This window comes from Papio anubis, chromosome 12, assembly GCF_008728515.1.
Source record: "Papio anubis isolate 15944 chromosome 12, Panubis1.0, whole genome shotgun sequence".
Taxonomy (NCBI): Eukaryota; Metazoa; Chordata; class Mammalia; order Primates; family Cercopithecidae; genus Papio; species Papio anubis.
In genome coordinates, this window is record NC_044987.1 from 51,030,087 (window position 1) to 51,151,982 (window position 121,896).

Below are 121,896 nucleotides of genomic sequence, written 5' to 3' on the forward strand. Positions count from 1 at the left end.
CACTCATAAGTGAATACAGGCCAACCATTGCTAAAAATGGCATTGTTTATTTCCACTTTATGGCCACAAGTCTTGTTGCTGAGACTATTGATCTCCAAAGTGCAATATGCTCACTCTAGAGGTATACAAGACAATTCACTGAAGTGTGATAAGAATTTTCATAGCTTTTACTTATGTTTATCATGAGAAAATTAAGCCCTATTAATCCATATGGATTGAGGTTGGCATCCCCACACTGTCTCTATATTTGATGCTTATGTCAGATGAGGTACAAATGGAGTTTCTTTCTTTGAGCATTAGTGACATATTGTGGTTCAAAAGGGAATTTATGGATTTTTAAAATCTAACAAAATGAAATCTTACGAAGTGAATAATTGGTTTAAAAAATTGCTGGAAAAAAGAAAACCCTGTGAATTGAAGATAATACATAGGATCCCCCACTCTCAAATGGCAGAACTGACACTTTTACTTAGTATGATCCCTTCATCAGTCACATTATGAAGTTAAATACAATGATTATCTAACAAAATCTGACCAGCTGACCCAAAACATCCAAAACTATTAAAAAGTCTATTTGAAATATAGTATTAATTTGTATCCACTTAATAACAAGATACAGAAACCTAAGTATATATTTTCCCTGAGATAAAATAGTTTATTCATTTTCATTTTATTCCTTCAAAATTTTTGTCTACATTTCATAATGTATATTTTATTATTTATTTATTTACTTACTTATTTATTTTTTGAGATGGAGTCTCACTTTGTCACCCAGGCTGGAGTGCAGTGGCACGATTAAGGCTCACTGCAACTTCTGTCTCCCTGGGTTCAGCGATTCTCCTGCCTCAGCCTTCCAAGTGGCTGGGATTACAGGCACATGTCACCATGCCCGGCTAATTTTTGTATTTTTAGTAGAAACGGGGTTTCACCATATTGGCCAGGCTGGTCTCGAACTCCTGACCTTGTGGTCCACCCGCTTCGGCCTCCCAAAGTGCTGGGATTACAAGCGTGAGCCACTGCGCCCGGCCTAATGTATATTTTATATTAGCCCAGTAGTGGATGTGTATAACTTATAAAGTAATATACATATATTGGGGGTATATACTCAAATCTGATATTTGAGATTACTGATTTAGACAAATCATTTCCACCTTTCTCCAGTTAAGAGTTCTAGCCTGTGAACACAACAGTGATTAGTACCTAATGATCATGCAGTTAAGAATTGGTTGCTACTATTACTATTAGGTTTGGTTCTAAAGCCCAAGAAGGCACAGATGATGTGGATGCAGACATATCATTTATATAGAACCCCCAGCATTTTGCCTGAAGTAAACAACATAATCTCTCTCTCTGGAGACAGTTTGTCTGCAGCTATAAAATGTGCTGCAATTGTAATGCTGGATCTAAAAGGCTGTCATATTGACTTGAGGAATTCCAGAAAGGCCTCCCTGTAACCCTTTTCTTCTAGTATGACTTAGGGAAACCCAGAAAGAACTCCCTTAACTCCTCCACCAGCAAAGGCTTCCTTCCTCATTCCCACCTGAAGCCGCATTATTATTTATTCCTGTGAATGGGACTACCTTCGCTTCACCCCAGAGTTCACCTATTCTGTTCCATTCTCCCAAGCACCTAGTGTAAACCTCAACAACAGCACTTTGAACGTAGGTACAGTCCTTCCTCCATAACTGCAGGGAACTGGTTCCAGCACTTCACTCCCCTACTTTTAGGTACCAAAATCTGCAGTTAATCAAGTCCTATATATAAAATGGCATAACAGCCTGGGCACCATAGTGAGACCCCAGCTCTGCAAAAAAATTAAAAATAAAAAATCAGCTGGATGTGATGGCACATGCCTGTAGTCTCAGCTACTTGGGAGGCTGAAGCAGGAGGATCATTCAAGTTTAGGAAAGAGTTTGAGGTTACAATCAGCTATGATAGCACCACTGTACTCCAGCCTGGGCAACAGAGCAAGAGACTGCCTCAAAAAAAAAAAAAAAAAACAAAACAAAACAAAAAAAACAGTATAATATTTGCATATAACATATGAACATCCTCTTGTATACTTTATTATTATTTTTGAGACGGGGTCTTACTCTGTCACCCAGGCTGGAGTGCAGTGATGTGATTACAGCTCACTGCAGCCTCAATCTCTGAGGCTCAAGTGATTCTCCCACCTCACTCTCCTGAGTAGCTGGGACCACAGGCACGCACCAACACATCTGGCTAATTTTTGTATTTTTTGTGGAGACAGGGTTTCGCCTTGTTGCTCAGGCTGGTCTCAAACTCCTGGGCTCAAGGGATCCACCCACCTCGGCCTCCCAAAAAGCTGGGATTACAGGCATAAGCCACTGTGTCCAGACTCTCTTGTATACTTTAAATCATCTCTACATTACTTATAATACCTAACACAATGTAAAAGCTATGTAAGTAGTTGTTATGCTATATTTTAAAATTTGTATTTTTTAATCGTTTTGTTTTTTCCCAAATATTTTTAATCCATTTTTGGTTGAATCCATGGATGCAGAACCTGAGGCTAGAGGGGCCAGCTGTACTTGTTTATGTGTCTGCCTGCCTGCTGTATACCATGCTTCTCTGGGGATAAATGCTACCTTATTCATAGGCTTCAGAATTAGACAGTGCTGACTATATGATCTTAGGCATGTTGCTAATCTTCTCTTGGCCCATGATCTCATCTATAACATAGGAAAATACTTCATAGAGCTGTTGTGAACATAAAATGAGACAATGTTTTTTAAAGAGTTTGGCTCATTTTAGGTGTTCAACAAAAATTATTGCTATTTTCTCCATCTGTCTACACAATAATAAATGCCTTTTGAATGTCTGTTAAAACATGATGAATCAATTTATTTTGTTTAAGTGCTGAGATCCTCTTAGAAAATAGAAGTTTTCAATTAATAGTGACTATTGGATAGGAAAGTATTTGAAGGAAAAATTTAAAAAATGAGTAATGACTAATGTTTCAAGAGTGTTTACCACATCTCAGGTACTGTGGTATACATTTTTGTTTAATCCTCATGACAACCATATGAAGTAGGTACTCTACAACTAAAATCCCCATTTATGAACAAGAAAACTGAGGTCTAGTAATTTATCTACAGCTGAGCAGTGAAGTCAAGATTAGATTCCAGTTCTATCTGACTCTAGGACCCATATACTTAACTTTTGTTGTACTGCAGAATACTCGAGGTTTAAATACTCAATTTTCAGCCCTGCTTAGGGCTGGCTCTGTGTTTTATTGCCAAACTTAAAACAAGCTGTATATATTTGGATTAGAGCAAACATTGCCTAGGGCTTTCACAAACACCTCATGAAGACCATCCTGTTCCTTCCCCCATAAGACTGTGCCTTCCAATGTGCTTAGTAGCACCAGGAATCAGATCCTTTGAAGTATACAGCCCATGAAATCAACCTGCCTGGACTTTGGCCCATCTGCCAGCTCTGACTGAGTCAGTTGGCAGGAAAAAGGGCCAGAGGCTCAGATGTAATCAATTCCTAAACAGGCCCAACCACACCACCTCCACCTTCTTCAACTTCTCTTATCCTTCCAACCTTTCACCACAAGAAACCTGTTTGTGAGGGACGGCACCACATCTCTCAGAAGTGGCCCAGTGATTCCCCATTAATGCCTCCCTCACTGACTCCCTGCCAGGGACAGCCATACTGAGATCATAAACAACAGAAAAGATTAATGCTCATTAATTCCGGAGGCACTGGCAGTCTACTGGAATAGAGTGCAGACTTTGGAGTCAAATCAATTAGGGTTCAAAGTCCCAGCTTTCCAATATTGATGGGCAAATTCTATAATCTCTAAATTTCAGTTTTCTTATTGACAAATTAGGGAACAAGAATATTAACAGTATTTTAAGGAGTTGTTATAAAGATTAAACGAGAAATATGAATGATGTGCATGTAATGCCCTTGGAACAGTGCCTTTGCTTATAGTAGCATTCAAATGTTAGCTACAAATGGTATGGCTTGCGGCAAGTGAACAATGGAGATTCTATCACCCTCCATCCAGAAAGTTTATGTAAAAATTTAAGAGCCCCTGGTGTATAGTAAGTACTCAAAACATCAATCCATTTGATCAATGAACTCCCTGTTTCCCACTTTAATAATAATAGTAAACAACTGGAGTTTCTAACATCACAAACCTAGGTGAGTCAGTTTTGCAGTCATGTATAAAAGGGAAAACAAACAGCTGTTCTGGCTAGACTATATTAGGCCCTAAGGATTCTATAGCAAGGTAGGTCGGGTGCAGGGGCTCACGCCTGTAATCCCAGCACTTTGGGAGGCAGAGGCAAGCGGATCACAAGGTCAGAAGATCAAGGCCATCCTGGCTAACACGGTGAAACCCCATCTCTATTAAAAATACAAAAAAAAAAAAAAAAAAATTAGAGTGGTGGCAGGCGCCTGTACTCCCAGATACTCGGGAGGCTGAGGCAGGAGAATGGTGTGAACCCGGGAGGCAGAACTTGCAGTGAGCAGAGATTGTGCCACTGTACTCCAGCCTGGGCGACAGAGTGAGACTTTGTCTCATAAAAAAAAAAAAAGATTCTATAGCAAGGTAAGGACCAGGTGGGTACTTAGAAAACTTTAGTTTACACAGCACTTAGTTTTCCTTTCACCAATTTGACCTTCACAACTTTATGGGGTAGTTCTCACACCATATTTGGAATTCTTTTAGAATACTTGTTTTACATGTCATTTTCCTCCACTAAAAGGCAAGACAATTTTTTTCCTCATCTTTTTCTATCTAGATAAAATTTCACATACAAGGACAATGGCCTAGCAGAGTTCAAAGTGAGGTTTTTTTCCTTCTTCTTGAGACGGAGACTCACTCTATTGCCCAGGCTGGAGTGCAGTGGCGTGATCTCGACTCAGTGCAACCGCGGCTCACTGCAACCTCTGTCTCCCAGGTTCAAGTGATTCTTGTGCTTCAGCCTCCCGAGCAGCTAGAATTACAGGTGTGCCACCAAGCCAGGCTAATTTTTGTATTTTTAGTAGAGACAGGGTTTCGTCGTGTTGGCCAGGCTGGTCTCCAACTCCTGACCTCAGGTGATCCACTTGCCTCAGCCTCCCAAAGTGCTGGGATTACAGGTCTGATCAACCATGCTTGGCCTCAAAATGAGTTTCTGAATGGGGAGAAGTACAAAAAGAAATAGGAATCATTCTGCCTAGAAAGCCAGACATATGCTACCCATGAGATAATTTCTTTATCTGTAAAACTGCATAATTTGTACTTCAAAAAACTAAAAAAGATAAAGTATATAATGCTGATCTTTTGGTTGTAGTACATATTAATGAACCTGAAAGCAAATTGGATGCAATTTCCACTCATAAAAAGGAAGACGGAACATGACCATTTGTTAATGGTCAGGAGGCATGGTGTGATTTTCTCAAGTCTATAAAGGACCAATAAAGCATGGCAGAACCATATAGCACTATAAATTAATGGAACTATGCTTTTAGTTTACCTGGATACCCAGAGATGTTTCCAGGTCTGAGTTCCTGGGTCATGTGAATGGATTACAGAGGGGCTGCAAATAGTTTAAAACCATGGGTTTACACAAATATAGATGTGGGAATGGTTAGAGTGAGGGGAGGGACTTGGCTGTTTCCTTTTGTGTGTGGCAGGGCGGGGAGGTAACATTCTGGATGTAGTCATAGCTTTTATAAAATTTTTATAGGTCCATGGATCCAAAACATTAAGAAACACTACTATACGCATGAGAAAAATCCCTATTCAATAAACATTCACCAAACACTACATAGAGAAATTATGTTGTCTTTGTCCTCATAATGGAGGATAACATGCAAAACAAATATTCTGAATAATTCCAGTGATTTATGGCATGAAGTCATTTTTTTCTTCTTGTTATCAGTACAAGTGGACTCCCTATGTGATGTCTTTCTACCTGCTTATCTCAATGATCTAAAGAAGATCCATGTTATAAAGTGTCTAACATGTAGTAGATCCTCAAATGTTAGTTCCTTGCCTTTCACTTATCAATTTAAAGCCACATTTATCTTCTCCCCTTCTTCCTCTCTCTAGTGTTTCTTTTAATTTTTATTGAAATGAGATCTTGCTGGAGGAATATGTTATCCAGAGTCAGAGCAGGAGGCATGGTGTGATTTTACCATATCTATGCACCTATAAAGTACAGCAGCAGTACAAAAGCCCTTAAATAATGTAGGTTAAATATCAAACGTTTTGGCATATAGAAGGTACTGAATGAATAGTGGCTAATAAAAATAAACAACAAAAAAATCAAATCAGAAGAACAGCAGCTGCAGACTCAAAGGAAGTGTGAATAGAAAAAACACTGATAAGTTTTCATAGGTTTCATACTCATAAAATATGAAAACTACAAGGAAGTTTAGAGTACATAAGTCATTCTATACATGAGAAGACTGAGGGTCACACAGCTCTATCCACTTGAAGCCAATTTAGATCAGCCTTAACTTTGCTATGCAACTTCTGACATCAAACTACATGAAATCTGAAGAGATCATAATGCTTGCTAGAATTCGGTTACTGATACCCCAAATGTGTCTCTCTAGTTAAAACTAGAGGACAAAACCTTAAGGGAAAAAAACTAACACATACACACAAGGGTTTTGCTTCTAGCTGGAGAACTCTGAAGTGGACCTTGGCATATACTCAGTCCAATCTTACTATTTTACAGATTATGAAACTGAGGCCCAGAAAGGGGGGACTTTTTTTTTTTTTTTTTTCAGATGGAGTTTTTGCACTTGTCACCCAGGCTGGAGTGCAATGGCGCCATCTCTGTTCACTCTGCCTCCTGTTTCAAGTGATTCTTCTGCCTCAGCCTCCTGAGTAGCTGGGATTACAGGCACCCATCACCATGCCTGGCTAATTTTTTGTATTTTTAGTAGAGACAGGGTTTCACCATGTTGGTCAGGCTGCTTTTGAACTCCTGACCTCAGGTGATCCGCCCGCCTCAGCCTCCCAAAGTGCTGGGAGTACAGCCATGAGCCACTGCACCCGACTGGGGAAGTGACTTTTTAAGTTACTTATTCTCTGTAAGTTCCGTACAGAATCCCAGGTCTGCAGCTCCCAATTAAGATAGATGATTTTTTACATGAAGATCACCACTCTACAGGACTCATCTCTTTGGTGCCTCCTATCTTTGAGAATCCAGGTCTCTTATATTACTCAAAACACACTACTCATATCTATCCTTCCATGCACATTGTTCCATCTCAGGCCCTAATCTCTTCCTTAAACCTTCAATCCCATCCCCTACCTAACCAAACACACACACCCTTTACCTTTTCTGAGTCCTAATTCTTTTTCTTTCATTTTTTGAGACAAGATCTTGCTATGTGCTCAGCCTGGTCTTGAACTCCTGAGCTCAGGCCTCAGCCTCCTGAGTAGGTGGGACTACTGGCTTATGCCACAATGCCAGATGGAGTCCTAATTCTCTTCAACAGTTTAAACTACAAGCTAAGGTACTAATGATCAATAATGATATAATTTAGCATTTCCTTGCTGATATTTCTACAAGGCTATTTGAAATGGCACTGTCTTAACCCAAAAAGGCATACTTTTTGAATAAGGAGTAACTATATGAAACATTTAAAGTTTTTTTTTTTTTTTTTTTTTTTAAGACGGAGTCTCACTCTCTAGCCCACTGACAGGGTGGAATGCAGTTGTGTGATCTCGGCTGATCGCAACCTCCACCTCCCGGGTTCAAACGATTCTCCTGGCTCAGTCTTCCTAGTAGCTGGGACTACTGGTGCACTCCAGGTGCACGGGCCCAAACGTTACTTTTTGAAAAATAACAATTTTTAACCACAAAAATTATATATGAAACAGCTCAAGAGGATTTTTTTTTGAGGTGAATTATTTTGTATCTCAATTATGGTGGTGGTTATATGATTCTATGCATTTGTCAAAACTCATAGAATTGTATACCAAAATATGTAAACTTAAAAATTAACAAGACTTTTAAGAGGAAAAAAGTAATTGCATAGTCTACTGATGCCCCTTAGTTTTCCTGCCCAGGGGCAATCACAATGCAATACTGGTCTTCTAAAGAATCGGCCAGGCGTGGTGGCTCACACCTGTAATCCCAGCACTTTGGGAAGCCAAGGCACGAAGACTGCTGGAGCTCAGGAGTTTGAGACCAGCCCGGGCAACATGGCAAAACCCTGTCTCTACAAAAAATTAGCAAGGTATGGTTGCACGCATCTGTAGTATCAGCTACTCGGGAGGCTGAGGTGGGAGGATCACTTCAGCCTGGGAGGCGGGGGCTGCAGTGAGCCAAGATTGCACCATCGCACTCCAGCCTGGGTGACAGAGCCAGACCCTGTCTCAAAAAGAAAAGAATTCTTTAACAGGAGAAAAAGCATACAGTATTATTTTTTTATTGACACATACATATTAGATGCATATAATTTGGGGTTCATGTGATAATTTTATACATTTATGTAATTTGTAAAGATCAAATCAGTGTACTAAGAATGACATTCTAATGCTAGAAATTTAGTCACTGAGGCAGACTTTTTGGACAGATGTTTTTGGAAATGACTTTTTAGTCACTGTAAGCTGGGAAATCCACTATTCTACTCAAGGTAAGGTTGGCACTTATTGAGACTAATGGAAATGAGAAAATTAGGGAATAAGGTCTGGGGAAGGTAAGTGAGAATTAAGACTGATACTAAAATTTTAACATACAGGGACTGGAGCCAAAACAATAAATGATTTTTTAAAAAAGATTGCATAAGAACAAAAATGTGATTGTTTTAGAAGGTTACAGATTTTACTCCAGGGCTGTGCTGAAAAAGCATCCTGATTGATAGCCTACCTAGAATCAAATATTCTCTTCCCTTCCTACTAATATTACTGATATGTCTAATTCAATTTCTATACAGTTCTTAGTGTTTTTCTCAGTGATATGTCATTCATGCCAACATATCCATTTTACCCATTTAATTGATACTGATTACTAAATGTAAAATTAATAGTTCTGTATTGTATTGCCATTACAATATTTGTATTATTCTACTGCAGCTTTTTTGGCTTGCAGATCTATTTTCCATCTCTCCCCGCCAAAACTGTCATAGACTCATATTGGCAAGTCTGTGTTTATTTATCTTGGTATCCCTAGAACCTACCTTGTATATTATCTGACACCTAGTGGATACCGAATGAATATATACTGAAGAAACAAAAGCCCTGTTTTAAGCAGAAGGAAATGTGAACACAAATATGGTTGAGCTCCTGCTTTTAAAAGAACTTATGGGCTGGGCGCGCGGTGGCTCACGCCTGTAATCCCAGCACTTTGGGAGGCCGAGGCTGGATCACCTGAGGTCAGGAGTTCGAGACCAACCTGACCAAAATGGAGACACCCTGTCTCTACTAAATATACAAAATTAGCCACCATTGTGGCACATGCCTGTAATCCCAGCTACTCTACTCAGGAGGCTGAGGCAGGAGAATTGCTTGAACCCGGGAGGCGGAGGTTGCGGTGACCCGAGATCGCGCCACTGCACTCCACCCTGGGAAACAAGAGCAAAACTGTGTCTCAAAAAAAAAAAAAAAAAAAGTACTTTACTTAGTGGTCATGTACTGTCAATATAATTAGTAGGACACACACAACACGCATAGGTGGGTAAATAGAGGACAGAGAGTAGAGAAAGACTGAATGTAGTTCAATTACATGGCAACAACTTATCTCAACATTCTATTAGAAACATTAGTGCTGGGGTATGTAACAGGAGACCCTTTACTGTCCTTTCATAGGCCTGTGCTGATGACAGAAAACCTTACTGGGTGACAGGAAAATAGACTGGATGTGGCCTATCTAAAAATGTTCTAATTGTATTTTATTTTTAAATAAACTGAGGATGAAACAGCTGTTGACAAGACTGCATATTCTTGGAATCTGTTATCATAAAGAAGAAGGTCCTAAAGGAAAACTATTTCACTAAAAAACAAGTCTGACCGGGCGTGGTGGCCAGCACTTTGGGCCGAGGTGGGCGGATCACTTGAGGCTGGTTCAAGACCGGCCTGGCCAACATGGGGAAACCCTCTGTATCAAAAATACAAAAATTAGCTGGGTGCGGTGGCACAGTGCATAGTCCTGGCTACTCCGAAGGCTGAGGCAGGAGAATCACTTGAACCTGGGAGGCAGAGGTTACAGTGAGCTGAGACAGCACCACTGTACTCCAGCCTGAGCAACAGAGCAAATTCCATCTCAAAGAAACAAACAAACAGGAAAAAAAATCCCCTAGTCTTTCTGGAGATATTTCACAGGCTTCCTTCAGAAGATAAGTGTTAACAGTAATGGCCTTGTGGTCATAGCGTTAACTACAGGATGACATAAAGCTCAACCATCAATACATAATGTTTTATTCTCCAATACTATGGTCCTCTCCTGATCCTTTCACAGACTAGTTCTGATATACTGAGAATCAAGGACTCCAATTCAGTCTCCTGTTGAGGCGAGGTAGGATTTCATCAAGAAATGTTATATTTTCTTGATTGTCTGAAACAGTGCAGTTTGCTAGTGCAAAATCTGTCACAAAAGAAATGGATGAGTGGGAGGGGGGATGTAAATTAATTGTTAAAGGACTAAGCAATCCATCAGTTTTAGAATTTACAACTTATTTATCCAGTAAGCAATTACTTCATGCCTACTGCGTATGTGCCAAGCAGAAGAAATAGCATATTACCTACTGGTAACAATAACATGTGGCTGCCAAGGTAGCTTAGTGGTTTATCAGCCAGCAGCATTGTGCTAAAAGGGAAGGAGAGTTGGAAGGTAAAATTATTTCTTAGATGTTACAATAAGCATCGTGAATTTTTTTGTTTATTTTATTTTATTTGAGAGACAAGGTCTTGCTCTGTAGCCCAAGCTGGAGTGCAGTGGCATGATCATGGCTCACTGCAGCCTCAACCTCTCGGGCTCAAGTGATCTTCACGTTAGGCAGATCACAAGGTCAAGAGTTCGAGACCAGCCTGGCCAACAGAGTGAAACCCCAGCTCTACTAAAAATACAAAAATTAGCCAAGTGTGGTGGCACATGTCTACAGTCCCAGCTACTTGGGAGGGTGGGGTGGGAGAACTGCTTGAACCCGGGAGGCAAAGGTTGCAGTGAGCTGAGACCACGCCATTGCACTCCAGCCTGGGTGACAGAGACTCTCTAAATAAATAAATAAATGTAGAAAATGGTTATATTACTCAGATAATACTTACCTTATCTCAATTTTTAAACTGTCAATGACAGAAGTACAGTTGAAGTTTATATACACACATGCAGTATTTGGTATATATAGTATCATTTACTAAGATAGGTATTTTGGTAAAGTTAAAACTGAGAGGACATTGCTTTGTAACACCTAAGGTACACAAAATCATACTTCTCATGATAAAGAATGTTTTTAATAGATTATTTTCAGTTAATCCTAGTTAAAAAAAGTTTTTTGGCCTCAAATAAAGTGATCTCACATGTGATATATCCATTTAATTCTTACAGCAACCTAGTGAGGAAGATTTTATCCCTACTTCACAGACAAAATGGAGGCAGAGTTAAATAACTTGCTTATAGTCAACAGTGATTGGCAGAAGTGTCATTTCAATCCTAGCTGACTGGCTCTGAAGTCTACATTCTAAGTTGCTACACCATACTACCTTCTGAGTACTTATTAAGCATTTTTCATATATTTCCTTCTTTTTTATTTAATCTCAGAATGATGAACATGCCTAAAATCATGTAATGTGTTTAGATTCAAATGCAAGATTTTTGTTGCTAAACCCAAACTCTTAATGACGAAACCAACTTCCCATGATCATGGAGTAACGACCTTAGGTGGCTTTATTTTTTTATTTTTATTTTTTTTTGAGACGGAGTCTGGCTCTGTCGCCCGGGCTGGAGTGCAGTGGCCGGATCTCAGCTCACTGCAAGCTCCGCCCCCCGAGTTTACGCCATTCTCCCGCCTCAGCCTCCCGAGTAGCTGGGACTACAGGCGCCCGCCGCCTCGCCCGGCTAGTTTTTTGTATTTTTTAGTAGAGACGGGGTTTCACCGTGTTCGCCAGGATGGTCTCGATCTCCTGACCTCGTGATCCGCCCGTCTCGGCCTCCCAAAGTGCTGGGATTACAGGCTTGAGCCACCGCGCCCGGCCAGGTGGCTTTATTAATCATAATGTATAGTAGTATAAATACCATGTGATAGGCTGTAGTTCTATTTTGACTTCAACTAGTACACAAATATTTTAATAGCATGTCCCTACCAGGGTTCTAAGATGAATTACTTTCCAGTTATCTGTAAATTGTTAAATGCATTTTAAGTGAAATCTATCTACCACAGCACCAAGCTATTCTTTAAAAATTTAGTGTTATCTCAAGCAACAAGGGACTATACATAGCTTTTGTGTTTCTACTTAGGTTTAGGCACGTTAAATGGACCTGTATGAAGTTTCATGTCTTACCTGACTGAGCAGATATTAAGTTAAAATTAACATTAGGTTACACGTGTGTCAAATAGCTCTCTAAATCTGGGTATAATATGGGCCGATAACAATAAACAATTACCATTAAACATTATTTTCATATCTCTCCCTCCCTCCAGTGGTAAGAAGATTGCTGGACCAAAGTTTTACATTCAGCAGGAACACGCAGGCACTGGCTTGGACACAAAATTAGGTTTTAGCCTAAATTTTTGAGATTTGGGGAGTCACACTGGATGTTTGAGATTCTGCACTTAACTGAAGTTCAAAATGTGTTAACTTGTGGCAGAATAACAGAACTAGCAGGTCACATTTTGTTTTTTCTTTGAAATGCCTCAGGTTATTCCTTCTGGTGCACATCTCATGAGAGCAAATTAAATCACATTTGGACATACCGGGTTACAGGGCTACGCTCTAGTAATAAACTTCTTTTGACTTTTATTTTACTGAATCCTTACCTGTCTTGGTTACTCCCTTTTTACTAAAACAAGGCCTTACTCTTACCCAGGCTGGAGCACAATGGCACCATAATAGCTCACTGCAGCCTACGACTCCTGGGCTCAAGTGATCCTCCTGCCTCAGCCTCCTGAGTAGCTAAGACTACAGGAACATGCCACCATGCTCAGCCTTTTTTTTTTCTGAGATGGAGCCTCGTCCTGTTGCCCAGGATGGGGTGTAGTCGCGCGATCCCAACTCACTGCTTCTGCCTCCTGGGTTTTTTTTGAGATGGAGCCTCACTCTGTCACCCAGGCTGGAGTGCAGTGGTGCGATCTCGGCTCACTACAAGCTCCACCTCCCAGGTTCATGCCATTCTCCTGCCTTAGCCTCTGGAGTAGCAGGGACTACAGGTGCCCACCACCAAGCCCAGCTAATTTTGTTTTTGTATTTTTAGTAGAGATGGGGTTTCACCATGGTAGCCAGGATGATCTCAATCTTCTGACCTCGTGATCCGCCTGCCTCGGCCTCCCAAAGTGCTGGGATTACAGGCGTGAGCCACTATGCCCGGCCCCTCCTGGGTTTTAAGTGATTTTCCTGCCTCAGCCTCCTGAGTAGCTGGGGTTACAAGCACCTGCCACTGAGCCTGGCTAATTTTTGCATTTTTAGTAGAGACGGGTTTTCACCATGTTGGCCAGGTTGGTCTTGAACTTCTGACCTCAAGTGATTTGCCTGCCTCGGCTTCCCAAAGTGCCGGGGTTATTGGTGTGAGACACCGTGCTTGGTCAACTGCTCCCTTTTTACTGACTTCTTTCCATTTATTCTGCCAGTTAAATCTCTCAAGACATAAAGCAGCTTATTTACTGAATTCATATTATTTATGTTATTGGGTAATGGAATGAGAAGGACTTCAGGTAATGGACGTTAGTTCACAACTGTCAGAATTGGGTTACTTTTTATGGAGGGCTTTGTTGCCTTAAGGTGTCAGTTTCTTTCCTTGTGCATTTTTCTGTATTTATACAATTAAACCTTCTTCATGTAAGTAATCTAATGAATTCAATTATCTCAGATTTCTCTTCCTCCAGGTAATGTGTATTGATAAACATATTTGGGCAACAACACAGACAAATCCTGTTCACATTTAACACCCTGGTTCAACCGAGCATCAGTGTTCTCTAATAGTGGTGGGGAGGATCCTAGTTAGGTTTGGCAAGGAAGTATTAATGATACAGGTGTGAAAAGTAAACGCCATCTTTCAGAACCAAGTTAATTTCTCAAAAGAAGCAGAGACATTATCATCGCCATGTGTTTTTGGAATCAAGAATCATAAATATGCACTATTCTTGCAAGTACAAGTTTGGTTAAATAGGCAGCCATGAAAAACCTGGCAAATAGGAGCTATGGGAAAGAAAAATAATCAAATAAAATCAATTATTATATAGAAGAAAATTACAAAAGTACTTCAGAGCTCCTCTCCCTTCCTCCTGGCTAGATTTCAGGGCAGGGCAGAATTTTGTGTCCTTGAATTCTTTTACAAAGTTATCAGACTGAGGTACAGTATGATTTTTGGCCCCTAAGTAGGGAAATTTAAATATGCTTATGCCTCTTCTCCCATCTTAAATCCTTACAATCCTGCCCTCTCTAACCCATTACCTTTTTCAGAGCCAAACTTCTTAAAAGTTTACTTTAAGTACCTACTTCTTTTCTCATTCCCATTCATTCACTTCTCAAACCTCTGAAATCTGGTTTCTCCTCACTACTACATTAATTCAGTTTATCTGAAAAATGAGGCAATCCAGCAACTCTTCACAGGGAAATACACTGCCAGTTGAAAAGTAACAAAATTTGCCCATAAATTGTCTCAAGAGCAGTAAGAAACAGAAGCAAAACAATTTTAGAAAGACACATAAACATGAATACTGAAAATGGAACAGTCATAGGACTGAAACTCAAGAAAGAGGCATAATGCCCAACATTAAAGATATACAGAGTAAACAGCTGAAATGGAGACTCTTGCATTTAGACTGCCAAATGTAAAAACAAATAAATGTAAACAGTTTATCATCAAAATAACACTTTAAACTGTTAAGACTCCTTAAATGTACCAAACTACTGTTAGTATTCCATAAAAATGGCAGATGACCAGTATAAGTCATTTATATACACATATGGAACATACTAGTCAGCTGCAGTATTTTAATTGCGATGAAAACACTCTGTAAGTATATCTGCAATAGTATACTTTTATACATTACCACTTAAAGGCAAAAACAAAATTCTTCAGTTGCTTTATTTCAGCATATTAAAACACTTAAGTTTTCCTGGTTTTCTTATAGAAAATACAAAACATTCACAAGGAAATGGCTCTACATATGCTAATAGTTGAGCCAAGAGAATACACACTGTGCAGTTTTACAAGTACTAAGAAACTATAGAAGCTGCCACTTAATACTACATAAATGGCTAGAAGCCCCAGTATACACCTGTAGTCCTAGTTACTTGAGTGGCTAAGGCAGGATCGCTTGAACCCAGGAGTCTGAGGCTGTCATTTGCTATGATCATGCTTGTGAATAGCCACTGTACTCCACATGGCTAGACCCCATCTCAAATAAATAAATAAATAAATAAATAAAATGGCTAAAAGTTTGGTTGGAGAGGGTAGGGAAGGAGGAAAGCTGTTATATTTTGGCTTAGTCTTAAAAAAAAAAAGTATCACTTAGGTACTTCAAGGATTACAGTTACTGAATTTTATCTTCTGGTGCTGAAGCAGCTCAAGTCCCCAAGGTATTCAGTCTGATAAGCACCTATGCGCCACATTCATGAAATAAGCAGTTAGGTGTAAGAGGGTGACTTTGATGAGCATTCCTTAAAAGTTTTAACCTTTAAGCAAGTTTATGTATAGGCAGCACCCTCAGATTCTACATCAAATTAGGCTTCATGAATATGTACCTACTTACATAATTGCATACAGCTGAACATCTCTGCATGTTTGAATTTCCTTAAGTGGCTATATTCATGAACATATTTACGCTTAGTAAGTTCATCTTCATATATTTATCCTTGCAAAGAAATGTTTTCGGCTGGGCGCGGTGGCTCACACCCGAAATCCCAGCACTTTGGGAGGCCGAGGCAGGCGGATCACGAGGTCAGGAGTTTTGAGACCAGCCTGACCAACATGATGAAACCCGTCTCTAATAAAAATACAAAAATTAGCTGGGTATGGTGGCGCACGCCTGTTAATCCCAGCTACTCAGGAGGCTGAGGCAGGGAGAATTGCTTGAACCCAGGAGGCGGAGGTTGCAGTGAGTTGAGATTGTACCACTATACTCCAGCCTGGGCAACAGAGACTCTACCTAAAAAAAAAAAAAAGTTTTCTAGTGCTCCCTTAATTATCCAAACCTGTTAAAAATTGAGAACTAAAATAATAAAGAGGACCCTCTTTTCCTGTTAATCATTACTATAGACATTTGGATTTCAAATCTTGACCTTGGGATATTTACTGCATTTATCTTCAGCAGCATATTAAGCAGCTAAAATTATGTAAATTTGTTTCAAACTCAAGCTGGGTCACTAAGACTAAAAAGCACACTTTTTATTTTCCTGAGTATTGTTAACTAAAAGTAAAAATGTTAAAAGTTTTCTCATTGTCCAGAATGAACTAAAGATTTTCCCTAGAGGACAGGCATGGTGGCTCACTCCTGTTAATTTCAGCACTTTGGGAGTCAGAGGCAGGCAGATCACTTGAGGTCAAGAGTTCGAGACCAGCCCGGCCAACATGGTGAAACCCCGTCTCTACTAAAAACACAAAAATTAGCTGGGCATGGTAGTGCCTGCCTGTAGTCCCAGGTACTCGGGAGGCTGAGGCAGAAGAATCGCTTGAACCTGGGAGGCAGAGGTTGAAGTGAGTCAAGATCGCGCCACTGCACTCCAACCTGGGCGACGGAGCAAGGCTCTATCTCCAAGAAAAAAAAAAAAGGTAATCTGTTAGATGTGTTAGCAAGATTATATAATGGTACACTTGATGGGAATTAGGAACATACCGATATATTCCTGTATGAACTCAAGTCACTTAACCAGTCCACTTCCTAAGCTGTAAAGAGGAAGCTTTGAATATTAAATGCTTATCTGAAACTATTTGGAAAAGCAAAGTTTATTAATACCACCCTAAAGTATCTGAAGCTCACACTCAATTATTTACATTAGGAACTTAAGCTCCTCTATTAAAAGTAAAATGTGTTTTTGGTTGAAACATAAAATATAAACAAGTATGGAACTGCATTATACAAGAAATCAAATTCTGAGAGTATCATGACAAAAAAAATCCACTGTTTAAAGAGTAAAGAGAAACAGTGGTGAGCTTGCTGTAGCATTAAAGATACTGAACAGGTAAGATAATTGGATTCTAATTCTGCCCTGCCTTTTGCCATCAATGTACAGTGTGACCAATGGCAAGTTTTAATTTCACTTTGCGCATGCCCATTTCCTTATCTGTAAAACATGGGCTAAAGAATTTGTAAGATTTCTCAGCTCTAAAAAGGGGTCACTATGACCTAAAAGATACTCTATTATAATATCACTTGTTCAAATATCATAAACATTAAGATAACATCAATAACTTAAAAATTCAAGACTTAGGGCAGGAAAATTTTTATTTTCAGAAAATTCTAAAAAACATATTGTCTCAACTTTTAAGTTTCTCCATAACTATCATAATTTTACCACAGCATTGAGCTCTTACTAGGTGTCTCTTAACATTAGACTTCCTTAATATTAGGCCAAACCCTAATTCTAAGAAATATACAGGTTAGTCAGGATATCATGGTTGGTCCTTCTTTTTTTTTTTAGACGGAGTTTTGCTCTTATTGCCCAGACTAGAGTGCAGCAGTGCAATCTTGGATCACTGCAACCTCTGCCTTTCAGTTTCAAGCGATTCTTCTGCCTCAGCCTCCCAAGTCACTGGGATTACAGGTGCCCGCCACCACGCCCAGCTAATTTTTTTGTGTTTTTAGTAGAGACAGGGTTTCACTATGTTGGTCAGGCTGGTCTCGAACTGCTGACCTCATGATCCACCTGACTTGGCCCCAAATTGCTGGGATTACAGGCTCACATGAGCCACCGTGCCAGGCCCGGTTGGTTCTCTTAAGGCTAAAACTGATCTCACCTCATCTCTCACTCCCCTCTCCCTCCCACAACTGCCATGTGTAAACAGTTCACCAGGTAAATTCCTTATCTACACATTTTCAGAATTGATTCATGGGTATAATTAGCAATAAACCTAAAATCTTTCTCAAAGCTTTTGTTATTGTGTAACATACTACAAAAATACAAATACAGGACGTAGAGGACTACTCCATCCAACTCTTGTAGACTCACCTATAGTTTTAAAAACACAATACTTGGATCTAACCCTGGAGATTTCAACAGGGATGGGTAGGTAATAGCCATATACTTTTAGAGCTCTCTAGGTTATCCTGACACCTCTATTGAAAAAAACCCTTGCTCTAACAGCAATTGACTTCATACTCTTAAATGAGCTACCTATAATTTTAATACAAATCAATGTCCTAATTCTCTTTATTATTTTTTTGAGATAGGGTCTTGCTCTGTTGCCCAGGCTGGAGTACAGTGGCTCAATCTCTGCTCACTGCCCCTTCCACCTCCCCAGTTCAAGCGATTCTCCTGCCTCAGCCACCCTAGCAGCTGGTATTACAGGCGTAAACCACCACACCTGGCTAACTTTTCTGTTTCTTGAAGAGATGGGGTTTCCCCATGTTGGCCAGGCTGGTCTTGAACTCCTGGCCCCAAGTGATGTGCCATCTCAGCCTCCCAAAGCACTAGGATTACAGGTGTCAGCCACTGCACCTGGCCCTAATTCTTTTTTGAGAGATGAAAAGCTTTACCTCCTCTAGACATTCCTAATTCTACTTTAACAATGTTTTCCTAACCTGCAGTGTTTCTCCAGGACACTGCAGTTTCAGAAGCTGGCCTCCCCAACTCCTCAAATATTAATTTTATAAATAAAATCTCTAAAGACTGCAGGATTTCTTCTATCTTTATGGTCAGATGTCTATTAGATATAAAGATAGAAAAACTTCAAACTACTCAAACACATGACAAATTATAGAAATCACTGTATTCTACACCTATCACTTTTCAAACACAGGATTTCTTTCTTTTTTAAAAACAGACATAGTCTCACTGTTGCCCAGATTGGAGTGCAGTGACACAATCATAGCTCACTGCAGCCTGAAACTAATGGATCAAGTGATCCTCCTGCCTCAGCCTCCCAAGTAGTTAAGCCTACATGCCTGCACTACCATGCCCAGCTCAGACAGAAGGTTTCTGAGTAGTTTGTAGCTCTTTTTCCCTACAATTTATCTTCCATATAACTCAAACTGACAAGGCTATGGCTTACATAAAGAAATATATTATAAAATGAACAAACTCAAGATAAATTTACATAAGACATGAGAATACACCTGAATCACCAACCACGAAAAATAATTGAAGAGCTTGAAATTAAGCCTAAGTGTAAATCTCTATTAAGCTTACAACATTACAATAGTTAAATTGAAGGTTAGAAACAAAATGGTAGACATTGTTCCTTTTCCTGTACTTACCACCATTACTTAGAGAAGTTTCTAAGTAACAAAAACTTTGAGCCTTTTTCATTGTGGTATTCACGGATGACACCAACACATACTACTTCTGCTTAAAAATCAAACTCATTCATCTTGACTTGTTCCCAGAAACATGACACATACAATCATTTTTTGAAAAAGTGTTTTTGTAATTACCATCTGCATACATCTGAAAGACTGTTTCTAACATGTTTTGGTCATTTTTAATCATTCTGTCTAGCCTTTTTTGATATGAGGATCTATTTTTTATTCACTCCTAACATAGAGGTGAAGTGCATACCTTCAATGACGCGAAGTAACTAGTTAATTTTGTTTCAGAATAACGTGCAAAAGAAAGGGAGGAAACAGCCCTAAGTATATCAGTATTTTTACACATCAGACACCTTCAGGAAGAAAACACATTTCTCATCTTAGTGTGATAGACTCTGAAAAAGAACACACAGCATTGTTTCAGTGGCACAAGAAAAAAAGTACAGTTCATTTTGAGATACCGTGCGAAATCACTCAAAAGACAAGCAACTTTGGTTTCAGTCACTTAGTTAAAAAAAAAATTTATCCATGACCGATGTTACTCTGGAACCTACTGCCAGACGTCAGAAGGCCTATCATTAATAATATCCTACCCCTCCCCACTTTTCTGAGACACGCGCTCGCTCTGTCGCCCAGGTTGGAGCACAGTGGTACGATATTGGCTCACTGTAGCCTCAACCTCCTGGGCTCAAGCAATTCTCCCACCTCAGCCTCTAGTGTAGCTGGAACTACAGGGGTACGCCACCATGCCCAGATAATTTTTTTATTTAATGTTTTTGCAGAGACGGTACGGGGTCTCCGTATATTGCCCAGGTTGGGCTTGAACTCCTAGAATCAAGCTATCCCCCTGCCTCTGCCCCCAAAGTGCTGGGATTAAAGGCATAAGAGACTGCACCCGGCCAATATCCCCTTTGAACATCTGCTTTCGCTGGTTGGTAAAAAAAAAAGTGTCATTTTAAATTTAGTGTTACTCCTTCAGGCTGCTCCGTCTCTTTTCTTACTTGCAGGGCCAAAGCAACGTCTCTTTCCAGCTTGGCCACCTTCCAACAACGATTTCTTCGGACGCCTTTGTTAATCATTCCTGTATGAAAAATCAGTGAATCTGAAACCTTGGGGAGCGGGAAGGGGGGTTGGAAAACAAACGGCAAAACAAAAAAGGATTTGGGAGGACTACCCCAACTCCGTGAGTGGAAATGGGCTTCTCCGAATAGAGGCGAGGGTCGCCGCCTGGGGTCCTCGCACCTCAACAAAAGACACCAACTCTCTCAACTGTATTGTTAACCGATCTAAATGATACTCCAAGCCCAAAAGTAAACCGACTCTCTCAATCTCTTAGCTAAAAAATGGAGAAGGAAGCGTAGGGCCCCATGCAACGCCTTCAGGAGCTGAGACCGAGGCTCACTGGGCCTCTTGATGCGGCTTCCAGTTGGTCCCGCCCTACATCAGTCCCCAGCACGGCCTCCACCTTCTGGTTCCCAGATTCGTGCCCGCGGCTATCCGACCAGGTCGTCCTCCACCTCACTGTCCCCACTGAACCACCACTTGACTCCAGCGTACCCCTAAAACCTCTGCCCGGCTCCGCGGAATCGTCCCAGTATTCCCAACATGGCGGCCGAGTCCCCTTTGCTCCTTCACTCTGGGCGCGTCCGACTTTGGAGCATTTTGGGCATTGTAGTTCCGGCGATTGCCTCGGTATCCCTCCAGGACGTAGGAAGACTACAGTTCCCAGAAAGCACCGCCCCTGAGCATGGCTATTGGGGACGTTTGGACAGAGGGATGATGTCATTGCAAAAGCCCCACTGCATTCATTGTGCTACGGTCTCTCCACCCCCTGCTGCTGCTGGGCTTGCGATTGCCGCTCGCTCCAGCTGAGCTAAGAGTAGCAGCAGCACCAGGGCAGGGACTGACTCCAGCCCTTGGACTCAGGACATCGCAGACCTTGCCTTGCGTGCGTGACTCATTCGCACATCATTTCTGTTTATGCCTGGGGTGGGGAGAAAAATCCCAAACCAGGTGAGTTGAAGTGATTTATTCAAATGCTTCTACCAAGTTATTCCTCCCGCTTAGTTCTCAAGGTTTTCTTTTGGGAAGCTGTGAGCGGTGGGGAGGTGGGGGGGATTGGGGAGAGGCTCACAGGCGCTGCTAAGGGGAAAAGCTCTGTGCAATTTGGGTCACTGCAAAGAACAACTCCAGCAACCTTCCCCCGCCAGAGGACGGGTGCCTGCCAATTCCCTAGTCGCAACTCCTCTCAACCTTTTGGAGACGGGGTGAGGGGGCTGGGCTAGGAAGGATGTTGGGAAGTGCTCTTGGAAAATCAGAGGAAGGCAGAGGTGGGGGACTGCAGTCCTGTCACACACGGCCCGAGAGCTGAGGTTTGAGTGGGAAGGGGTGATGCGTGGGGAGAAATGGAGACAGTGATTTAATGTGGTCGCACTACTTTAGAACATTTGTATGCCGCTTGGACGAGCACTAGTTGTTAATTTTTAAGATGAACGTGCTTAAGTTTTGTGGGGCTTTATTATATGTGTGTCTGTCTATGTCGTTTGTCTCGCCTTTTCTGCTGATTTGAGGTGACAGTGTCCTTTAATGGTGCACTCCGTGCCAGTCAGAAACATTTCACGTGTCTGACGAAGGTTCTTTGAGGCTGCTGGAAGCAGCGTTTTTGTTAAATGTTTTCCGTTCTCCGACTGCTGGATTCAAGATTGTTTGGAAGTGGAGCCGACAGATTTGTGCTTGTGTGTTTTAAATTACATTGCATAGGCTCTTTGCCACTGACAATGGTACCATAATGAGCTGCTGTTTCCTGAGGCATAGTCACTACTCACAAATAACGGTTTGAAGAGATCGATTAGGGAAGCCAGGTTCCTTTTAACACATTAGAGAAAGGGAAAGTTAGAAGCGCTGTTAACCTTCATTTGGCATTACTGAAAGGTGCCCATGGAAGAGTAATTTTGGTCAGGGGAACCAAGGAGCATAGTAGTTGTTTTGTTATTGTTGTTTTTTAAAACGAACTGACATTTAACAGGACAGAAAGCATTCTGACTTATATGATGCTCTTGTAAGAGTTATAGGGATGATTAAGGCAATAAATATGTTACTTTGAGATAAACAGCTGGCTGGCTCCCCAACAGATGGGGCCAGTCTTAGCTGAGAGATCTACAACCTTGGAAATGAATGGACCTGGGGTCAACCACACCCCCTCTTGGAATGTCAAAAGAAGGAGAAATGCCAGAGTATTTGCTTAACTCTAGAATGCTAAACCTTTTCATAGCTGAGTCAGACATAAGGGAAAGTCTTTACTGGTTGTCTTCTGCTGCTAAGCCAATTTTATTCATTTTAAATTCATACCCTTAGGTCTCCAAAGTTGTAGCTATGTGATATTTCGTTAAACGCTGCTTGATGCTGAATGCAAAGGACAGTCCATTGTATGGGCTTTGTAGTAGAGTGATTTATTGGGATGCCAATGAGCAGCTTTTGGATTTGGGAAAAGATCAACAGTCAGCCTTTGCCTCTATGTCTCTCTGTTGATAACTCTCTGCTCTTCTGGACACCCTACCCTTCTCTCCTGTACTTTCCTTTCTTCCCCCACCCCACCCCACCCCACCCACATCTCTTGAAATTCTGTTTATTTCCCTATCTCTCCATATTCAGTTTACAGTTTTCCTTTGTATTTCAAAATCCCTCCCTTATCACCAGCATATCACATCTCTTTCTCTCCATCTCTCTCCAATCTCAGAACACCCTCCCTGGTCCTCCTTCACTTCACCTGGGAACTCCTGGGTGGATGTAGACTATGTGAATATTTTTGCTGAATCCTCTTTGAGGAGAATTTCTTTGCCTTTTCTGTTTCTTGCAGTCTGTGCTTGGCAGGATGAGCAGCAATGAGCCTGACCCCTGGTCTGGTTTGTAGTTTCTGTGACAGACATAATTTAGCCCCAGCAGCGTGTGAACAATGAAATGCTGCAGTTGGGCTCATGCCACTTTTCCTTTCACTGGCACCTGTATTAGGAACTGCCTGTGGGTTAGCCAGGTTTTTAAATGCTCTACATGAAATGTTCTCATAATTCCCAAGGCATAAGTAGTCTTCAAATGGCTTGCCTTATATAATACATTTTTTTCCCCTCATCCTTGCTGCAGCTGGTGGTGGGAAGGCTGTTCTTTACCCCCTCTTCTTTCCTATTCCCTGTGCAATCCAGGTGGCCAAACTGCCCGTTTGGTTTTTTGAAGATACTTGGAGGACAACAGTTCCACTGCCCCCCACCCCCACCCGCCACCCGGTTGTTTCTTCTCCTTTGTGCAGGAAAGAAGTTTGTTATTTTATACTCTTCTCTTAAGGGGAAGAGTGTGATAGTGGCTATATTTGTTTATGTAACAGCAGTGCTCTTCTAGGTGTGGAAAGTCTAACTGCTATCCATCTGGAGGCAACTAGTGTGACAGGCAGATTCAGAAGCTGTCCTCTTAGACCTTTTATGCACCATCTTCTCATAACTTATTTTCTTCTTCTGAAATACTTCCTTACTCACCAAGGTTTCTTTTATTGTCCCAGGGAGGAGAAATGGGCTGAATGCAGCATTAGATTTGGCCTCATCACTGCTGTCTCTGTGACCTTAAATAACTATTCATTTCTTTCTGCTTCAGTTTACTTATTTGCAAAGGGATAATGATCCTTGCTCTTTGGTTTACTGATGTTATAGCCCTCTATAATATGGCCCCAACCTATAATTCTGACAATTTATATTGATTGAGCAGCTACCATGGGCTAAGCACTGTGGCTACATCAGTGAGAAGAAATGCTTCCCTTGACCTCATGGAGCTTATATTCGAATAGGGGATATACTTAATAAATAATTGCAAGTGTGATGAATGCCATTTCCAAAAGGGTTGAGTAGGAGTGCCTGACATGGTACTTTCCCCTTGTCTGGGGTTATCAGGAAAGATTTCCTATAGGAAGTGACACTTGAAGAGACTTGGAGGGTAAGTGGAAGCAGTAATTCAGGATGGCAGTGGGAGATGCTTATAGTGGGACAAAGGTCTCTGGCAGAGGGAACTTCATGTTCAAAGTTCAAAGGGAAGAGTGGTGAACCTGAGGATTTGAAAGGAAGTTAGAGCAAGAGGAGAAAGACTAGAATGAAGAATGAGGCTGGAGAGGTTGGCAGAGGCTAGAGAGTAGGCAGTTCTCTGAGCTACAGGTGAATTTTGGTCTTTATCCTAAGGGTAATGAGAACCTAGCCCGGCTTTAATAAACTAGATGAATGGCATATGTAGGATGATATTAAAGTATTATCCTGGCTGTTAAGTAGAGGAGATTGAAGGGAAGACTTGGTCAGAGTCAATGTGTAGAGACCAAGTAGCAAATAATTTTTGTTGTCTGTATGAGGGATAATGGTGCTTAGATCTAGAGTGGTGACAGAGGGTTTAGAGAGACACTAGTTTGTTGTTCTTGTTGTTGTTGTTGTTGTTGTTGTTGTTTTGAGACGGAGTTTTGCTCTTGTTGCCCAGGCTGGAGTGCAATGGTACGATCTCGGCTCATTGCAACCTCCACCTCCCAGGTTCAAGTGATTCTCCTGCCTCAGCCTCCCTAGTGGCTGGGATTACAGGTGCCCGCCACCATGCTCAGCTAACTTTTGTATTTATTTATTTATTTTTGAGACAGAGTCTCACTCTGTCGCTCAGGCTGAAGTGCAATGGTGCAGTCACAGCAGCTCACTGCAGCCTCCATCTCTGGGTTCAAGTGATTCTCCTGCCTCAGCCTCCCAAGTAGTTGAGATTACAGGCACCCACCACACCTGGCTAATTTTTGTATAGTAGAAATGGGGTCTCACCATGTTGGCCAAGCTGGTCTCTCAAACTCCTGACCTCAAATGATCCACCCACCTCAGCCTCTCAAAGTGCTGGGATTACAGTCGTGAGCCACCGTGCCTGGCAACTTTTGTATTTTTAGTAGAGACGGGGTTTCACCATGTTGGCCAGGCTGGTCTCGAACTCTTGACCTCAGGTGATCCACCTGCTTCGGCCTCCCAAAGTGCTGGGATTACAAGTATGAGCCACCATGCCTGGCCGACACTAAGTTTGAAAATTGTAATTCATAAGATTTGTTGATTGATTGGATGGGGGAATAGGAAGAAAAGGGAGTCATGAAATGACTTGAGTTTTTTCTTGAGCAACTGGGGATGACGTTTTCAGGGAAAGAGAACACTGAATGGGAACCAGATCTTTTTGTTTTCCAGAAGGGAGGACCCTTGGACATGCTGAGTTTGAGGTTCCTGGAAGACATCTAAGATCTTTCACTCTTCCTGTCCATGTGTGGGATGTGGCATGATGGAGTAGAAGAGAGCTCTGGATGAGGCTTTCTCACACTGGGCACTACTTATTTATTAGCTGTATGATGTTGGACATATTACATTTTTTTCCTGAGCTTTAGTTTCCTCGTCTGTACAATTTATTCCACTAATTTATACTTATCCCCAGCATGGAAAACAACAGTATACTCAATTTACTTATTTATTATAACAGTTTTCCATGCACTATGCTAGGAAAACAACATTGAATAAGATACTGTTTACTTTGGAGGAATTCACTCAGTTGAGGGAGACAAACATAAATAATCATGTACAAGGAGGTACTTTGGCAATACTAGGCTGGGAGGTGGGGGTGAGGGGTGCGGGAGGCATCCACACCTTTGACCCTAGTCATGAAGGCAAGCAAAAGCTCTCCAGACTGTGTTTCCAGGCACCTAACAGAATGCCTCACACAAATTAGGGACTCTAAATGTTTGTAGAGTGAGTGAATTAACCTAAGTCACTAAGGGCCTATTTAGAAGCAGGAAATACCAACACATTGGAAAAGGACTATTAGTAATAATACAGATGCCAAATGTAAAATACTTTTAAGAGACCCATTAAAATGTATTCTAGGCTGTGCACAGTGACTCACACCTGTAATCCAAGCACTTTGAGTGGCTGAGGTGGATAGATCACCTGAGGTCAGGAGTTTGAGGCCAGCCTGGCCAACGTGGTGAAACCCCATCTCTACTAAAAATACAAAATTAACTGGGTGTGGTGGTGCACGCCTGTAGTCCCAGCTACTCAGGAGGCTGAGTCAGGAGAATCACTTCAACCCGGAGGTGGAAGCTGCTGTGAGCCGAGATGGTGCCATTGCACTCCAGCCTGGGCAACAGAATGAGACTTTGTCTCAAAACAAAAAGTATTCTTGACACTTTCAGCTTTTGAAATATTTTGTGATCACTTTTAGGGAAATTCAGAAATATTTCAGATTTGGTTTCTTTTTGGGCTGAACTTCCTTTATTCAAGTTAGTGTCTCAAAAAAAATCATTCTAATTGCATAGAGTTCCCTAAATCAATGGGTCTCAGACTTTTGAATTATATAGAAAAGTAAAATTACAAAAAATAAAATTGAATGTACTGTGAACAATAGTTATTTTTCTATAGTAAATTGAAAATGCCTCCTCACTTTTATCTCATAGAAAATATATTTAGCTTTATGAAAAATTCTCTGCATTTTTTTTTCTCATTTTGTTGCAGAAATGAAACATCAGAATAATGTAATAATTTAGGGAACCATTGCCCTATTTTCTTGGCTGTGGTGGAAATGTGATCCATCTCCAAATAAGAGCATTTCCAAGTATGGAGGAATTTAATATGGACCACAGTTAATTTATTTTTAGTTTTTTCCCTATAGGAAGCCAACTTTTGAGAACTAGGTAGGCCTCCTCAAGATTAACCTAATATAGCAGTTCTTAATTCATCCCTGAAAGGTCCTCAGGAAGACCAGGAACCTTTGAGATCATGTTGAATTGTATACGTGTGCATGTTTATGTGCTGGAGTTCATATGTACATGCACATATTTTTCTATCAGTATGTGTGTGTCCTTGAGCAAATTACTTAATCTCTTTGAGCCCCTGTTTCTTTGTAAGACTCTTGTGAGGTTCACATGATGAGATCATGTGTTTTAAATGTCTGACACTATGCTTGGTATAACTGGTGCTCATGGTAGCTGTTTTTAACATTATTTATCCTTTTAAACATTTTATTTATTGGATGATGCTTGTTTAGTATCCACAGTGACAAAATGAGGAAAAAGATAATTTAGTGTAAGTACACAACCTGATTCAATGGGAAGTACACATCACTGGGGTAGAAGTTTTGCCAGAAATGCCTAACTTAAATCTAACCATGGGGCTGGACATAGTAGCTCACATGTGGAATCTTAGCACTTTGGGAGGCCACGGCAGGAAGATTACTTGAGCCCAGGAGTTCAAGACCACCCTGGGCAACACAGCGAGACTGTCTCTCTCTCCTTCCTTCTTTCCTCCTTTCCTCCTTTCCTCCTTTCCTCCCTTCCTCCCTTCCTCCCTTCCTCCCTTCCTCCCTTCCTCCCTTCCTTCTCTTCCTTCTCTTCCTGTCTTCTTGTCTCTCCTTTCTCTCTTTCTTTCCAGAGTCTCACTCTGTTGCCCAGGCTAGAATGCAGTGGCATGATCACAGCTCACTGCATCCTCTACCTCCTGGGCTCAAGGGATCCTCCCATCTCAGCCTCCTGAGTAGCAGGGACCACAGGTGTGCACCACCATGACTGACTAATTTAAAATTTTTTTGGATACAGACAAACTGTCACTATGTTGTCCAGGCTAGTCTTGAATTCCTGGGCTCAAGTGGTCCTCCCATTTTAGCTTCCCAAAGTGTGAGCCACTCTACCCAGTTCTTGTCTCTATTAAAAGAAAAAAAATCTAACCATAAATAAATAATCAGATAAATCCAGATTGTGGGACATACTGCAAAATAGCTGGCTTGTGATCTTCAAAAATGTCATGCATGAAAGACAACAAAATGAAAGGTATGAGTGACAGATCTATATTAATGGAGACTAAAGAGATATGATAACCAGATGGAACATGTAATCCTAGATTGGATCCTGGACTTAAAAAAAAAAGCTACAAAAGACACTTTCAGGATAATTGGGGAAATTTGAATGGGAGCTACATAGTAGATAATCAGTAACAATGTTAGTTTTCTTGGATGTGATAATGATTCCATTTGTTTAACCTGACATGTTGTAGATATTGGTATTTGATCAGCTGGTGTTCCTGAATGTTGTCTTCAGGAATGTAATAGCAAAGCTAGAATACAGCCGGGCGCGGTGGCTCACGCCTGTAATCCCAGCACTTTGGGAGGCCGAGGCAGGCGGATCACGAGGTCAGGAGATCGAGACCATCCTGGCTAACACAGTGAAACCCTGTCTCTACTAAAAATACAAAAAAAATTAGCTGGGTGCTGTGGCAGGCGCCTGTAGTCCCAGCTACTCGGGAGGCTGAGGCAGGAGAATGGCGTGAACCCGGGAGGCGGAGCTTGCAGTGAGCCGAGATCGCGCTACTGCACTCCAGCCTGGACGACAGAGCGAGACTCCGTCTCAAAAAAAAAAAAAAAAAAAAAAAAAGCTAGAATACATCAAGGGCTGCTTCAGGAGCCTATGAGCTGGGATACCACTTTTTGGGACATTGTAAGTGATGTTTTATATCCTTTCTAAATACAATCCTGTATTCTGTGACTGGAAACTTCTACAGCTGGCACTCTATGCTTGACATTACTAGAGGGAGTAATGCAAGTGGAACTTTAGCTGTTTCCAAATCGAAGGGAAAAGGTACATAAATATATATCTCACATTTGTTTTTTGATTCTAGAATTGACATAAGATTGGCTGGGTGCAGTGGCTTACGCTTGTAATCCCAACACTTTGGGAGGCTGAGGCAGGCAAATTGCTTGAGTCCAGGAGTTTGAGACCAGCCTAGGCAACATGGTGAAACTCTGTTTCTAAAAAAATACAAAGATATTTTTGTATTGTTTAGCTGGGTGTGGTGGCGCACACCTGTGTCCCAGCTGCGGGGTGGGGTGCAGCTGAGGCAGGAGGATCCCTTAAGCCCCAGAGGTCAAGACTGCCATGAGCCCTGATCATGAGACCTTGTCTTTAAAAAAGAAAAGAAAAGAAAGAAATAACATATGATTAGTTAAAATTCATTACAGAAAAATACATGGACTGTATAGGGAAAGTCCTCTTTAATTCTACCCACAAAGATAGTCAACTTTCAGATTTTGATGTGTATTCTTCTATCATTTTTCCTCATATGTGTACTAACCATATTATTGTAATACATGTAATTCTGCTTGTTCTCTTTTGCTTAATATATTTTGGGCATTTCCCCCATGTATTTGCATATTGCTCCAACTTAACTGTTTTAATGGTTGTTGGGAACTGTGCCACAGTGAGCCTTTGAGTACCTCATTTTGTTATGAATTTGTGGGAATATTTCTGTAAGATATCTTTCAGCGGGTAGAGATGCTGAGTCCAAGGACACTAGCATCGCCCCCTGATTTAAATTCTTGTCAGCAATGTTGAGAGGGCTAACTCTACATACCTTTGCCAAGTCCATTAGCTACTTGGGCTGACCTCTTTTACTAAGGGAAGCTAGTTGTGAAGGGTGAACAGAATGGGGGCAAAAATTGAATTACTGAGTTCCTGCTCGTTTTTGTGATGGCGGTAATAAAGGTTGATGTGTAAATAATGTAGAAATCCCTGGAAGAGAGAAATACGTTATCCCTGCCTGCAACACAGTACAGTGTTTAAAAAGTGAACTGAAACAATGAAGCAGTCAAGAGTTTTCCCCAGAGAATTCTGCAGAAAAATTTTATTTTCTAGTTATGGTTAGTTAACTTCACTAAAATGTGGACGTCATCAACCTTGAAATGAAAATAATATCTTCTGCTCACTTCCTCTACATCTCAGTCATGCAACCACATTGCAAAGGGAGAATTTAACCTCTACTTTTAAAATATCTGAAGCAGGTGGTTAAAAGGCACGAGTGTTCATTTTTCTGAATTTCAGTAGAAGCAATCAAAGGGCAGATTTTGGCATTTTTCTTTAGAGAAGCAGGTGTGAGCTTAGGAGTGGCCATCAGTGAGTCACTCTGCCCTAACAGGAACCCTGGGGAAGAGATTGTGAGGATCGCAGCGGTGAATTATTTTCACTCTTTAGCCATTGTGGTTGGGTGGAGCAAACAAAAAATTTGAGCTGTTTGCTACATGGACAACTTATCTTTTTTGTTTTTGAGACAGAGTCCCACTCTGTCACCCAGGCTGGAGTGCAGTGGCGCAATCTCAGCTCACTGCAACCTCCAACTCCTGGGTTTGAGTGATTATCTTGCCTCAGCCTCCCGAGCAGCTGGGATTACAGGTGCCCACCACCACACCTGGCTAATTTTTTGTATTTTTAGTAGAGACGGGGTTCCGCCATTTTGGCGGGTGGGCCTCAAACTCCTGACCTCAGACAATCCGCCCACCTCAGCCTCCCAAAGTGCTGGGATTATAGGCGTGAGCCACCATGCCCGGCCGACAACTTATCTTTTTAAGCCTCAGTTTCTTTATTATAAAATGGAGATTATTGTGGGGCTCAAAGGAGATGATGTATATAAAAGGGCTTTGGCAAATTTATGTGCACATAAATATATGCTGTTGTCAAAGGGCTCATGTCTCAAACTGAGCCAGTTCACACTAGTCTTTCCTTTAACTCCAATGGCCTGTGTAGGTTGAATGACTTTTAAAGGAATTCTGTCTCATGTTGTCTAATTGTTAGTTCTTCAACCAGTGTTTGTGTGCTAAATGCAAGGTCCTGTGCTGAGTATTCTTAGGAAAACAAAGGTGGCACCATCTGGGCGCTTTCGTTCTTCACCACTTTTATTGTAGGAAACTAGTATCTTTTAATGAGAGTCTTCAATAAAAGATGCACTACAAAGTTGCATTGTGGATGCTGTCTTATTCTCTCAATTCTAGGCAGTAGAATTTAGTTCAATTTTTTACATACAAATGAGGAAGCAAGTTTTAGTAAGGTTAAGTAAACTTGTTTTGTTTTTTGACATGGCCTAGCCGTTCCCTCTCACTCCGAAAAATGCAGATGTAGACCCTAGGTAGGCTTTCTGAAACCAAAACTATACTGTTTCTCTAGCTGCTTCCTGTTCTTGCCTTGCCTTCTAATTGAAAATATAAGCTTCATGAAGGCAGGACTGTCTGGTGGCATTTACTTTCAGATGATTCATGTTATTTTCAGGCACGGGGGAATAGTTTCCTGTAGACCTGTTGTTTACTGAAGCCATAATGTAAACTGTCATAACATCTACTGGGTGCCAGGTGGTTTATGTTTTATTTGATTCTTTTTCCAACTTAATTCGAAACCTCTCAAACCTTTAGAGCAATTGCAAAAATAGTACAGTGAAGCCAGGCACAGTGGTGCACACTGGTAGTCCCAGCTACTCAGAAACAGGAAGAATGCTTGAGCCCAGGAATTCAAGAGCAGCCTGGGCAACATTATAAGACCCCATCTTTTTTTAAAAAAAAAAAATCCCACCGAAAAAAACAAAAAACGAACAAAAAACATTCCAGGCACCTTTTATCTGGATTAATTTGCTTTTGTCTTTACACACACACACACACACACACACACGCACAGACACAGATGCTTTCTCTAAACCACTTGAAAGTAAATTGCAGATATCACCATACTTTGTCTCTAGGCACTTAAGCACATATCCCCTAAGAACAAGGACATTCTCTCATGTAATCACAATACCATTACTTGGAAACCGTAATATTTTTCTGATTTCCTCAGTCATTCCAATGTCCTTTATAACATAAAAAAATTTTTCTGATCCAGAATCTTATCAAGACTACTTACACAATACAGTTGTGTTCTTTAGTTTCCTTTAATATAGCATATTACCTGTATTAGTCAGGGTTCTCCAGAGACAGAACCAATAGGATGGATGGATGGATGGATGGATGGATGGATGGATGGATGGATAGACAGAGAGAGAGAGAGAGATGGGAAGAGATTTGTTAGGGCGATAGGCTCATGTGATTATGGAGATTGAGAAGTCCCATGACAGGCTGTCTGTGAGCTGGAGACCCTGAGATGCTGGTAGCTTAGTTCAGTCCAAGTTGAATGGCCTCGGAAACTAGGGAAGCTGACGGTGGAACGCTCAGTTTGAGGCTGAAGACCCAGAGACTGGGGGGCTGCTGGTGTTAAGTCCTGGAGTCCAAAGGCCAGGTATCCTGGAGTTGTTGTCCAAGGACAGGAGAGGAAGAGTGTAGTGTATTTCAGCTCCAGCAGACAGCTTGACATATTCACCTTTTCTCTGCTTTTGTTTTCTCCAGGCCCCCAGCAGATTGAATGGTGCACACCGACATTGGTGGTGGATCTTCCACACCTAGTCCACTGAGACATGCTAATCTCCTCTGGAAACATTCTTGCAGACACACCCCAAAATAATGCTTTATTAGGTTTCTAGGTATTTCTTAATCTAGTCAAGTTGACACCTAAAATTAACCACCACAATACCCTTGCCTTTTTTGCCTTTTACGATATTGAAATTTTTGAAGATTCCAAGTTTGTCGTCTTGTGAATTGGATTTGTCTGATTGTTTTCTCATTGTTAGATTGAAGTTAAACACTTGTGGTGAGAATTCTTCATAGGCGATGTTCTATCCCTCCCCATACATCATCGGTGACACCTAATATCAGTTTGTAACATCACTGGTGACATGAGGTTTGATCATTTGGTTGAGGTGGTATTGCCAGATCTCTCCATTGAAAGGGCTACCTTTTCCCTTTGTAATTAATAAAATTATCCGTGAGGTGATATCTTGAGATTGTTTGAGTATCCTGTTCCTCAATAACTTTAATTCAAAAGTTTTAACATCTATTGATAATCCTGGCCTAGGTCAATTGGTATTTATGAAGGGATGATTTTCTAATTCTCTCTTTCCTTCTATATTTATTATCTGATAGATTAGCTTTCAGCCCCCAACCCCCCAACCCCTCCCCTTTTTTTTTTTTTTTTTTTTTTAGACAGAGTTTTGCTTTTGTTGCCCAGGTTGGAAGGAGTGCAATGGCACGATCTCGGCTCACAGCAAGCTCCACCTCCCGGGTTCAAGCAATTCTCCTGCCTCAGCCTCCAGAGTAGCTGGGATGACAGGCACATGCCAACATGCCCGGCTTATTTTTGTATTTTTAGTAAAGATGGGGTTTCACCATGTTGATCAGGCTGGTCTCGAATTCCTGACCTCAAGTGATCTGCCCATCTCAGCCTCCCAAAGTGCCGGGATTACAGGCATGAGCCACCATGCCTGTCCCCACCCTCACCCCAACCCCCCTTTTTTAAAAAATATCACTTGGACTCATGGTTTCTTTTTCTCACAATGTATTATAATCTATTACTAATCTTCTTGCCTTTTTTCCCCCTCAACCTTATGCTTTCTGATATTCAAATTGTCCCAAATGTAGCTATTATGAGCCTGTCTTATCTATTTGGCCCCAAAAGCAATCTGATAAAGTAGGCGAGATTTTGCACTTACAAGTGATGAAATGAAGGCTCAGAAACTACAAGTAACTTTCCCAGGGTCATATACCTAGTTAGCAGAGGTGGCCAGATGAAAACCCAGTTCTGATTAATTCAAGCGGGTCCTGCTACTTGGTTCCTGCTACTCCACACTGCATCGTGATGGACCAGGAACAGAATGTCACTTGTTGAAACCAATGTAAAAAGAAAGCACAATCCTTGCATTGTTGTTGCTAATAGCAAATAATTGGAAACAACACTAAGTGTGTATCCGTAGAGAACTGGTTAAATAAATGGGTATGTATACACAAGGGAAAACTATGAAACTGCAAACAAGAATTAAGGTGTTCTCTAAGTACAGATATGGAAAAATCTCCAAGGATATATTAAAAGAAGGAAGAAAGGTGCAGAACACTATATATTTGTAAAATAAGTTGGGGATAAGAAAATATATTCGATTTTGCACACAGAAACCCTGGAAAGAGGCCAGGCACGGTGGTTCACACCTATAATCCCAGCACTTTGGGAGGTCAAGGCAGGCAGGTCACTTGAGCCCAGGAGTTTGAGACCAGTTTAGGCATCATGGCAAAATCCCAGATCTACAGGAATACAAAAATTAGCTGGGCATGGTGGCATGTGCCTGTAGTCCCAGCTACTTGGGAGGCTAAGGCAGGAGGATCACTTGAGCCTGGAAGGCAGAGGTTGCAGTGAGCCAAGATCGTGCCATTGCACTCCAACCTGGGCAACAGAGTGAAACTGTCTCAAAAAGACATTAGAGAAGGCTGCTTTAGCCATTGGTGGCTGGTCAGGAGACAGAGGGATGCTTTAAAAAGAGCCCAAGTGTGGGAGCCTACAAACTGGAGTTTAAATTTGTGTTATGGCATTTTCATGCTGCATGATCTTGGGCAAGTCATAACTACTCTGAGACTTAGGTTCTTCAACTATGATAGGGGATGTCTAGTCTCAAAATGTTTCTTCACAAGGTACTTATTACAAGGAAAATAGTTACAAGGAAATTACAAGTTACAAGGAAAATAGTAACTTCACAGTGGAGAAACATGGCAGACAGCACTTTAAGTGATCCAAGTTTACACCAGTGATGGGACAAATCAACATCTGAGAAGTTCACATTGTCACTTGTGTGGCATTCCTGCCAAAAATACAGAACCTGATCTAATCAGAAATAGCTAAGGAAATATCTGATAAACCCAAATTGAGAAACATTCTACATAATTTTTTTTTTTCTGTATTTTTCAAAAAGGTAAAGGTCATGAAAAACAAAGACTGAGGAATGGTTCTAGATTTAAAGTGACTAAAAACACATTAAAAACTAAATGCAACATATGATCCTGGATTGAATCTCAGAAAAATTTTATTTTTATTTGTTTGCCATAAAGGCTGTTATTTGGTCAATTGGTGAAGTTTGAATAAGGATTGAGATTAGATAATAGTATAGGATGAATTTTAATTTCCTGATTTTGATAATTATACCATGGAAACACAAGGACTGTCCTTGTTTTCTTGGAAATACTAAGTATTTCGGGGTAAAGAAATGTCCATACACGGAGGGAGAATGATAAAGATAATGTAATGATAAAGAATGATAAAGAAAATGTAAAGCATTAACATTTGAGTAATCTGGGTGAAGGGTAATTAGTAGTTTTCTTGAAGCTTTTTGTTAAGTCTGAAATTAATTAAAAATAAAGAGGTAAAGATGGTGAGAGGGGAGATGCCAATACTTAGAGCACAAGGTTTGCTGCAAGGGTAAAACAAGGCTCAGGTCTCAGCATGGTGCCTGTCACCTGGTGTGATTCCCAGTACAGGCTGGCATTGTGGGATGGGCAAAGCCAACATTAGCTCTTAGCCATCATGTGGGAGCCAAATTAAAATTGGCCTGTGGCATATGGTGACAGTATTGTTCTGAATCCACAATTGGAATTCGTGGTCTGACGAATACTTTTCTCTCTTATTCATAAATTCATTTAATTACAAAGTTTCTAAAAGTCCACACATCAAATCACATTTAGTTATCCACTTAACAAATCATCTCAGTGTAGTGTTAAATTTGTGTGAAGCTGTGATTGTCCTAGGAAAGCTAGAGGTAATGGTCACTTTCCATCTGGGCTATTTTGGGGCCAGTACTAGCATTTGGGCAACTATCTCTGACCTTTTCTTCCCTTTCCTCTCCCTCAACCCAACACCCAGTTTCTGATTTTGTTGCAGAGAGCTATTTTAGTTAGCCATGTTAAATGTTAATTGTTTTGGCAGACAAAAGAAACTTGAATAAGCTTTTCCTTCCAAAACTCAAGAACTTTGCTTTCTAAGAGCTAACATTGGAAAGAATGTTTCTGGCCTGGAAAATTTAGGTAGCAACCTGAAAAGGAATTCATGTCCTACAGGAATTGGAAGTGGCGTAGAGAGCTCAATTTCTTTTGAGAGAGATTAAAATATATACTTCTGTCTGAAATAGTAATAAATATCTATTTTTCATCTTTTTGCTAACGGCCTCAAAATTTGAATGATTAAATTCAAAATAGATTTAGCACTAAAAAAAAAACAAAAACCCTCAAGTGATCCGGATTTTAAAACATTTCTGAGATATCAGAAGGACTATTTTGCTGAGTAAGAAGATCCTTAGTGTAACATTTAAGCCTGTCCCTTCGAAGTCACAAAATGTCTACCTTCTGGAGGAGCTATGGCTGTATAACTCAAGATTCCAAATTCAGTGATACAAATCTGTACTTACTGTTACTGCTGTGGAACTGTCCTGTTTTGACTATTACCTGTCACAAATTGTTTGGTCTTAGAATTCTGCATGCTTTTTGCTTTTAAAATTATGGTCAGGAAGCAAAATGCAAGTATAGTAAGTTACTTTCATTCTGTAACTTTATAATAATAATATTGGCAAACTTTTTTTTAGTTTATGACCTGCCAAGCACTATGCTAACATGTTATATCATTTAATTTTGGCAAAAATCACATGAGAAAACTGAATCTCTGAAAACTGAAGTAGGAAGCCTAAGATCATATGACTAGCTAAGAGGCAGATCCAGGACCAGAAATCAAGACTGTCTTACTGAAGAGCCTGTGCTGTGTGATTTTTCTGCTGGACAATTTGCAATTTTATGTGGAAGATGATTCATTTTTTCACCTTATAATCTTTAAAACTGAGCCCTTTTTTACTTGATAAGTATTTATTGAGAGCCCATCACATGTCAGGCACCTTGAGAACTATAGAGATGGTTGAAACACATCTTTATGATTAAGGTGTTCACCTAGCAGCATTATTCACCATAGCCAAAAGATGGAAGCACCCCAAGTGCCCATTGAAGGATGAATGGATAAGCGAAGTGTGGTATTTACATACAGTGGAATATTCCTCAGCTTTAAAAAGGAAGGAAGTTGTGACACATGCTGCAACATGGATGACCTTGAAGATGTTATGCTAAGTGAAATAAAAGCCAGTCACAAAAAAAATACATTGTATGATTTCAATTATATGAGATATTTAGAGTAGTCAGACACAAAGGAACAGAAAGTAGAACGGTGGCTACCAGGGGCTGGGGGCAGGAAAGAAGTGGGAAGCTGTTTAGTGGGTGTAGAGTTTCAGTTTTACAAGATGAAAAAGTTCTATAGATTGGTTGCACATCAATGTGAATATACTTCACGCTATTGAACTGTATACTTAGAAATTGTTAAGATGGTAAATTTTATGTTATGTATATCTTACCCCAATTTAAAAAACCAAACAGATACACCTTATGTCTTAGTCCATTTGTGCTGCTATAACAAAATACGTGAAACTGAGTAATTTGTAAACAACAGAAATTTATTTCTCACAGTTCTGGAGGCTGGAAAGTCCAAGATCCAGGCACCAGCAGGCTTGGTGTCTGCTGAAGGCTACCCTCTGCTTTTCTACTCTTGTGCCCTTTGGATGATGCCTTGTTCCTGCACCCTCCAAAGGGCATGACTGCTGTGTGGTCACATACTGGAAGGGACAGAAGGACAACTCACCCTTTCAAGCCCTTTTTATAAGGTGCTAATCCCTTCATGAGGATGAAGCCCTCATGGCCTAATTACCTCCTAAAGTCCCCACCTCTAAATACAGATGCATTGGGGATTAAGTTTCAACATGAATTTTGAAAGGGACACAAACCATTCAAATCATAGCACTCCTTTACTACTTGGTAGAAAGTGATCAGTGAGACAGGAAGGACTGAGAAGTAGTAAGTGTTAGAAATGGCCTCCAAGACAGGGTAGATCTGGCTGTGCAACAGAAGATGGATAAAATTTGTGTGTCAATGAGGAAGGTGAGAAGGGCAACTCAGGGGAAGGGAACAGTGAGCGAAGTTATAGACATGCTTTAAAGTCTGGTCCTTGCAAGGAACAAATCTCCAAGTTCATGGTTCTATAATTGTGGGTGTCCTAGCCATCCTTGCTGTGGTCAGAGACCTAAAAGCAAAGTCTAAACCAGGTTCATGAAGTTGTGGTGTGCTGGACAGGTACTCATTCATGATTCATTCAGTAAACATTTACATAGTGCCAGGTACTATGCTAGGCACTTTATATATGTTGGCAGATTTAATAACCCTAACAACTCTGGAGCTATTAGCTCCATTTAACAGATGCAGATGCAGAAATTGTGACTCAGAGAGGGGAAGTAACCTGTCCAAAATCACATGACGGGTAGGTGGCAGGAGCAAGACTTTTCCTGTAGAGCCCATGCTCTGTCCACTAAGCCACGTGCTTCTCCTTGGGGGTGAGTGCCAAGTGATGTCTGCTTTTGAACTACAGTCAAAATGGCACCTGGCTGCTACTACTTGCCATCTTGTTGCTGCTTTTGAGGGTACCTTACATTTCTGAGGCTCAGCTTTCTTTTCTTTTTCTTTCTTTCTTTTTTATTTTTTGTTTTTGAGACAAGGTCTCATCCTGTTGCCCAGGCTGGAGTGCAGTGGCATGATCACGACTCACTGCAGCCTTAACCTCCCATGCTCAATCAATCTGCCCACCTCAGCCTTCTGAGTAGCTGGGACTACAGGTGCACACCACCACATCTGGCTGATTTTTGTATTTTTTTTTTTTTTTTTTTTGTAGACACAGGGTCTCATTCTATTGCCCAGGCTGGTCTCAAACTCTTGGGCTCAAGTGATGCTTCCTCCTTGGCCTCTCCAGTAACTAGGACTACAGATGTGTGCCACCGTGCGTGGCCTCAACTTTCTTTTTTGTTGTTGTCAATGTTGTTTTTCCTAGCCACCTAGATGACCAGGGACAGGCTCAGCTTTCTTGTCTGTGAAATGAAGGCTTGTATTAGACCAGGTTATTTCTAAAGTTTCTCCCAGATCTAAAAACCTAATTTGTTCATTCATCAAACATTAATTTTATATCTATTCTATACCAGGTACCGTGCTCATGGGTAGTAGCCATCAAGATTCGGCAGCACACTGTTTTTGACTATAAGGAGATTATAGGCTAATGAAAGAGATGTAAAAGAGATGATTATCATACAGTATGGTCATAATGCTGGCAGTGTACATACAGACAACTATTGGAGCATAGAGGAGGGGCACCTGACCCTGTCTAGGATGAGAGGATGTTAAGAAGAAATGACTCCAGGAAGATAATGAAGAAGACCACAAGAACCTCATCCTTCCTGTTGTCCATATGGTCATAAGCATGTTATTTATTTATTTATTTATTTATTTATTTATTTATTTACAGAGTCTCCCTCTGTCTGTCACCCAGGCTGGAGTGCAGTGGAATAGTCTCGGCTCACTGCAACCTCCGCCTCCCAGGTTCAAGCGTTTCTCCTGCCTCAACCTCCTGAGTAGCTGGGATTACAGGCATACGCCACCACTCCTGGCTAACTTTCATATTTTTAGTAGAGTTGGGGTTTCATCATGTTGGCCATGCTGATCTCAGACTCCTGACCTCAAGTGATCTGCTCACCTTGGCCTCCTAAAGTGCCGGGATTACAGGCATGAACCATAACACTTAGTCACGTATTTATTAAAGTCGTGAGAGCTTTGGCAAACTTTCTATTTTAAGTCTTGTGGAAAATTTAGTCACATATGACAGTTAAGTGCCCAGCAATATGCCAAATATCTGTAAGGTTTAGAATCTCTTCCAGATTAGAGAAAGATTATAAGGTTAAAAAGGGACCTGTGGGTTAGATTTTTTTTTTTTTTTTGAAGGAATTTGGGAAGCACAGAGCAGATTAGTAAGAGACTCAAGGGTCCAGAGTTATTGGAGATGCTCACAACTAAAGTCACAGATGGTTATGCTTCAAAAAAGCAAGTGAAATTGCCAAGACACTGGGTAATATATGTGATTTTCTCAAAATTACTAAGTACCGCTGAGTTACTAAGGATTAGAATTACTAAATATACAATTTCAATACTAAGAAATTGAAGTGGAGGTTGAGGGGCAAAAGTTAGGCACTAACCATTAATTGAGCAGCTGTGCTATACCCTTTGCATTTATAATTTTATTTGATCCTCCCCACAATCCTGTAATGCAGGTGTTCTTATCCTTGCTTTATAACTACAAAAGCTGAGGCTCAAAGAGGTTGTGACTTGCTTAAGGTCACAGCTGGGAGGAGACTAAGCAGTGGTTTAAGACTCCTTCCTCTGCTTCGTGCTCCTTCAAAACACTAGACTTTCTGTTTCTGGAAGAGCCACACCAGGGTACAGGGCATAGACGCCTCCCTTTCATCTGTGGAGCCTAGGGAATTCATGATAGTTAGGGGAGGCCAGCTCTTCAACTTTTCTGACACACTGAAGGACAGCTCCCATTCCCTGTGTCTTCCCTCTGAGGTGGTAGATCACCAGCTCCCAGGGATAAACGTTTTTTTACTAAAACATTAATATATTAATACTGCCTTGCACCCCACTTTCTCTTTTCCCAGGCAATGTGTGCGTGTTTGATCTTGGCAGTCTGTCTTTTAGAAGTGGCTCATAAAAATCATCTGAGAGAATGCTGACTGAGGTCAGCTAGGTTTGTAGTGGATCCCCTCTCCCTCCCCAACAAAGGAAAACTTCAGCTTATTTGCTCCAGATTCTATCTTTGCAGCTCTGAGAGACTTTGTCACCTGGTTCTTAGAGACCTTGAACTATAAGATTATGACAGGATCACATGGAAGGCTCAGCACTTCTAATCTTCTGCCTCAGACTCCTCCTTCTCTCAAGGTCCCCTGTGGGCACAGTGTCTTGTCAGGGAATGTTTTCCCAGCTGGCTTTGGAGGTAGGCCAGACATCTCTCTCAGGCCCTTTAGCCCTTGCTGTTAAGTTCCCACACATGGCTGCACGCAACATGGAAAACTAGCTTCCAACATGGGTTGATGAATTACGGCAGTGGGGAAAAGTCTCCTCTAGCCAGGCCATTTCTCTTCCCTGGTATTCCATAGTTTGGACTATAGTTAAATGGATAGAGGATCCGAGGTCAGAGCTCAAGTCTTGGCTGAAGTCACAAATCCTGGGGCTGTGAGCACTTGATCTGTTTGAGCCTGTTTTTATTGCTAAAAATGAAGAACTGATGACAATCCCAGCTTCATGCTGCTGTTCTGAGTCACATAACTCAATATATAGTATAAATGGGCTTTATAACAAGCCTGTAGCGTGTTTTACAGATGCCAGAGCTTGTTCTTAAAGACTAAATTTGGCTCAAAGAGAAATGTTTCTGGAAATTGAGCAGGAGGCCTGCTCTGTCATCACTGGTCTCCAGTTCCTGGCAAACCTGATTATTGCTCAAGGAGGCATTCGTGGCATCATTCTCCTGTTTATTTTTGTAATCTCATTTATGGTATTGTAAATGCTACCAGAAGCTTTGGTGATTGTTGAATATTTATCTTTGAAAACTCGAGCCAGGGTTGTACACTCATACCCAGAACTGTTTACCCCAGAGTAATTATTTGAGTTCTTAGAGCTATGTGTGATTCATTTTCCAATAAATTCTGGGACAGCAGAGCTGGCTATGTATGATAAATGAGGTATATCTCACTTGCTAGAATTCTGGATGGTTGAGAACTCCTGAAGGTATCTTAGTAGGTAAGCCCTACTTCAGGGCTATTACAACTTCCTACATGCTTCTGAGAATGAAGAGAGAGTGGGGAAGAGGGTATTTTTTATTTATTTATTTATTTTTACTGTAAGTGCTTTATGAGTTTAAAGCTAGAAGCCCTTGGAAAGTGAAAAGGGTCTTTGTGGACTGTCATCAGTTTGTTGGAATTATTACCCTGTTCTGACAAATTTTCTAGGTGTTCCCTAGACACTTAGGGATCATTGCTTACTTCCACCTTCTTGCCACTTCAAATGATAGCTCTTCCTTCTTCCTGGCTGTGTTAGAACTCTTTAAGTTATGGACGGAAGCAACCCAACTCTAACTGGGGTAAAGAGGGAATTTGTGGGAAGGATACTGACGTATTTTATGTAACCATGAAAAGAACAGGTACAGCCGGAACCAGGAGGTTTTAGAGCAGGTAACTTCCCTACCAGCCCCCAAATTTCAGTGGCTCAATACAAACGAAGTTTATTTCTTGTGTGTACAGCAGTTCAACATGGTTATTCCTGGCTAGGCTGCCTTTAATGTTTCAGGCACCCAGCCTCCTTCCATCTTGTGATTCCTCTGTTCTTAGAGCTTTCCTCCTTTTAACCTGCAGACAGAGAAGGAGATGGAAGAAGGATCTCACATGGAAGGATTCCATGGGCCAGGTCTGAAAGTGGCTTATGTCATTTCTGTCCTCAATGTATCGATTATAATTTAGTTTGTGATCCCATAATTTAGTTGTGACCCAATAACAGCTGAGAAAGGCCTGTTTGCCCAGGAAGAAAACAAAATGGGTTCGGTGAGCACCTAGCTAGTTTGAACCACACAGGGACTCAAAAGCTGTTAAGATTTCGTCCCTTGCCTTTGCTTCTCTCCTACATCGCAAGGAGCATGGCCATGGATTGTTCCAGAACACTAAATCTTACTGTGGTTACCACCAGAGAGGACTGACCCACACTCACACTGGCTTCCAGTAAAAAAAATCTCAATCAGTAATGATTGGACCAGTTTGGATCCTATGACCACCCCTAGATCAATCAGCAGTGGTCAGAAGAGCAGGGTGATTTTGTATAGCTGTGGCCACTGGGAGCCCCTCTTGGGCTGCTGCTAGTGAAGTGAAGGTGAATCACCGTGAGATAAAGAGTTGCCCCATTTGGCCAGGTGTGGTGGCTCACACCTGTAATCCCAGCACTTTAGGAGGCTGAGGTGGGAGGATGGCTTGAGCCTAGGAGTCTGAGAACAGCCTGGGCAACATAGTGAGACCCTGTCTCTACCAAAAATAAAAATTAGACAGCTGTGGTGATGTGCTTATAGTCCCAGCTATTCAGGAGGCTGAGGTGGGAGGATCCCTTGAGCCCAGGAGTTCAAGGCTGCGGTGAACCGTGTTCATGCTACTGCAGTCCTGCCTGGGTGACAGGGCGAAACCTTATCTTTTTTTTTTTCTTTTTTTTTTTTTGAGACAGAGTCTCGCTCTGTTGCCCAGGCTATTATAGTGGTGCGATCTCGGCTCACTGCAACCTCTGCCTCCCGGGTTCAAGCAATTCTCCTGCCTCAGCCTCCCAAGTAGCTGGGACTACAGGCGCATACCACTACGCCCAGCTAATTTTTTGTACTTTAATAGAGATAAGGTTTCACCGTGTTGCCCAGGCTGGTCTCGAACTCCTGAGCTCAGGCAATCCGCCTGCCTCGGCCTTCCAAAGTGCTGGGATTACAGGCGTAAGCCACCGCGCCTGGCCTATCTTTTTTTTTTTTTTTTTTAAAGTCACCCTATTTGCCATCCACTAAAAAGGCTCAACCTCTCCTTTAGTTTCTACTCTTGTGGAAAATTTAGCTCAATTTTATAGTCCTCTTTCCAACCCTTATTACCACAGCCACAACAAATGATTGCATTTCATGGAATCTATGTCACCATCATTTCTAACATGTACAACTATTTTATGTACCACTGAGAAAACGAAAATGAGGTTCCTAATAATATCACAAAATGCTAAGATGCCATTATAAAATGCATCCTAGTTTCCAGCCTGTCAGAAATGTAAGAAAAAGTATTTTTAGAATTGATGAAAGATCATATTTATCACTTTAAAACAAAGCTCTATAATTTCATGCCTTGGTACTACTGCTCATTTAGTTTTTTCAGTCCATTTAAACAATACTTGCAGGCCAGGTAACAATGAATAAAACAAATTCAGCTTCTGCCTTCTCAAACTCTTACTGCCTCTCCCCTCTCCTCCTTTTCCATCATCCTGTTGTTATGAAGTACTTGTGTGTCAGACAGTCTGTTAAACAAATACTAGGGCTCAAGAAGGAATTTGATGGTTCTTATAGAACCTCAAGGTTCTTATAGTGTGGGTAGTAAGGGCAGCGGGGTGTTAAGAGACAATCATGCAAATAAATAAGTAAATAAAGTGGTCCAGGTCCTGTTATTAAAGTCTTTTTTTTTTTTCTTTTTAAGACATGGTCTCACTCTGTTGCCCAGGTTGGAGTGCAGTGGCTCAATCATGGCTTAGGGCAGCCTCAAACTCCCAGGCTCAAGCAGTCCTCAGCCTCCCAAGTAACTGAGGCTACAGGCATGTACCACCATGCCCAGCTAATTTTAATTTTTTATTTTTGGTAGAGACGAAGTTTCTCTATGTTGCTCAGGCTGGTCTCAAACTCTTAGGCTCAAGTGATCCTCCCACCGTAGCCTCCCAAAGCATTAGGATTATAGGCATGAGCCACCATGCCTGGCCCCATTATTAAAATCTATATAGGGTACTGTGGGCCCCAAAAGGAAGGGGAATGGCCAATTCTACTTTGAGGAGTGAGAATAGTTGTACCATTCTTATTCTTACTGTTAAAATGATTGTACACTATTAAAAGAGTAATAGTCTCTTTGGATAATTAATGTGTAGTTATTTCCAAAGATGCCTGATAATAATCAATAAGTTGGCCAAGATGTTTTCCAAAGCCTATTTGAATCACCTCAAATTTTCTATTGAACTTTACCTTCAAAAAGTACATGTTCCAGCCTGGGCAACATAGTGAGACCCTGTCTCTACAAAGAATTAAAAAAAAAAAATTAACCAGGCATGGTAACATATACCTTGTAGTCCCAGCTACCTGGGAGGCTGAAATGAGAAGATTGCTTGAGCCCAGGAGGTTGAGGCTATAGTGAGCTGTGATCCACCACTGCTAACTAAGGCAACAAGTAGACCCCTATCTCAAAAACTCAGCTCAAACAAATAATAAAACTTTACCGCTCCCACCCTCAAAACCGGGCTGCATGTTGGTCTCTCGCGTCATCGATCTCAGCTGTGGGCCGGGCTGGAGTGCGATGGTGATCTTCGAGAAACCATATGGCCTCCGTACTCGGGTTCAAGCAATTCTCGCTCGCCGCGCCCGCTGACGCAACTAATTTCTGTATTTTTAATGCAGAGGCCAGGATTTCACCATGTTAGCCAGGATGATGCCAGTCTCTTTACCTCGTGATCCGCCTGCCTTGGCCTCCCAAAGTGGTGGGATTACAGGCATGAGCCACCACACCCGGCATCTTTTTGCAAACATTAATAAATAGTTTACAAGGACTTTTATAGAGACAAAACAAGGCGATATCAGATTTATCTTATTGTAGAGGCAGTCTGCCCTTCTTTACATTAATTATCTACCTACTTTAAAAAGATTCTTTTTAACCATGTGGTTCTTTTTCGAGCTTGAGTGGATGCTCCAGATCACATGCTCCAGCAGGGAGAAGGGCAGAGCATCTAAGAAGGGTGGAGTGCAGCCACTCAGGGACATGCTGGGGCACAGCAGCAGGACTTACAGCAATGGGATTTGGAGAGACGGTGGGTGAGGCTGTTTGGGCCTGGAATCAGCGAGCAGCTGTGACAGGACCTTTCCTTAGAGGTCGCAGAGCTCAGACAGCATGAACCTAGTGCAGGCTCGTTACCTCTCAAACAAGGATGCAGGCTAAAATTAAACTCATTTTGATTGGCTAGAAAACGTGCGAAGACAACCACAAGGTTGGGAAGTAAAGAGATTTTTTTTGAGGTTCATAGAAAGGGCAGCAGAGGGACCAATGTTTGTCTGTGTCCTCTGACTATTGGAAAAAGAAAAAGCTTACCTATTGAGTTAGGGAAAGAATTCAGATTTTAAGTGTTCGTCTCTCTTCTGGTTTATAAAGAGCTTGGAAATGAACATTATGATATTCAGGATTTTTTTTTTTTTTTTTTTTGAAACAGGGTGTCACTGTTGCCCAGGCTGAGTGCAGTGGTATTATCACGGCTCACTGCAGCCTTGACTTCCTGGGCTCAAGTGATTCTCCCACCTCAGCCTCCTGGGTAGCTGGGACTGCAGGCATGTGCCACCACATTTGGCTAATGTCTTACTTTTTAAGGATCTCACTATGTTGCCAGGCTGGTCTCGAACTCCTGGACTTAAGCAATCCTTCTGCCTCAGCCTCTAAGTGCTGGGATTAGAGGTGGGATTTTTTTTTTTAAACCTTCTAGGCCAGTATGTCTAGAGCAGGGTGCCTGGGGAGGGGGTGAGATTTGTGACTCCATGTCATTTTTGGGCATACGGGGCCTTGTGGAGAGAAGTGGGCATCATTTTATTTTTTGTAGAGACAGAGTCTTGCTATGTTGCTCAGGCCAATCTCAAACTCCTGGCCTCAAGCCATCCATCCTCTTATCACCCAAAGTGTTGGGATTACAGGTATGAGCCAGCATGCCCAGCCCCAAGTTGCTTCTTTAGAGGAAAGGAGAAAAGGCAGAATCTCTAGATCAACTTTGTGATTTATAAGTAACAGTATGACGACGAAGTGTGTGGTTGGAGTGTATTGTACTTGTGAATGGAGATGCTCTACTGAGGGATGGTGGAAAAGCACCCTCAGCCCTTTTTAGAACTCATTGTTAGCAATCAAAAAGAGGAAGACTGAAAGAAAAAAAAAAACATCCTTTGAAATCAGCAAGAGGTTTCTACATAGCAGTGATTTATGGGTGAATAGAGGAGGAACATTAAAAGAATAATTGCTGGCTGTTTATTTTGGGAAAGTATGTGTAGTCAAGAGTCGAGGCAGGGAGCTTTATTTTTTCTTTTACCTTGCTCTATCTTGCATTAGTGTTAATAGGATCATATATTCAAGACTTTCCTTGGCTTGTTGCCCTGACATAATTGTTTGAATTCCTTGTTTTGGTTCATGTATTTTTAACAACAATAGAGGGAAAAAGAAATAATGTTGTGAGCTAAATTATTCTATATGCCTTATTGTGGATGGAATTTATTCTCTTGGGTCCATGACTGTTAAGATTATCAGTTTAGATGATCTGTGTTTCTGATAGCTATTTCGACATAGCTTTATAATTTGCCCAAGGGGTTTATTCAGGGGATGGCTCCATGTATTTTTTATTTGGTGGAACAAGGTGAGTTTTAATCCTGGTTATCTGAGCTCCAGGCCCTTCCAGGTGCCACTGTCATCCAAAAGGCCAATAGAGTGGATTGTCCCTCTCACTGTGGCGTCCACTCTGGGGGCATTTATTAGGCAGTCACTTGATACACATTGACCCACTTGCCCCCTTGGTAGAGGAGTTAGTTCTTAGGGTTGCTGCTGCAGAATTCATTTATTCAGTTAGCAAATCACAGTTGAGTTCCTGTTGTGCCTTTGGTATTGTTTCAGACTTGGTACTGCTCTGCGTGAAGAGCCGGAATCAGACAATTCAAGGAAACCCAGCAGAATTAGAATGCTAAAATGTCAGGGTTTAAAGGGACTTTAGAGATAATCTAATCCAGAGGCAGCAAGCTTTTTCTATTAAAAGGGCCAGAAAGTAAATATATTAGGCTTTGGGGGCCACATATGGTCTCTGATGCATATTATTCTTTGTTTTTACAATCATTAAAAAATGTAAAAATGGTCTGGGTGCTGTGACTCACAGTTGTAAACCTAGCACTTTGGCAGGCCGAGTGGGGAGGATCACTTGAAGCCAGGAGTTTGAGACCAGCTTGGGCAACAAAGTGAGACCCCCATCTCTACAAAATACAAATAAATTAGCTGGATATGGTGGTATACACCTGTAGTTGTAGCTACTCGGGAGACTAAGGTGGGAGATGGCTTGAACCCAGGAGTTCAGGGGTGCAGTGAGCTATGATCACGCCACTGCACTGAAGCCTGGGCAATAGAGTGAGACCCTGTCTCTTAAAAAAAGTAGTAAAGATAATTCTAAGCTGGGGGTAGAGATATAGGCTGGATTTGGCCCATGAGCCATAGTTTGCTAACCCCTGATCTAATAGATTCCCCTCATTTTACCAGTGAGGAAACTGAAAGCCAAAATGTGAAATACCGCCCCCCTCCCAGCCCTTTTTCTAAGTGGTGACACTTAGAAAAGGGTCCCTAGAGGTCAGGCCCACACCTTAGAGTGTCCAGTCACCTTGCATATGTATAGCTTTGGTCCCGAGGAAAGTATGAATCGTAGTTAATTTTAAGACACTGGGTGCCTATCACTTTCCAGGACTGTGTTTGGGATTAAGGATGCACAATTTGATACGACAGAGTTTTAGTCTCAGTCAGCTTAGTCTGTGCAGGCAGATGAGATGGCCATGTGGAATGTGGCATACAGAGACAAGCAGTAGGTACTGTGGAAGCACAGCAAGGCACTTCTCCCGCAGTGAGATAGGATACTTCATTCATTCATTGCACACACCCCCGCCCCCTCACTGTTGTTTTGGAAGCATCTGCCCAATCTAAAGGAATGGGACAGATCGGGGTCTGGCTTCCCCCAGTTACTTGTTTCTTTCTTTGGGGACTGTTACTTATGCATATGCCATATATGCCTGAGTAAGTAATGAGGTTAAAGGAAGTAAAATGAAAGATTCAGACAACTACTGAAGAAAGGTGATTTACTTGGCAGTTGCTTTGTTTCATCAGTTTATCTGAGCAGTGTCATTGAGACACATATGAAACCGTATAAGATCAATCATAGATCCTTTTAATATTCCAGAGCTTGAAGGGATTTTAGGATCACTTAGCTATAACCTCTCATTTAACAGATGAAGAGTCTGAAGCCCAGAGATTTTAAATTACTTACTCTGGGTCACACAGCTAATTATTAGAATCTCAGGGTGGATTTTAGATACAAATAGATACCTAGTATAACCACTCAGATAATAATAAAGATTAATAATTCTAGCCAACATTTACCTAAAGTTACTATAATATGTATAGTCATATACATAATCTCAGGTCTGATAGTAACTCAATGTAACAGGTACCCATTTTATAGCTGAGGAAACAAAACTTGGAGAGGTTAAGTCAATTTTGTCCAAAGCCACCAAGCCAATTAAGTGGTAGAGTCAGGATCTAGGCTCAAGTGTTTAACCATGGCAAAGCTCTTTATTGCAGTTTGACTAAGTGCTTGGATTGTGCTTCTCCATTAGTTTGTGACTTCCTGGTGGACAGTGGGCATGCCCTTTTCGGCTGTGTTTTTCTACTCTGGGCTTGGCATATAAAACTTGTTCAATACATGTTTACAGAGCTGGGTGTGGTAGCTCATGCCTGTAATCCCAGCACTTTGGGAGGTCAAGGCAGGAGGGTCGTTTTAGCCCAGGAGTTCGAGACCAGCTTGGGCACAATGGCAAGATCCTATCTCTAGGGAAAAAATATATATATATGGGCACAGTGGTGGATGCCTGTAGTTTCAGTTGCTTGGGAGGCTGGGTGACAAAGCGAGACCTTGTCTCTATAAAAAAAAAAAAATGATTACAGAATAAATGAATAAATGAGTTAATGAATCCACCCTTCTTTAAACAGTTGACACTTCTGGTGATGAGTGAATGGGAATTCAGTGTCTGTATTAGACCATGTCTAGATCTGCTGATGGCTAGTCCTTTCATGAGGTAGGCTAATGTGCAGATTTGGGCTAGGAGAGCCTATTGCCCTGCTGCTGTTTTTACAGTGCCCCTGACCATTTTTGAGAATTAATGTGTACAGTAGAATTCTCTTTGAACATCAAAGATTCCTTGAAGACCTGATAGCCTGCTTGGTTTCTCTGAATCTGATAAAGTTTGTAGAGACAACTGGAAGATTCTCTCTGTATGTGGTACCTTCCTTTTGCACAGCCATTTTAATTTAAAGCTGTAGTTTCAAACTATATTCTGAAGCATCCTGGGGTTTGTGGGCTAGCGAATCAAGGAATTCTATAAGAAAAATGAGGCATGGATTTGGCTTTGAGCCAAATGATGCCTTTGCTGCATTAATTTTTCAGTTCTGATGAACAAGAACAACCAACTCATTAAATGTACAGTACCTGGCAGTATTTTCTTCCCTTTCTTATATAAGTTGAATGTTTTTCTCATCTGACAATGATAATACATGGGATAGCTCTACTGGACTTTTTTGAAGCCAAAGATCTTTGAACAGATTTGTAGAGATAGTTCTAAAAAACAAACAAACAAACAAACTTCCTACCTGGGTTACTGTTTTTTATAGAGAGAATGGGCTTTGTTTGCCATTCACTCTAAGAATTTTTCTATATGGCATAATAAAGCTGAAGTTCTTAGATTTTAGTTCAGAAAGCCATATCTTTTGAACCTAGGCCTCTGGGTTTGTTCACATAAGTCAATATACAGCATTAATAATTGCTGTATATGACTTGAGGGAAAAATCCAAATTAAATAAAGAAGGCTTTCATGAGGTTGTGAATAAACAGATTTAGGTTATAGTAGTAGGATTCTTTAGGGATTTTCAGGGGGTAGAGATGAATACAAGATACCCTTCTCATTTGCAGGCGTTTGAGAAATCTCTTAAAATAGAGAAACACAGGAATATTTGTTTTCCAGCACAAAATAATTCAAAGACCTGCCCATGTTCCTTGCCAAAGCTTTGTTCTTTTCAAGTCCCATCCAACCCTACACAAATTTTTTTTCTGATTATATCAGAAGAAAACCTCAGTGGCTGCTTGCTGTTAACACACCTCCCTTTAAACATTTCTTAGTTTCCTAATGAGTCTTTCATTTAACTATATCATAATATAACCCTGGTTTACTGCACTTTATACCTGCTCCCCTCCCCCTTCAGCAGCAGTAGTGCTGCCTCCAGTAAAAAGGGGCAGGGGGTGGAGGATGGAAATAATCTGTTCACTGCATGGTAGCTTGCTGTGTTACAGGGTAAATAGGGGTGTGTGTTTTTTTTCTATCTAATTTTTTATTTTGAAAAATCTAAAACAAACGTATTAGTACAAAGGACAACCAAAAAACCCTTTACTTAGGTTTACTAATTGCTAACATTTTGCCACATTTGATTTATCTTTCTTTAGAAATGTATATTTACACTAGGGAGTAGGGCAGATATCATGATCCTTTATCTCTAATATATATCAGTGTAAGGGGGATATTCTCCTAAGTGTAAGGGGGATATTCTTCTTCATAGCCATAATACCATTATCATGCCTTAGAAATTTAAGTGATTCCATAATGTCATCTAATATAGAGTCCATATTTACATTTTGCCTTTGATCAGCTAGCTGATAAACAAATCATGTCAAAACTTAGTGGCTTAACACAACCACAGTTTATTAGTGCTCATAATTCCATGGACCAGTTAGGTGGTTCTTCTAATGTGGGTTAGGCTCAGCTGATCATCTGGGCTCCTTTATACCTCTGGAGTCAGCTGCTGGCCTGACGAGGAGCTGGCTGGTCTAAGTCGGCCTCGGTTTGGATGGCTTTTCTTTGCTCCAGAGGGGTCTCTCATCCTCCAGCAATCTAGAACAGGCTTGTTTCCATGCTTATGGGCAGGCTCTAAGAGAGTGGAAGAGTGCAAAGCGTTTTTAGGCCTAGGCTTGGAATTGGCACAGCATCACTTCCACAATCTTTTGGTCAAAGCAAGTCACACGCTCCTCTTGATGGAAATAACTGCAAAGTCATATTGCTCAAGGGCGTGGATACAGGGGCATGAACAATCACAGCCATGTTTGCAATCTGTCATACCCCTGTTGTCCAAATACTGTTAATAATAATGTTAATGTTATAATGTTAATCATTATAACTGTCGGTTTGTTTTTAATCCAGGATCCAAACAAGGTTACACATTAAATTTAGTTGTTATGCCTCTTTTGTCTCTTTAAATCTATAGGAGTCTCCCCCCTTATTTGTGTTTTATGATATTTTTAAGATTCCAGGTCTGTTTTCTTAACAATATCTCATAATCTGAATTTGTATAATTATTTCTGCATGATTATATACAGGTTAAATATTTTGGGCAAGAATTCTAAAGCTGAGGTTGTATGTTTCCCATTTCATCACAAAAGGAGGCACATAATGTCAGTTTGTCCAGATCATTAGTGATGCTAAGTGGAATCACTGGCTAAAATTAGGGAGCTGCCAGATTTTGCAGTCATGAAGGTGCCATTTCCTAGAGAAAGATTTGTGGGTTTTTTTGTTTTTGTTTTTTTTTTGGAGATGGAGTCTTGCTCTATCACCCAGGCTGGAGTGCAATGGTGCGATCTTGGCTCACTGCAACTTCCGCCTCCTGGGTTCAAGCAATTCTCCTGCCTCAGCCTCCCAAGTAGTTGGGATTACAGGTGTGCTCTGCCACGCCCGGCTAATTTTTTGTATTTTTTTTTTTTTGTAGAGACGGTGTTTCACCGTGTTGCCCAGGATGGTCTTGAACTCCTTAGCTCAGGCAATCTACCCACCTTGGCCTCCCAAAGTGCTAGGATTATAGGCATGAGCCACTGCACCTGGCCTAGATTTGTTTTGAGTATGGACATTTGGTGTTAGCCTTCTTCCAATCACATCAACGTATATTTGTTAGATACCTATTGTATATCTAGTCTGATTTAGTGCTATGGGGCTCTAAAAGAATGGTAAGGAATGTTCCCTGTCTGAAGGAATATATAATTTTCTTGAGTTACTCTTTTAAAAACTGAACAAATAGGAGAGGAGTGGTGATTCTAAGTTAAAAACTCTGTCTCTACTAAAAATACCAAGAAAATATTTTTCTTTTTTTGAGACAGAGCCTTACTCTCTTGCCCAGGCTGGAGTGCAGTGCTCCCTGCACCTCCGCCTCCCAGGTTCAAGCGATTCTCCTGCCTCAGCCTCCTGAGTAGCTGGGATTACAGGCATGTGCCACCACACCTGGCTAATTTTTGTATTTTTACTAGAAACAGAGTTTTACCATGTTGACCACGCTGGTCTCACACTCCTGGCCTGAAGCGAAATCTACCCAGCTCAGCCTCCCAAAGTGCTGGGATTATAGCCATGAGCCACCTCACCCTGCCTAGGTTAAAAATTTTTTTTTTAAATGTTTTAAAGTTAAAGAGTTTATAAAAACCTTTTTTTAAAAAAAAAAAAAAAAAAAAGCTTAATGAAGTTCACAAACTGAACACATTAGGGTAACCAGTACCCAGATTAAGAAACAGAACATAACCAACATCTCTATAAGACTGATTTTTCTGCGGCCAATTAAGCCTTCTGAGTTCCTTTCCTCCTTGGGGCCTGGTGTGCAATAGCTGCAAACAGCAGCTTCCTTGGTAGTGTATGCAGCCTGTTTCTTGTATGGGTTGTTCTAAGGGACCTTGGAGACAGGCCTTTCTAATGTATGTTTATGTCTCTGACCTTGTACTGTCCCCAGTGTAGGCTCCAAACAGTGGAGGTGCCTTTGGAAAGCCTCAAGGAGCCTTGGCCAGGGTTCATACTGGCCAAGTCATCATGTCTATGCACACCAGGCTACAGAACCAGGAGCATGTGATTGAGGCCCGCCGCAGGGCCAAGTTCAAGTTCCTTGGCCACCAGAAGATCGACATCTGAAAGAAGTGGGGCTTTATGAAGTTCGATGCAGATGATTTTTTTTTTTTTTTTTTTGAGACAGAGTTTCACTCTGTCTCTCAGGCTAGAGTACAGTGGTGTGATCTCAGCTCACTGCAACCTCCACTTCCCAGGTTCAAGCAATCCTCCTGCCTCAGGCTCCCGAGTAGCTGGGACTACAGGCACCTGCCACCATGCCCAGCTAATTTTTGTATTTTTTTGGTAGAGACGGGGTTTCACCATGCTGGCCACGGTGGTCTCGAACTCCTGGCCTCAAGTCATTCACCCATCTCGGCCTCCCAAAGTACTGAGAATAAAGGCGTAAGTCACTGCACCTGACCAGGGCAGATGAATTTGAAGACATGGTGGCTCTGGGATGAGAAGTGGCTCATCCCAGATGGCTGTGGGGTCAAATACATTCCTCTGGGCCAGTGGTATGCCCTGCTTTCATGAGGGCTTCCACTGTGCTGCTCCCTCCTACTGCCGACCAATAAATCCTACTTCCTGTCCAGAAAAAAAGGATACTGATTTTTAAGTGTATAGAACTTATATCCAAAATGGTGGTTGTCATTTTCAATACCAAGTTATGAGCGATTCAAAAAAATCAATATTATTTTAAGTTCAAAATGATGTTATTCAATTTGATCACTCTCTGTACTGTATTCAGGCTTGATTCAGAGTAACTTTTCACCATGTCCATTTGTCAAAATCTCTTTTCTTTCATTTCTGTCTTAGAGCAGAAGGTGACTTCTTTCTCAAGGGTAGCTATCCCCTCTTGACGTGCTGGGGTCTGGTCATCCTGTTTCTTTCCTGCATCTTCTGCATCTATCTTCTGTCTTCAGCTTTTCCTTTTCTTTTGGCTCTTGCTCCTTACCTTATACTCTTTATAACAGCCTTGCTGCTTCTCCTCATCAGACTACTTACTTTTCTTTCCCTTTCCCTCCTTTTATTGCTAAACTTCTTAAAAGAGTGCCTCATCTTCCTGTTTAACCCATTCATCCAGTTGCCCTTTGAAACTTGGTTTATTTCCCCACAGTTCCAGAGAAGTCCTTTGACAAACTCCTACTTATTAAGTCGGCCACTTTTTCAGCCTTTATTCTTTTAGATTTCTGCTTCCTTTGGAAGTCTTACTCATCTTTTCTTTGAGACTGCCTCCTTCCTCAGCTTCCATTGTTGTGTGCTCTTGTTTCTCTGCCTACTGCTCGGAGCTCTCCCCTAAGAATTTTGACTTCCCCAGGCTGGAGTACAGTGGCATGATCTCGGCTCACTGAAGCCTCAACATTCCAGGCTTAAGTGATCCTCCCACCTCAGCCTCCCAAGTGCTGGGACCACAGACACACGCCACCACACCTGACTAATTTTTGTATTTTTTGTAGAGATGGGATTTTGCCATGTTGCCCAGGCTGGTCTTGAACTCCTGAGCTCAAGGTATCTGCCCGCCTTGGCATCCTAATGTGCTGGGACTACAGTCGTGAGTCATGAGCGCTTAGCTGAGAATGGCATTTCTTAGGACTTTTTATCATGGACTAAGTGTTGTTAAGTTGGCAGTTTATTTGCAGTTTGAAGATTGTGGTGTTAATGGCAAACTCTCAATTAAATTGATGTACATTTTCTGTAACCCTAGTTTCTTGATGTTGTGCCTGGCAGGAACTCAATAAATGTTCTTTGGAATCATTCATTCATTCAGTTATTTATTTATATGTTTAATAAATATTTACTAAATGACTAGTTGGTGAATTGAATTGTTTGTTAATTCGACAGTAGGTAACTTTTTTTCTACTTATCTAAATATGGTTTTCTTTATCTTTTTGTTTCAACTTTGTTGAATTTGGTTTTTCCTAATTTGGGCAATTACTAATTATATGATTCTTGGATAAGTTACTTTACCTTTAGAAATCAATTTTCTGGTTTTTATAACGGAACAATAATAGTGGCTACTTTCTGGGTTGTTGTAAGGATTGAATTTTTTAAAATGCACATAGTACATGCCTAGCATATAGTTATGGATCTGTAGTAATAGATGTTAGCTATTTTTCTTCTTCTTTTTTTTTTTTTTTTTTGAGATGGAGTTTCTCTCTTCTCGCCCAGGCTGGAATGCGGTGGCGCGATCTTGGCTCACTGCAACCTCTGCCTCCCAGGTTCAAGTGATTCTACTGCCTCAGCCTCTCAAGTAGCTGGGATTACAGGCGCCCGCCACCATGCCCGGCTAATTTTTGTATTTTTAGTAGAGACGGGGTTTCACCATGTTGGCCAGTCTGGTCTCGATCTCCCAACCTCAGGTGATCTGCCCACCTCGGCCTCCCAAAGTGCTGGGATTACAGGCGTCAGCCACTGTACCCAGCCTCATTATTATTCTTAATTGAATGTATCAGGCACAAGGCGTTGGTCCTCACAGTAAACATCTTGAGGAAGGCATTGCTTTCCCCGTATTTCAAAGAAATAAACTGAGATTCAGAGGATTTAAATAATTTGCCAGAGGACACAGCGCTAATCAATTGCAGATATGTGATATCCAATTCCATAGCTTATGCCTTTCACTTACACCAAAAAGCCTTTCAACATCTTGTTTGACACTTAGAAATGAACTAGGAGTCACTTTATAGTGACTAAAATTAGCTAACGTTGTTCTCATTTGCCTTCTGAGGGGTAGGACATACCAAGGGAGTTCTGCCCTGTTGGAGAAACTCCAGTCCTAAAGGTTAGATTAATTAAGATTTTATCTTTAAACCACAGAATTCCAGAGTTTAGGAGGATTTTATGTAGCATTTTCCCTATTCAATTACTGAATTCTCTCTCTAACCCTGTAGACAAGGGGTCATCTGTTTTTTTCTTTAACACTTCCAATGACAGAAAAGTCACCCTCTCCCACTCCCAAGGCAGCTCATTTCACTCTGACCATGAGACAGCCCTTTCTTACGTCAGACTGAATTCCTTTCCTATGTCTGTCTTCCACACATTGGTTCCAGTTTGGCAGTGATGGCCACATGAAGTAAGTGGAACCCCTGTTTCCTAAGGCAGCCTTTCAGATTCTTGCACTTTATTCTCTATCATAACCCCTAAACACTTTATTTTCACCAGAGTAGCAGCTTCAGGCCTTTAATTCCTAGCTTCCCCTTGAATAAACAACTGGGGTCCACTTTTTTTTTTCTTCTTAGTGTGATATAGTTGGTTATCTCATGAGCATTTTGCTTCTCCTCCAGTCTCTGTTAATACGTGGTACCACCCTCTACCCAGTTGTTCAAGCTAGAAACCTAGGAGTTTGTTCCCTTCACCATTCACATGCCATTCATCAGCAAGTATTTTCATTATTTTTTTAAAAATTCATTCTGCTGGGTGCAGTGGCTCACGCCTGTAATCCCAGCACTTTGGGAGGCCAAGGCAGGTGGATTACATGAGGTCAAGAGTTCGAGACTAGCCTGGCCAACATGGCGAAACTCTGTCTCTACTAAAAATACAAAAATTAGCCAAGCATGATGGTGGGCGCCTGTAATCCCAGCTACTAGGGAGACTGAGGCAGGAGAATTGCTTGAACCCTGGAGGCAGAGGTTGCAGTGAGCCGAGATCACACCACTGTACTCCAGCCTGGGTGACAGCAAGACTTGCTCTAAAAATAAATAAATAAATAAATAAAATTCATTTGTCTTTTATTTTTTTACATTGTAATTAAATTTCAAAATTTTTATTTTTATTTTTAAAAAAAAACAGTTTCACCTCAAGTATTTTCTTTCTCATTCCCAAATGTAAAATCCACTACCCTACCATTATCGTGGTCCAGGCCACCGTTCTCTCTCCCTCATTCCTGAGTCTTGCCCACTCCCTACACTCACTTCTCCACACAGCGACCAGAATTATCTCTTTAAAGCGCAAATCAGATTACACTATTTCCCTGATTAAAACTCTTCTTTGATCTCCCATTGCCCTTTGAACAAAATTCAAAGTGTTTTCCATGGTCAACAAGGCCCTGTGTCATCTCAACCGTTCTTTTTTCCCTGCTGCTCACCCAGCCTTGGTCCCTGTTCTCCTTTATGTTCCTTGGACATGCCAAGCCTTTTCCAGTAGCCAACCCTTGCACTTCTTCTGTCTATGGCCTGCGCTCTTTTCCTAGCTTTGCAAATGCCTGGCTCATTCTCATCTTTCAGGTCTCAGCTCACATTTCACTTTCTCAGAGAAGCCTGACCCCATCACTCCTGTAAGGCCCCATCTCATCATTCTGTAATTATCTATCTGCATTGTCATCTATCCTCACAAGAACATTAGTTCTTTGGTGACTGGACCTACCTTACGTTAACAGTTGTATCCTCTGTAAGTGTCCCAGTAGCTGGCTCATAGATGGTGCTCAATAATTATCTGAGGAATAAATGAATGGCCTCATAATTGACTGAAAGGGTGTTGGAATCACATTAAAAATGAATTTGAGGCTGGGTGTGGTGGCTCATCCCTGTAATCCTAGCACTTTGGGAGGCTGAGGCTGGCAGATAGCTTGAGGTCAGCAGTTCGAGACCAGCCTGGCCAACATAATAAAACCCTGTCTCCATTAAAAATACAAACATTACCTGGGTGTGGTGGCACCTGCCTGTATTCCCAGCTACTGGGGAGGCTGAAGCAGGAGAATTGCGTGAACCTGGGAGGTGGAGGTTGCAGTGAGCCGAGATCGCACCACTGCACTCCAGCCTGGGAGACAGAGTGAGACTCCATCTCAAAAAAAAAAAAAAAGAATTTGAACCTGAGCTTTGCCACTTCCTGTGTGACTTTGGGCAAATTATGCTATCTCTCTGGGCTTTAGTTGCCTCATCTGAATAATAGCAATTCTATCTACCTTACAGAATGTAGTGCAGGTCAATTAAGACATTGACTGTGAATGTACCCACCACAGTACCTGATACATATTAGGTATTCAGTCTACCACCAGTCAAAGCCTGGCACTTAATTCTAAACATGCATAGAAGAGTTCTATCAAGTTTTAGCCTCATTAATGGAACTGTTTGTGTGTTGTGCCTGTGTGTGTGCCTGGCTGGGAAGACGGTTCTAACCCAGGGTGTCAGCTGTTGCACTGAATGATACTCAATCTGATTACCCAGAGGTGCCAGGCACAGAGCCTTCGCTGGAGAGCTGAACACAGACCCTAAAATCTAAATTATCAAACCGAACGTCGTGTGGCCCAGTCTGGTTGTCAAGATAGATGCTGTGTCTAGACAGTCATCTCCCTTGGGAAATCACAGTTGCTCAAAGAGGAGGCACGTGGTCTCCTGTTAAGAATACAAAACAGGCCTGTGAGCTGTTGAGGAAGAGGTTGCTGCTTGAGGTTGCATGGGCCTATGGAGCAGGGCCCGGGGAAAGAAGCTGTCTGCTTCTATACTCACGTGAGTCTCTGGATCATGGTGGTGGCGTTCTCCTTCACTCATGTCGGGACAGCAGAGTCCGTGGTACATGGGAAGGTGGAACCATAGCTATCAGCTTTCCCAGAGCGAGTGATTCTGTGCCTCCACTGAAGAGTGCTAGGAGGAATTGAAAGGCAAGTCTGGAATGTGCATTACCTGCTGGGGAGGGGAGCAGAAATCTCCCTGCAAGTTGCCTGCTTGGCATGATGATCTAGATGGCTCCCTTCTGAAGGCTGTTAGGGTGAGTGTTTTAAGGTGAGCACTCTGGAATTAGACCAGGGTTCCAATCCTGGTGATGCAGTGACCTTGATCAAGTTATTGAATGTCTAAGCCATAGTTTGCTCATTACTAAATGGAGGTAATAACGACCTATATCTTATCTAGTTGCCGTGAGGATTAGGGGATACAGTGCATGTAAAAATATTAGCTTAGTGCCTGGCACATAGCCAGTGTTCAGTAAATGGTCATTCTTTTTATTAGTCAGGACAGGTCAGGATTTTGAGTTTAGTATTTCTTTTTCTTTTTTTCTTTTCTTTTTCTTTTTTTCTGCTCTCTGCTAACAGAAAGTTTGATACTTCTGATGAGCCTCACCCACACTGAACTTTCCAATCTCGCTTCCCCTCTTGCTAACTGTGTTCCTTGGACAAGTTACGGAACCTCTCTGAGTCAGTGATCTTATCTGTTACATGCAGTTTACAGTTCCCATCTCACAGTGAGGATGAAATGAGATCAGAGCACTTGATACATAGTAAGTGCTCAAAATACTTATTTCCTCCTGTCTTGGTTCTCGAGTATCTGAAATACGGCCCCTTTAAGCTTGTTAAGATTCCTCGCTAGCCTTGTATGCAGCTGTGGGCAGAGAGCTTTGGCAGAAGGAAAGACTTCTTTTTTTTTAAATGACTGTTTCATAATCTGTTGGCTCAAATCTGCTGCTGCCACACCCTGTGCCTCTCAGGGTCCCTGGGCCCCATTGCAGTTATCATATGCCTCACCTTTAACCTAAATGACCCTGGGAATGGCTGCTATGGAAGGATTTACTGAATGCAAAATGGATTTTCTTCCCTGCTCTTTGGGGCAAAGCTGGCTCAGAGATTCTTAGCTGCAGGGGGAGGGGCTGGCAGGCCTGAACTGCAATTGGACTTAGCAGCCAGGGGTTTTCTGGTTTTCATTAAAATTCTCTGGCTGTCTTTCGGGATAGCTCCATTGGATATGACTGTGCACTGGAGCCGGTTGTGCTGTTCTCTCAGCTATACACACCCATCAAATCACAGTGCCCCTGAGGACGAGAGAAAATTGAAGGTAGGGAATAGCCTGACTGAGGGGTCTTGCTGAGCAACCTTTGTGGTAAGGGGCCTCCATTTATAACTGCAGAGCTTGAGTTTTGCAAAGTCTTAAATACAGATGGGGAGGCAGACATGGCTGAGCTGGGAATGGGTTGCAGAGAGAATCCTGTTACAGCTTGCTTTTGAGACTGGACTTGCTTTTGAGGACAGATGGAGGTTTCCTGGCAGCTGTTGGGGGTCCCCAAGTGTTACATTAATGAAAATGGCCTAATCTGATTATTCTTTTTTGTTTTTGTTTGTTTTTTCATTTGATCTGATCATTCTTTGGAGGTACTTGATACCCTCATATGCCCAAGGGGGTTGGGATTGGGTGGTGCAGTTTTCTGAGGGTGACAGGCTGAATTAAAGAGGATTGAGATTTTTATTTATTTATTATTGTTTTCTTAATTCCCAATGTGTTAGCAGAGGATTCAGTTTTGAATGTTAATTTCTGGTGGCTGAAGGAATCTCACTTGAGACTGAAACTTGAGCTTGCAAACCTAGGTTCAAATCATGACTCTGCTATTAACTTGCTTTATGACCTTGGGCAAGTTACTTTCCTGGATCTCAACTTCACAGTGTGGTTGTAGGGATTAAATGAGATAAATTATGTAAAGCTCTTGGCATATCGAGTGTTCTCAACAAATGTGAGATGTTATTAGAAATTGGCCTAGATTTGACCTGTCACTCCAGCTTGCCAAGATATATTCTAATTCTGTCATGTAAAACATTTGTTCTGCATCCCTCCCAGCTTTGTGTCATTTAAGAACTTAAGGCAGGCCAGGCTCAGTGGCTCACACGTTTAATCCCAGCACTTTGGGAAGCCAAGGTGGGCAGATCACCTGAGGTCAGGAGTTCGAGACCAGCCTGACCAACATGGTGAAACCCTATCTCTGCTAAAAATACAAAAATTAGCTGGGTGTGGTGGCATGTGCCTGTAATCCTGGCTACTCTGGAAGCTGAGCAGGAGAATCACTTGAACCCGGGAAGCAGAGGTTGTAGTGAGCCGAGATCGCGCCATTGCACCCCAGCCTGAGCGACAGAGTGAGACTCTGTCTCAAAAAAAAAAAAAAAGAATTTGAGGCAAACGTGTTCCCTAGGGCAAGCTGAAACTCCTCTCCCTGGAAAAATACATCAAAATCATATTATTATGTTCCCCAGTGAGATGTTTAAGATGTCGAGTATTTCATATTTAGGTAACTTAGAAAAGATGGATTTTTTCCTATCATTCTTGATAGATAGATTATGAGACAGCCATTTTAATTGATACTGGGTATAAATGTTCCCTGATGTTACTTCCAAGAGAGCATGATTAAGGTTCCTATTTGTCTGTAGAGTAAACTCCTTTTCCAGTCTTTTCTCCTTTTACTCTACTCTTCAAACCCTGTGTTCTAGCTATGGTGGACTGCTTACATAAAAATAATTAATGCGAAATATACAATGGGTATGAAAGAATGTTTTAAATACATATTTTCAGTTTAAAGATGAACATTAAAATTGTGGCCAGATGCAGTGGCACATGTTCGCAATTCCAGCTACTCAGGTGGCTGAGGTTGGAGGATTGCTTGAGGCCAGGAGTTCAAGACCAGCCTGGGCAAAATAGTGAGATGCTGTCTCAAAAAATAAAAGAAAGAAAATTGTGAATGTGCCATCCAATTTATCAGATGAACATTATTTGTATCCTAGAAGCTGTTTGTCCACTCTCTGCCCTGAACTCATACCACCTTTTCTCCTCACCAGACATAATGATTATCCTGACTTTTATGTTCATCGTTCTCTTACTTTTCTGTACAATTTAACCACCTATGTTTGTATTACTAAAACAAATGTTTTTTAAAAAACCAAAAGGCAAGCACAAACCGAGCAAGCTTTGTCACTGTTAGATCTAAACTCTGGGTCATAATATGGCTTTAGATTTCCAGGGGGTTTAAAAGGCTCTAATGGGGAAGTCAGTGGGCAAGGATGTGAGTGAATCTTAGGAAACAAGGATCACTACTATTGAGACATCTGACAGGGTTGTAGTGTGGGCACACACTGGACGTGTGGAATGTGGTTACAGAGAGTAGACGGCTCTGTCTTTTCTACTTCCAGTCTCTCTTTGGCCTCCTTTCAGCTCTCAAGGAGTAGGTCAAAGCAGAACTCTTTGGTAGGATAAAGTGAATGTCACCAACTAGCCCAAACAAATCGTGTGGAGATGAGCAGGTACTTCATCAGCATATGGTCAAGACAAATAGAGGCAGAAAGAACCTGGACCAAGTTTACCTACGCATTTTTTGTCAGGTTAAAAAGAGAATATGCAGGCCCGGCCTGGTGGCTCTCACCTGTAATCCCAGCACTTTGGGAGGCCAAGGCAGGTGGATCACCTGAGGTTGGGAGTTCGAGACCAGTCTGACCAACATGGAGAAACCCCATCTCTCCTCAAAGTACAAAATTAGCCAGGTGTGGTGGCACATGCCTATAATCCCAGCTACTCGGGAGGCTGAGGCAGCAGAATCACTTGAACCTGGGAGGCAGAGGTTGCGGTGTGCCGAGATTGCGCCATTGCAATCCAGCCTGGCCAACAAGAGCGTAACTCCATCTCAAAAAAAAAAAAAAAAAAAACTGTGCAGCACCACTTATGGAATATTCTTACCCAAACATTGACTCTTAAAATCTCATTAAGCCTCTAGAGCTAACTTTAATATATTGGAAAGATGGGGGAAAGGATGACAAGTTGAATTACTCTCTAAGGAAACAAACAGAAAAATTTAGAATGTAGAACATTCTGTCAGACAAGTGACTTGGCTTCTGCAACAAGTCAATGACATGAAAAAAATAATAAAGTGACTTAAGAATTATAACCAGATGTCATGTGTGAACCTTGTTTTGATTCGGATAGTCTGTGTGTTAGTTTGCTAGTGCTGCCATAACAAAATACCACACACTGGGTGGCTTAAGCAACAGAAATTAATATTTGCACAGTTATGGAGGCTAGGAGTCCAAGATCAAGGTGCTGGCAGGATTGGTTTCCTCTGAGGCCTCTCTCCTTGGCTTGCAGATGGCTGCCCTCTTGCCACTTCCTTGCATGGTCATTTCTCTGTATATGCACACTCCCAGTGTCTGCTACATGTCCTATTCTCTTTCTATCAGGACACCAGTTAGATTGGATTAGGGCCCACCCTAAGGACCTCATTTTAATTTAATTACCTCTTTAACGGCTCTATCTCCAAATACATGAACAGTCACATTCTAAGGTACTAGGAATTAGGGTTTCAACATATGTATGAACTTGTGGGGGGACACAATGAACTTGTGGGGGGACACAATTAGGGCTTCAACCTGTATATGAACTTGTGGGGGGACACAATTTAGTTTAATTGCAAAGAGACTTTTTTTTTTTTTTTTTTTTGAAATGGAGTCTTGCTCTGTCGCCCAGGCTGAAGTGCAATGGCACGATCTCAGCTCTCTACAACCTCTGCCTCCTGGTTTCAAGCAATTCTCTTGCCTCAGCCTCCTGAGTAGCTGGGATTACAGGTGTGTGCCACCATGCCCAGCTAATTTTTGTATTTTTACTGGAGATGGGGTTTCACCATGTTCGCCAGGCTGGTCTCGAACTCCTGGCCTCAGGTGATCTGCCCACCTCGGCCTCCTAAAGTGCTGGGATTATAGGCATGAGCCACCACATGCAGTCAAAAAAAGACTTTTTGTTTTTTGAAACAGGGTCTCACTTTGTCACCCAGGCTGGAGTACGGTGGCATGAACACGGCTTGACCTCCTGAGCTCAAGCAATCCTCCCACCTCAACCTCCCAAGAAGCTGGGATTGCAGGCATATACCACCACACCCAACAAATTTTTTTAAAAAATTTTTTGAAGAGATGAGGTCTCACCAAGTTGCCCAGGCTGCTCTTGAACTCCTGGGCTCAAGCGATCCTCCTGCTTTGGCCTCCCAAAATGTTGGGATTATAGGCATGAGCCACCACACCTGGCATTGAAGACATTAAAAAAAATTTTTTTTTAATGACTTTTGGGTTGCAAGTGGTTTTTGGTTACATGGATAAATTCTGCAGTGGTGAATTCTGAGATTTTAGTGCACTTGTCAACCAAACAATGTACACGTACCCAATATGTAGTCTTTTTTTTTTTTTTTTTTTGAAACGGAGTCTTGCTTTGTCACCCAGGCTGGAGTGCGTGATGCTGTCTCGGCTCACTGCAAGCGCTGCCTGTCGGATTTACGCCATTCTCCTGCCTCAGCCTCCCGAGTAGCTGGGACTACAGGTGCCCACCACCACACCTGGCTAATTTTTTTTTATTTTTAGTAGAGACAGGGCTTCACTGTGTTAGCCAGGATGGTCTATCTCCTGACCTTGTGATCTGCCCACTTCAGCCTCCCAAAGTGCTGAGATTACAGGTGTGAGCCACCATGCCCGGCCCTCAATATATAGTCTTTTATCCCTCACTCCCCTTGCCCCGTCCTTCCCCAGGTCCCAAATTTCATTATATTGCTCTGTATTGTTTCTGTGTCCTCATAGCTTAGTTCCAACTTAAGTGAGAAAATAAGGCATCTGGTTTTCCATTCCTGAGTTACTTCACTTAGAAGAATGGCTTCCAGCTCAATCCAAGTTTCTGCAAAAGACATTATTCTATTCCTTTTTATGGCTGAGTAGTATTCCGTGGTGGATATATACCACATTTTCTTTATCCACTCATTGGTTGATGGGCACTTAGTTTGGTTCCATATCTTTGCAGTTGTGAGGTGTGCTGCTACAAGTATGCATGTGGATGTGTGTAAAAAGACATTTTTGAGATGTTGGGGAAAATTTTATGGACTAGGTATTGGATGATATCAAGGAATTACTGTTACTTTTATTCAGGTGTGATAATAGTAGTATAATGTAAGAAGATGAATAATATACAGATGAGTTCTGAGGTACACAGGGATAAAATGATATGATGTAGAATTTGTTTAAAAATACTTAAACAGCCTGGGTGCTGAGGTTCATACCTGTAATCCCAGCGCTGTGGGAGACTGAGGCAGGTGGTTTGCTGCATCCCAGAGGTTGAGGCTGCAGTGAGCCATGATGACACCACTGCACTCCAGCCTGGGCAACAGAGCGAGACCCTGTCTTAAAATAATAATAATAATAATAATAATAATAATAATAAATATGTAAACAAAGAAAAAATGGGGGGGAAGGGATAGATTAAGTTAACATGTCAAAATCTTGGTAATTGTTGAATTTTGGTGATGGGTGTCAGGGGTCTACTTTTATGTATGTTTGAAAACTTTATAGTCATATATTTAAAATATTTGAACACAACACAAAAGAGGGTTTAAAGGCAGTGGGGTTGTTGGTGATGGCTGTCTTCAATGTGTCTGTCTCTTGAGTTACACTTCTTTAGTCTGGTTGACTACTTCCTGTGGTAGTCATGTTGGGGTCCTGTTGGGGTCCTCTGTTGCTTGTCTTTGGACTAGATCTCTAGATGTTTCTTGTATACCACTTAGTGAAGGACATCCTCCAGGAGCTCTTTGTTGTTGTTGTTTTTGAGAAAGGTTCTCACTCAGTCGCCCAGGCTGGAGTGCGGTGATGTGAAACAGCTCACTGTAGCCTCAAACTCTTGGGCTCAAGTGATCCTGTCAAGTACCTGGGACCACAGGTGCATGCCTCCATGCCTGGCTAATTTTTTCACTTTTTGTAGAGATAGGGTCTCGCCATGTTGGCCAGGCTGCTCCCAAACTGCTGCGCTCAAGTAATCCTTCTGTCTTGGCCTCTCAAAGTAGGAGCTTCTTATAAAACGGTGCATGGAATATGAATTTCTGAGTCTTGTATACTTTAAAGTATCATTGTTCTATTCTTGTGCTTTATTGGTAGTTTATCTGGGTATTGCACTCTAAGTTGAAAATCATTTTCCTTCAGATTTTAAAGGCATTGCTTTATTGTCTTTATTGTTGCTGTAGAGAAGTTGGAAGGGTTCTGATTTCTGATTCTTTATATATAACCTATTTGTCTTTCCCTCCTCTCTGACAGTGTGTAAAATCTTCTCTTTGTCTGCAACTTTCTGAAATTTCACAGTGTGCTTGGTGTGCTGGGCCCTTTCGAGCTGGCAACCTGCATCCTTCAGTTCTCTGAAATTTTATTGAATTATATTGTTATGATTTTTCTTTTTTCTGTTCTTTCCTGGGAATTTCTTACTTGGATATAGGACCTCCTGTACTGAGCCTTTAGAATATTCTTAACTTCTCTCTGCTGTTTCCATATCTTTGTCTTTTGATTTTATTCTTTAGAAGATTGCGATTTTATCTTTCAATCCTTTCATTGAAGATTTTTAAAAATTTCTGCTATTATGTTGTCAATGTCTAAGAGCTCTTTTTGTTCTCTGTGTTTCCTTTATATAGCCTCCTATTTTTGTTTCATGGATGTAGTTTTATTTCAATTTGTGAGAATATTAATGGTATTTCTGTCCTTGCATATTATCTGTTTCCTTCAAGTCTCTTTGTTGTGTGTTTGCCGTGGTCTGTATCTTTAATAGAGGCTTTCCCAAGATGTCACTCTAAAATGTGATCCTTGACTGTGTTGCTCCTGATTAAGAGGAGGAGGAAAAAAAGCTGTCAAGACCTTAACATTATGCTAAGTGAAAGAAGTCACTCACAAAAGACCACACAGTGTAAGATTTCATGTATATGAAATGGCCAGAATGGACAAATCTATAGAGGCAAAAAAATAGATTAGTAGTTACTTGCGGGAGTCGGGGGAATGCAGTGACTACTAATGTGTGTAGGATTTTCATTGGGGGAATGGAAAATGTTCTAAAATTGATTGTGGTGATGGTTGTATAACTCTGTGAATATGCTAAAAACCACTGAAATATACATTTTATTTTTCATGTAGTTCCTAGAGCAAAATTGTGTATTTTAAAAGGGTGAATTATATGCTATATGACATAAAGCTCTTTTTAAAAAGTACCATCAGGAAACTCTGAATACAGAATGGAGATAATTAGCTCTGAGCCTCACAGTAGGGTGATCTGGATGGGCTGTTTGTTGGGCTCCCCTGATGTTAGCATCTTCAGGTTTTCCCTTGGGTACATTCACCAGCAAAGAGTCTTTCACTCTTCTTCGGATGGTGGGGTTCTATCTGACTGTGCCTTGGTACTCAGAAGGAATGTGGGAACATTTGCACTCTACCTTCTGTAGACATAGTACCTTATCTATGATGTGTTTCCCCCTCAACCATGCTGGATACTGCCAGGCCAAAGACACTCTTACTTTTTATTATGGGGAATGCTAAAGATTACAAAAGTAGGGACGGCAATACAGTGAATCCCCATCTACCCATCATTCAGGTTCACTAGTTTTCAGTTGATGGATATTTTAGTTTGCTCTGTATCCCCCAATCCCCTTCCTCAGATTATTTCAAGCAAATACTGGATATTTCTGTTTTGCGCTCTGCAGAGACAAGCCTTTGGAGTTTTGTTAATGAGGAGGGGGAGTCTAGGTATCTAACTCCTTGATTAGCCTTCTCTCTTGTGTTCTTTATTCTAGCATCCTATACACCTGCTCTAGGAGTACAAGGTACTGTCAGTTCCTGTACTTTTTAAGGATTCTGTGGTTTAAATCAGCTGAATTCTGGATATTCTGAGTATGCTAAGTCCGTTACTACTTGTTCATCTGCTTCCCAAGCTTCCAAAATTTGACACCATTGTCTTCTCTTGTCTTCTCTGCACTTGTAAGGTTTTGTTAATAAGAAGAAAGCACTTTACTGAATTTTTGTGGGATTTTTGGAATAAGTGAAATTAGATGCAGTAGTTCAGTTTGACACCTTCTCCAGACTGGCTGCTCTTTTTTTCTTTTCAATCTTGTCCTATCCTATTGTTAGTTCATTTTTGCATTACTACAAAGAAATACTTGAAGCTGGGAAAATTATAAAGAAAAGAGATTTAATTGGCTCACAGTTTTACAGGCTTTACAGGAAGCATGGTGCTGGCATCTGCTTCTGGTGAAACCTCAGAAAGCTTACAGTCAGGATAGAAGGTGACTGGGAGCCAGAATGTTACATGCAAGAGTGGGAGCAAGAGAGAGTGAGGACAGAGGTGCCACACTCTTAACCAGATCTCACATGAACTACTGGAGCCAGAATTTACTCATCACCAAGGGGATGGTGCTAACCATTCATGAACACCTCACACCAGGCCCCACCTCCAACACTGAGGATTACATTGCAACATGAGATTTGAAGGGGACAGATATCCAAATCATATCACGTATCCTATTCTACTCAGCCCTATGGCCTTATTTTTTTTTTAAATGTGTGTATGTGTATCTATATCTATGTCTTTTTTTTTTTTTTTTTTTTTTTTTTTTGAGACAGGGTCTTGCTGTGTAGCTTAGGTGGGAGGGCAGTGGCATGATCAGAGGTCACTGCAGCCTCAACCTTCCAGGCTCAAGTGATCCTCCCATCTCAGTCTCCCTTGTACCTAGGGCTACAGGTGCACACCACCATGCCTGGCTTATTTTTTAATCTTTTTGAAGAGATGGGGGTCTCATTATGTTGCCTAGGCTGGTCTCAAACTCCTGGGCTCAAGCAGTCCCCCCACCTTGGCTTCCCAAAGTGCTGGGATTAATAGATGTGAGTCACCATGCCTGGCCTTGTATCTATATCTATATCATCTATCTACATCTGTATATCTATATCTCTCCATATATTGTATTTGCCTGGAAAACTCTTTTTCAATTCTTTAAGAATGAAGAGGAGTTTTTCCTTATTTTAACATACTTTCTTTTGACCTTAAGCCCAGGCAAAGGTAAGGAGTCCTGGCTGCTGTGTACTCCCCTCTTATTGTAGAAGTGTTTGCTTGCACTTTGCTGCATTACATTTTGTTTGCCTGTCTGCCCTGGCTTGTGAAGTAACGACTATACCTTATTTTTCTTTGTATCATGAGCACAGTGCCTCACTCCCGGTAAGCATGTTAACTCTCAGACTGAATAATTCAGCATTGTAATTTCAGGAGTGGGGACAGATGAGCTGCAGTGCCCCTTTCCTTCTTGTCTTTTACAAGCACAACTGTTTGGTAAATATAAAGGAGCAAAACATGCCCTGTGGGCTTGTTGTTATGCAATGTTGTTCCCTTTGCTTTCAAGTCTGGTGTTGTTTACCCAGTCAGCAGGTTGCAGAGGGAGTGAGGGCAGCTATAAGAGTGTAAACATCCTAACAAAGAATGAATGGACTCAGTCAGAGATGTGGTGTTCCCTTCGCTTGATAAAAAGGCTTATGGTCTACACTGTGTTTCACAATGAGAAACTTCTTGGTTCTGCAGCATCTTCCATTGCTTTTTCTCTTCTGACAAAATGTCAGGAGAATTTTAAAAATTGCTGGTTGTGTTGTTAAAAAATCAGATATGAAGGTATTATCAATGTGAAGTCCTGGTAAAATGCAAATGGATAGCTTTGAAAGGGTAACATTTCACCTGTTGTTTCTTAAAGTGTATTCTCCAAGTTGCTATACATCTAACTCCAGGGGAAAAGAAATAGGGAACTTACTAGTGTTCAAACAAACTTGGGATGCTGGGTTAAACAGAGTTATTTAGGGTTCCCTACTTCAAGACACCTCAGAGCTTGAAAGATGCTATAACTCTCTCCTCCCAGGAGGAAAGAAATAGGGAATTAACTAGTAGTCAAACAAACTTAGGATGCTGGGTTCAACACAGTTAAGTAGGGTTCCTTATTTCACGCTTGTTACTGTGCATTGCAGATCTCCTAGAGGGGTACATAGTAGGCAGCATTTTCTAAATTTACTTTACTTTTCATCTGAGTAACAGTAGCATTTCGGTGTTGTGTTTTATGGAACACACATAATTCTGGAAACAGCCTCTTAGCTTTAATCCATCCTTTGTGGTCTAGTTCAAATGCCACCTCCTCTAAGGCATTTCTGTCTACCCCCAGAGACGTACAACGTTTTTCTTCTTTGAATTTTACTGCCTTCACTTGTCTAATTGTCTCCTCACCCTTCCCCTACCCTATAAGAGGTCATACATTTTTTGTACGTGTTGTATCACTTTCCACTGCATCAGGGACATTGCCTTGCATAAAACTGCTCAAGAAATGTTTGCAGTACGGCATTGGTTCCTTAGTTGAGTCATCCTAGAGTCCAGAGGGCACTGGCTGTGTGGGGAAGCCTGAGGCAGATCTGGAGTTTGAGACCCTCACTATTTTGGCATGTAGATGGATGGGGAGCTTACTTGCTGTGTCCTTGCTGGAAACAGGGCCAGTGTAAGAGGCTGGTCCTGAAGGGCAGAATTGGAAAGCGAAAAACAAGAGATGCTGAGCATATAAATCAAATGTGCTGAAGGCCTATTGTATGCCTGTGGTAAGCTTTGAATACTTAATTAATGCCAGCCTTTCAAGTTGGTGATATTCTTCTGATTCTCTAGAGGAGAAAATGGGGCATCAGAAAGGCAAAGCAGAAATAAGTACTGGGGCTATAAAGATGAATAAAATCCAGTCCTTCCCCAAGAAGTCCCAGGATATGGAGTAAATAGTCTTATAAGTAAATAATTGTGAGCAGTTGGTTAACTGCACAGATCAAACTCTGTCGAGGTATTGTGGGAGAACCAAATAGGAGACTCTAACCTCTGTATGGGAGATGGGAGGGAAGGCATGGCAGGTGGTAAATCCAAGAAAGCTTTCAGAAAGAGAGTGATGCCTGAGCAAGGTGGAATAAGAATGCATGGGCTGAAGCATGGAGGTGAGACGTATCATGGGGAATTCACTGTTACTGGGCTATAAAATGTGAGTTTGGTGAGAGTTGAGGCTGGCAAAGTTGAGAGGATATTATAAACAGGTTGAAGAGTTCTAGACTTGATTTTGAAGTGGGAAGCCATTGTAGGGTTTTCAGTAGAAGAGCAACGAGCCAGCATATGTTTTGGATATGTATTAGCCAAGGAGGAAGTGAATCTGAGCTGGGTAGGACCCAAGGCAGGGCCATCAGCTGGAACTCTCAGCACTGGTGCAGGGGAGATAGGATGAAGTCTGACCCAAGGCAGTAACAGGAGTGGAGGAGAGGAGGGGACTGGTTTGATAAATATTCAATAGCTAAATCAGCAAGACAGGAGTTAGGGAGCAGACAGAAGTCAAGTACAACCCTCAGGCTTTGTGCTTGTACATGCCTCTTCTTCCCTTAACCAACATTTCAAGTCTGCCCTTATCTGAGCGCTGACCTTAAGCAAATCCTATGTGAAATGTAGGTTTATGAACAATTAATTAGGAGACAGTGTTTTACAGAGAGATTGTGACTTGAGATTTCTTTAAATACTATTGCCTTCAGAGCATTTATATGTTGTATATCTCAGAATTCTTATTTTTCTAACTTCAGGAATGAATCTATTGGGTAAAACAGTGGTTCCCAAGCTAGGTTATCACCAGAATCAACTGAGAATATTTTCCCCCAACTATTATTATGAAAAATTTTAATCATACTGAGAATTTGAAAGAGTAATAAATTGAACACCCAAATACCCACCAACTAAATTAAACAATTGTTAACATTTTGCCTTATTTCTCGTGTATGTATGTGTGTGTGTGTGTATATATATATACATATATACACACACACATACATACATATGCATATATACATATATGCTGGACCATTTGAAAGTTGCAGATGTTATAACACTTCACCTGAAATTCTCATTTCAGCATGTGTGTTCTAAGAATAAAGACATTTGATGCAACATAAAATTTTATCTAAAACAAAAATCAAAATGATCATCTGATATCAGGCCATGCTCATATTTCCCCAGTTGTGGCCAGGGGATATTTTTACTTCATTATTATTTTTTTTTTTACTTGCCCGTTACTTATGAAAGAAATGTTTTGTGGTACTCTAGATTTCACTTCTGATTCTGGTCAGTTTTTCTTTTTTTTATTTAAAAGTTGTCTTTATTTTAAAATTATAAAATAAAGGATACTTATTTAAAAATTCAAGCAGTGCAAAAATATCTAATAAAAATATCTAAAGTAAAAATTGGAAGACCTTTCTCAGTTATTGGAAGTTAATGGAACAGATTTTCTTAATAAGAATATCTAGGGAAGGGATCTAGCAATTTTAGTTTTAAGAAGCTCTTTGGGCCAAGTGCGGTGGCTCACACCTGTAATACCAACACTTTGGGAAGCTGAGGCAGGAGGATCACTTGAGGCCAGGAGTTCAAGACCAGCCTGGGCAGTATAGCAAGACCTTATCTCTAGAAAAATTTAAAATTAGCTGAGTGTGGTGGCATGTGCCTATAGTCCCAGCTACAAGGGAGGCTGAGGTGGGACAATCACCTGAGCCTGGCAGGTCCAGGCCTCACTGACCATGTTATCATGCCACTGGATTCCAGCCTGGGCTACAGAGCAAGGCCCTGTTCCCTATCTCCCCCACCCCCTTCATCCCCACCCCCAATAAAAAGAAGCTCTTTGGATGAGTTTAATGTAGTTCACCTGGTACCAGCATTTAGGAAACACTGGTCTATTGTAAGGCATACCTACAGCCATGATTTTTACTTGTGATCAAACCAAGAAGTACTTAATTAAGTGCCTATGATGCATTGAGTTATGTTCTAAGAATGTGGAAGATCTAATGAAATACGTAAAATATATGATCTGTCTTCAAGAACATCTTGTTGGAGAGATAAAACTGACATTCACAAAGTCATTAGGAGGAAGGGAATTAATATTTATAGAGCATTTCCAATGCCAGGTACTGTGACAGATGCTTTACAAAAATATCTCATTTAAATCTCACAACAGCCCTTGAGGTAGTGACATGGGATCTTGGGGTGTCGCTTTTCTGGCTGGAAACCTGTGGCCGGTGGGGCCTTTGCCCCAGTTTTGCTGAGGCCTTCTGGGCTTGTTCCGCCCACTCGGCCTGGCAGGCTGTGCTCAGCTCATGCTACCGGGCTGGATACCATGCCTCCAAGAGAGACTGGAGTCAGGCGTGGAGCGAGAGGGTTGTGTGAGTGAGCATGGAGCCTGGCCTCTGCACAGCCAGATATGTCAGCTGCTGCTGCCAGGTGGGTAGCTCAAGGTGCTTGCATAGGTGCTAGCTCTCTATGAGGCTGCAGCTGGACCAGGTGCACCACAAGCAGCTTTCCCAGCTGGTACTGGGGAATGAGGCGGCGCCTGGAAGCTTGGAGGCACCAGGAACCACGGGGCCCCAAAGAGGGAGTCACACCCTGGATCAGGGAGCTCCCAGGTCTGGGCTTCCTGAAGGGCCACAGCTCATCTCTCCTCTTCATTCATAACCTGGTGAGCAAGGGACATGTTTCAATCCTGTTTGTGTTACAGGAACTCTTTTAGCTTCGCCATTCAGTGAGTCTCAAGTTCTTGTCCTATGACCAGGAAGAATGAGGTACACAGACAGGCGGAGGGGTAAGCAAGACAAAGAGGAACTTTATTGAGCAATAGAACAGTTCAGAGAAGACCCGCAGTGAGCAGCTTCTCTCCATGGCCAGGATGTCCTGATGAGTGTTTAACTCCTAGCAGAGAAGATAGCTCCTCTCTGCAGGCAGGTTGTCCCAACAAGTGTTCAGTTCTCAGCAGAGAGAGTAGCTCCTGCTATCAGCAGAGAAGGTAACTCCTCTCTGCAGCTGGTCATCCTGTCATCTGCAGCTCTTGGCAAAGAGGAAGTGGCTCCTCTCTGCGGGCAGGTCATCCCATTGTCTCTGCAGCTCTCAGCAGAGAGGAGGCCCTAGAGTTGGTGGCTCCACTCTGCAAGCAGGTTGTCCCATTGTCTGCAGCTCTCAGCAGAGAGGGTAGCTCCTCTCTACAGCTGGTTGTTGCATCCTCCCTCTGTTCTGTGGTCTGACTGAGCCCAGGGCTTTTATGGGTCTCAGAGGGGAAGAAGTGCATGCAGTTGGTCCATGGGTGGCCATGGGCAGGCTGAAAAAGGCACCACAAATCTCCACCCTGGTTTGTGGGACTCACAGCCCAGCTCCCAGGCCTGAAGGTGGGGTCTCAACAGGGACCCGCCCCCTTCTGTCCAGGAGCTTTTCTGCCTCCTGCCTCAGTCATGGTATCCAGGCTGCTCGTGCCAACAGGCAAGTGCAGGCCAGCGCAGAGCCGCCCTCAGCCCCCACCTCGGCTTTTCCCCATGTTTGTCAGTGCCTAAAGTCTGGAGGGGGCTGAGGCAACAGAGTCCTAGCGTGAGCACACCCAGCAAGGCTGTGACAGTGCCCGAGCTTGGCCCCAACCCTGCTCTAAGATTAGAGCAGGCATAAGGAGGAGGGAGAGGCCAGGCAGTGGGAGCAGGCACCTCTGAGCCTGCACAGGCAAGCGAGGACCTTCCTGGACCCTCAAGAGTACAGGGATGCCTGGATCTGCAGTCGTGATTTGAGTGGCTGTAGCTGTGCCCGGGAGGGTGGGGCTTCTGCCTGCTGTGTGGAGCAGGAGGCCTGGGTCTGCAGCCATGGTTTGGGTAGTTGCAGTGGCACCTGAGTAGCTCCCTCCCCAGTTCAGAAGGGGTAGAGCTCCTGCTTGTCCCTGGCACTCGCTGGCTCCATGGAACATGCAGTCCTGGCCACGCCTTCCACCTGTAGGCAACGTGATGGCAGCGGCTGCTCCAGACAGCTCACCACTGTCATCAGTAGGCAGTATTATTCCCATTTTCTAGTTAGGGGAACTGAGTCTCAGGGAATGACTTGCCCAAAATCATTCAGCCTGTAAGAGATGGAACAGAGTCATAATTTTAACCCAAATCTATCTGAATCATTGCATTAAGCTACCTCTCACAGTAACAATAGCCAACAATTGTATTGAATTTCCTACTGAAAAAAAGTACTCTTGCTCCCACTCTGATATTTGAATCAGAGAATGATTATAAGACCAAATATGATCAAGAGCTAAATTTGTGTGTACTAGTAACTTAGTGTTACAAAGATTCAGAGATGGAGAGATCAGGGAGGACTTCCTGGGGGAGATGGCATCTCTGCTGCCCTGAAGGAAGAAGCAAACTAGAACAGTTAATGGGAAGCTAGGTGAGAGAAACATGGGGCAGGGGAGTGGGGGTTTGTGTTGCCGCATGGTAAAACAGGGTAGGCATGGAAAACAGGTGACAAGAGGCCACTTCCTAGCCACTTGCTTTCTGAGATAGCCAGGCAAAGAGGAAAGAAACAAAATGATCTGTACCTTAATTTCCATCTTCACTTTTGCTGAACATAAATACATAATTGTTATTTTTTAAGAAAACCTTTTGGCCTAGCATGGTGGCTCATGCCTGTAATCCCGGCACTTTGGGAGGCTGAGGTGGACGGATCACTTGAGGTCAGGAGTTCGAGACCAGCCTGGCCAATGGGCAAAACCCCTATCTCTACTAAAAATACAAAAATTAGCAGGCATGGTGGCACATGCCTGTAATTCCAACTACTCAGGAGGCTGAGGCATGAGAATCACTTGAACGTGGGAGGTGGAGGTTGCAGTGAGCCGAGATCGTACCACTGCACTCCAGCCTGGGTGATAGAGTGAGACTCTGTCTCAAAACAAAACACAAAACAAAAAAAAAAACTTTTTACACTCAAATAAAGCCAAATACTTACAGCCAACTGATCTTCAACAACGCAAACAAAAATATAAAGTGGGGAAAGGACACCTTGACAAATGGTGCTGGGATAATTGGCAAGCGACATGTAGAAGAATGAAACTGGATCTTGTACAAGAACCAACTCAAGGTGGATTGAAAGACTTAAATCTAAGGCCTGAAATCATTAAAATTCTAGACAATATCATCAGTAAAACTCTTCTAGATGTTGGCTTGGGCAAAGAATTCATAGCCAAGAACCCAAAAGCAAATGTAACAAAAACAAAAATAAATAGATGAGACCTAATTAAACTAAAAAGCTTCTGCACAGTGAAAGAAATAATCAGCAGAGTAAACAAACAACCCACAGAGTGGGAGAAAATATTCACAAACTATGCATCTGACAAAAGACTAATATCCAGAATCTACAAGGAACTCAAACAAATCAGCAAGAAAAAAACAATCTTATCAAAAAGTGGTCAAAGTACATGAATAGACAATTCTCAAAAGAAGATATACAGAAATAAAATTAAATGAAAGCATGAACAAATGCTCTCAACATCAATGAATTATCAGAGAAATGCAAATTAAAACCACAATGAGATACCTTACTCCATAGAATGGCCATGAATTGAAAAATCAAAATAATAGATGTTGGTGCGAATATAAAATGCAAAAAACTCTACCCTAGAAATAGAATCACCCTCTGCTGCCGGGCTGGAGTGCAGTGGTGCAATCTCGGCTCACTGCAGCCTCATGCCTCCCGGGTTCAAAGCTGATTCTCCTGTCTCCAGCCACAGTAGCTGAGGACTGCAGTAGCGACCGCATGCAGCTAATTTTTGTATTTTAGTAGAGATGGGGTTTCTACCATGCTGGCCAGGATAGTCTCGATCTCCCTGACCTTGATCCACTCACCTCGACCTCAAGTTCACAGGGATTACAGGTGTAGGAACCACACACTGATAAATAGAACACTTCTACACTGCTGGTGAGGAGTAAACTAAATTACAGCCACTGTGAAGGCTTCATGCAGGATCCCATATTAAAAGAACTAAAGTAGAACCCCACCATTTCCAGTCCAGCAATCCCACTACTGAGTATCCCCAAATAAAAGAATCATTATATAGAAAAAAGAACCTTGCACACACATGTTTATAGCAGCACAATTCACAATTGAAAAAATATGGAACCAGCTTAAATGCCCATCAACAAATGAGCAGATAAAGAAAATGTGGTATATAGACACCATGATATATAACTCAGTCATAAAAAGCAATGAAATAATGGCATTTGCAGCAAGCTGCGTGGAGTTGGAGATCATTATTCTAAGTGAAATAACTCAGGAATGGAAAATTAAATATCGTATGTTCTCACTTATAAGTGGGAGCTAAGCTATGAGGATGTAAAGGCATAAAAATGACATGGACTTTGGGGACTTGGAGGGAAAGGTGGGAGGGAGGTGAGGGATAAAAGACTACACATTGGGTACAGTGTACACTGCCTGGGTGACTGGTGCACCAAAATCTCAGAAATTATCACTAAAGAACTTAGCCATGTAATAAAAAAACCACCTGTTCCCCACAAAGTATTTAAATTAAAAAAAGTTAAAAAGGAAATAAAAATCTCTTTGTTACATTATTATTATTATTTTGATACAGGGTCTCACTCCTGTTGCCCAGGCTGGAGTGCACCAGCACTATCTCAGCTCACTGCACCCTCTACTTCCCAGGCTCAGATGATATTCCCACTTCACCCTCTCTAGTAGCTGGGACTAGTAGCGTGCGCCAACATGCCCAGCTAATTTTTGTATTTTTTTTAGAGATAGGGTTTCGTCATGTTGCCCAAGCTAGTCTCAAACTGCTGGTCTCACGGGATCTGCCTGCCTCATTCTCCCAAAGTGTTGAGATTACAGGCATGAGCTACCATGCCCAGCCCTTGTCTTTGTTTTAACCTTAGTTATTCTCTTAACAGCATTTGACAAGACTGATCACCATTTTCTTTGACACTCTACTTCTTGATTCTCTTCCTACCTCTCTAAGCTTTCTTTAGTCACCTTCTTCCCTCAATCTCTAAATGGTGATATGCCCAGTTTCTGAAATGGCCCTCTTCTCTATTTATCCACTCTCCATAGATATCCTCTGATGATTCAATGGCTTTAAATAACATCCATTTGCTAGTGACTGTTAGGTTTGTATCTTTAGTCTCAAATTCTCTCTCTGGAACTTCAGATTCATGTCCACATAGATGTCTAAGAGTCCTTTCAAATTTAACATGGCCAAAAGAGGACTCTTGATTCAGCTCCACTCCAATCTCGCTGTTTTCCCAACTTCACAAAGTGGTGCCATTATCCCCCCATGTGCGCAAGTCAAATATCTAGGTATTACTTTTGATTTCTTTCTTTCTTTCCCATCCTCTTTCCAATCCTTTACCAAGTTCTATCTTCTCTATCTTCAAAAACACTCCAAAATTTATACCCTTCTCTCTGTCTCCACTACTAACACCCTGGTCCAAGCCATATGATCTCTCACCTAGACTATTTGCAGTAGCCTCCTAACTGTCTGTTTGTTTCTACTGGTGTCCACACCATAATACCCTCCATTACAGAGCCTAGAAAAAATTTTTAAAATGACAATTGGTTTGTGTCACATTTCTTAAAAGCCTCTACGTGGCCTTACATTGAACTCAGAATGAAATCCAAACTCCTTGCCCTGGCTTTCCAAGCTCTGTGTGACCTGTCCCACGGCAGTCTCCCAGTTCTCTTCTTGTTGACCATGTGCTCAGCCTCAGTGTCCCTTCTTTCAGTTCCTTGAACATACCAAGCTCATTGTCACATAGGGCCCCTGTACTTGATGATCTCTATGCCTGAAATGTACTTCTTCCATTCTTCATGTGCTTGACTCACCCCTTCCTTCTTTCCTCTTTCTTTTCTTCCTTTCCTTTCCTTTCCTTTTCTTTCTCTCCCTCGCTCTCTCTTTCCTTTCAAGAGGAAAGAGGTCTTGGTCTGTTGCTTTGGTTGGAGTACACTGGCATCATCAAAGCTCACTGCAGCCTTGACCTCCTGGGCACAGGGGACCCCTCTGCATCAGCCTCCTGAGTAGCTGGGACTACAGGTGTGTACCACCACATCCAGCTAATTTTTTAATTTTTTGTAGAGATGAGGTCTCACCGTGTTGTCCAGTCTGGTCTTAAACTCCTGGGCTTAAGTGATCCTCCAGCCTCAGCCTCCCAGAGTGCTGGGATTACAGATGTGAACCACTAAGCCTGGCCTGGCTCTTTCTTATTCAGTTCTCATCTTAAATATACCCACTTCAGAGAGAACTTCTGTGATAGCTATCCAGTCTTTTCCTCCTATTTTAATTCTCTGCTAGCACTTATCACTGTCTGGTACTTTTCTTGTTTATTTATGTATATGCTTATTTTCCCATTCATTCATTCATTGCTCTATTATTATGCTGTATGAGAGGGGGACCTTGTCTTCTTGTTCATCATGGTATCCCCTGCTTCTGGATATGTGACTTGCACATAGTAGATGCTCAGGACAAATGTATGAAATGAGTGAATGTTTTTCTCACCTGTAAGATAGAAAGGCCAAGTCTCAGAGTTGTTGAGGACTTGAATTATCTAATTTGATAAACAGGTAAAGTGGACAGGTCTGTGTCTAGCACATTGTGTTTATAGAAAGTATTATTTTCTAAGTATCTGGCTTATTGTAGACGTTCGACAAAGGTTAGTTCTCTTTCTTTATTTCCTGCAGTCTGGATCACCTGCAGTATTTTATAATTAATTGACCTGCACTTTGGGTCCCCCAACACACACAGGGACACTGCATTGTAGCAAGGTTTGACTTTCTCTTGGGAAATTATAGTTTTCTTCTCTTTGGTTATATGATCTTTGCCAATTAACTCTCCTTAAGATCAAAGTGCTTTGGGGTTTGATTTCCTCATCCTAGTGTTTAGTTTCTCTGAAAAGCACTCTCAGCTTTTGTGTGTACTGATCAGTTTTTCTTTTGCATTTATTTAATATTTAGTCTACTGAAATGTCAGGCAAGGAGAATACAGATAGGAATTTGCAGGAGCCTCTGTCCTTAAGGCCTAGTGGAGGAAACAGGATACATAAACCAACAAGAATAATAAAGTGTCTGGCCAGGCGCAGTGGCTCATGCCTGTAATTCCAGCACTTTGGGAGGCTGAGGCAGGCGGATCACTTGAGGTCAGGAGTTTGAGACCAGCCTGGCCAACATGGCAAAACCCCTGTCTCTACTAAAAATACAAAAATTAGCCAGGTGTGGTGGTGCATGCCTGTAATCCCAACTACTAGGGAGGCTGAGGCAGGAGAATTTCTTGAACCCAGGAGGCGGAGGTTGCAGTGAGCCAAAGTCACACCATTGCACTCCAGCCTGGGCAACAGAGTGAAACTCTGTCTCAAAACAATAAAAATTAAAATTAAAAAATAGGCCGGGCGCGATGGCTCAAGCCTGTAATCCCAGCACTTTGGGAGGCCGAGACGGGTTGATCACGAGGTCAGGAGATCGAGACCATCCTGGCTAACACGGTGAAACCCCGTCTCTACTAAAAAATACAAAAAACTAGCCGGGTGAGGTGGCGGGCACCTGTAGTCCCAGCTACTTGGGAGGCTGAGGCAGGAGTATGGCGTGAACCCGGGAGGCAGAGCTTGCAGTGAGCTGAGATCTGGCCACTGCACTCCAGCCTGGGTGACAGAGCGAGACTCCGTCTCAAAAAAAAAAAATTAAAAAAAAAATTGTCTATGGAGAAAGTCTGCAGAACATAGAGGAGGCACAAAGTAGAGAGTGACCAGTTCACAGGGAGGGTGGGTACGGTTTGAGAGATAATTGGTTGTTTACCACCCAGTAAAGAGAGATGAGCCCTGTGAGTAAAGGTGTCTAGGGGCCCATGCTCTGGGAACTTGGCAAGACTGTGTGATCGTAACAGTAGTCATAGTGGTAACAGGTTATGAGAAGCAAAGTCTGAAAGATATGAGGTGCTGGGCTGTGGAGGGCTCTGCATGCCCTGAGGGAGAATTTGAACTTTCGCCAACAGTAACAATAACAGTAGCAGCACCTAACATTTATTGAGCACTTCCTCTTTGCCAGGCCCTCTTCTTTGTACTTTATTGTATTAATTCCTTTAATCTGCACAACAGTCCTATAAGGTAAATACTGTTATTATCCCTATTTGTAAATAAATACACATAAGATAGGTATTGAATTTGTTCTTAAAAATAATAATAAATAAATATAGGCACCGAGAGGACAAGGAACTTGCCCAAGGTCACCCAACTCATCAAGAGCATTCAGAGCATTCAGAAAGAGCATTCTGAGGATTCAGACTCAGGCAGTGTGGCTCCAAAGTTTGCCCTCTTAACCAGGGCACTGTACTACTTCTTACGGACAACTTTGTGGGGGCAGCCAGAGCCCTGGAAGAGTTTTAAGTGTGGGAATGACATGATTAGATTAGTTCTTTGGAGAGACTGCAGTGGAGTCGCATTGCATCTTGTACAAGTGTTCATTTCTAAAAGCATTGAAGGCAAAAAATGCCAAGTTCTATTTCTTCTTGCCTCTGAGTGAGGTTTGCTATGCTAGTGGTGGCATACCACATCTTAGACAGTCCAACACAGCAGCTTTTTTCCTCCATCCTTAGGACAGAGGGCAGAGTCTTTGGAAGACCTGCATATAATAGATGAATCATCAGTTTGTGTTGAGGGACCCTGTCGTTTGAGAAGCACAAAAGCATCACACTCCTGCAGAAACTGAGCCCCTCAGTGGTGACAACAGACTGAGCCTCCCTTCATTTAGTGCATGGCCAAGCCTGTGCATTGCTTGGATAGTGTTTTTCCCTGCCCTTGTTTCTCTCTCTAGTCCATAGTGATATGGGTGCGCATTAGGCCTGTGATGGTCTGCATTGCATTTGGCAGCAGAATGGAAGAAGGACAGCCTGCATGTGGGGAGGCAGGAGGAAGGCAGGGAAAACAAGCAGAACACAGCAGCTGCTGCCCAGCTACCAGAGTCTGGCCTTGGTGAAGGGAAGGGCAGGAGGCCAGGAGAGTAAAGGTGTGAGAAATGTGAAGGAAGTTAAATATTCTGGACCTAATGATCAATTGAATTGGTTTCCTTCAGCTTTCTTCTGATCTGAAAACTTAGTACCTCATTGTATCTTTTTGTTTTCAGTCTGTTAAACGCCTTTCTAATTCCAACTAGGTTATGCACTCTCCAGCTTTAATACACAGTACTCGCCATGCTCTTGGCTTATGGCTACTGAAATAGGCCTAAAAGTCATCTACAGGTGTTAGGAACCTTGATTGGTCCATCTATTTTGTCATAGTGGTACATTATTCTGTTTTATTACTTACAAACTGACATTATATGAGGTCTCTTGATAGCCGCCACTATGTTATAGTACAAGATTTATATTAAGTTCTCTGGTTTCTCAAAATTGAAATGATTTTGTAACTGCTTTAAAGAATTGTTGATACGATTACAACAACGATCAAAACAAAACAAAACCAGCCGGTACATAGGAAAAAGAAACTAGGAGAAACACATCAAAATGCTGACAGTGATTGCATTCATATTGGCAATTTCATTTTTCCCTTTTCTGTGTTTCCAAAGTTCTGAAAATGTGTCTATGGTACATGCAAAATGTTAACAACTTGTTTTTTAAAAAATAACAGACTTCAAAAATAAAAGCTCTCTGTAATCTCATAATTCTAGCATAACACATTTTTACTTTTGAAATGCTCTTGTTGATATACATGCGTATTTTTCATAGCTGCAGTCCTGACAAATGCAGCTTTGTGAATTCTTTTTATTTTACAGCCTATTGTCAACACTATTTCATTTTTCTACATAGTTTTCATAATTGGCATTTCTAATGGCTGCCTTGCATTCCATGGTGTTGATGTTCTATATGGAACTTTCCTTTGGACATTTTGATTGTTTCTAGTTCTTCACTCTTTTAGATAAGAGGTAATGAATATTTTTGTTCATTTGGCATTTTGGGTTCATTCAGTTATTTCCCTAACGTGAATTCTTAGCAGTGAACTAACTGCATGAAAGGTTTGAATTCTTTTATGGCTTTTGGTATGTGCCAAGTAAGACCCTGCCTTCTAAAAGAGCCCATTGAATGTGGATGGTCACTGGCTTCATATATGTGTACCTGTCCCATGTTTCTCTCCCCACTATTGAGCCCCTAAGATATTTCAATAATGTGCATTGGAAAAGACATAAATATTTTTAAAAAGGAAAGAAGCTATTCATAATCTCACCACCCAGAGGTAAGAATTTTAAAAATATATTTCCTTCTAAGTATTTATTTATTTATTTTTGTTTTTGTTTTTTAGAGACAGGATTTCACTCTGTCTGGAGTGCAATGGCATGATCACAGTTCACTGTAATGCCTAACTTCTAGGCTCAAGAGATCTTCCCACATCAGCCTCCTGAGTAGCTAGGAACATCATATGACACCACACCTGGCTAATTTTTAAATTTCTTGTAGAGGTTGGGTCTTGCTATGTTGCCTAGGCTGGTCTCAAACTCCTGGCCTCAAGTGATCCTTCCTTCTTGCCATCCCAAAGCACTGGGATAATAGGCACAAGCCACCACACCCAGTCCAAATATTTATTTCATAATGTTGTGTCATGTGGCTTCTCTATTAGCCCTTCTCTATTGCTGTATAGAGGTTTTACTTCTCCCTCCATCTTGGGGGTCCTCTTGGCCAGATGTGGTGGCCCAAACCTATAATCCCAGCACTTTGAAAGTCCAAGGTAGGAGGATCACTTGAGAGCAGGAGTTCAAGACCAGCCTGGACAACATAGTGAGAACATATCACTACAAAAAGTAAAAGTAAGTAAATAAGTAAATCTTTGTGCACATTTAGGAAGCATTCTGTAGGAAAATTCCCAGAAGCAGAATTTTCCTCTTGCTGGGTTGAAGTGTGTGGACCTTGTGAAGACTTTTGATGAGTATTGAAAGGCTTTTGATGAGTATTAATGAGTACTGAAAAGTTGCTAGTGAGGAAAGTTGTGCCTCTTTCTACTTCACCTGTTAATGTTTGGATGCCATTCCTGCCTTCAATAAGTTAACACCAGTGGCCATTTATTTATCTGTTTATCTTGAAATAAGTTTGGACCTCTCTAGTCTTCTGTTCTTTGTATTTATTTATTTGTTTGTTTGTTTGTTTGTTTATTTTTGGTGTTTTTGGATCCCTGGGCATGTTGTTCCTGGAATTAAAATCCCAGAATTTATATTTTATTTAGGATTTCCCTCATGTTCCATCTGTTGGTAAGTTTCACACATCCACATCTTCCACCCAGCCCTCAAACTGTACCCTGCAGCATGGTTACAGAATTATTGATTTCATAGACTTTTTGAAATCTAGAACTCTTTGAAAGAGACTACTTATTTTGGCTTAAAAATTTCCCATTTTTGGCCGAGCGTGGTGGCTCATGCCTGTAATTCCAGCACTTTGGGAGGCCGAGGCGGGCGGATTGCCTGAGGTCAGAAGTTTGAGAACAGCCTGACCAACATGATGAAACTGTCTGTGCTAAAAATACGAAAATTAGCCGGGCATGGTGGTGGGTGCCTGTAATCCCAGCTACTCGGGAGGCTGAGACAGGAGAATTGCTTGAACCTGGGAGGTGGAGATTGCAGTGAGCTGGGATCTCGCCATTGCACTTCAGCCTGGATGACAAGAAACTCTGCTAAAAAAAAAAAAAAAAAAAAAAAAAAGGTTCCTGCTTTTTGGCCGTTTCTTTAATACATACTTGTTGAATTCAAGTTTAAGGAGCCCAGAGTTCATTGTTACGTGATGGAGTCTAAGGTATATGGGAATTGAAGAGAGGTGAATTTCGGCCAGATTATGAAAAGCCTTGTTACACCAACCTACCTAAGGAGTTTAACTGCATCCTCAAGGCTGATAATTAGTTGGCACTTTTGGGAAAACACTTCGTAGACTGGCCGCAGGGAACCTGGTTAGAAGTTCACAGGAGGCTGGATGGGGGAGAGCTGGATGAGGCCCTGAGCCATGTTGGTGCAGTAGGGACAGGGGTTAAGCAGGGGTGTATTCAAGCAGGCCTTGGTGACAGATAGGTGGTTATGGTATGCTGTGTGTGTGTGTGTGTGTGTGTGCGCGCGCGCGCGCATGTGTGTGTGTCCGTCCCTGTTGACGGAAAATTTGTACTCTATCTTCTGCATAAGAATTGGCCATGATGCAGGAATTTGCCAAGATAATGCACTGGAAAACACTTCGGAAACTAAAAGTGCTCTATAGATGTAAAAACATATTGATAGTGACAGTATGTAAGAAATTCTGCTCAATGGGGCTGATTCAAGGATGCAATAATGGTCTGCTGTGTGTAAAGCTCTAGACAAGTAGTCATTCTTCTGCTTGACACAGGACCTGTCACAAACTTGAGAGACAAACTTGGGAGAGTTCTTTTTTTGTCTTCATCTATTCGGGTTGCTGAGCATGTGGACACTTGCTTCCCTATCACTTTTTCTCCTGCTTCCAGTGAGGAGGGAGTCTGAACAGCTGAGGGAGGGGTCCAGCCTGGTATGACAGTCTTCCATCGGGGAGAAGACATCTCTGTTCCTGGTACGCCTCTGATCTCCAGGGCAGAGGACCATCAGGGGAAAGACTTGAGCCCAGTTCTGAGCCATGGCTCTGACCTCTGGCTGCCTGGCCAGGCTGCTTTGTGTGTTCAGTCGGGGGGGAGGAGACTGAATAAGCCGATAAGAAGGTTCTTCCTGTCCAGCCAAGCAGGCGCAGGGAAGCTTCTGCAGAGGAAAGATTAGACACGGTCCCTGATTTAGAGAATACAACTGGGAGGGCAATGGGGCAAAGCCCAGAGCTCTTTGCAGTGGTATTGTTTATTGTTGGAGGACAACAGAGGGAGCCCCACCTGCTTGTGCAGAAGACAGAAACAGCGAGTTGGGTCTGCAAGGTCCTTTTTTAGGGCCGTTTAACAAACATGTTTTGCAGACAGAAGTTCTCCAACTTGGAAAGGGGTTGATGAGTGGGAGGGGTATCCTTTTTCTTCCCCCAGGAAACAAAGCAGGAGCATTTCCAGGCACATCTGAGCCTCTTTGTCAAACACCTGCTCCCAGGTGCTGTGATACAAAACAAATTAGCCCCGCCTGGGGAGTTAACTGAGTGGGTCCTAAGTGGTGGCCTCCTCCCTTCTGCTCTCACCCGTCTGTGGAAAACCAAATCTGTGCTTAGTGCAGGGATGCTCCCTATGGCCAGCTTCTCACTATGGCAGAAAGAGCACCAGAAGATAATTCAGGTGTTTGCTTGGGTTAATGCTGACAAAATGCTGCTTTGTGGAATCATTCTCATGTTTGGAATCCCAAATCTGTTTTGTATTTCTAGGAATGAGGAAAATATCAAACATAATATACAAAGAATAAAATCGAATATTTGATTGTCTTGATTTTTGAAAATAGTATTGTGGAGGTCTCAGGCCTGCTTTATTTTTCATTTTCATTTTTACTTTTTGCATATCTTAAAAAGTATTCCAAGGGCTGCTTCTGAGTTCCTTCCTCCTAACTCCACCCCCACACCATGGCATGTGTTCATGCCAGCCCCCCTGATGGTTTTGTCTGTGGCCTTGCCCAATAGGGATTTATATTTGCAGATCTTATTTGTCCTGGCAGCAGCTCTGATTTGGAGTCAGCGGACCTGTGTTTGCTCTTCTGGCTCTGTTGCTTACAAGCTGCGTGGCCTGAGGCAAGTCACTATCTTGGTTTCAAATCTCATCTCTGTAAAATGGGGAGAAAAAGATGAGCTCCTTCTGCTTCCTCAGAAATGTTCTGTGTCAGAGTGAAGTGAGAGTAATTTCTAAGCTGTATGAATGTGTGAGAGTTTTGTTTTTATTCATGACACAAGCAAGCTATTGTTTGATCCATTGGTTTTGGCTGCCATACTGTGGATACTTGGTTTTGAGGGAAGTCGGTGTGAAAAAATGAATCCTCCTTGTAGAGACTCACTATGCTGAGACATGGTTTAGAGAAGGCAGTAATACACACGGTGAACTGGAAAAGCAACTCCAGAGTCTGGGTGGGACATTCCTTCTTGGGGTCTCTGTCCCATGAAGGGGTGCAGCTAGGCAGACAAAGAGAAAGACAGAAAGATTAAAACAGAGCACCCCAAATAGATCTTTTTTTATAAAAAAGGGCCTCCCCCTGTATTAGGAAAACTTTCTTTCTTTTGAATCACTACTATAGACTGAATAAAAGGGCAGAGTATATTTTAAGAGTTGGAGGTTATCTTCTTTCCTAGAAAGAGCTAAATATTATAGCCTCCCCAGGGGCAACTACTGTTGCCAGTTTTTTTGTATCATTCCAAAAATATCTTGTGCCTATACAGATATAGACTCACATGCCCCCACCATTTCTTCATACTATAAACACACCATTCTTTGCCTTGCTTCTTTCATTTAATATATCTTGCAGATATCCATAGCAGGCTGTGTGGTGGTCCATTGTTGTATGGCTACCTTAATCTATATAACCATTTTCTGCTGATGGACTTTTAGGTTGTTTTTGTAATTGCTATTCCAAATACTGTTGTAATAAATATCCCACTACATGTGCCTTTGTGAGTATAAATGTGATAGATTCCTAGAAGTGCAATTGCTGGGTCAGAGGGTTTGTAATAGCGTTTTTAGCTTTAAATCAATAGTGCTCTCCATAGAGGTTGCATTGATTTACCTCCCACCAGTAGTATACAAGTGCCCCATTTCTCTATACTGTCACCAGTACAGGATAAACTTGGGCAATCTGAGATGAATGGCCTCTTGTTATAACTATATATAGTTAAAATTATAATTTATAATTATAAATTTACTATAGTTTGAATTTACTTTTGTGAGTAAATTTGATCAGTTAAAAAAAAAATGTAAGTGCTATTTTTATTCCTTTCTTGTGAATTATCTGCTCATGTCCTTAGCCTGTTTTTTCTAGGGGGTTATTGAATTTTTCATATTCATTTTATAGGAACTTTCTGTGCATGTAATCAGTTAGACCTCAATAATATATATTGCAGATATTTAGTCAGTTCTTCATTTTTACTGTTTTGCCATTTAGAATTTTGAAACATTTAATGAAATTTCTCAGTCTTTTTACTTTATAGCCTTGATTTTGAGTAATTCTTAAAAAGCCTTCTCTACTTTAAGATTTTGTGTGTGTGTGTGTGTGTGTGTGTGTGTGTGTGTGTGTGTGTATATAATGTTTTCTTCTAGTACTTTTATGCCTTCGGTTTTTTAGATCCAAACTTTGAATCCATCCAGAATTTGTTTTAGTATAAGGAGTGAGACAAACCTCCAACTTAATTTTTTTCCAAAAGACCTGGGTTTTGAATCCAGGCACTTTTACTCATTAGCTGTTTGATTTTTGAACTAATTAATCTCTCTGAACCTCAATTTTTTTATCTGTATAATGGGAATAGTAACACCCATTTGATGGACTACTGAAAAGATTAAATAAGATTACGTGTGGAAAACATTTAGCACCATTCCTAGCACACATTGTGTTCAAATCATGGTCCAAATGGCCAGGAACCTGGGAACACATAGTATGTTCGGGCAGAGGAGAAATTCTAGATGGCCAGGATACCGAGGCCACCTTGTGACTCACTAGTGTGTCAGAGTAAGTCAGTAACTTCATCACCTAAACCCTCAGTTTCCTCATTTGCAAAATGATGAGAGCTTTCTCTTGAAGTTGTTGGGAGGTCCGGATTAGATAATGTCTGTGAAAGAATTTTGTAAACTATAAAGGGCCATGTAAAAATGCTGGAGTTTACAGTCTGGTGAATAAGGAGCAGCCACAGCACAGGTGGGTGTTTGACATTTGTGGCCAAGGAGAATAATTAACTTGCAATAACATGAAATTAGCAGCTGATGTAAAGCAAGTGAGCTTGCAGCAGTTGATTATAGTAATAGTTAGTAATTGCCTCCTAGTGATTAAGCAATAATGAGCTTCCAGGGACAGAATCTTGTTAGGTGGAAAGATGGATCAAAGGCTTTCAATTCAACGTACACTTACTGAACACAACAGTGGGATAAGAAGAGACAGGTGTCTTGTTGAGGTACAGTCCTTGTCCTTAAGGATAGTAAGGGTGAGAGACACATATAGCATGGCTCCTTCCACGGGCCAGATGCACACGTGGGGACATACTTGGAGGAAGGTCCACAGTGCTCTGGGATCATCAAAGAGGGTGAGACTCACCTGCTGAGCCCTCTGTGCCAGTCTGAACCCACCCTCCAGAGTCTGGCCCAGATTCTAAAGAACCCCTATGATGCCTTCTTGAAATTTTACTTGCCCTTTTTTATTCCTCTGGCTGTTTTGGATTTATCAGGGATATCTTGTTTCTCATGCCCTGCCCATCACCCTCCATAGCTTCTGGGCAAGCATGGTGTTATGCCTAGGGCCTCTATTTCTACTGCGATCTGAGTACTGAGATAGGATGTCCAGTTCATTTTGAAGTTCAGATAAACAACAAACTTTAAAATATGTCTCATGCAATATTTGGAACAAATTTATATTAAAATGTATTTGTTGCCATCTGACCATCTGAAACTGAAATTTGACATGGTCAGGGTGACATGACCTGGATTTCTTATTTTTTTTTTTTTTAAACTGTGTCTGGCAACCCTACCTGGGCAGCTCTTATTTCAAATGCTATAAAATATAATAGTGTTTACTACACTGTTTCATGGAGCCCTAGTAGCAAGGCATATATAAAAGGTGTTTTATGCCCGGCTAGGTGGCTCACGCCTGTAATCCTAGCACTTTGGGAGGCCGAGGTGGGCGGATCACAAGGTCAGGAGATCCAGACCATCCTGGCTAACACGGTGAAACCCCGTCTCTACTAAAAATACAAAAAATTAGCTGGGCGCGGTAGCAGGCGCCCTAGCTGAGGCAGGAGAATGACGTGAACCCAGGAGGCAGAGCTTGCAGTGAGGGAGATCGGGCCACTGCACTCCAGCCTGGGTGACAGAGCGAGACTCCGTCTCAAAAAAAAAAAAGATGTTTTATATGAGAAAAGAATTCTCAGCTAAAATCATGTTTGGTAAATCCTGGATTAAATGAAGTTAACTAGCCTTCATTATGGGAAGTTTCAGAACATTTTAAACCTCCAAGATTGGGTGATAATAGTATTTCTCAGAGTTGTGTTACTGTGAAGCTATCCTCTACACCCCCCACTTACTGAGTATCTAGGGTCATATGACCAAACGTTGAATGAATTTTGAGGGTCTCTGGTAATCGGTTCTATTTGCAGACCATGAGTTCTGATTTTGGGTTTTGGGAAAATACCATTCTATCGAAAAAAATTTATATAATTCTATGATGTTGTTTTTGTTTTTTAAATTAATAAATTTGTAATAAAATATACACATAGACACGAGTATATATAAAGAAAAAGACTAGAGCCAGGTGCAGTAGCTCACGCCTATAATCCCAGCACTTTGGGAGGCTGAGGTGGGCGGATCACCTGAGGTTGGGAGTTCGAGACCAGTATGACCAACGTGGAGAAACCCTGTCTCTACTAAAAATACAAATTAGCCAGGCATGGTGGCACATGCCTGTAATCCCCGCTACTGGGGAGGCTGAGGTAGGAGAATCACTTGAACCCAGGAGGCAGAGGTTGCAGTGAGCCGAGATCGCGCCATTGCACTCCATCCTGGGCAGTAGGAGTGAAATTCTGTCTAAAAAGAAAAAAGAAAAAGACTAGAAGGATGTATACCAGAATGCTAACTAATTATTCCCCGGAGAAGGTCTGGGTAGGGAAGGAGATGATAGATAATTTTCTTTTCCTTTTTGCTTGTCTGTATTTTCTGCAATCAGTATGTATGATTTTTGTCAGAATGCTGGGAAAAACTATTTATATATTTTTGAAAGGAGTACCTGTCCATATATTATCTTATTTGCCTGTCATGCAACTCAGTGGTATAGGTTCTAATATCATCCCCATTTTGTGGATAAGGAAACTACACAGTGCTCTTTAACAGACCCAGGCCCTCTGGCTTCATTGCCTACGCTGCCTCTTTGGTATGAAAGAGTAACCACACTTGCTGCCATGGGAAGGGGCCTTGTTGCCTGTTTACCCAGCCCCTCCCTTTACAGACCAAGTCAAGGCCCAAAGGACCTGCCTGAGACACACAGTTTTTGAATAAGGACAAGTCGCCAAAATATTTTAGGGGACTGGGGTTGGAGGTGTGTCAGAAAGTTGGGGAGAAGACCTGGCCTCTGACTTTATCTGTTATATTGAGCCCTAAAGGGAAAGAGGAAAAATGCACAGGTGTGCAACAGTGAATACAGGCTTTTTTTAAGGCCACTTATTCACTGATTTATTGATAGAGTCCCACTGTGTTGCTCAGGGTGGAATGCAGTGGTGTGATCATGGGTCACTGCAACCTTGAACTCCTGGGCTCAAATGATCCTCCTGCCTCAGCCTTCCAAAATGCTAGAGTTACAGGCGTGAGCCACCATGCCTGGTAAAGGCCACTTTTAAAGAATGGTTTAAATGTTGCCAAATTCACGTTGCTTAGAATGGTTTTTGTTTTTCTTTTCAAGCTTTTCATACTAGATTTCATTTCCTGTACCTTTTTAAAATTCATTTTTTTTATCTTGCTCATCTGTTTTTCCAGTTTGAATCTTATCCATGTATCCATTTATTTACAACTGTTGTGGTGATGATGATACTGGGGATTTTGCTTGCTCATCTATGCTCCTGTTTGTATTCCCTGTGCCTGGTACTTACTTACAGGGATGAATGATGACTGAATTGGGAGAGTGATGCAGCTGAAGTGTGACTTCAGGTCCTGAAAGAATCCTGGGCTGGAGGGCAAGGTGAGGAGCAGCGCTTGTGTAATCTGAAGTTCAGTGTGTGGCTCCATCAGTGTGGGTGTGTTGCTTCCAGAGCAGGAAGATTCTAGAACACTGCAGTTCAAAGGGCCTGGGGCCTCATTCAGCTGAGCCTCTAGCTCTCATGACAGAGAGATAATGTTAATTACAAGACAGAGGGTAGCAGCATCCTGTTGCAGAAAGAACTAGGCTTTGGGGTCAGATGGATCTAGGTTTGAATCCTGGTCCTGAGACTAACTAGCTGTGTGATTTTAGGATGATATCTCTGTCTCAGCTTCCTCTTCTGCAAGGTAGGGATAATACGAGTACTTACATCATAGAGTTATGAGGATTAAATGAGCAAATACATGTAGAAGAGTACCCAAGACATAAAAAGCGCCGAATATTAATGTTATCAATGTTAAGCGGTTATCAATGTTAACAATAATAGAATATAAAATACGGCAGTAGTGTTTGGTTAGTAGCATATCTTGTGGCATGTCTGCTCCCCAGATGAGGCATGACTTTTGTTGTCAATTTAGGGCTGGGTGTAAATGCTTCTGAATGGGTTTCCCTTATTCAGGGGGAAATGCTATCTCATCACATGTGGATTGGTGATGCCTGGGCTGTTACTTTATGTACCAAACAGAAGGGCTTCCTCAAAGAGTAGAAGTTTGCAGATAATCTTGTGATCTTTTCGTTCAGTAATGTGTTTTCCATTAGAAGCAAAACAGTAACTACAACAGATAACCTGGAGTTTACAGTCCAGCTTTACCCATAGACAGCCTGCATTATTAAAGACCAATTTTTACCCAGAGGTCCATTTTAAAAACATCCAACATTTTGGCATGGTGGCTCATGCCTGTAATCCCAGCACTTTGGAAGGCTGAGGTGGAAAGATTGATGGAGGCCAGGAGTTCAAGACAAGCCTGGGCAACATAGTGAGACCCCGTCTCTACAAAAAAATTTAAAAAATTAGCTGGGCCCAGTGGCTTGTGTCTGTAATCCCAGCTACTTGGGAGGCTGAGGCAGGAGGGTCCTTTGATCCGTGATCGTGCTGCTGCACTCCAGCATAGGCAACAGAGCAAGATCCTGCCTCAAAAACAAAAGAAAGCAAAACAAACAAAAACACATTCAACAGAGCATTAATTTCTTATAGAAAGAGGTAGTGTCTTAACTTATTCTGTAGCCTGCTCCAGGTGGTAACCACATGAGATAATGTTCACTATGACAAAGCCTTTTTTTCACCTTCTTTTTCTAAAGGTGCATCACTGGGGCACTGTGAACCTTCTTTAAGAGCCCTATTTCTAAAGTCTTTATTTTTGACATTCTCCTCTGGATTTCCTGCTTTGGTTCTTTGACCTCCAGCAAAGATGTAGAAATGAGTGTGTGTCAAACAATCTAGGCACAGAAAAAGAATGCAGTCCAGTCCTGTGTTTCCTGTTTCTTATGGGCTTATGAAAGCAGAGAGTTGTGGTCCACAGAGCCTCATGCCTTCCTGCTGCCCGTGTGCCTTTCCGTGAGTTTTATGATTTCTCTTTCTAATAGCTTTATTGAATTTTAGTTTACATATCATGTCCCTGAGTGTTTATCAGGAGTTTGACTTTGATTCTTGTTTAACTTCTACAGGGTGGTAGAGTTTTATATTTGAAGCCAGAGGGGAAGAGGAAAGAGCGATCACATTGATTAAGTGCCTGTCCTTCATCATGTAATTCATCCATCTTTCTTCAGCTTTTGCTCTGAGCCAGCATTGTGAAAGTCACTTGGGTAGTGGTTCAAGGACATGAATGCGAGAACCAGATTATCTGGGTATGAATCTCAGCTCCACTAGTTATCAGCTGTGGGACCTTATGACTGCTTATTTAACTTCTCTTGTGTCTCAGCAGCCCCCTCTACCAAATTAGGATACTAATAGTATAGCATCCCCCTCATAGGGTTGTTTTGAGGATTAAATGACTTAGGAATATAGAATGAGACGATGATGATGGGGAGGGGTTAGGACTCTACCAGACACCTCATTGCTCTCATGCTGCTCACAGTTAGGGACTCAACCAGACACCTCATTGCTCTCATGCTGCTCACAGTCATGAGTGTACACGTGTGTAGGGCTGAAGTGCTGAGGGATGGGGCCGGAGTGTGAGATATGTGAATAATTAATTACAGGTAGCATGGTGAGTTTACAGCAGGAGAGGAGGAGGGCATTGTGGGAGCCTGGAGCGGGGAGGCCCAGGCCCTTCGTAGGTTAGAGGAGCAGACTGGAGGAAGTCATGTTGAAGCTGAGATCTAGAGGAGGCTTGGGGTGGTGGGCGAGGGTGCGAGGTTCAGTTGTGTTTTGTGTTCTAGGCAGATGGAACAATATATGTGAAGGTCTGAGGAGAAAGGCAGTCCCATGGTATTTAAGCAACTGAGGAAATCCAGTGAGCCTAGAATGTGGATTGTGAGGAGAGTGGTAGGAGACAGAGATGGCAGTGACAGCAGGAACCAGATAATGGAAAATTTGAGAATCATTTTAAGGAGTTTGGGTGACAAAGAGCCAGGTACTGTCCTTAGGGGCTCCCATGCGTTCTTTCAAGCATCACAATTCTGTGGTATAGGTGTTATTAGCCCCATTTTGTTGATGGGGAAGCTGAGGTTTTGAAAAATTGTCATTTGCCCAAAGGCACAGATTTAGAAGGTCAGTGCAGCCAGGTATGAACCTCGGTCTCTCTGGCTCCATTTTTTACGATACTATATGCCTTTGGAACATGAAGTCTGGCTCTTAGCTTTATGATTTCAGGCCACCCTCTTAATTTCCTTTAACCTTAGTTCACTGACCTGTAAAATAGATAATGTGTTAGTAAATACAAACCTCGTATACTTGTAGAAACAAATGGAAATACACATAAAGAGCCAAGTATAATGCTACCACTGCTCATGGACCCAGATTCTTGTACAGAGAAATGTTTTTCCTTCACAGTCCCAGTGAACTGGGATGGAACCCCATGAGCTGCCACCTACATGTTGGCTTGGTTGTCAGTTATTTTTCCAAGGATTAATTGAAATCTACACAGGCATCATCTTTGCACACATGGAATTTTCTCCCCTGGCTAGTTGACAGGTTCAGCTAATTGGGCTCTGCTCTCTGCCCTACAAGGCTACAGGCATTTGAGCTCCAGGTCTGCTGGTAGGAGTGACCCTGAGGCTTCCCTACTCTCCCGAGCACCTTTCCCCTCCTGAGCTCCCTTATTGTCCATTTCCTGTCTCTCCAGAGTCTACTGGGTCTGTTCTGCCTACACCTTAGGAAAAGAGCTCCACTGTTGGCGCAAATTGTTATTTAGCTTTTTTTTTTTCATTATTTAACTTTTCTCATGTTGGTCTTGAGGGCAGACATTGTCTCTTCTCTGTATTTCCTGTAGTACTGTAGTAGGCACCCAGTAGATTACAATTGCTTTTACCAGGATAGCGCTTTATGTGTATCAAGGTTGGTTTTTTTTTTTTTTTTTTTTTTTTTGGCAGAGTCTTACTCTGTCACCCAGGCTAGAGGGCGGTGGTGTGATCTCGGCTCACTGCAACCTCTGCCTCCTGGGTTCAAGCAATTCTTGTGCCTCAGCCTCCTGAGTAGCTGGGATTACAGGAGCGCGCCACCACACCTGGGTAATTTTTGTATAAGGTTCTTTTGTAAGTTTTTAAAAATCTTAATGGCAGTCCACTGAAGTAGACAGAGCATTCTTTTAGTATGCCCTTTTAGTCACAGTCTTTCTAGTGCAGTTGGAGAAACTAAGGCCTACACATAAGCAACATGCCCGTTAACTAATTTTTTATTTCAATAGGATAGACATTTACAAAGTGTAACTCTGTCCAGGGGCTAGGAAATAGAACTGAAAGGCATAATCCCATCCCTTAAGGATGAGGCAGATATTTGAACAAAGAATTGTATACAACAAGTGAAGTTTTAGGACAGAGGAGTGGTGAAAGTGTTTAGCTTTATTTGGGGAAGATCAGTGAAAGATTCAAAGAGAAAGAGATGCTGGCATTGGACCTTCAAGGACTTCAAGGGGCAGAATGGGTGGAAGGGAGGGCATCCCAGGCAGAAGAAATGGCACATACCAAAGCCCAGAGGAGTGAACTTTGGGAAAAGCACTTTGGGAGGCCCTGTAGCATCAGCATGGCTGGCAGGAGACGTATAGGAGGTAGAGGGGAAAGATGGCTATGACTACCGTTGGTAGGACCCTAAGACTTCCAGAAGCAGGAGACTAAAACGGCCCTTTATAGTTCCTTCCCCTTCATTCAGTCTCCCCGTCACTAGCACTTCTTTCCAGTCATATACATTCCACAAATGTCCTTTAAGCTCTGGATGGGCTCTCTATTGTCCTTGCTTTTTTGCACCCCAGCTTGCCTGCACATGGATTTGTCATCTCCTTTTCATGCTGAAAGAAAACAGATTTATTGCAGGAGGAAACTGTGACATGATAGCTTGGAGGAATAAAGGTTACCAGGTGAAAGGACATCTGCGTCATTTATTCTCTGTGGCATGAGGTAGCTGAGAAGGAATAAAGTCCGTCTGTGACCAAACACCTGTGTTTCTGTCTCGCTGGCAGGGTCACCAGAGGGGAGCTTTAAATTGCTCTTTAAATGAGTCAGACCTGTTCCCCCGGAGACGAGGCTGGTGCAGCTTGAGCTCTGTGGGCAAGTCTGACTGGGCCCTTCTCACTTTTGCCTGTGTTTGCCTTGCAGCTGTGTAAATGAGTATGGAAGATTATGATTTCCTGTTCAAAATTGTTTTAATTGGCAACGCTGGTGTGGGGAAGACGTGCCTCGTCCGAAGATTCACTCAGGTAAGGGAACTCGTAAGCCCAGGGTTGGGTTTGTCAGTCTAGCCTGAGGGGTTGGGGGAATCTGTCGAGATGGATGACCAGTTTCAATGCCAGGGGCTTAGCTGTGGGTTCCTGATGCACCCTTTGAAAGCTGCATCTGCTTTGTAGCCTAGACAAGGGATTTTTTTTTTTTCAATTTTCCCAAGATTAAATGATTATTAAAAAAGTGCGCCACACTGTATAGAAATCAACATTCTTTCCCATAATTCTGTGCATCTAGGACTACAGAAATGTCACTGTCCCTGCCCCACATCTTCAAATTAACATTTTCAGGTCACAACAATAAGTCTTCCCAAAGGGGACCTTCTGGAAAAACAAGCTATTTCCTTGGCTCATATTCCGCTCTTTTTGTAGCATGCACCAACAATCTATCCGAGACATGTGTTTTAAACCACCTCCTGGGAGCATGGCCCTGGGAGTCTCCACCAACCCTCCCACGCCTCTTCTTGCTTCCTTTAATGACAAAGGCAAGTGGTTTTGCTGTCAGTGTGCAGTATCAAAACTAAATTATTGGATAAAAGTAAGTTACTAGTTAATAATCCCCAGGTGGAAACAAATGAATCTAGACATCAAACTGAACCTAAATTTTTTAAAACTCTAATACAAATTAAACCAGTCAAATTCTGCCTAGGCCCCCTTTAATCCTCCCAGGAAACTTGAATGAATCGTTTTCATTTAGGAGCAAATAGGCCAATTTTCTAAATCTCTTCAGTGGGAACGACATGAAAATAGTGAAGAATTATCTGAACTGAATTGAATGGTCCCTCTGGGTTGGATTCGATTCTTATCACATATGATCTAAGTACAAGTTCCCTTTGAGACTACCCTTTTGAGAATCACTGCTGGAGATTATATACTGCTTTCATATGGAAACGAGTGAGAACTCATTCCGAAGTTGACCTTTTTTATGTGTTTTCCCCTAAAAATATGAATGGTACCCTTCGTAGGACCATTACATACATATCTTGAATTTTCATAAAGTATTTGTTCAGCAAGTTGGCGCCTGCGCCCCTATCTAAGGCATAGGATAACCTGGCGCTGTGGAAAGAGCACTGGCTTGGGAGTTGAGACATGGGTCCTAGTCCTGGTTCTGCCCCTGGCTTGCTCTATGAGCCTGGGTAAGTTACCTCCCTTTCCTGGGGCTGCCTGTTGCGCGTTAGGGGCTGGGTGAGCTCCAAGGCCCCTTCCAGCTCTGACAGTCTGTGGTTTTGTGGAGAACGAGAGAGGCAGATTGAATAACAAACAGCTAGGGGGGCCAGAGTCACTTTGGCAATGTCAGGGTTTTTCCCATGATAAGTGAATAGAACCCATGCTTTTTAAGCCGTGGCCTGCTGAAACCAAAAGTAGCAAGCTAATAGGCATCTGGGCTCAGTCAGCCGCCATGGAGATATATGGGAAACTCCAACTGGTTTTACTTCTACCTAACATTAGTCATATTTTCTGCTTTTGACAAAAGGATAAGACACAGAGATGTAGCAAAGTTTCAGTCCCTTTATCAAAAGTTTCCTTGACCTTGTCTTAGTATTGAAAGGTCACTTAGGACATTGTTCAACCCCCCTCTCTCACTTTATAGATGAAAGGTCAGATCTAGAGGGGCTAAATGCCTTGCTTAGGATCTTATATTGTGAGATTAGATAGAGTGGCAAGGCTAGGATTAGAACCCGGGTTCCAGGTTCTAAGCCTGATAATTTCTACCTCCTATACATTCTAACTTCTGAGACCATTCTCTTTAAAAGCACAAACTCTGTCATTAGATGTGAAAATGTCTCCATTTTCAACAGTAATTTTTTGCCAACAAGCACATTTTTCTTCTTTCTTATTTGTCTTTTGTGTCTACATTTTACCCCTCCCAGCCCCTCAACTCCACCATAAACTCATATTTCAGAGGCAAGATTATGTTTGTTTTTATTATTTAGCAGACAGTTAAAATGAATTGGATCTAGCTGTTTTTTAGGCACAGGGGTTGGGGAACAAAATGATAGGTGAAACATTGGGAAGAATTTGTTTAACTTTTTGGCATTTGTTGAGGTGCAAACATCTGGAGCTATAAACTTGAAGCTTGGCAGCTTTTGTTTCTGAGCCAAACCAAAACAAAAGAAAATTGATTCAATATTTGAAAGTAAAGTTATGAATGTTTATATTTACATCTTTTGCAGACATGCAGTAGAACATTTTCTTTTGGTTTGAAGTTCAATCTTTTAAGCTAAAACTTTAATTAAATAATTCTTAATTAAAGATATCTGCGTCATAGTTGCCAGAACGAATAAAGTCAATTTTACTTTAATTTCTGGAAGTTCTGGAATATAAGTAAAGAGGGAAGAAAAACTGGGTGAAGAGTTCTTTCTTGACAGAATTTCTTGCTACCCCCAACTCCCTCCCTAAGCTTATAGGAAACAGTATGTAATAGTAAATTGCATAAATTATACTTGTGCCTTTGTTAAAATCTCATCTTTCTGGTTAAGTTTCCAGTTTGAAGTAAAGCATTTTGTTTGTTTGTTTTAAAATGGCTTACATCAGCCTCAAACTTATTGAATTTGAGGCCCAGAGAGGGTGAGTGGTTTGTTTGAGGTTACACAGAGATTCTAAGGCTGCTGCCTCCTGGTTTAATGCTGTTTCTACCCTACTGTCTCCCTGATGACTTAATTTTCTTAGATTATCTTCCCAGTGTCATTGGCTTTGATCCATGTAATTACATATGCATGGTACATTGCACTGAGGAAAACAGTGATCACCCTGGGGCAAAGGAAAATTCAGAAGCTTCTGGAGATCCAAAACTCTCTTATTCCTGCTTCTCATGCTGAGTTTTTATTTGTTTTTTCATATTGTTGCCCACTCGCATGGCTGTCCATGCTCAAGACTGACAACTAGTTTTAAGTACCCTTGATTTTACCTCTTAGAAAGAACCTATCCGTTTTGCCCTGACCTTTCCGATTCTGATATCATCCCTGTGGTTGCATGCCCTTCAATCTTATCTTCATGTCTGATTTTTCTGTTTCATTCTTAAAATCAGGTTCCCCTGCCCTTTCTCAGTTTTCTCCTTCACCTGTCTTATCTCCTTTTCTCTGTCCTCCTATCTCTTTCCTCTTGTTTCAGCATTTCTCTCTCACACTTTCTCCCTCTTTTCTCTTTTCCTTAAGACATGCATACAGAGTTGCACAGGGCTCCCTTGAGGGTAACCAGAGTTCTCTTTTCTACCAGTCAACTCAGCTGAAGGAAGGACCTGGTGATGGGTGTTACTGGGGGAGAGGAGAAAGAATTTCATTTAATGGAAATATTTGCTTAGCTGTTCTTTTCCATTATTTCTTCTTCAGGGTCTTTTCCCCCCAGGTCAAGGAGCCACAATTGGAGTTGATTTTATGATTAAGACAGTGGAGATTAATGGTGAAAAAGTAAAGGTAAGGTGTTAAATATTCACTAAGGTTGTCATGTGCTATGTGAGAGGTTAGGGGAAGTAGTGCTTTCATAACATTTATTAAATCTCCAAATTGAAACCCACATTGAAACAATGCACTCAGCCATAGCAGCTTATTTCCAGAGTTCTTCTAGTCTTTTTTATGGGGGCAGGAAGGAATTTTGGATGATGTGTTTACAGATTAGAAGACAGAAAATGGCTAAGGCAAGTGTGTCCTGTCTCCTGTCATGTCACAAGTGACATAAAGACAAGGAAGAAATTTCTTTTTGAATCTCTTGAGCTGGGCCAATAAGCAGGTTCTACCTCCTCTAAACAGCAGCCCCATGAAAGAGGCTCCTGATTTCTATGTTTCATTATGAATCACTTATTTAAATTATCCTCTCTCCTATCATATCCTTGTCTCTAAAAAGGAAAGACACTAAATGAGGAGTATGGGAAAGGATACATGCTCTCTACCGCCTGCTTCCTTCTGCTCCAGCCTTTGTGGCTTCTGGATGGTTTGGTACCTGGAAGACTTATGGTGTGTCCAGGAACAGGACGAAGGAGAGAATGTTTATTGAGTACCTACAATCTGCCAGTGCCTCTGCTGGGTGCTTTTACATATGTTATATTTAGTTTAGTCCTTACTGTAAACCCATGGGGTAAGTGGTATTATCCTCATTTTACTGGCTTCAGAGAGGTTAAATAACTTATCCATGGCTACACATAGATAAGTATAGGAAAGGGGACAGGCAGGATTTGAACCCATTTAACCAACCAATACACCACTGCCTTTCTGGGGTCTCCCCTGCCATGAAAGAAGAGGGGAAGAAAGGCACACTAGGCCTATCACCTGGAGCAAGGAAAGGAGGGAGGTGATGGAAAGAAATGTGAAGTGAGACTAAATCACCTGGAAGGAGGGTAGATATACTGATGTTTGGCACTGTGCTCTACCTGCCGTCAGAGTTACTGAAGTTCCACAATTGGCTCTTCAGAGCTGGGCCTTATGGAAAGAAGTGATAGCCAAGGCCGGGTACAGTGACTCCCGCCTGTAATCCCAACACTTTGGGAGGCCAGGAGTTGGAGACATAGTGAGACTCCGTGTTTTCAAAAGATAAAAAGTTGTCTGGTCATGGTGGCATGCACCTGTAGTCCCAGCTACTCAGGAGGCTGAGGTGAGAGCATTGTTTGAGCCTGGGAAATTGAGTCTACAGTGAGCCATGATTGTGCCATTGCACTCCAGCCTGGTTGACAGAACGAGACCGTGTGTGTGTGTGAGAGAGAGAGAGAAAGACAGACAGATGGAGTCAGGGGGGTGTGGGGGAGGGATGGAAAGAGGGAAGGAAAGGAAGGAGAGCCCAGCCATCAGCAGCGCAATGAAAACTGGCATTTTAGAGTTCTACCTTGATTCCCAACCTAAGCATCCTATGTTTGGGTCCGTTCATTTGCATCCTTCTCCCATATGTACATGCTCTCTTTCCTTTGAGTGCCTTGGGAAGAGCAGAGAAGCTCCGTAATGCTCTTCAGCATTTTCTAGATACTTGCCATCACAGAGAAGTGTTTAGGAGGAGGTCTTTGAGTGGAGGCCAGAAGCTCTCTCAGTGTCTCTTCCAGCCCTGACTACTAAAATAGCTTGTATTGCAGAGACATTCACACCAAATACAGCAGTGAATGGGGAGCTGGAGCACTGGAAGAGGAAAGCAGGGTATGAAATCCACATAAATGCTAACTAAAAAGTGAACAAAAATAGTGTAGGGGATGGGGAGAAGGAGTTAGGCTATGGGGACAGGAAAGAGAGACAGGAGTGTGCTCAGGAGGCATTGATGGGAAGAGCCTTTTGTAGCTTTCTGTTGTCCTAGCGGAGGGGAGGTAGTTACCCAAGGAGTTGGGTAAAGATAACTACTGTTTCATGCATTTTACTTCCAGATATTTGGATTTTCCATTCATTCATATATATATATATATATATATATATATATATATATATATATATGAATATATATGAATATATGTATGTGTGTGTATATATATATATATATGAGTTCATTTATTTGATCAGAAATGTTGGTGCCTACTACCTTCCAGGCACTGGCCATAAATAAGGGTGAATAAGGAATGGTCCCTGGTGTTAAAGAACAGGCTTATTTTCCTTTCCTAAATTCCCAGGCATAAATATTCCATTTATTCTTTCTGCAAACCTTATTTTAAAGTGCTTATTACACTCTGCAAAAATTGATATTTTTATAACATCTGACTCCACCATAAGGCCACAGGCTCCCCAAGAGCAAGGTTTGTGTTTTACTCATATTTGTATTCACAGCACACTTTCTGTCCCTAGTACCTTTTCAGGCTTCTAGAACTTTATAAAAAGTGACAGTTGGCTCATCTCCCACATCTAGTCCAAATCAACTTGCCTGTGATTCTTTCACGCCCAATATATAAAATAAAGATACAGAGTGACCCTCTTCAATCACATTAATTTAAGGGTCTCATTAACATGTAGGCATATGAGGAATAACTTCTTTAATCCTTCCTTAGAAGAGGGCAGAACTGCATAGTTGTTGTCTTACTGTCATCCTTTTTTTTTTTTTTTTTTTTTTTTGAGGCAGGGTCTTGCTCAGTTGCCCAGGCTTGAGTGCAGTGGTGCAATCACAGCTCACTGCAGCCTCGATCTCCTAGGCTCAAGTGATCCTCTCACCTTGGCCTCCCAAGTAGCTGGGACCGCAGGTGTGTGCCACCATGCCCAGCTATTCATTTTTATTTTTATTTTTTGTAGAGATGGGGTCTCACTATGTTGCCATATTGATCACTCCTGGGCTCAAGTAATCCTTCTGCCTCAGCCTCCCAAAGTGCTGGGATTACAGGCGTGAGACACCACATCCAGCCTGTCATCCTTCTTCTTTAACATTTACCGAATATCTTTTCTCAGTGATGTTTAAGTGTCTTTTTGCTAGTAGTTTGCAGGCTTTCCCAGAGCCTCATAAAGTCAGTGGATAAGAGAATCCACCAGTGATTTGTATGGCATCATCCGCTTGGTGAGTGGCAGGACCACTCTCCTGACACCCTCGTCAGTGTCCTCTACAAGTATCATTCTTTCCAGGATGGCTCCCAGGATTGAAGGCAGGGAATCCAAGGTATTAGAAAGATTCTTGTAGCTATTAAGGCCAAGTAAGCACCAAATCAGTAAAAACAAAATTAATGAAGAGGCGCTTCTCTTAAAATAGTCTGCATTATGAAAGTGACCTCTGGTAGAAAATATAATTAAAACATATATAGACCACTGAACTGTATGTTTAAAAGTGGTTAAAATGATAAATTGTATGTATGTTTTAGCAGAATAAAAAATTGGAAAAAACACAGAACTTTCTTATATAATTTTTAGTCTATTATAAATTAATGAGTAATAAGCAAAATTCTAAGCTCAATTTAAACCATTTTAGCCTTAGGAGATTAATCATAATAGAAATAGAAGATTTGCTGTATCTCCTTCCAATCAGGTCTATGTTGATTGATAGGCGAGTCATCAAAATATTTGTATGTATTTGTTTCTTCAACCATCTGTCCATCCATTCATTCCTCCATCCTGTGTTATAGTAAATGTTTTGTGCCAAGCACTGTGGTGGTAAAGCATCACTACCCCTTAGCAACTTACTGTCATCCAGCTCCATCTGTGAAATCTTCTTTAATACCCTACTAATCTGTTAAGTAGAATTGACCAATTCCTCCCTTGTGATTCCACAATCCTTTGTTCATTCAGTTAGCCATCATTCAAATGTTTCCACCACATACTATGTACTGTGTTAGGAAGGTACTGGGGCTGTAAGGTCAAATAGAAGACAGCCTTTGCCCTCAAAGAACTCAGTAGTAGAGTAGTAAACCAATGATTGCAGTACATTATTGTGACGGTGAGGCAATGGAGGTTAAGTAGTGGTGCAAAGAAGAGAGTAGACAAACAATGTAGCCACATGCTGCAGGTGAGAGTGGTTGGAAAGCCTGTGGCTGCAGTATTGAAAACATATTGACAGACATGAGACTAACAGCAAGAGACGCTCTCTTCCTTTTTAATAGAACATCTTGTATTCTACTATAGTTAATTAACTGTGTGTGTCCTTCCTATAGACTGTGAGCTGTTTGAAATTAGGGATGATTTTCTTCATCTTTATATCCTCCCTGTGTTTTACTCATCTTTATATACTCCATGCGCCTAGCACAGTGCCTTGCATATGTTAATGTCCTATAGATGCTGAAAGGTGCAAATGAATTGCAGAGAATGGTGAAACCAAGTTGAGTAACAAAGGCAGTAGAATATGAATATTCTCAATAATCAACTCTCAGCTAGAAACAGGCAGCCCCCTATGAGAAGGTAACATATCTTGGCATGCTCACACTATCGCTGTTCTAGAAAATATTTCAGTGGCTTTAACCCTCGAAGCTGTTCTCAAGATGTGAGAACATACTGATTTCTAATGCTGAACAGTACCTAAATCACAATCACAAGTGTTTTAAAGCTGCACTGAGTGCAGCTTTAAAACAATAGCCCGTTATTCTAAGACACATCCTGGCAGAGAGGAACCGTGTCCCTAGGTTTGAGGCAGAGAAGAGAAATAGCCTTTGTCCCAGCAAAAACCGTAACATCTGTACAGCAGCCTTTAGCATACACAGGCTTTCATGTGTATCATCGAAGAGCAGCTGCAACTGCAGATCAAAGGAGAGCCTTTGTGTGCTGCTGATTCATGGCAGGGACTACGGGTCACTCAGCAGTCTCTTTAGCTAACCTGGTATGAGCAGAGAGTGACACCAGTGGATTCATCCTCTTTGGATACAGATGCACATTTTAGTTAGTCTTTGGTGGCAACAACAGCATGGGAGCATGAAATGAGTTCTCAACTGGAAATAGAAGGCCTGGATGCCAAGTCCTAGCTTCGCGGGTAACCAGTTAGTTAGGGGACAGTTTCCATTAATATGGGGAGGTATACACTTGCCTACCTCACTGGGTTGCTGTAAAGATTAAATGAGACCATCAATAAATATTTGAGCACCTCCTGTTTGCCAAGTTCTCTATTTGCTCTAAATGGACCCTGACGTCTCCCTCATGAAGATTTCAGTTTAGTGGGAAAGATGGCTATTAAACAAATTATTACAAGTAAGTGCTTCAGGCATGTCAGGTGCCATGAGGGAGAATGGCAGGATGTATTGCAAGAGAGACTGTGTGGGGTGGAGGGGTGGCCTAGTGGGAACCTAACCTAATCTGAAGGTTCTGGAAAGCCTTCCTGAGGAAGCAGTCTTATTTACTGGACATGAATACACCTGTGACCTGCAAAATTTGTGCAATTAGAAGGAAAGATTAGTATTTTCGTTGATGTTCTTATTTCTCAAGGGCTTGTGATTTATACTCTGGAGGATAGTTTGTTTTCAGTAGTTGTCTACTCTGTGCAGGGAAATTCAGGGAAATTGAGAAGTACTGCCTTCTTTGTTATTAGAATTATTAGTTATTAGGACTTAGAACTGGTTGATAACTGCAGAAAAAGTGAACCTTCATCAGGTTGTGTATTAACCACTTTTTGTAAAAAAATACTCGAAGCCCAATGAGATTAAGTGACTTGACCAAGGTCATAGAGCTTAAGAGACCTGAAGGGAAATTATATTGTTGTCTGCCATGGCATGGTTCTTGTTTTCTTTAACAAAGCTAATACCTTAATACATTCATTTGAATTTCGAACTGGAAAAGTGGTGAGGTTGGCTGTCCCTCCAGTTGCTGATTAAATGCCAGCAGTCACAGGATAACAGCTTGCCGTGTATCATGCCTTTTGTAATATGGCATTGTGTTTAAGAAAGTGGACTCTGGGACCACAATGCCTGGTTGAATTGGTTCTGGGACATACTGGCTATGAGATGCTGAACAAGTTAATTAATCTCACTGTGCCTCAGATTCTTCATGCAAGAAATGAGTATTGTAATAGTATCCACCTCATAGGGTTATTGTGAGGAATAAGTGAGTTGCCACAAGTAAAATGCTTAGAATAGAGCTTGGCACATAATAAATGCTTGATGAATTTTCTTTGTGTATTTTTTAAGAATGAAAAGGAAACTCTTAACAAAGAAAAAAAAAACACACACAGAAAACAAAATAAGCCCCTCTTCCGAACCAGAAACACACCCAACAATTTTTTTTTTTTTTAATTTTCAGTGCTTTTTTTTTTCTTTAGGGCAGAAAGTAACCGTTAAATTATTTGTGTTCCCACTAAACACATTTAAACCATTAAAAGTGTTCACATTTCCAAACTAAAGCAAGGCAAAGCTTTTTTTTCTTTTTTTCTCCAACCTGATCCTTCTCCACCTGATTCTTCTGTTATGCCTTTACAGCTACAGATCTGGGACACAGCAGGTCAAGAGAGATTTCGGTCCATTACCCAGAGTTATTACCGAAGCGCCAATGCCTTGATCCTCACCTATGACATTACCTGTGAGGAATCCTTCCGTTGCCTTCCTGAGTGGCTGCGGGAGATAGAACAATATGCCAGCAACAAAGTCATCACTGTGTTAGTGGGTAAGTAAGGGCTAACCAGGAGGGAAATTGATTTGTGGGCATTAGAGGATTTATAATCACATAAAGCTCATACATTGCTACCTTCCAAGAATATAGTCTATAGCTAATAATTCATGCAGTCAACCTTTAGTTCTTCTGCAATTGAAGAGAAAATGAAATAGGTGCCATCCCATGGTGACGGTTTAGAAAAATAAAGTAGAAAACATTTTCTATCAATGTAAGCTCCAGGGAAGAAGTTGGATGGCCATGAAAGTTATGTGAGCTGCTAAAAATTTAAAAAGTCTAATTACAAGATGAAAGAAATGGCTGTTCTAGAAGAAAAATGTATCTTTTAAGTTGATTAGGAATTCATTGTTGAAGCAATTGTTTATTGCCTTAAAAATGGATTTTGGTAAATTTTTTTCCCTTCCTAACATATAGCCTGATTTGAGAAACTCTATGTTTCAGAAGAATCTGCTAAGGGCAATGCTATAGTTTGTTTCATTTTGTAGGAGAATAAAACCTCTATTTAGTGTCGAGGAAAGCATAAAACAACCCTTGATTTTCTATCATGACTGATACATGCATTGAAATGGACCAGGTCATTAAAAACTTCTCTGTCTGTAGTGGAAAAGTGTCAGTAACCATTTGATCATTAACATATTTTCTTCCTAGAAAGGAACGTTCCTATATAGTCTAGCAATACCTGAATTTGGGAAATTTGAGTAGAGAGCCTTAGAAGCATTGTTAAGTTACAAATTATGGTTAATAATAAGCTCAGTAAACACTTTAGAATAGTGTTATAATTGGTATATGTGTGCCAGGAATGATACAAGGAACTTTATGTATCATGATCCCTGATTTACAGATCAGGAAACCACGACTCAAAGAGGTGAAGTTCTTTTCCCAAGGTCACACAGCATGTAAAATCAACTCCAAGCCCTGTAGTTGTCCAGCTGTGTAATATGTTACGTTGTAACAAATTGCTAGACTCTTCCTTCAAGCTGCTGGGTGAAGCATCTGTGTTTCTATGAGCTAGTGCTCCCTGTAAAACCCTTTTGGACAATATTGAACCTTTGCCATGAAGCATTTGAGAGGTCTACATTTGTACCTTCTGTTTTACAGAAAGCCTTCAGGAACTTGAGTCAAAGCATTACTACTTGGGATTTTATCTAAGGAAGTTAAATGAAAATTTGAGGAGAGATAATTAGTACAATATGAAAGAGGAATTGGCTTAAAAAACAATTTTACTATGGAAAATTTCAAACATAAGCAAAAAGTAGAGAAACAGTATAGTGAATCCCCTTCTACACATCTCCCGGCTTTCACAGTTACTAACTCATGACCAATCTTATTTTCTCTTCCCTAGCAATGCCTCCACCTTCTCCCTCAGATTATTTTGAAGCAGATCTCAGCTGTTGTATTAATTCATGTTTCAATATCTGTGTATATCTCTAATAGATTTTTTAAAAGAAAACCTAACCTCAGTGGCATTTTTACACCTAAAATATGTTAACAATTCCTTAGTAGCCTTAAAAACTTAAACAGAGTTCACATTTCCCTGATCAACTCATGAATTTTTTGTTTGTTTGTTCAAATTAAGATCCAAATAAGGTCCAGAAGCCGGGCACGGTGGCTCACACCTGTTTTGGGAAGCTGAGGCAGGAGGCTTGCTTGAGCCCAGCAGTTCTGACCAGCCTGGGCAATATAGCGAGATTAGCCAGGCATGATGGCTTGTACCTGTGGTCCCAACTACTCAGGAAGCTGAAGCAGGAGGATCACCTGAGCCCAGAAGTTGAAGGCTGCAGTGAGCTATGATCACACCACTGCATTCAGCCTGGGTGACAGAACCAGACTCTGTCTCAAAAAAAAAAAAAAAAGAACACCATCTAAGGCCCATACGTTGTGATTGACAGCTACATCTTTTCATTCTTTTTTCTGAAGTTTCCACTCCCATTTTTTTTTTCTATTAGAATTTATTGCTAATGCATTTGTTTGTCCTATAGGCTTTACAAGTCTAAATTTTGTTTTATAGCCCCTGAGGTATCATTTGATATCACCTCCATCACCTGTATTTCTTGCAGATTTGTAGGTAAGTCTAGAGGCCTGATGACAGTCAGGGTTTTTTTGGTTTTCTTTTTAGACAAAATGCTACATATATGATACTCTGAGGGGTAGTTCTCATAGGACAGGCAAGAAGAATGCTTGATTCTTTTTTATTCACCACTTTTCAAGGTAATGAGCTGGTTCTCCAGTATCTTCTAAAAGTAACTATTGACATCTGTTTATATTTTTAATATTATTATAAATTTATAGATTTAAATAAATTTGATGGGCTGGGCGCGATGGCTCACGCCTGTAATCCCGGCACTTTGAGGGGCCGAGGCAGGTGGATCACTTGAGGTCAAGAGTTTGAGACCAGCCTGGGCAACATGGTGAAACCCCATCTCTACTAAAATATACAAAATATTAGCCAAGCATGATGGCGTGTGCCTGTAATCCCAGCGGGAGGCTGAGGCAGGAGAATCTCTTGAACCTGGGAGGCAGAGGTTACAGTGAGCCGAGATTGCACCACTGCACTCCAGCCTGGGTGACAGAGCTAGACTCTGTCTCAAAAACTAACTAACTAACTAAATTTGATGTATTTCAGTCCCTTGCAATTATTATTACTGATGCTCCCATTATTCCAACTTTACCAGTGGGAGCTTCTTCAAATGGGCTCCTGAGTCCTTTTGATATGACCCCAGGAATGTTGGATAATTTTTTTGCTTTCTGGTATAACAAGTGTTTCAGTCACATCTTGTGCATTTCCTGCCCCAGACCTGGAATTAGCCATTTGTTCAAGAAGTGCTTTATTTTCAATAGGGAGTCATATTTAGAGGCCACAACCTAGGTGTTAGGAGCCCTCCTGTTTAGCCATTGTTTTTAGGCCTTTCAGCGGACAGAGCTTGTTTGTATGTGTGCATGTGTGTGGTGGATTCTGTAGTATCCTCAGGAGGGTTTTCCTATTATGTTCTGCTAGCGTTCCGACTCACAAGACTACCATAGACCACGCATGGCATCGTGTTCACTTAGAAGGACGCAGGACAGGAAACACAGCTTAACAGCAGATCAGCATCCAGCTTCCCTCTTCAGTGGAAGTAATCCTAGTAGCAGTCCATGTAACTTTCCAGGACCTCCTACCCGGTCCCCACACCCCAGACAATTCTAGTGTGAGGGAGCAAGGTTCATGTCAAACAAATGGAGGATCTGCCTTGGCCTAGCAGCCTCAATACCCCATAGGAGCCTAAATCTATCATAGCAACTCCACAATCATAACTTTCAGGGTCTCTTCAAGTGAAGTCACCACATTCAGGGAAGCTCAGAGCTATGGCTTTCCATTAGGTGTTTATAATTCGTAGATAGAATTCCCAGGCCAGAAGTAATTTATCAATGAGGGGTCATTTTTACCATAAGTGGTGTTGCCAGATAATACAATTGACACACCTTTGTCAGGTTTCCTGGAGAATTTGAGGTAGGTAGAAAACTTTTTAAAGATAAAATACATCATGAATTATTCATACTGATACTTCTATTTATAATTCAGGACTGCAGAAATTTTACTTAACCTCATTAATCTTATGTTTATATTTCATTTTTCCTATGCCAAAAGTCCCAGTTTCCAAAGATACCAGCATAACTACTAATTTGCTTTATCCCATAATACACAGATAGCAACCTCAGAATAATAATACCAACAGCACCACCACCAAGAATGATTACTGAAACAGTTCAAGATTGTTTCTTCAATTCTTTTTGTCCTTAGGCTGTATACCACTGGGGTTGCATGGAATTACTGTATTTTAAACACCTTGAAATAGTTACTCTGTTGGCCTGGCTTAGTGGCTCAATAGTCTATAATCCCAGCACTCCGGAGGCCGAGGCAGGTGGATCGCTTAAGCTCACAAGTTCAAGACCAGCCTGGACGTGGCGAAACCCCGTCTCTGCAAAAAAAAAAAAAAAAATTAGCTGGTCATGGTAGTGCACGCCTGTAGTCCCAGCTACCGGGGAGGCTGAGGTGAGACGGGATGGCTGGAGCCCAGGGGACGGAGGTTGCAGCAAGTCAAGATCGCGCCACTGCGCTCCAGTCTGGGCAGTAGAGCCAGACTTTGTCTCAATTAAAAGAAAAAAAGGGTTATACTCTGTGTGGTTATTCCACACATGATGAACATGTTCATTTGCTTAATTTTGCTTTCAGTTTTTAGGGATTGGTTTTTAAATTTAATTTTGAAATTAATTGTATAATTATATAAAGCATTTTTAAGTTCCTAAAGTAAAATCTACAAAACAAAGTATATTCAGAGAGATCGGGTTTCTATTCCTTTCACCTCAACCCTGTTCTTTTCATAGGTAACCATTTTCTTTTAAATTAAGATTTTGATTTATTCTTCTATTAAAAAATAAAGAACTAAAATACGTGTGTAATATATGTATTCATAGCCTTCCCTTTTTCTTGGGTAGACAGTTGCATATTGTATATACTTGTTTTTTCTGCTTTGCTTTTTTTTTTTCTTAACAGCGTATCCCAATGTTTCCATTACATGGCAGTATATAGAAATACTCCTAATTGATTTTTACAGCAGCAAATACTCCATTGTGTGGATGTACCATAGTTTATTCAGTCAGTGCCCTACTGATGGACATTTGGGTTGTCTCTAGTTCTTGCCATTATGAATGGCACTCTTTTTTTTTTTTTTTTTGAGATGGAGTCTCACTCTGTTACCAAAGCTGGAGTGCAGTGGTGTGATCTCGACTCACTGAAACCTCCGCCTCCAGGGTTCAAGTGATTCTTCTGCCTCAGCCTCCCAAGTAGCTGGGACTACAGGCACGTGTCACCACACCCAGCTAATTTTTGTATTTTTAGTAGAGACAGGGTTTCACCATATTGGCCAGGCTGGTCTCGAACTCCTGACCTTGTGATCCGCCCGCCTTGGCCTCCCAAAGTGCTGGGATTACAGGTGTGAGCCACTGTACACAGCTGGCACTCATATTTTAAAGTAAACATTTCAGTAATCACAGTCACATTTGTTTTGCTTTACTTGCCCATCTGTCTGGTTTGACTTCAGATCTGGAGTTGAATTTTGATGCTTCTCAGCCTGCAAAAAGTCAAATACTGATTCTTTATTTGATTTTACTACTGTTATAGGCAACAAGATTGACCTGGCTGAAAGGAGAGAGGTTTCCCAGCAGCGAGCTGAAGAATTCTCAGAAGCTCAGGACATGTATTATCTGGAGACCTCAGCCAAGGAATCTGATAATGTGGAGAAACTCTTCCTTGACTTAGCATGCCGACTCATCAGTGAAGCCAGACAGAACACACTTGTGAACAATGTATCTTCACCCTTACCTGGAGAAGGGAAAAGCATCAGCTATTTGACTTGTTGTAATTTCAACTAAAGGCTGAGGCACGGAGAAGCAAAAGGAATCAGCAACTGCCCTGATGGGCCATGAGATGCTGGGGAGATCTGGCGATGACTGTGGCTCCCGCTCTCGGACCTTCGGACTCCTGTGGGCTCCTGAGCTTACAAAGCATGGCAGGCCAAGGGCCTCGACCACAGGCCAGCATTAGCAGAACATATAATGGTTTCACCCTTTTGCAGTCTGGAGTTGGAGCAAGGAGAAAATTGCACTAGGCACTCCATGATCTGCAGAGCATGTTGCTTTTGTTTTTTTAAAAAGCAAGTAAAAGCGCATTCCTGAACAGAGTCCAGGGGGAAATGTACTGTAGGGATCCCTCCTGCACATCAGTGGGTGCATGTGGGAGCTGTTCTTTAGGGCTTCGGTGGTAATCATCTTGGGGCCCTGATTTTCTTGTCTACCAGATAAACCAAAACTGGGAAGGCCAAGTACAGTCTCTGTGGTGCGTATTGACGACCCCATGGAGATTTTGAAAAGTGTTATTTCTCTTGTCCACAGGCACTTTCAAGAACTTTGGGATGTAAAAATGAAATGAAACCTTTACCCATGACCAACAGTAACAATCATTGTTTTAATAATATATACAAACTCCATGACTCCTTTTGGTGCTAATGATTCCGCTATTTCACAGACCAAACGTTTTAGTACGTTAATGTCCTTAAATGTATTATAAAGAAATAAAAAAAAAAAATGGGGGAAGTCCATGAATCAATACTCTTTCTCAAAGTCTCATTACTACCTTTTTAAAGGTGGATTTTTGGGAAAAGAGAATAGTTTTCCTTTTATGTTCTTCTCTGAATCTCTACCACTTTCTTCTCTTGTGTCTCCGGCCCTTTATGTAAATGAAAAAGTTTGCAAAATGAAAAAAATAAATAAATAAATGGTTGATGACATTCTAATATAAAAACTTAGCTCTAAGACATTTTGAGTAGTATGAGGAAACAGACCAGATATGACCAAAATACTGTGGATGAATGGACTGTAGTGCAGGGCTCCAAGCAGAGCACAGTCCTCGATAGTAGGTCACATCTTTTACTTCCTGGTACTCTCCATCTTGGACAGACCAAGGCTTAGGATTTTGTAGATTTTTTAGTATGGTAAGTGAGAATAGCAACAGATGAAAAGTCTCACAACCCGTTTTTATATCTTCTGTGATAACCTTAGAAAAATTCTGCTTGTGGAAGCAGATTGAACTGTCATTTATCCCCTCCTTCTTGTAATAATGTTACCTTCAGACGCTTAACCCTACGTTCTTTCTTTTTTCTTTCTCCTTTCCTCTCTGTTTTTCTGGTCTCTCCTTTTCTTCTTCCCTCCCTCCCTCCTTCCCTCCCATCCTTATATGCATGTGTTACTGCAAATCTCCAATTCAAATGGAGGTGTATATGCCTTTACTTAGCCAATTTAAAAACAGGACTCAAAATGGGAGATGTGCTGCTGAATATGTGTTTCTGTTTCTTCAGTGCCATACTTTGATAGCTTCCAATTTGTTCACTGATATAAATGCAAATTGGGAAACTAATTAAACCTGTATGCTGTTGATGCTGTCAGATGTTTCTGTAGCTTGCTGCTTAGCATAACTGAGGGAGGAGTAATGGAATAAGGATATGATGTTTAATTCCACTGTTGCTGTAGATGGTGACAATCTCAGTCCTGATATGTTGATGTTTGAAAGCTATTTAATTGTAAAGAATCGAGTCATGTAAAGACACGATGTGGATAAAGCATTTCTGGCATTTCTCTAGCTGATTCCAGATTGACCAGTCTCTTGCACATGAGATTATGCATATTTTTTAAGGGACTGATACTTTTGATTGGCCTCACTGTGTTTTTCCTGATCCTATGGGAAAGAGAAAGGGATCCCAGAAGTTTGACTTGTTTTTCTTTTAGAATCTGTCTCTGCAGGAAAGAAAAGTCATTTTAATAAAAACCAAAATAATTTATAATAATTGTTGCCTTTCCCTCCCCATCCTCTCCACTAAGCCAGCAACTAAAGGTATTCAGAAAACAAGTTAATCAAGGAGGGCAGAAGAACTTTTTTTAAACTGTAAGGAAATGTTCCTAAGTTTAGATTTATTACCTGTCATTTAGGGCAAAAATCCAGTGTCCCCAGCACATGACGACCCAACTTTGTCTCACAGTAGCAAGTGTGTTGAAAATAAAGTTGCTTTGTGAACTTAGAGGAAATGGCTGTGTTAGATTGGACTGATTTAGTTGCAAAATAACACCCTTTAGGGTCACACTTGTATTATTCCCTAGGGTTTAGCCTTCTCTATATACCCTTGGCCAGACTCAGAAGGGGATTAAAAAGCTCTGATCTTGGCCTCTTTCTTCCTTGTTGCTCCTCCCAGCCTTTCCATAACTTACCCATGCACAGCCCATCAGCAGGAACACATGAGAATGTGGGACTTTGTTTCTTTTTTTCTTAGTTGTGTGAATTCCAGATTAGGCCTTACAGATGCTTGTCTACTAATATATCTCAAGTTTGAAAACAATCCCTGACAATTTTGTAGGTGCAATAAATATTAGTCAAATAAACATTTAAGTGCCAAGAAGGAGGGGTGGGGGGAGGAGCTTTTTTTGATTAAACAGAAATTCCTTCAAGTAGAACTTGAGAAAGGACACTAATTACAGTCATCTTAACCCAGGCCAGAACCTAAATTTATTGGTTTGCCTAACAGTCTTATTGTCATGGCACTGTTTGCTAAGATGAGCCTTTACATAAAAATGAACTCTCATCTAATGGTGGATGAAAAAAGAGAAATTGCTTTATCATAGTTTAATTTGGCTTGGACTACCAGGGTTCATGTATTCCTCCATTTTTGGTGTGATCTTTTTTTCTTTCAATAAAGTTATTAAATATATGGCAAAACATTTTCGTTTCCAATGAAAATGCATGGTACTCATGTCATGGAGTCAGGCTTGGGAAAATCTATGAAATAATAGTTTGCTGATAATGATATTTTATTATGGCTTTGTGTAGACTACATCCTCAAAGGAGTTTGTGCTTCTTTGCCCATAGAAGGCTTTTTCTCCCTTTGTATGCTTTTATTAAATCTGTTGAATTATATTAATATTTTTTGAATTTACAGGGCCAATGATCTTTTTGGTGGGTTACTTAGATTAGGCCATGGGCTCTTCCTGACCTTTCTTTTTCTCGGTCTTTTAATCATTTCACGTTTTTATCTCTCCCTGAGTAAAGTGGCAAGAAAACTAAAAATGAAAGTTAAATGGGTTGATTTGACAATGTGTCAAGTTCTGATTTAGAGTTAATAAGGAAGGTAGAAACAATTGACCAAAATAAGATATTTGGATCAGGATTATTTAAGCCGTTTAGATTTGGCCAGAGACGCCAGATTTAACAAAGGACTGGGTTCTTATCTTCTTTCATTCATGAATATATGCCTTGGGAGGACACTGGTGATTCCCACAGAATTAGGCCAATGATTTGCCACATTACCCTTTAAGTTAGCCCATAATTCTATCAGATCCCGCACCAAGTTTCAGTTCATGACTCATACTGAATAAATAGCAGTTGTAAATGATTTTGAATTGGTCTTCCTACTAAAGTGAAACATCTTCTTTTAAATCAAGCCACATGAATGAAATAGCACAATCAGAAAAATTGTTTCTTTCTTTCTTTTTTTTTTTTTTTTTTTGCATATCAAACTAATGGCCTTCTCCACTAAGCCAGCAACTAAAGATATTCAGAAAACAAGTTAATCGAGGTGGGCCGAACTTTTTGAACTGTGAAGAAATGTTCCTAAGTTTAGATTTATTACCTGTCATTTAGGGCAAAAATCTAATGTCTTTTTTATTTCTTAATCCTGTAGAACTCTGTATTTCCCAGTAACGAGTACTTAGGGATCATTGCTCTGTTAGCCTCTGGGAGAGATCTTCTAGGGTTTGCCATTACTTTTTTTCTATAATTTTTTTTTGTTGCTGTTGTTTTAACTGCAACTGGTTACTTTTCTCAACCATGGTCCTGACATGTTTATACTATGATACTTTTGAGACTTCACTAAAGAATTAAAAGCTGTGAAACAACATTTGCTTCTCATCCTTCAGACAAAATGTGTTCCATTTAAGCAGCATGGTTAAACACTAATTTTGGGATAAGGGAGGGATATGTTTTCTTTACTTTCTTTTTGGATTTTATTTCTGTGACATAAGCCAATTTGTGTTTGGAAGGAAAGATGCCTTCCTTTACATTCTTCACACTGGCAAATTTTTCATACTGAATCAAGAAATTATCATCCCTTCAAAACACATATTAATATAGCAACGTTAGAGTAAGGGAGATGGTATATCATCTCCTCTCCTCAGTCCCTTGATGTTGGAATGTTATTATCATTTCCAGGAGCCATACTTTGAAATTAAAAACAAATGGAGGCATTACCCGACTGGTGAAGGAATTTTAAATGCAAGATATTTAAAGAATACCTGAAGGATTTGGGGAGACTTAGGTTAGGAAAAAGAGGGGATTACAATTAGCGCATTAGAACAAGATGATCTGTGGTTCAGAGGGGTGGAATGAGGCCCACTGAATGAGGCCGTAGGGACACAGATTTGGGTTCCATGTCAGGGAGACCATTCTCAAAAAGTTGGTTCACTATGGGACAGGCTGCCTCAGGTGATAGCCTCTGTCAAGAGGCAAAGATGTGGAGAGAATCCCATTGGTTGGAGATTGGAGCAGGTGACCTATTAACCTAAATTCCCATGTTGTATGTAGTACTTTGCCCCTCATAATATGTTCAATTAAATATCTGTTAATTCATAGCTAATGATTTTTTTAATGGGCCCTCGTTCTTCTGCCACAGTGCATCCCACCTTCATCTTTCAGGGAAGAGGTTGGTTGCACGTTGTTAGGCCAAGAGACTGACCCTCCATTATGCCCTATGCTGGACTTGCTTTATCAGTCCATTCGTTGATGTCCTGTTGAAATCACAAATTGGTTCTTGAGTTAAAAATCAAAAGGTATTGTTTTAGTAGAAGTTACATGAAATTATTCATTTATCACTTGCCAAACATAGGCCTTGCTCTGTTTAATAAATAATGGGTGTCTCCTTCAAGATTTTAGGATATGCCTTTTTAACAGAGCAGAATCTTTTGTTAAAGTTCTTACAAACAGACCAACAAGAAGTTTTGCAGCTCCCAAGAGAGATGGGCTGGTGGGTCACTGACATAAAGCAGTCCCCAAGATCTATTTTAGAGAAGTCTCAATGACATTTCCTTTGTTGGTTTGATTCACTTGAGAATACATAAGTTTAAAAGAACTGAGGTCAAATTGCTTTATGTGGAAAGCAATAAAAATAAGTATTTTTGACTTGAAAATTAGAGGTAACTGTAAGCAATTTTTGCTAATGAAGCCTATGACCCAAATTATTCCACTTGCAAAATAACTTTCACCATTGCAAGGCTGATAGATAGCTCTTCACTGGTGTTTGTTTGTTTGTTTGTTTGTTTTTTAAGTCATTGGTCTTAAATCAGTATGGTGACAAATCTATTTGAGTTTGATTGAGACTTTCTTGGACTCCTTTGGACAAGAGGTCAGAGCACAAAGGCTAGTCACCACTTCTTTGACTTCTTGAGGTATGAGCCAAAATTTTACTTTTCCATTGATTTAAAGCAGAATTTTTGGAGATGCTGTGTTCTAGTTCCTGATGGAATCTTTGGTGGTTGGTGACTTTGATACTTCAGAGAGTGATGTGGGGAGTTATATAGAAGGGGAAACACTAGTTTAGGTGTGAGGAGTCCTAGTATGCCACAAATTAGCTGAGACTTTAGGCGAAGCACAATGTCTTGAGCATCAATCTTCTCATCTATGAGACAGACCTGTCAGGATTATTGTGAAAATTAGATAAGTTGAAAGTACAGTGCTTGGTAAACAGCACTCAAATATTAGTTCCTTTTCTCCTTAATTAAGAGCAGACTGAATGGTCTGATGCCAAGTGTAGATCCTTAAGAGACAAAACAAAGAAACTTTCCTGGCTTCAAAGAAAAGAACTCCATTTCTGAAAGGATGCCTTAAAAGGAAGTCATTTATCTGATCCATCCTTTTGCCTTTGGGCATTGCTGTCACCCTCCATTTCTTTACAAACTTCAGGCAAGGTGGTCTCTCTCTCTCCCAATAGGCAATTCCAGGGTTGTAAACTCATTATCAGGAAGCTTAATCTTAGAACTGAAATACCTCACAGAGCAATTTAAACCTCTTTCTTCTTGATCCTATTCTTCATGGGAAGAAAATTGGGTTGATCCCTCTTCTTTTTAAGGAGCCACATATGCCATTTATTATTGCTCTTTTGCCTATTTAAAACAATAACAGTCAGAAAAAAAATAATGATTATCATTGAAATGATAATCATTAAAATGATAATCATTATTTACTTAGTGAATGTCAGGATAGGTATTTATTACTCTTAGCTTCTTACTGGTATCAGATGTAGATCACAGTCTTACTGTTGATTAACTCTTCAGTTATATATATATACTTTGATTCTTTAGTTATATAATTGATAACAAAGTGTGCTTCTGAAGAATTATTCTGGCTGTATGGTTCTTGTTTCCTCCCCTTGGTAAAAATGGAGTCTTGAATCTCAGTTTTGTGATCTGCTTTTAATTTCATATATGACATTATTTGATGTACATAATTACCAACATCCAAAAGGGTTTCTTCCCCTTTCTACATGTGCACTAAATTCTAAAACAAAAATTGGAATACAAAATGCCTAAAAAAGCAAACATTCATGTACAGAAAAGCAAAAGATAATCTAGTTTGTTAAGATAATTTGTCACTAGCTGGTTGAATAATGCACAGTTTTTGTTTAAGGTTACACAGTTATGCCTGGATTAAATAACAATAGTAAAACCTGACAAGTCTTTTGAAAAACAGCTGCTAAACATATTGCTTTCTGGAATGTAATCATTAGCAACAAATATTCTCTTATTCTATACAATTGCAGAATGCTAGTGGAACTTTCTTGTAGGCTATTTGACAATGAATGTTAATTGATTTATTTTTTAAAAATGTAAAATCCTCTTATCCCTTTAAGGCCGGTTTAGGCTTTCATGTCCCTGTGGTAGAAAATTTCAAATGCTGGCTTCTAATTTCTACTCACTGAAGTGTCTTCCAGACATACCAGATGGTTGGAGCTCCTTTGATAGTATATAAGGGAGCTACATAAATGTATTTGAACTAACTCGTGAACAAAATTTCTGTTTTCAGCAAAAAAAAAAAAAAAAAAAAGGAAAAAGAAGAAACAAACTCTGCTCCAAATTTCAGATAATACAGGAGTAAAAAGAGGTTTTTGATAATCTGAAGGGAAAAAGTGTGCCCCATATATCTTGTACACACTTTTAATGCATGACTTTTAGTATAGAGATGAAATAAAATGCAAAATATATAATTCTGGAGATCTCAGCAGCTAGTTAAAATATTTAGAGAAGCTGCTTTATGAAAACTTAGAGAATCCTTGTTCTCCCCCACCTTTCCTATCACTCCATTAAGACATGGATCTTTAATATTAATACACACATAGTTTTAACTAATAAACAAGTTAATCACTGAGTTTTATGAACTCGATTCTTGATATTTGGCTATTGGTTTTAAGCATAGGATATCAGTATTATTTGTATACAGCAATATATAAAATCTAACCAACTTCAGTATAAGAATAGTACTTGATTTTAAATGTTAATATGCAAATATTAACAGTATACTACATCATATTTTATGTGTTCATATATTGATCTTTTTACTTAACAAAAAGCCTGTTAGAAATATAACCCACTGATGACCTGAGTCCAATTAGCTGAAAACATTCTGTAGAAAGATGATTGTATGAAAAATTCAATCAACATTAAAAAAGGGAAGGGGAGAGGGAACACAAACTTGAACAAAATATTCTTAAATGAAGTTGCATCTCTTTTTAAAATTAAGATATAATTCGTGCACCATACAGTTTACCCTATTAAGGTGTAAACGTCAATGTTTGTAAACATATTCACTAAGTTGTGCAACATCACCACTGCCTAACTTCAAAACATTTTCATTACCTCCAAAAGAAACCCCATACCATTTGCAATCACTCCTCCTCCTCCTTCCCCCAGTATCTGGCAACCACTAATCTACTTTCTGTCTCTAAGAATTTGCCTGTCCTGGACATTTCATATAGTCAAACAATATGTGGCCTTTTGTGTCTGGCTTCTCTAAGCATAATGTTTTCAAAGCTCATCCATGTTGTAGCATAAATCAGTACATTGTTTTCATGGTTAAATAATATTTCATTGTATGTGTATGCCACATTTTATTTGTCCATTTATCATTTGATGGACATTTGGGTTGTTTCCACTTTTTGATTATAATAATGCTGCTATGAACATTTATGTAAAAGTTTTTTGTATGGGTGTATGTTTTCACATCTCTCTTAAAAACAATTAGTCTAACAAATCAAATCATTTATGTTTAAGCAGAACCTCTTGCAATCCTATTTGGTGAGTGCAACTTATGATCTTAGTTTAACTGATCAATTAGGAGACCCCTGAATAAAGTCTAACTCCCCAATATATCCATAAGAATTTTTCTATGAGCCTGTCATTTAGATGTGATAATCAATCAATTTCATGAAGACTGTTTCAGTCTTGTAGAAATTGAGTTGCCATCACGTAGAGGATTTCTTGTCCTCTGCATTGTTTAAAGGACAACTACAAATCATGCTGGATAAGAGTGCTCATTCAATCTTTTAGGATTCAATGAAGTAGCATTTTAAATATGTAAGTTATTTTGTATATTGTCTGTCTTTTAAAGTTTGGACTTTACTTCTTGAAAAAAAGTTTGTCAAATTGCCAAACCATATGACTGTCCATTCATTGTAGCTTATGTTTTTATTATTCAGAAATAATTCATACTGAGAGTAAAAGAAAAAGAATGTATTTTGTGTGCAAAGGATGAATGTATTAAAAACTTTTTATTTGTAACAATTTTTTAAAAAAACTAAATGGAAATTGCTTTCCCATGTACTTGTATATAAATAAACATTTCCTGTTGCCCACATTTGGATAATCGTATGCCATCAAAATATGTAAAAAGCAAACAAACTTTAAGTGTACTAATGTCTTTCAGCATGGTGCAAAATGTGCCCTGGATCTGGGGGATCTGGAGATCTGAGTTTAAATGTTGATTTTCTAACTGGCTAACTTTGGACAAGTCATTTAACATTTTGCACTATGGTTTTCTCCTTTATAAAACAAAGGGCTAGATTAGATCATCTTTAAGGCGTCCTCTGATTATAAACACTAAATGAGACTACTCTGCTATATTCAGGATATGAAAATTGTATGCTAATTATTTCTATTGGTGAGAAAGATCCTTTATCCTATCATATATATTGGAAGGAGTATTTACACTGAGAACTAGGAATCACAAATTCTAGTCCCAGTTCTGACACCGAGAAGCCATAAATTCTAGTCCCAGTCAGTGTGACTTCAGGTTAATCACTTCATTTTAAACTTTATTTTTCCCAACTACAAAATATGGACACTAGATTAGATAGTTTCAAGATCCCTTCCAGCTAAAACACATTATATGATACCACTTGAGATTTTCTACACAATTAGTAATAAGACTACTCATCACTAGTAGGACATCCATTCCTTCACCCATTCATTTATTCACCATTTATTGAACATCTACCATAGGGCAGGCACAAGAGTCTGCCTTTTAGATGCCCCCATCTCCACTGTAGAAGTCATAGATTTGCACCTTTTCCTGAAAT

At 41.1% G+C, this 121,896-nt stretch overlaps 1 protein-coding gene, 1 long non-coding RNA gene and 1 other non-coding gene across 11 annotated transcripts; 2 read left to right on the plus strand and 1 right to left on the minus strand.

Moving 5' to 3' along the window:
* Positions 1–19,338: 19,338 nt before the first annotated feature.
* On the minus strand, positions 19,339–21,295 carry LOC100997996. The gene is made up of 2 exons (XR_637593.3): positions 21,160–21,295; positions 19,339–20,683 (listed from the first exon to the last, which is right to left on the minus strand). It is a non-coding gene; the product is annotated as an uncharacterized LOC100997996 (long non-coding RNA).
* Positions 21,296–21,388: 93 nt separating this feature from the next.
* On the plus strand, positions 21,389–119,404 carry RAB30 (RAB30, member RAS oncogene family). 9 transcript variants are annotated; one of them, XM_021926362.2, is made up of 7 exons: positions 21,447–21,615; positions 91,823–91,905; positions 96,613–96,713; positions 100,064–100,147; positions 106,507–106,690; positions 108,705–108,761; positions 111,855–119,369. In XM_021926362.2, the coding sequence occupies exons 3-7, from the start codon at positions 96,621–96,623 to the stop codon at positions 112,103–112,105; spliced, it is 669 nt and encodes a 222-aa protein (XP_021782054.1). In that variant the 5' UTR covers positions 21,447–21,615; positions 91,823–91,905; positions 96,613–96,620; the 3' UTR covers positions 112,106–119,369. The 9 variants fall into 9 exon arrangements, with proteins under 9 accessions (XP_017804295.1, XP_017804300.1, XP_021782057.1 ...); XM_017948806.3 differs by lacking the exon at positions 91,823–91,905 and having other exon boundaries at positions 21,389–21,615; XM_017948810.3 differs by lacking the exons at positions 21,447–21,615; positions 91,823–91,905 and adding an exon at positions 59,438–60,489 and having other exon boundaries at positions 111,855–119,404.
* LOC116269888 lies at positions 53,461–53,595 on the plus strand. Its single transcript, XR_004177698.1, has one exon. It is a non-coding gene; the product is annotated as a small nucleolar RNA SNORA70 (small nucleolar RNA).
* Positions 119,405–121,896: the final 2,492 nt, after the last annotated feature.

Coding starts and splice junctions, on each gene's coding strand:
- RAB30 (XM_017948806.3), top strand. CDS start 96,621: ATGAGTATGGAAGATTATGATTTCCTGTTCAAAATTGTTTTAATTGGC. Junction 96,714..100,063: donor TCGTCCGAAGATTCACTCAG/GTAAGGGAACTC, acceptor TTTCTTCTTCAG/GGTCTTTTCCCCCCAGGTCA. Junction 100,148..106,506: donor TTAATGGTGAAAAAGTAAAG/GTAAGGTGTTAA, acceptor ATGCCTTTACAG/CTACAGATCTGGGACACAGC.